The following is a 144179-nucleotide window of genomic DNA, read 5'->3' on the forward strand; positions in this document are numbered from 1 at the left end:
TGGACTAGTCAACATCGGTGAACATCTTCATGTTGATCGTATCTTCTATACGACTCATGCTCGACCTTTCGGTCTTCTGTGTTCCGAGGCCATGTCTGTACATGCTAGGATCGTCAAGTTAACCCTAAGTGTTTCGTGTGTGTAAATCTGTCTTACACCCGTTGTATGTGAACGTTAGAATCTAACACCCGATCATCACGTGGTGCTTCGAAACACGAACTGTCGCAACGGTGCACAGTTAGGGGAGAACACTTCTTGAAATTGTTGTAAGGGATCATCTTATTTACTACCGTCGTTCTAAGCAAATAAGATGTATAAACATGATAAACATCACATGCAATCAAATAGTAGTGACATGATATGGCCAATATCATATAGCTCCTTTGATCTCCATCTTGGGGGTCCATGATCATCTCGTCACCGGCATGACACCATGATCTCCATCATCATGATCTCCATCATCGTGTCTTCATGAAGTTGTCTCGCCAACTTTTACTTCTACTACTATAGCTAACGGTTAGCAATAAAGTAAAGTAATTACATGACGTTTATGTTGACACGCAGGTCATAAATAAATTAAGACAACTCCTATGGTCCTGCCGGTTGTCATACTCATTGACATGCAAGTCGTGATTCCTATTACAAGAACATGATCAATCTCATACATCACATATATCATTCATCACATCCTTTGGCCATATCACATCACATAGCATACCCTGCAAAAACAAGTTAGACGTCCTCTAATTGTTGTTTGCATGTTTTACGTGGCTGCTATGGGTTTCTAGCAAGAATGTTTCTTACCTACGCAAAGACCACAACGTGATATGCCAATTGCTATTTACCCTTCATAAGGACCCTTTTCATCGAATTCGATCCGACTAAAGTGGGAGAGACAGACACCCGCCAGCCACCTTATGCAACTAGTGCATGTTTGTCGGTGGAACCGGTCTCACGTAAGAGTACGTGTAAGGTTGGTCCGGGCCGCTTCATCCCACGATGCCGCCGAATCAAGATAAGACTAGTAACGGCAAGCATATTGAACAAAATCAACACCCACAACTACTTTGTGTTCTACTCGTGCATAGAAACTACGCATAGACCTAGCTCATGATGCCACTGTTGGGGAACGTAGCAGAAATTCAAAATTTTCCTACGTGTCACCAAGATCTATCTATGGAGAGACTAGCAACGAGGGGAAGGAGAGTGCATCTACATACCCTTGTGGATCGCTAAGCGGAAGCGTTCAAGAGAACGGGGTTGATGGAGTCGTACTCGTCGTGATTCAAATCACCGATGACCAAGTGCCGAACGCATGGCACCTCCGCGTTCAACACACGTACAGCCCGGTGACGTCTCCCACGCCTTGATCCAGCAAGGAGAGAGGGAGAGGTTGAGGAAGACTCCATCCAGCAGCAGCACAACGGCGTGGTGGTGATGGAGGAGCGTGGCAATCCTGCAGGGCTTCGCCAAGCACCACAGAAGAGGAGGGAGAGAGAGATGCAGGGCTGCACCAACGAGAGATCGAATCGCATGTCTTCTGGGCAGCCCAATGCCTCAATATATATAGGGAAGGGGAGGGGCTGCGCCCCCTCTAGGGTTCCCACCCCTAGGGGGGGCGGCAGCCCTAGATGGGGAGGCAAGGGGGCGGCCAAGAGGGGATGGGAGAGGGAGGCGCACCAATATGGGCCCTAAGGCCCATATCCCATTAGGGTTTGCCCCCTCTCTCTCTCTCTCTTAGGCGCATGGGCCTTAGTGGGGCTGGTGCCCTTGGCCCATGTAGGCCAAGGAACACTCCCTACAGCCCATGTGGCCCCCCGGGGCTGGTGGCCCCACTTGGTGGACCCCCGGGACCCTCCAGGTGGTCCCGGTACCTTACCGATAAACCCCGAAACTCTTCCGGTGACCAAAACAGGACTTCCCATATATAAATATTTACCTCCGGACCATTCCGGAACTCCTCGTGACGTCCGGGATCTCATCCGGGACTCCGAACAACATTCGGTAACCACATACAAACTTCCTTTATAACCCTAGCGTCATCGAACCTTAAGTGTGTAGACCCTACGGGTTCGGGAGACATGCAGACATGACCGAGACGTTCTCCGGTCAATAACCAACATCGGGATCTGGATACCCATGTTGGCTCCCACATGTTCCACGATGATCTCATCGGATGAACCACGATGTCAAGGACTTAATCAATCCCGTATTCAATTCCCTTTGTCTAGCGGTACGATACTTGGCCGAGATTCGATCGTCGGTATCCCGATACCTTGTTCAATCTCGTTACTGGCAAGTCTCTTTACTCATTCCGTAACACATCATCCCGTGATCAACTCCTTGATCACATTGTGCACATTATGATGATGTCCTACCGAGTGCGCCCAGAGATACCTCTCCGTTTACACGGAGTGAAAAATCCCAGTCTCGATTCGTGCCAACCCAACAGACACTTTCGGAGATACCTGTAGTGCACCTTTATAGTCACCCAGTTACGTTGTGACGTTTGATACACCCAAAGCACTCCTACGGTATCCGGGAGTTGCACAATCTCATGGTCTAAGGAAATGATACTTGACATTAGAAAAGCTTTAGCATACGAACTACACGATCTAGTGCTATGCTTAGGATTGGGACTTGTTCATCACATCATTCTCCTAATGATGTGGTCCCGTTATCAACGACATCCAATGTCCATGGTTAGGAAACCATAACCATCTATTGATCAACGAGCTAGTCAACTAGAGGCTCACTAGGGACATGGTGTTGTCTATGTATCCACACATGTATCTGAGTTTCCTATCAATACAATTATAACATGGATAATAAACGATTATCATGAACAAGGAAATATAATAACAATCAATTTATTATTGCCTCTATGGCATATTTCCAACACTTCTCCCTCTATGTCATCTTCGGCACCATAGATTTTTCTCGATCGAACAATCGCTTCTTCCCAACTATATCTTCCTACATTTCAAATGCCCGTAGTCATTGGACACGCCATTTTTAAGTGTGTGTGAGTCCCATTGGACACCACCGAGGTCTTGGTTTAGTCTCTGTTACAACTGAGTTAATTTTGTTGCCCCCTAGTCTCTCGGCCTGAACTAGCGTCCTTCTGCTTTTATGGCAAATATTTTATCCTTGGACAAAACACCTCTCTGTTGATCATGTGCGTTAGTAACTTCAAATTTTTGACTGCGTACATCCCTTGAATCCCGGCCAGTGCTAGACTTGAAACTTTTGGATGCTCCTAGGAAACATCCTCCCATGAATAAATCAACATATGATCTTGTCGATTTAGATTGTTGGCTTGTACGTGACGATACAACGAATTCCTTGTCTAACCGTGCATGCATGCTTTGTCCAGAATTAGTTACCTTTTCAAATTGATTAAATCGGCCAGTTTGTTGCTGCTTCATGATGACCCACATGTTTAGGGGATCTATCGTAGTCCGTTCGATAAATAGGAGTGTCGAACCCAACGAGGAGCAGAAGGAAATGATAAGCGGTTTCCAGCAAGGTATTCTCTGCAAGTACTGAAATAAGTGGTAATAGGTAGTTTTTGTGATAGGATAATTTGTAATGAGCAACAAGTAACAAAAGTAAATAAAGTGCGGCAAGGTGGCCCAATCCTTTTTGTAGCAAAGGAAAAGCCTGGACAAAATCTTATATAGAGAAAAGCGCTCCCGAGGACACATGGGAATATAGACAAGCTAGTTTTCATCACGTTCATATGATTCGCGTTCGGTACTTTGATAATTTGGTATGTGGGTGGACCGGTGCTTGGGTACTGTCCTTACTTGGACAAGCATCCCACTTATGATTAGCCTCTATTGCAAGCACCCGCAACTACAAGAAAAGTATTAAGGTAAACTTAACCATAGCATGAAACATACGGATCCAAATCAGCCCCTTACGAAGCAATGCATAAACTAGGGTTTAAGCTTCTATCACTCTAGCAACCCATCATCTACTTATTACTTCCCAATGCCTTCCTCTAGGCCCAAATAATGGTGAAGTGTTATGTAGTCGACGTTCACATAACACCACTAGAGGAGAGACAACATACATCTCATCAAAATATCGAACGAATACCAAATTCACATGACTACTAATAGCAAGACTTCTCCCATGTCCCGAGGAACAAACGTAACTACTCACAAAGCATATTCATGTTCATAATCAGAGGGGTATTAATATGCATATAGGATCTGAACATATGATCTTCCACCAAATAAACCAACTAGCATCAACTACAAGGAGTAATTAACACTACTAGCAACCTACTAGTACCAATCCCGGACATGGAGACAAGAGTTGGATACAAGAGATGAACTAGGGTTTTGAGAGGAGATGGTGCTAGTGAATATGTTGATGGAGATTTCCCTCTCTTGATGAGAGGAGCGTTGGTGATGACGATGGCGATGATTTCCCCCTCTCGGAGGGAAGTTTCCCCGGCAGAACAGGTCCACCAGAGCCCTACATTTGTTCCACCAAGGTTCCTCCTTGTGGCGGCGGAGTTTCGTCCGAGGAGATGGCTTATGATTTTTTTCCTCATAGAAAGACTCCATATAGCAGAAGATGGCCATCGGAGGGCCACCTGGGTGCCCATGAGGTAGGGGGCGTGCCCCCCACCCTCGTGGGCAGGGTGTGGCCCCCTGGTGAACTTCTTGCGCTCAGTATTTTTTATATATTCTGAAAAAGTCTTCCATGAAGTTTCAGGACCTTTGGAGCTGTGCAGAATAGGTCTCTTATATTTGCTCCTTTTCCAGCCTAGAATCCCAGCTGCCGGCATTCTCCCTCTTTATGTAAACCTTCTAAAATAAGAGAAAATAGGCATAAGTATTGTGACAGAATGTGTAATAATAGTCCATAATGCAATAAATATCGATATAAAAGCATGATGCAAAATGGACGTATCAACTCCCCCAAGCTTAGACCTCGCTTGTCCTCTAGCGAAAGCCGAAATCGAAAAATATGTCCACATGTTTGGAGGTAGAGTTGTCGATAAAATTAAAATTCGGACATGAGGGCATCATGATCATTCTTAGAACAACAACTTACATAATTCTTGTCATATGATTTCTTATGCTAGAGTAATAATTCAATCACAATTTCAAGTATAAATCGTAAACTTCATAGAAAACTATCAAACTATAATCTCAATCATTGGAGCAATTGCAATTTATCATAATATCAGAAAGAGTCAATATATAAGAGCTTTACAGCAAGTCCACATACAAAACTATCATATAGTCTTTCACAATTGCTGACACTCATGCAATACTTATGGGTATGGATTTTTAACCGGACACAGAGAAAGATAGGGGCTTATAGTTTTGCCTCCCAACGTTTTACCTCAAGGGTAATGTCAACAATAATAGTTCATGAAATCTAACATCCAATTAGCCATATATAACAGGATCTTTCGAACATACTGTGCTTGCCAAAGGATAAAATGTAAAAAGGAAGGGTGAAGATCACCATGACACTTATGCAAGGTAGGAGGTAAAAGTAAAAGATAGGCCTTTCGCAGAGGGAAGCAGAGGTTGTCATGCGCTTTTATGGTTGGATGCACAAAATCTTAATGCGAAAGAATGTCACTTTATATTGCCACTTGTGATATGGACCTTTATTATGCAGTCTATTACTTTTATTTATTCCATATCACACGATCATATAAAGTTTATTTTCTCCCACACTAATAAGTCATACATATTTAGAGAGCAATTTTTATTGCTTGCACCAATGATAACTTACTTGAAGGATCTTACTCAATCCATAGGTAGGTATGGTGGACTCTCATGGCAAAACTGGTTTAAGGGTATTTGGAAGCACATCTAGTATCTCTACTTGGTGCGATGAATTTGGCTAGCATGAGGGGGAAAGGCAAGATCAACCATGTTGGATGCATCATGACAATATAATTTGTCTCAGATGTAAGAAAACATAACCCATTACATTGTCTTCCTTGTCCAACGTCAACTCTTTAGCATGTCATATTTTAATGAGTGCTCACAATCATAAAAGATGTCCAAGATAGTATATTTATATGTGAAGACCTCTCTTTCTTTATTACTTCCTATTAATTGCAACGATGACCAAAACTATGTTTGTCAACTCTCAACAACTTTTATTCATCATACTTTTTCTATGTGAACTCATTACTCTCCATAAGATCCATATGATCTCTTTGTTTCTTTTTTTATTCTTTCTCTTTTCTTTTATTCAATTAGGATCATGGCAAAATAATCAAGACCTCGACTCAAAACTAATCTTTATTATATATAGCTCACAGACTCGATTACATAGAGGGGTCATAGAGCAAAACTCAAAACTAGATCATGCCATAAAATTTATTCTACTAGATCAAGATATTACCAAAAGGATCGAACTAAGAAAAACGGTAAAGATAAAAGTGATGGTGATATGATACCGGGGCACTCCCCCAAGCTTGGCAGTTGCAAAGGGGAGTGCCCATACCCATGTGATTATGTCTCTCTTTTCGGGGATGGTGATGTGATACTCTTGGCGATGATGCCCCTCAGGATACGATTCTCCTCCTCGAGCTTATTGACTTGCTTCTTGAGGTCCATTATTTCCTTTCGGAGTTGTCCTATAACAACCAAAGCTCCCTGCACCCAAGGGTGCTGCATAGCTGCGGGAGAACCAGTGACACTCTTTTTCATATTCTCATAAGAAAGAAATCTAACATTGGAAGGGATAACCGAGTTTGGAATAGCCGAGCTCTGTAGTTCTCCCATTGTGAATCCAGCTTGGAAGCGGGAAGTGACTTCTTGATCCTCTTCCATGGCATCTATCCTCTTCAAATCAGCCTCCATCTCTTCCTTCATTGCTGGCCCAAAGAGGTCAACATTTTTGTTTGTCATTGATCTCGGTGCCGGGTGAGACACCCGGCTCTCCTCGACTGACTCTCGCGAAGACATCTTGCTCTAATGTGCAGCAGCAATAGCTCGAAACACAAAAAAAGGATAATTGTGTGATACAAGAGTCAAAACCCCCGGGAGATTATGTAATGAATTTTTACCAACCAAAATACGTATTGTGTACGAAAACGGAGACCGGAAAGCGCACGAGGTGCCCACGAGGTAGGGGGCGCGCCTAGGAGGGTAGGGCACGCCCTACACCCTTTTGGAGCCCTCGTGTCCTTCCTGGGCTGCTTCTTATTTTTTCTAATTTTCTAAATATTCCAAAGCGGAGAAATATTGCCTTAAAAACTGTTTTGGAGTTGGTTTACTTACCGTACCACATACCTATTCCTTTTCGGAGTCTGAAACGTTCCGGAAAGTGTCCCTTATGTATTCCTCCGGGGTTACGGTTTCAATAACATTGGTTTCAACATTTATGGGATTACTTGAGATCTAATGTTTGATTCTTTGACTGTTCACCACCTTCGGATTTGTGCCTTCGAAGTTGTTGATTTTTATGGCATCAGAATGATAGACCTCCTCGATAATGTAAGGACCTTCCCATTTAGAGACAAGTTTTCCTACAAAAACTATTAAACGAGAGTTGTATAGCAGTACATAATCACCTACATTAACCTCACACTTTTATATCCTTTTATCATGCCATCTTTTAACTTTTTCTTTAAACAACTTGGCATTTTCGTAGGCTTGGGTTCTCCATTCATGGAGTGAGCAAATATGAAATAACCTCTTCTCACCGGCAAGTTTAAAATCATAATTGAGCTCTTTAATAGCCCAATATGCCTTGTGTTCTAGTTCGAGAGGTAAGAGACATGCTTTTCCATAGACCATTTTATACAGAGACATACCCATAGGATTTTCATATGCAGTTCTATAGGCCCATAATGCATCATCAAGTTTCTTGGACCAATTCTTTCTAGACCTGTTGACAGTCTTTTGCAAGCTCTCTATTACTCAATTCTACTTGACCACTAGACTGAGGGTGATAAGGGGATGCAATTCTATGATTAACATCATACTTAGCAAGCATTTTACGGAAAGCACCATGAATAAAATGTGAACCACCATGAGTCATTAAATATCTAGGGAGCCAAAATCTTGGAAAAATAACTTCTTTAAGCATTCGAATAGAAGTGTTATGATTAGCACTACTAGTTGGAATAGCTTCTACCCACTTAGTAATGTAATCAACAGCAACTAAAATATGTGTATATCCATTAGAGGCAGGAAAAGGTCCCATATACTCAAATCCCAAAACATCAAATGGTTCAATAACGAGTGAATAGTTCATAGGCATTTCTTGATGTCTACTAATATTACCAATTCTTTGACATTCATCACAAGATAAGACAAACTTACGGGCATCCTTGAAGAGAGTAGGCCAATAAAAACCAAATTGCAATACCTTATGTGCAGTTCTATCTCCAGCATGGTGTCCTCCATAAGCTTCGGAGTGACACTTGCGTAGGATCTGTTCCTATTCATGCTAAGGTACACAACATCTAATAACACCATATACTCCTTATTTATAAAGATGTGGGTCATCCCAAAAGTAATGCCTCAAATCATAGAAGAACTTTTTCTTTTCTTGGTATGTGAGACTAGGTGGTATGAATTTGGCGACAATGTAATTAGCATAATGAGCATACCATGGAGCAATATAAGAAGCATTTATGACATTTAATTGCTCATCAGGAAAGCTATCATCAATAGGTAGTTGGTCATCAAGCATATTTTCTAACCTAGACAAGTTGTCTGCAACGGGGTTCTCAGCTCCTTTTCTATCAACAATATGTAAATTAAATTGTTGTAGCAAGAGAACCCATCTAATAAGTCTAGGTTTAGCATCTTTCTTTTCCATAAGATATTTAATAACAACATGATCAGTGTGAATAGTTACTTTAGAATCAACAATATATGGTCTGAACTTATCACAAGCAAATACAACTGCTAAGAATTCTTTTTCAGTAGTAGCATAATTTCTTTGAGCATTGTCTAGGGTTTTACTAGCATATTGAATAACATTTAATTTCTTATCATAATCACTAGCATCACACATAATTTCAAAGGGTAAATTCCAATTAGGTGGCTGAACAATAGGTGCAGAGATCAATGATTTCTTAAGTATTTCAAAAGCTTCTATACAATAATTATCAAAGACAAATGGTATATCTTTTTGTAATAAATTAGTCCGAGGCTGAGAAATTTTTGAGAAGTCCTTAATGAACCTCCTATAAAATTCGGCGTGACCAAGGAACCTTCTTATACCTTTGATGTCCTTGGGGCATGGCATCTTTTCAATAGCATCAACCTTGGCTTTATCAACTTCAATACCTCTTTTAGAAACTTTATGCCCCAAGACAATACCTTCATTAACCATAAAGTGGCACTTTTCCCAATTCAAGACAAGATTAGTTTCTTCACATCTCTGCAAAACTCGATTAAGGTTGCTCAAGCAATCATCAAAAGAAGATCCATAGACGGAGAAATCGTCCATGAAAACCTCACAAATCTTTTCACAAAAGTCAGAGAATATAGCCATCATGCATCTTTGAAAGGTAGCAGGTGCATTACATAAACCAAAAGGCATACATCTATAAGCAAAAGTTCCAAAAGGGCAAGTAAAAATAGTCTTTGATTGATCCTTGGCTGACACAGGTATTTGAGAGAAACCAGAATAACCATCTAGAAAGCAAAAATGTGTATGTCTGGATAATCTTTTTAGTGGCCTTATTTAATTTGTGGAAATCAATTACCATCCTATAACCTGTAATAATTCTTTGAGGAATCAATTCATCTTTATCATTAGGAACGACAGTAATACCTCCCTTCTTAGGGACACAATGTACATGACTTACCCACTGACTATCAGCAATGGGATAGATTATACCCTCCTCAAGGAGCTTTAGTATTTCCTTTCGTACCACTTTCTTCATTTTAGGATTAAGCTTTCGTTGATGATCATGAACTGGTTTAGCATCTTCTTCCAAATTTATTATATGTTGAGATAGAGTGGGACTAATGCCCTTAAGATCATCAAGAGTATACCCAATAGCAGCACGATGCTTCTTCAAAGTTTTCAATAATCTCTCTTCGTCATGCTCTCAAAGGTTATCACTAATAATAACAGGATATATCTTTTTCTCATCAAGATAAGCATATTTAAGAGTATCAAGCAACGGTTTAAGCTCAAACACGGGATCACCCTTGGGTGGAGGAGGATCCCCTAGGATTTCAATAGGCAAATTGTGTTTCAGAATAGGTTCCTGTTTAAAGAATACTTTATCTATTTCCCTTCTTTCATTCATAAACATATCATTTTCATGGTCTAGCAAATATTGCTCTAAAGGATCACTAGGAGGTACAGCAATAGAAGCAAGACCAATAATTTCATCCTTACTAGGTAATTCTTCTTCACGATGTTGTCTACTAAATTTAGAGAAATTAAATTCATGAGACATATCATCTAAACCGATAGTAACAACATCCTTTTTGCAATCTATCGTAGCATTAACAGTGTTCAAGAAGGATCTACCAAATATAATGGGACAAAAGCTATCTTGTGGGGAACCAAGAACAAGAAAATCAGCAGGATATTGAGATTTCCCACACAAGACTTCAACATTTCTAACAATTCCCATTGGTGAAATAGTATCACTATTGGTAAGTTTAATTATGACATCAATATCTTCTATCTCAGCAGGTGTAATATCATGCATAATTTCTTTGTATAAGTCGTAAGGTATTGCACTAGCACTAGAACCCATATCACATAAGCCATGATAACAATGATCTCCTATTTTAACAGAAATAACAGGCATGCCTACCAAAGATCTAGGTTTATCTTTAGAACAAGGTTCAGCAAGTCTAGCAGTCTCATCACGGAAATGAATAACATGCCCATCAATATTATCAGATAAGAGATCTTTAACAATAGCAATATTAGGTTAAACTTTAATTTGCTCAGGAGGTGTATAAGTTCTAATATTACTTTTACGAACCACAGTTGAAGCTTTAGCATGATCCTTTATCCTAACAGGGAAAGGTGGTTTCTCAACATTAGAAGTAGGAACAATAGGATCATTATAAGTGATATTCTTTTCTTCAACTTTAATAGGTGCAACTACTTTTACTTTTATGGGAGGATGATATTTAAACCACTTCTCCTTGGGGAGATCCACATAAGTAGCAAAAGATTCACAGAAAGAAGCTACTATCTCAGAGTCAAGTCCATATTTAGTGCTAAATTTACGGAAAACATCGGTATCCATAAAAGATTTAACACAATCAAACTTAGGTGTCATACATAACTCCTTACCTTCGTCGAGGTCCCAGTCTTCAGAGTTGCTTTTAATTCTTTCCAATAAATCCCATTTGAATTCAATAGTCTTTATCATAAAAGAGCCAGCACAAGAAGTATCGAGCATGGTGTGATTGTTATCAGAAAGCCGAGCATATAAATATTGAATAATCATCTCTCTTGAGAGCTCATGATTGGGGCATGAATATAACATTGATTTAAGCCTCCCCCAAGCTTGAGTGATGCTTTCTCCTTCGCGAGGCCAAAAATTATATATATAATTGTGATCACGATGAACAAGATGCATAGGATAAAACTTCTGATGAAATTCCAATTTCAATCGTTTGTAGTTCCATGAACCCGTATCATCACATAGCTTATACCATGTCAATGCATCTTCCTTCAAAGATAAAGGGAAGACCTTCTTTTTAATACCATCTCCGGGTACACCTGCAAGCTTAAATAATCCACAAACTTCATCCAGATATATTAGGTGCTCATCAGGATGCATTGTTCCATCTCCTGCAAAAGGATTAGCTAGCAGTTTTTCTATCATACCCGAAGGAATTTCAAAGCAGACATTTTCATTTTTAGTAGGTTCAGTAGGTTGAGGAGCAACTCTTTGCTCTACTGGTCGGGGTGAAGATACCCCGAACAAGACCCTCAGAGGATTACTTTCCATAGTAACAAGTGACAGTAAATTTCAGCACACTTTATAAAATTTTCCTTACCAAATTCCACCTACCAAAGGCGCTTCACTCCTCGGAAACGGCGCCAGAAAAGAGTCTTGATGACCCACAAGTATAGGGGATCTATCGTAGTCCTTTCGATAAGTAAGAGTGTCGAACCCAACGAGGAGCCGAAGGAAATGATAAGCGGTTTCCCGCAAGGTATTCTCTGCAAGTACTGAAATAAGTGGTAACAAATAGTTTTTGTGATAGGATAATTTGTAACAAGCAACAAGTAACAAAAGTATATAAAGTTTAGCAAGGTGGGCCAATCCTTTTTGTAGCAAAGGACAAGCCTGGTCAAACTATTATATAGAGAAAAGCACTCCGAGGACACATGGGAATATCGTCAAGCTAGGTTTCATCATGTTCATATGATTCACGTTCGGTACTTTGATAATTTGGTATGTGGGTGGACCGGTGCTTGGGTACTGTCCTTACTTGGACAAGCATCCCACTTATGATTAACCTCTCTTGCAAGCATCCGCAACTACAACAAAAGTATTAAGGTAAACCTAAGCATAGCATGAAACATATGAATCCAAATCAGCCCCTTACGAAGCAACGCATAAACTAGGGTTTAAGCTTATGTCACTCTAGCAACCCATCATCTACTTATTACTTCCCAATGCCTTCCTCTAGGCCCTAATAATGGTGAAGTGTTATGTAGTCGACGTTCACATAACACCACTAGAGGAGAGACAACATACATCTCATCAAAATATCGAACGAATACCAAATTCACATGACTACTAATAGCAAGACTTCTCCCATGTCCTCAGGAACAAACGTAACTACTCACAAAGCATATTCATGTTCATTATCAGAGGGGTATTAATATGCATATAGGATCTGAACATATGATCTTCCACCAAATAAACCAACTAGCATCAACTACAAGGAGTAATTAACACTACTAGCAACCTACCAGTACCAATCCTGGACTTGGAGACAAGAATTGGATACAAGACATGAACTAGGGTTTTGAGAAGTGATGGTGCTGGTGAAGATTTTGATGGAGATTGCACTCTCCCGATGAGAGGAGCGTTGGTGATGACGATGGCGATGATTTCCCCCTCCCAGAGGAAAGTTTCCCCGACAGAACAGCTCCGCCAGAGCACTAGATTGGTTCCGCCAAGGTTCCGCCTCGTGGCGGCGGAGTTTCGTCCGAGGAGATGGCTTCTGATTTTTTTTCCTCATCGACAGACTCCATATAGCAGAAGATGGCCATCGGAGGGCCACCAGGGGGCCCACGATGTAGGGGGCACGCCCCCACCCTCGTGGGCAGGGTGTGCCCCCCCTAGTGAACTTCTTGCACTCAGTATTTTTTATATATTCTGAAATCGTCTTCCGTGAAGTTTCGGGACTTTTGGAGCTGTGCAGAATAAGTCTCCAATATTTGCTCCTTTTCCAACCCAGAATCCCAGCTGCCGGCATTCTCCCTCTTTATGTAAACCTTGTAAAATAACAGAAAATAGGCATAAGTATTGTGACATAATGTGTAATAACAGCCCATAATGCAATAAATATCAATATAAAAGCATGATGCAAAATGGACGTATCACTTCACACTATCACTGTTCTCATCTATGCCAATGGCTAAAATTTTCCCACTATGTCTAGTAAACTTATCAGCGGATGCATGGGCCAACTCACTAGCCTCCAAATCATCTTGTAAACTAATATCTTCTATTGCACTATTCTTGGTGCAGCCATGCTCAGTTTCATCATGTGCTTTTGCATCACTTTTGCGATTGATTGGCACCCACTTATACTTTTGACCACCTATATGAACTTTGCCATCTGCACCGTGTCCCAATGACCATTTCCTTTAGACAACAATTGTATCATGTGATCTAGCCGCCTCACCAAACCAAGCCTTTTTCTCATGCATGCTTGGTCGAAACATAGGCCTCGACGGAACCCATCCTTGGTGAAAATAACCTGGCCCTGTAGGATATGGCGCCCAAGGATTAAAACCCCATGTAGGAAATTGTGGGTACATAGGAGGTGCACAACCCCAATAAGTCGGCTCCATTGCAATATAGGGTTGTCGGGCATATAAATCTCTTTGCCATTGCTCATGACCGCCAGGTCCAGAAGGAGATCTAAGATGTTTATTACCTCCAAGACGGCTAAACACATTGCTGGTCTTGCGTGACGTGTACTTTTCCGACAACGTGCTAACTAACAGCTTTGGTATTGGAGCTTGTTTCCTTCTTCCATCGACTTTCCACAATCCTACTTCTAGATTTTCTTTGTTTGATCATCCTTGGAGATGCATTATCATCAACAACATTTTTCTTTCTTGGAGATTCGTTCTGATCTGGCCGAATAAGCATTTTCTTACTCTCAAGCTTGACCACATTCATAGGAAAAGCGTCACTATCGAGCTTCATCTTAGAACTTTTTGTAAACGTCAGTCGTCCTTCATTAATGGCCGATTGCACCTCTTGAGGAAACATGTTACAATAATTGGTAGCATGACAGAAAGAATTGTGCCACTTACAATAAGCTCTCCTACCCAACTCTTCTGGAGGTGGAATTACATGACCCTCTCTCACTCTAATAAATTTATTTTGCAGTAACATGTCAAAAATTCTATCACACTTATTAACATCAAAAGTGTAATTAATTTCATCTCTTCTAGTAGGTGTGGGTTTCAAAGGAGAACATGCAAAGGGTTTTGACTTTGGCGCTAGAACCATTCGGCCACACATATAGTTTTTGATACACACACACTTCACACTTAGGTTCTAAACCTAATTCTTTGTATACTAGCAAACTTATGCTTAAAGCTATCATTTGGCTATAAAGAACTAGTTTGTGTAGCATATGGAATGCTAGCACGTGATGGAAACTCCGGTAATGAAATTTGAGCTTGTGATGCTTGCAACAGAGACCCATTAGAATATGAATTGGGTACCGGCCTGCACAGAATCCCAGTACCGACAGTCAACAGCGGTGGTGTACTATATTCTACAGTTTGATAAAATGTTGCTACAAATTAGAATTAGAACTAGCACTTTGGTTACTATTGTTGTGATTTCATGGAACCGAAGTTGAGACAATAGGAGCAGCTGCGCTGGGCATAAAATTATTAGTCAAACTACTCACATAGTTCAGGCCACCTTGATCACTATTTGAAGGAACATGGGGCTACACAATGTTATTAGCCGATGCTCCAGGTGTATCAATATTACAAGGAAAGTTAATGAAGCCACTATTCTCCATAGGCCTTTTCTCAGAATAATCATCGTTGATTTGCAGCATTAATGGATGAACATGACTAGGTAAATTATTTCCAAGATCTTCATGAAGCTGCTCCTTAAATTCTTCAATTCTATTAGCTACTGATTGAGTAATTGTGTTCGTCATAGTTTTCACATAAGAATCATACTTATTAGATACGCACACATCAATTAGATGAAAAATTTCTTGGGTTGACTTTTTACCTTGGTGTTGATCGAATCAGAAGGGTTCGACACATGTACCTTCTTGATGATGTCGATCCTTGTTTTGTGGTATCCAACCAACTTCAGTTTTAGTCGCCTGACCATATCTTTCTCAACCTCTTATTCAAGCTCGCGTCGATCATCCTCCAACAGATTGTCGAGTGTGACAGCAATGATGTTCTTCGGGTAGATGTCGCTCCTGTTCTTGGTCTCAGTACTCATTCTATGCCTCTTCTTCTACTCATCCCCAGTGGAGTCGCCAATTGTGTTGGCACAAAAAATCATCGTGCAACACCAAGATAACCGCCGTGCTTTCATGATGACGAACGATTGCTTTTCGAGCAAAGCAACAAAGATCCCATCACTTTCATAGAGGAGGGACGACCGCTTTTCAGCGTAAAACGGCAAAGATGAACCAAACCCTAGGAATGCTAGGGTTCAGCAGTAAAAGAACGATAGATAAAACATGCATGAAAAAGTAGATTGGTTTCATTGAATAGATCGATTGTTATTTTCCTCAATTGGCCTTGGCATATTTAAGGCACGCTGGACTTAGTGTACATGGCATGACTTGGCGTATAGGAATAGAATTCTAGCAAGCTAAATCGAACATGATTTGTCCTTTTCCCTTCTTTTATTCGATTGTTAAATTGTCTATACTACCAGCCCCAGGTTCCAAACATGTCACGTACAAATACTCTTTGGCCTACAAAGAAAATAATAAAATATTCCTACCATAATGCTAATCATATTAGCTAATGGAGATCTCACACGCCTTAGGCAACACCATGCAGATGTATTACTGGTTGCATGTATCCTTGTAGGATTTGCAAACCTGCAACTTTAGCTTGGCGTCTGAGACCAGCTAGGACTAGTCCTTGGTAGCATAGTAGCTCGACGTAAACCAGGATCTGGTCATGAGTTGTCCCATGCGACTGCCAATCCATGCAAAATACCTATTGCAACACTTGGGCAATATATCAGTTGATTAGCTTGATCAATAAATTAATTAATTTGGCTGATCCACAAACTATTAGCCAAATTACACCATGAACAAAAATATTATGTGATGAACATGTTAGGCGGCATTCCACATCAAAAATTTGATTTTTATCATATTCCTACTCGAGGACGAGTAGGAATTAAGCTTGGGGATGCTAATACATCTCCAACGTATCTATAATTTGTTTTATTGTTCCATGTTGTTATAATATCATTCTTAGTTGTTTTACGATCATTTCATAGCAACTTTATATCATTTTTTGGGACTAACCTATTGACAGAGTGCCCATTGCCAGTTGTTTTTTGCATGTTTTTTACTTCACAGAATATCAGTACCAAACAAATTCCAAATGCCACGAAACTTTTTATAGATTTTTTTTGGACCATAAGACAACTTGGGATCCAAGGAACCACCTTGGGGGAGGCCCGTGGGGCCCACGATAAACCAGGGCGCGCCAGAGGCCCCCGGCGTGCCCCGATGTATCGTCGGGCCCACCAAGGTCCTCTCCACCGCCTCCCAGCTCTATAAATCCTCGGAAATTCCAGAAACCCTAGGGGAGTAGATGAAACACAATTCTAGCCACCACAAGTTCCAGAACCACGAGAACCAATATAACACCATCACGGAGGGGTTCATCATTGTTGGGGCTTAAGTCGGCGACTAGAATTGATGAGTCCTGGAGATGAGTCGCCTTGAAGATAAGCCGCCATCGTAACCATCCATCTTAACTCGCCTTGATGAGTCCTGGAGATGAGTCCCGGAAGATGAGACACGTGAATATAAGCCCTGAAGATAAGTCCTGAAGGTAAGCTGCCCGGGTGTAACCCACTCGGCGTAAGCTGGCCGGCTGTAAGCTGCCCGTCTGGAGATAAGAAGCCCAGGACATAGAAGCCCATGGTGAGAAGCCCGTGATAAGAAGGTTGCGATGGGAAGTCAGAAATAGGCTAAGTCCTAATCCTACTAGGACTCTACATGTAACCCACCCCTTCAACTTAGATAAGGAGGAGCAGGGCACCCCAAGAGGGTCAGGTTAAGATATTCAGGGCTTAGACAGACAAGTCTTAGACAACATCAAAGTAGATGCTCTCAAGATAGAGATAGTGGGACACCACCCTTGTAACTGAGATCGTCATCATCATCAATATGAATCAAGCAGGATGTAGGATTTTACCTCCACCGTAAGGGGCCGAACCTCGGTAAAATCTCACGTCTCTCGTCCCGTTCAAACCCGTTCAACCTACCACTCAGATGTGTTGGCCTCATGACTAAGTCCTCACACTAGGACATACGCCATGACAAAACCACGACAATCATCCTCATTGGTGCCTCTTCGATGATGCATGAGTAGTTCACCATAGATCTACAGGTTCGTAGGCAGTAGATAGATGGCTTTCTCTCTCTTTTTGATTCTCAATACAATGGTCTCTTGGACATCTATTTGATTTAATGACTTTTTGCGGTGTGTTTACTGGGATCCGATGAAGTTTGTGTTTATGATTAGATCTCTATCCATGAATATTATTTGATTCTTCTTTGATCTCTTATACGCATGATTATTTATAGCCTCGTAATTCTTCTTCGAATCTTTGGTTTAGTTAGGCCAACTAGATCTATTTTTCTTGCCATGGGAAGAGGTGATTTGTGATGGGTTGGATCTTATGGTGTCCTCACCTAGTGAAAGAAGGGGTAGCGAGGCACGTATGTATCATTGCTACTAAGGATAATAAGACGGGGTCTATTCCTACATGAATAGATCTTGTCTACATCATGTCATCGTTCTTATTGCATTACTCTGTTTCTCCATGAAATTAATACACTAGATGCATGCTGGATAGCGGTCAATGTGTGGAGTAATAGTAGTAGATGCAGAATCATTTTGGTCTACTAATCTTGGACATGATGCCTATATAATGATCATTGCTTTGGATATCATCATAAATATTTGATCTTCTATCAATTGCCCAACAGTAATTTGTTTATCCACCATATGCTATTTTTTTCAAGAGAAGACACTAGTCAAAGCTACGGCCCCCGGGTCCATCTTTTAACATATTGCTTTCCGATCTATCTTTTGTCGCTCTTGTTTTCAAATCTATAATTCCAAAAACCCAAAAATACCTTGCTGCACTTTTTATTTGCATATTTTATATCAGGTTTTATTCAGATCAACCTCCGATCAGATACAGTGCCAACTGCAAGAAAATGCCTAGCAGAAAACTTTGTTGCTGTGGGAGTGGACAGACCGACTAATAATGCACTTTCTATGGTACCGGTTTCAAAATTTCATTGATTGTTAATCAATACAAGCATCGAATTGAGGGGGTGAGCCTCGGGTAGCACGCCCTAAAAGTTTGCTAACAAGATAATGCTCAAGGGTGTTGATTTTCTTGGCAAAGGATAATAACCCAGCTGAGATACAAGCATCCTCCCAGGGGGAGGACCATCGGGGCAATGAAAACCCTAGCCTGAAAGTACCGTGATATACTCTCAAACACGACAGTTCGTGAGCTCTTTGGTTTCCAAGGGAAGTTTAGTGCGGCTATTAACTTTTTTTCGGAGCCTCATTTAGATAAGGATAAGTCGGATGTTTTGCGCCGGAAGAGTTTTGATTTTATGCATGTGGTAGAGAGTGATGGTCTGGTCCGTGGCCTAGTTATGTTTAACAATAAAGAAAATGAAGTGGCGTTGAATTATATGGGGCCTAATTACTTTGATGGAATTGTAATGGAAGGCAAGAATGTGGGCTGGTGTATAACCGATTCTTATTGAGAAGCTTCATGGGATCAGCAACACATGTCCTTGCTATATCTTCATGGTCTTCATAATGCAGCTATTGATCCCTGGTTGGTCATTGGTGATTTCAATAAATTTTCTGCTAGGTGATGAGAATGATGGGGCAACACTCAGCTGAGCATTATGATGCATTACTTTAGAGGATGTTTGGATGTTGTGGTATTGTTGACCTCGGCTATATCGGTGATAAATTCACTCGGTGAAGGGGGATATTAGATAATAGCTCAATCCAATTGTTTGTAATGATTCCTAGAGAAATAAATTCCTAAACGCAATGGTAGCAAACAAATAGCATGTATAGTCTGATCACCGTCCACTTTTGCTTGACACTGAGTATTATGATGGTGAGTGATGACCCACAAGTATAGGGGATCAATCATAGTCCTTTCGATGAGTAAGAGTGTCGAACCCAGCAAGGAGCAGAAGGAAATGGCAAGCGGTTTTCAGCAAGGTATTTTCTGCAAGCACTGAAAGTAATAGTAACAGATAGTTTCATAGCAAGATAATTAATGACAAGTGACAAGTAGCAGGAGTAACAATAGGTGCAACAAGGTATCCCAATCCTTTTTATAGCAAAGGACAGGTCGAAACTTTCTCTTATAGCAAGCAAAGTGTTCTTGAGGACACATGGCAATTCATCTAGTCACTTTCATCATGTTTGTTTGATTCGCGTTTGTTACTTTGATAATTTAATATGTGGGTGGACTGGTGCTTGGGTAATGTTCTTACTTGAATAAGCCAAGCCTCCCAATTATGATTACCCCTCTCGCAAGCATCCACGACTACAAAAGAAGAATTAAGAGAAATCTAACCATAGCATGAAACATATGGGTCCAAATCACCCCCTTATGAAATAGCGCATAAACTAGGGTTTAAGCTTCTATCGCTCTAGAAACCCATAATCTAATTACAACTCCAGAATAACTTCCCTTAGGCCCAAGTATGGTGAAGTATCATGTAGTTGACATTCACATGACACCACTAAAGGAAGCAACAACATACATATCACCGAAATATCGAACGAATAGCAAATCCACATGATTACTTATAACCGAACTTCTCCCATGTCCTCAAGAACAAAAGTACCTACCCACAAATCATACTAACGCTCGAGATTAGAGGGGTATTGAATATCATTAAGGATCTGAAAATATAATCTTACGCCAAATAAACTAACTAGCATCAACTACAAGATGTAATCAACACTACTAGTAAGCCACAAGTACCAATCTAAGGTTTTGAGACAAAGATTGAATACAAGAGATGAACTAGGATTTGAGATGAGATGGTACTGGTGAAGATGTTGATGAAGATTGGTCCTCCTAGGATGAGATGATTTTTCCCCTGCAGAATCTCTTTGCTGGAGAGCAAAAGAGCTCCTGCCCAAGTTCTGTCTCGAGGTGGCGGTGCTTCATCCCGAAATCTCCCTTCTAATTTTTTAGGTCAAAAGACATCACATAGCAGAAGAGGGCCCTGGAGGCTTGCAAAGGGCGCCACAAGCTCGGGTGGGGTGGGGTGCCCCCGGGCTTGTCGCTTCCTGGTGGATCCCCTTCTGGTGTTTCTTCAGCCATTATTTTTTATATATTCCAAAATAATTCTTCGTCAATTTTTAGTTCATTTGGAGTTCTGCAGAATAGGTATCTCTGATATAGCCCTTTCCGATCCAAAATTCCAGCTACCGGCAATCTCCTTCTTCATGTGAAACTTGCAAAATAAGAGAGAAACGACATAAGAATTGTATTATAAAGTGTAATAACAACCCAAAACACAATAAATAACAGTCGGAAAACATGATGCAAAATGGACGTATCAGTTAGTGTCTTAAGAGATCAGTAGGAGGTATGAATTTCGAAGCACGATTACTACATGAAGATATTATAAATCCAACAGCAATTCTGAGTAGACTGAATCAAAAAGTTTAAGAAAGAATTAGAAAAACTGAAATGCGGTCTGGTCATAGTTGAGACAAGAGCACGACCAAATGAGGTCTAGATCTTAGTGGAAATTTTGTTGGATCGGGAAGAATTATACTCATTACAAAGAGCGAGGGCCAATTGGCTCGTGCATGGAGATATAGAAACACATTTTTTTATAAAGCAGGTACAACAAGGAAGAAACGTCAAATTAAGAAACTTCAAGATGATTATTGAAATTGGCAACAAGGTACAGAGGATCTTAATTTTGTAATTACTGGGTGTTTCTCTAAACTCTTCATGTCAGAAATTCTAGTACCTGACTAGGGTGTGTCATCTTTTCGTCGGTGAGTCACGAGGGACATGAATGTGTCACTCTCGGGCCCTTATACGATCGAAGAAGTTCGTAAAGCCCTCTTTGAAATTGGGGATCTCAAGGCACCATGACCCGACAATCCTTCATGCCATATTTTATTAGAGGTTTTGGATTAAGCTTGGTGATAATATTATAGAAGTTCTTAGAGTAGTAAATTCTTGCAACATGCCAAATGGGTGGAATGATAATACGATTGCAATGATCTTGAAATGCATTCACATGGGAAGATAACCCTTTTTAGGTCGATCAGTTTGTGTAATATGTGCTATATAAAATTATTTCTAAGATGTTGGCAACCCATATTAAAGTAATTTTTTGAGGGGAGATTAGCCCTACACTGAGTGCTTTTCTCCTGGGTTGTTTGATTGTTGATAACATTGTTGTTGCATATGAGAGCCTTCATGCCATACAAAATTTTAAAAAAGGAAGGAAGGGTGGTGTGTTGTGAAGCTGCATATGGTAAAGCATATGCTTGTGTGGAATGGGTCTTTTTGGAAGGAATGTTTTTCTAAATGGGTTTTCAAGCAAGTTGGGTCAATCTTATTATGATGTGTGCCACTTCAGTCCAGTAGAGAGTTTGATTTAACTCGGACAAAGATGAGATCTTGAAGATAACTAGAGGATTCCGTCGGGGGGATCCGCTATCTCCTTATTTGTTTCTCCTTTGCACAGAAGGTTTATTAGAGTTGTTGGCACATTTAGAGAAAGCGGGAGATCTTACTGGAGTCAATGTATGCCACGATGCACCTGTTGTTACGAATCTTTTATTTGCGGACAACTCTCGAATTTTAATGAAAGACAACTCCCAAGAATTTGAGCGCTTGAAGTGTTGTGGATGCATATTGTATAGATTTGTGACAATTGGTTAGTGGAGATAAATCCACTATTTTCTTAAGTCCATGTATTGATGCTAATAATAGGGTACAACCATACAAGTGTGTTCGACATTGTGTATCATGACTGTGGCTCTGAAGGATAAATAATTAGGCCTCCCAGCGATGGTTTGTCCAGGAAAAACAAATTGCTTTCAATATTTTGCAGACCGTTTAATTATGAAAATCAATGGATGGAAGGAGAAGTATCTTCCATCATTCGTATGCAATGTTCATCTTTAAAATTCCTTAAAAATGCAAAGGAATTATTGACATGATTACACAATTTTGGTGAAGTGATGATGCTAATAATAAGAACATGTATTGGTTTGCCTGGTGGAAAATATGTGTTCCGAAAAAGAAAGAAGGAATGAGATCTGTGATTTGTATTGCTTTAATCTTGCACTTTTAGCTAAACAGGCTTGGAGATTAATTGATCATCCTAGTTTTGTTTGTGCTACAATCTTGAGAACTAAGTACTCCCCGGATGAAGACCTACTTAATGCTACTCTCAGCAAAAAATAATGTTACACATGGAAAACCATTATGGCAAGGGTGAATATTATCAAACGTGCGTATGTGTGGAGAGTTGGTGATGGTAAGAACATTAACATTTGGAGTGAGTCCTGGATCCCGCAAGCTCCCGACAGGAGGGTAATTACTATAAGAGGAGGTCACTTATTATCAAAAGTTGTTGATCTTATTACCTTTGTTATAGGATAATGAGAGGAACCACTCATAAATCAAACATGTTGATTCAAGAAGCATACTTTCCACCCATCAAAACAAAAAGAAACGTACTCTCCATACCATCGTCGGCCCATGAGATATTTGATTTTATTGCATGGACCTGATGAAGACATGTGTATCCTATTTACGAACAACCTATCATTTAGAGTGGGATCTTCATTTTGGTAACCGAATAATTGAAACAAATGGTGTGGGTGCATTTGGAAATTGCGCTGCCTCCAAAGGTTAAAGTTAATATATGGAGAACTCTACATGGGTCATTACCGTGTTGGGTTGTGCTTGTAGATATACATTTTGAAATCCCTCCGCAATGCCCATCATGTTATCAAAGTGTTGAGACCATCAAACATATACGGTTTGAATGCAGGAAAGCCAAGGAAGTGTGGAATCAACTTGCAGTTGATGACGTTATCCGCAAAGCCTATGCTTGTGAGGGTGCTAGTGAATCGATTATTGAATAGTTGATTTGCACCCCTAATAAAGAAGCTTTGGTTCTTGGTCAAGGAAGTTTTTGTGGAACTGTTGTGAACACCACCTGGTATTTGTGGTGCCGTGAGCCTAGTTCATGGTGCTATCAATTTTTTTTGATAAAGCGCTAGCCGTGAGGCTTGTGGATGATCTACCGAGGCTAGACGGGCACCACCAGAGTGCGTTTGAATGGGGAAGATCATTGGATGACAACTTTATGTTTGTGCACTACACGGCGCCGCGACTTCAGGCACTCTGGTACCCAATAATCATGCTCAAGCTCGATATTACCAAGGCGTTTGATATGGTAAAGTGGCCTTTACTTATTGAAGTTCTGGAGAGGCTTGGTTTTGGAAACCAGTGGAGAGCATGGGTCTGTGGCCTCATGGCAACTTCGTCGACGAGAATATTGATAAGCGGTGCACCTGGTAGGCCGATCCTGCCCTGCCAAGGACTTCGGCAAGGAGCTCCACTTTCATCTATGCTATTTATCCTTTGCATGGAGCCCGTTCGTTGCCTGTTCCAGTACAGTATGGAAAAAGGACTGCTCAATCCTCTGACTAGATCAGGATTGCAACAACGTGTCTCCCTGTTTGCTGACGACGTCATGGTTTTCTTCAAGCGAACCGAACTGGAGACCCGCACTTGTAGAGCCATTTTGGATCTTTTTGGTCATGCTGCTGGGCTAGCTGTCAACATGAACAAGAGCGGCACTCTTCCTATTCGCTGCTCTCAAGACGAGAGGGCACTAGTTTGTTCACTACTTTGATGCATGAGTGCCTCCTTCATGTGCACCTATCTGGGGTTGCCGCTCACTTTACGAAAACAATCTGCGGTGCAACTACAAGTTCTAGTGGATAAACTCACGGACTCTCTACCGCATTGCAAGGCAGCCATGCTACCTAAGAGTGGACGCGTCACGCTAATCTTGTTAGTTCTCTGCGCAATGCCAATACACTCCATGCTCGCTATGAACCTTCTGGCAAAAACCATCACGTGGCTCATTAAGATTTGCCATGGGTACCTTTGGTGTGGCAAGAAAGAAGCAACATGAGGAAATTGTGTTGTAGCTTGGAAAAGGGTATGCAGACCCAAGTGGGCTGGTGGTCTAGGAATCCCAAATCTTAGTTTGTTGAACAAAGCATTACAAGCAAGGTGGCCATGTTACAGAAGACTGACAAAGATCGGCCATGGGCGGAATTTCACATTGATTTTACAGCTGAGTCTCGAGCCCTATACCACGCTGCGGAAATGACATGTAACACCCTCGATGCGACTATATCTCACACATGTCGAGGCATGACTTAGAGGCGTAATCGCATTGAAGGCATATGTCACAAGTTAGGCAATCTTCACAACATCCCATGTAATATAGATAATAAAAGGGGAGATAACATAGTTGGCTTACACTCGCCACGTCAATCAAGTACATAAATAACATTACATCATCCAAACACTCATGGCCCGACTACGGCGCCAAAATAAAAGATAACCCAACATGCGACACGGTCCCAATCACCCCCAACTGGGCACCACTACTGATCATCAGGAAAAGAAACATAGTATCGTTGAGAGTCTTCGTCGAACTCCCACTTGAGCTCGAACGCGTCACCTGGAGCAGAATCATCAGGCCCTGCATCTGGTGTAGTAGTAATCTGTGAGCCACAGGGACTCAGCAATCTCGCACCCTCGCGATCAAGACTATTTAAGCTTATAGGTAAGGCAAGGTAAATATATGTGGAGCTGTAGCAAGCGACTAGCAAATATGGTGGCTATCCTGTTCGCAAAAGAGAGTGAGAAGACGAGGCAAAGCACGAGCGAGAAACTAGAGAACAACCTGCGCAAACATTACTCCAACACCATGTCCACTTCCCGGACTCCGCTGAAAAGAGGCAATCACGGTAACACACTCAGTTGATTCATTTTAATTAAGTTAAGGTTCAAGTTATCTACAACCGGACATTAACAAATTCCCATCTACCCATAACCGCGGGCACGGCTTTCGAAAGTTCAAATCCCTGCATGGGAGTCCCAACATAGCCCATGACAAGCTCTCACGGTCAACGAAGGAATAGACCTCCTCCCGTGACGTTCCGATCAGACTCGGTACCTCAGTTCTTCAAGACACTTCGACAGGTTAAAACAAGACCAGCAACACCGCCCGAATGTGCCAAAAAATACTGATAAGAGCTGCACATATCTCGTTCTCAGGGCACAATCAGATGAGCCAGACGTCGGGTAGGCCAGCCCAGAGTTGCCCATGGTAGCCCCGGACATCGCTCGGTTGGACCAAGACTCAGAGGAGCACTGGCCCGGGAGGGCTAAAATAAGATGACCCTCGGGCTCCGGAAACCCAAGGGAAAAAGAGGCTAGGTGGCAAATGGTAAAACCAAGGTTGGGCATTGCTGGAAAAGCTTTAATCAAGGCGAACTATCAAGGGGTTCCCATTATAACCCAACCGCGTAAGGAATGCAAAAACCGGGAACATAACACCGATATGACGGAAACTAGGGCGGCAAGAGTGGAACAAAACACTAGGCGAGAGGCCGAGCCTTCCACCCTTTACCAAGTATATAGATGCATTAGGATAACATGGCAATATAATGATATCCCAACAAGTAAATAAAAGTTCCAACAAGGAACGACCTCCAATATTCACCTGCAACTAGCAACGCTATAAGAGGGGCTGAGCAAAGCGGTAACATAGCCAATCAACGGTTTGCTAGGACATGGTGGGTTAGAGTTTTGACATGGCAATTTGGGAGGCTTGAAAGCAAGTGGTAGGCATCGTAGCATTGGCATAGCAAAAGAGCGAGCAATCTAGCAAAGGAAAGATAGTAGTGATTTCGAGGGTATGATCATCTTGCTTGCAAAGTTGTCAGAGTTGACTGGATCCTCGGAAGCAAACTCAATGGGCTCCTCGTTAGCGAACTCGTCTCCCGGCTCTACCCAAAAAAGACAAACAAGCAACAAGGACACAATCAACCACGTGCAAAGCTCAAACAATATGATGCAAAGATGGTGTGCTATGCAGGATGCGATGCGGGATGCATATGCAAGATTTGACAAGGGATGCATGAACCTGGCCTCAACATGGGAATACAAGTGTGCCACTGGAAAGATGAGATGAAATCACTTGAAAATGATATAAAGAACGCCGGAATCGGAGTTACGGTTTGGAAATGGCAAGCAATTCAAATGACACCGGTCTGCGATTTACAGCAAGTAGCCATCTAAATGCAATGACATGAACATGCTACAGCACCCAAAGATGACAACACAATACATGGCAGGGATTCATTCATGATGCTTAACAAAAGTCTAGCACTGAGCTACGGCCAAATCATCCATTAACAGGTTCAAACAAGCATGGCAAAAATGCATATGGCAAACAGATTTCAGACTTAGTGAAATTATAACTTGTCTGGAATTTCAGATCAGGTAGCACTCTTTGGAGCAACAAAACTACATGCTAAAGGACCTGAAAATGGCAAAATAAAGCATGGAATGGAGCTACTCAAAGAGCTTAACAAAAGTCCCTTAGTGACCTTGAGCCAAAAGGGATCATAAAATACAATTGCAATCATGTGAACATGGCAAAAACATAATCAGTTCTCAGACTTGGTGAAAACTGGAGCATGCTGAAAACAGATATTAAGTAGGCATGTTTACGAGCTCGATGCACACACTACGGAGCAAGTCATGATAATCTAAGCATACACCCATCAAGAATACACAAAATGCAAGCTAGAAATGGCAAGAACAATAGCATAGCATGCACATATCAACTACAACATCATCGGCAAAATCGCTAACAAGTAGACAATCTGCCCAGATTCACGAAGTAGCAAAAGTAGAGCTTGATTGACTCAAGCTAGGGTGCTCCATAATTGCAAAAAAAGACATGGATGGATAGAGCACTACAAGATTAACAAAACATCCTTAGTGATCATCCTCAAAAGAGGCACGGATCACTAGGAAACAACATGAACATATGAGATAAACAACTCAAGGACTTCGTGGAAATGTTAAGTCCCTGAAATCAGAATTACCAAGTGCCTCACTTTGCAAGCTTGTGCTAGTCGCCACACACATCACAAAAATACATGGTTTGCACCTCTGGAAAGATGTCAAAACCCATAATAAAACATATGTAGAGCTCATGGGCATATCATGCACACATTAATCATGGCAAAAATGACAAATATCTAAATGGAGTAGCAGATCTGACAAATATCTCAAGTAGCCCTCTTCTAATAGAATTTCGGGCATCAAGATGAACTCAAATGAAAATGATGCAATAGAACGAAATGATGTACTCTCTGAGATGAACATTTTGATATGCTATATGCCCAAAACGGAGCTACGGATAAGGAGTTATAGCATGATGAAATATGCAAATTATTAGGGTTTCGGGGATAAAAGTCAACCCGAGAGGAAACTGGATCTGGATTGGCGCGGATTACGAGGTTGGTCGGCACCGGAGTTCGTGCTCGCCGGAGCTGCGGCGCGTCACCGGAGTCGAGGGAGAGGCGGAGAGGAACCGGATCCGGCGCAGGGGAGGCGGTTGACGGCGGGGCGGCGACCTTGGCGGCAGAGACGAGGGCGACCGGCCGTGGCGAGGCTCGAGGCGGGCCGGGTCGGCGGCCACCGGCGATGCGACGAAGCAGGGCGGCGCCGGCGAACTCAGGGGGCGCGGCGAGGGAGGAAGATGGCGGCGGGGCGCTTGAGTTGGCGGCGCGGCTTCGGGCCGGAGAGGGCCCCGCACGGGCTCGCGGGCCCGCGGGGTCGCCAGCGATGTGGGCGCTCGGGCGGGCGAATCAGGCGGTGCCACATGGCGACGCTGGGAGGAAAACGGACTCGTCCGTCGGCGGTAGTTTTGTCCGGCAGCGGCGGATGAAGTGGATCTAGGGTTTCGGGGAAGGGGAAACGGGAATTTCGGAGGGGGGCGTATTTATAGGCATAGAGGGAGCTAGGAGAGTCCAAATGAGGTGCGGTTTTCGGTCACGCGATCGTGATCGAACGCTCTAGAAGATGGAGAGGGTTTTGGTGGGTTTTGGGACAAATTGGAGGGGTGTTGGGCTGCAACACACACGAGGCCTTTTCGGTCCCTCGGTTAACCGTTGGAGTATCAAACGAAGTCCAAATGGTAGGGAACTTGACAGGCGGTCTACCGGTAGTAAACCAGGGCCGCTTGGCAAGTCTCGGTCCAATACGGAAATTTTTAATCCCCACACACGAAAGAAAGCTAGAAATGACCACCGGAGGAGAACGGAGCGCCCGAATGCAAAACGGACAATGGGGAAAATGCTCGAATGCAAGAGATGAACACGTATGCAAATGCAATGCACATGATGACATGATATGAGATGCATGGCAATGATAACAACACACGGAGACAAAGACCCGAACCCGAGAAAATAAAATAACTTAACGCCGGAAATGGCAAGAGTTGGAGTACAAATTGGGAAAGTCATCCGGGGTGTTACAACACTCCACCACTGCGAAAGGATCTCGTCCCGAGATCTAGGACTAAAAGAACGCCGGGTATTCAGAACGGAGGTGATCCTCGCGTTCCTAGGTAGCTTCACGGTCGGAATGGTGTGACCACTTGACTTTGAGGAATTTGATTGACTTGTTGCGAGTCTTGCGTTCAGTCTCTTCAAGAATAGCAACTAGGTGCTCACGATAAGAAAGATCTTCTTGGAGCTCAATGTCCTCAAAGTTGACGGTGCGATCAGGAGTCTTGAAGCACTTTCGGAGCTGAGAGACATGGAACACATCATGAACATTTCCAAAGTTTGAAGGAAGCTCAAGTTGATAGGCGAGGTCGCCTCTCTTGCTGACAATCTTGAAAGGTCCCATGTATCTGGGGGCAAGCTTCCCCTTTGATACCGAAGCGACGAGTACCTTTCATAGGAGAGACGCGGAGGTAAACATGATCTCCGATCTCGAAAGCCAAATCACGGTGCTTACTATCATAGTAGCTCTTCTGGCGGGATTGGGCTGCTTTGAGGTTATCTCGAATGACTTTGCACATTTCCTCTGCCTCTGTGATTAAGTCATTACCCAAAAGCTGACATTTACCGGTTTCAGACCAGTTGAGAGGGGTACGACACTTCCTGCCATACAGAATTTCAAATGGGGCCTTGCCCGAACTTGCTTGAAAACTGTTGTTGTAGGAGAATTCAGCATAAGGAAGACAATCCTCCCACTTCATGCCGAAGGAAATCACACAAGCCCTGAGCATATCTTCAAGAATCTGATTGACATGCTCGACTTGACCGCTAGTTTGAGGATGGAAAGCTGTGTTGAAGCGGATGTTGGTGCCCATGGCCTTCTGAAAATAATCCAAAAACTTGGAGGTAAAGATGCTTCCACGGTCTGAAGAGATCACCTGTGGAATACCGTGCAGAGAGACAATTCGAGAGGTATAGAGTTCCGCCAATTGAGCTGCAGTGATCGACTCTTTGATAGGCAGAAAGTGAGCCACTTTGGTGAGTTTGTCAATGACAACGAATATAGCATCATTGCCATGCTTGGACTTTGGAAACCCAGTCACGAAGTCCATTTCAATGTGGTCAAACTTCCATTCTGGAATGGCAAGAGGTTGGAGGAGACCCGCTAGCCTTTGGTGTTCTGCCTTCACTCTTCTGCAGACATCACATTCATTCACGAATTGAGCAATCTCGCGCTTCATTCGAGTCCACCAATAAGCCTGCTTGAGGTCCTGATACATCTTCGTACTCCCAGGGTGGATGGAGAGGAGAGAATTGTGAGCCTCATTCATGATCACTTTACGAAGATCACCTTTGGGTACAACAATACGATCCTTGAAGAAGAGAGTATCCTTGTCATCAAGGCGGTAGCACTTGTACTTGGGTTGACTCTTGGCAATGCCAATCTTCACCTTTTTCACCATAGCATCAAGAAGCTGGGCTTGGCGAATCTGGTCTTCCAAGGTAGGAGAGACTTGAAGGTTGGCGAGGAAACCTTGAGGAACAACTTGCAGGTTAAGTTTGTGGAAAGCTTCACAAAGCTTGGGTTGATAAGGCTTGAGAATAAGACTGTTGCAATAAGCCTTTCTGCTCAATGCGTCAGCAATCACATTGGCCTTGCCTAGAGAATACTCGATACTCGGATTATACTCTTGAATCATTTCGACCCATCGAGTTTGCCCGAGGTTGAGATTAGGCTGAGTGAAGATGTACTTGAGACTCTTGTGATCAGTGAAAATGTCCACTTTTCTTCCCAATAAGAGATGTCTCCAAGTCAAAACAGCATGCACAACTGTCGCCAACTCGAGATCATGAGTGGGGTAGTTCTTCTCATTGGGCTTCAACTGGCGAGAGGTATAAGCAACAACTTTCTTCTCTTGCATCAATACTGCGCCAAGACCTTGGAGAGAGGCATCACAAAAGACCTCGTACAGTTTGGATTCATCAGGCGGAGTCAGAACTGGAGCAGTTGTCAATTTCTCTTTCAAAGTGTTGAAAGCAATGTCACACTCTGGAGACCAAACGTACTTGACGTGCTTCTGGAGAAGATTTGAGAGAGGCTTCGTGATCTTTGAAAAGTTTTCAACGAATCTTCGGCAATAGCTTGCGAGACCGAGGAAGCTACGGAGTTGCTTCATGTTCTGAGGAGGTTCCCAATTCACAATTGCAGACACCTTCTCAGGATTCATGGCAATTCCCTTGGCAGAGGTGATATGACCAAGATAAAGAACCTCATCGAGCCAAAATTCGCACTTGGAGAACTTTGCGTAGAACTTGTGTTCCCTGAGCTTATCGAGTACCAAACGCAAGTGCTTGGCATGATCTTCCTTATTCTTTGAGAAAACCAGAATGTCGTCGAGATAGACCAAAACGAAGTCATTGGTGTAGGCGTTGAAGATGAAGTTCATCATGCGAGAGAATGTCGGAGCAGCGTTGACGAGGCCAAAAGACGTGACAGTGTATTCATATGAACCATAGCTTGTCCTGAAAGCCGTCTTGGGAATATCTTGCTCACGGATTCGAATCTGATGATAACCCATACGGAGATCAAGCTTGGAGAATACTTGGGCACCTTTGAGTTGTTCGAACAGCTCGTTGATGTTAGGAAGTGGGTATTTGTTCTGGATGCTCTTCTTGTTCAATGGACGGTAATCAACACAAAGTCGGTCCGTTCCATCCTTCTTCTTCACAAAAAGAACACCGCAACCCCACGGAGAAGAAATAGGCCGGATGAGACCCATTCTCTCTTGAATATCGAGTTGCTTCTTCAGCTCCTTCAACTCTTCAGGTCCGAGCTTGTAAGGACGCTTGCACACTGGTTCCGTGCCAGGATCAAGATCAATAACGAATTCAACTGGCCGGTGCGGAGGCATTCCTGGAAGCTCTTCTGGAAAGACGTCTTGATATTCGCAAACGACTGGAATTTGCGAGATGGCATCGAGTTCACCCTTTTCATTGAGAGAAAACAGACGGATGGTATCATCACGAGCGGCAAAGACAATTACATCCTCAGACGAATGAGTCAATTGAATATGTCTGGCTGCACAATCAAGCTGAGCCTTGTGGTTAGAAAGCCAATCCATTCCGAGAATAAGATCAATATCCGAGTTACCAAGAACCACCGGAGAAGAGAGAAACTTGTAGTCGCCCAACGTGATAGAGATATCTGGAGCAACCAAACTAGAAGTCAAAAGCTTGCCAGGAGAAACAACTTGCATTACTTTGGGCATGATCTCAGTATCAACATTGTGCTTTGATGCAAATGGGCATGACAAGAAAGAATGCGATGCACCAGTATCAAAAAGTACTTTTGCGGGAACATCGTTAATAGGAAGGTTACCCATGATGACATCTGACAAATCCTCTGCCTGAGCTGCATTCATCAAGTTGACCTTGGCGTGCTTGGGGTTATGCTTGACCACAGCTGTACTTGTCGATCTCACAGGAGGAGGAAGAGGAAGACGCCTCTGATTGAGACACTTGTTGGCATAGTGACCCTTCTGTTGGCACTTGTTGCATGTGACCTCTGAAAGCGGACGGTGGTACGGAGCACTCGATCTTGGAGGTTGGGACGAAGTCTTGTTCTGAAAGCCAGGGTTGGGTGGGTGGGAAGATCCACTGCCACCTTTGCTCTTCTGCTGATACGGCTGACGGAACGGAGGAGGAGGAAGCCAATACTTCTGCTGCTTGGCCACATGAGTAGAGGAAGAAGGAGTAACATCTCTGACTCGCTTCTTGGAAGCATCACACCTCAGTTGAGCGGCCTCTTGCTTCAATGCCATGTTGTAGAACTCATCGTACCTCACGGGTTCAAAGAGAGCAAGAGCGAGCTGAATTTCTTCTCTGAGACCACCCCTGAACTGGTATATCATGCTCTTCTCATCAGGGACGTCCTGCTTGGCAAAGCGGGCGAGCTTGTGAAACAACTTGTTGTAGTCATAGACAGACAAAGAGCCTTGCTTCAGGTTGCGGAATTCCTCACGCTTGCTTTCAACCACGCTCTGAGGAATATGGTGAGCTCTGAAATCTTGACGGAATTCATCCCAAGTGATCACACGTCCACCTCTGGAGTCCTTGTACCGCTGGAACCATTCTGCAGCTTGATCTTTGAGTTGGAAGGAAGCGAACTTGACATAGTCCTCAGGCCTGACGTTACTGCACTCGAAATGCTTGCACAGATCCACGAGCCAATCGTCAGCATCGGTTGCCTCAACACAATTGTTGAAAGTCTTTGGCCCATTAGCAAGGAACTGGTTGAGTGCAGCAAAGTGATTCTGATTGTTGCCTTGGTTCCCTTGGTTGCCATGATTGCGCTCTTGGAGAATCTACATGATCAACTGTGTGTTTGCATTGGTTGCGGCCATCACAGCTTGCCATGCCTCTGGAGGAGGTGGAGGTGGTGGCGGATCAGGATTCGGAGTCGTGCGCATTGGAGGAGCCATCCTGAAGAGGTTGACATCCCTTACCACATTGATAGACAAATATTGAAGCTGAATCCAACGGAATGAAAATTGCAACATATAGTCTTCACATCCGAACAAAATGAACGAATGCATTCCTCTTGAAATGGTCACATATCCATAAATTGAGAAGCCACTTAGAATTTAGGTAGAGAAATAAATCAACAAGGTACGGATCAAGAATGAATAATCGGTAAGAAATCCCAATTTCATACCAATATCCGTGGAAGAAGAACTAGAGCTACAAGAATTCCCACCTATGAAACTCCCGAACATTTCTGGTTATGCAATCAGGTGTTGGGGATACAGGGGAAGCATAATATCTCACCCAAATCTAGCAATTCCTACATCCAGCTGTATCCATCCTTCAACACATAATCGAGAAAACTTCCGAAACCATCTACCTCAAATTTCGAAAAGCATCCGTTATACAAGTTACGGCGATACTCCCAAACTCCCGCCCCAGTACTAGGTGGCGTCAAGGTTATCTCACCAACGAACTGCATAAAAGAGATTTTCGATGTCGGCGTACTAAACTCAGGTATTCCAGAACTGCAACGATAAAATTATGACGACAACACCTAAGAGCTCAACTCCCCGGGACACTTCCACAAAACCCCTAACAGGAGGCACCAAGACAATGTTCTCGTCATAAAACCATCGAAACGATTCCAAGATACCCGCGTGATCCTAAATTTTTTTTAGTGAAATTTGAGAAGGGAAGAGTCGAAACTCTACATCGGGATGATTTACCAGAGAGATGAGGAGACTGGGAAGAAAAAAGAATTCCTAAACTCTCCGATATATAATTCCTAAATGACTCGAAACATTTTCCTAGACACAACTCGGCCGCTAATAACGATCAAGAAATGGGGCTCCTAAGGTCGGGAAAGGCTCTGATTACCAACTTGTAACACCCTCGATGCGACTATATCTCCCACGTGTCGAGGCACGACTTAGAGGCATAATCACATTGAAGGTATATGTCGCAAGTTAGGCAATCTCACAACATCCCATGTAATATACATAATAAAAGGGGACATAACATAGTTGGCTTACACTCGCCATGTCAATCAAGTACATAAATAACATTACATCATCCAAACACTCATGGCCCGACTACGGCGCCAAAATAAAAGATAACCCAACATGAGACACGGTCCCGAGCACCCCCAACTGGGCACCACTACTGATCATCAGGAAAAGAAACATAGTATCGTTGAGAGTCTTCGCCGAACTCCCACTTGAGCTCGAACGCGTCACCTAGAGCGGAATCATCAGGCCCTGCATCTGGTGTAGTAGTAATCTGTGAGCCACAGGGACTCAACAATCTCGCACCCTCGTGATCAAGACTATTTAAGCTTATAGGTAAGGCAAGGTAAATATATGTGGAGCTGCAGCAAATGACTAGCAAATATGGTGGCTATCCTGTTCACAAAAGAGAGCGAGAAGAGGAGGCAAAGCGCGAGCGAGAAACTAGAGAACAACCTGCGCAAATATTACTCCAATACCGTGTCCACTTCCCGGACTCCGCCGAGAAGAGGCCATCAGGGTAACACACTCAGTTGATTCATTTTAATTAAGTTAAGGTTCAAGTTATCTACAACCGGACATTAACAAATTCCCATCTGCCCATAACCGCGGGCATGGCTTTCGAAAGCTCAAATCCCTGCAGGGGAGTCCCAACTTAGCCCATGACAAGCTCTCACGGTCAACGAAGGAATAGACCTCCTCCCGAGATGTTCCGATCAGACTCGGTACCTCGGTTCTTCAAGACACTTCGACAGGTTAAAACAAGACCAGCAACACCCCCCGAATGTGCCGACAAATCCCGATAGGAGCTGCAAATATCTCGTTCTCAGGGCACACTCAGATGAGCCAGACGTCGGGTAGGCCAGCCCAGAGTTGCCCCTAGTAGCCGCGGACATCGCTCGGTTGGACCAACACTTAGAGGAGCACTGTCCCGGGGGGGCTAAAATAAGATGACCCTCGGGCTCCGGAAACCCAAGGGAAAAAGAGGCTAGGTGGGAAATGGTAAAACCAACGTTGGGCATTGCTGGAAAAGCTTTAATCAAGGCAAACTATCAAGGGGTTCCCATTATAACCCAACCGTGTAAGGAACGCAAAAACCGGGAACATAACACCGATATGACGGAAACTAGGGCGGCAAGAGTCGAACAAAACACTAGGCGAGAGGCCGAGCCTTCCACCCTTTACCAAGTATATAGATGCATTAAGATAACATGGCAATATAATGATATCCCAACAAGTAAATAAAAGTTCCAACAAGGAACGGCCTCCAATCTTCACCTGCAACTAGCAACGCTATAAGAGGGGCTGAGCAAAGCGGTAACATAGCCAATCAACGGTTTGCTAGGACATGGTGGGTTAGAGGTTTGACATGGAAATTTGGGAGGCTTGAAAGCAAGTGGTAGGCATCGTAGCATTGGCATAGCAAAAGAGCGAGCAATCTAGCAAAGCAAAGATAGTAGTGATTCCGAGGGTATGATCATCTTGCCTGCAAAGTTGTCAGAGTTGACTGGATCCTCGGAAGCAAACTCAACGGGCTCCTCGTTAGAGAACTCGTCTCCCGGCTCTACCCTAACAAGAGAAACAAGCAACAAGGACACAATCAACCACGTGCAAAGCTCAAACAATATGATGCAAAGATGGTGTGCTATGCGGGATGCGATGCGGGATGCAAATGCAAGATTTGACAAGGGATGCATGAACCTGGCCTCAACTTGGGAATCCAAGTGTGCCACTGGAAATATGAGATGAAATCGCTTGAAAATGATATAAAGAACGCCGGAATCGGAGTTACGGTTTGGAAATGGCAAGCAATTCAAACATGACACCGGTCTGCGATTTACAGGAAGTAGCCATCTAAATACAATGAGATGAACATGCTACAGTACCCAAACATGAATACAAAATACATGGCAGGGATGCATTCATGATGCTTAAAAAAAGTCTAGCACTGAGCTACGGCCAAATCATCCATTAACAGGTTCAAACAAGCATGGCAAAAATGCATATGGCAAACAGATTTCAGACTTAGTGAAATTAACACTTGTCTGGAATTTCAGATCAGGTAGCACTCTTCGGAGCAACAAAACTACATGCTACAGAACCTGAACATGGAAAAGTAAAGCATGGCATGGAGCTACTCAAAGAGATTAACGAAAGTTCCTTAGTGACCTTGAGCCAAAAGGGATCAGAAAATACAATTGCAAGCATGTGAACATGGCAAAAACATAATCAGTTCTCAGACAGTGAAAACTGGAGCATGCTGAAAACAGATATCAAGTAGGCATGTTTACGAGCTCGATGCACACACTACGGAGCAAGTCATGATAATATAAGCATACACCCATCAAGAATACACAAAATGCAAGCTAGAAATGGCAAGAACAATAGCATAGCATGCACGGATCAACTACAACATCATCGGCAAAATCGCTAACAAGTAGACAATCTGCCCAGATTCACGAAGTAGCAAAAGTAGAGCTCGATTGACTCAAGCTAGGCTGCTCCATAATTGCAAACAAAGACATGGGTGGATAGAGCACTAAAAGATTAACAAAACATCCTTACTGATCATCCTTAAAAGAGGCACGGATCACTAGGAAACAACATGAACATATGACCATATGAGATAAACAGCTCAAGGACTTAGTGGAAATGCTAAGTCCCTGAAATCAGAATTACCAAGTGCCTCACTTTGCAAGCTTGTGCTAGTCACCACACACATCACAAAAATACACGGGTTGCACCTCTGGAAAGATGGCAAAACCCTTAACAAAACATATGTAGAGCTCATGGGCATATCATGCACACATTAATCATGGCAAAAATGACAAATATCTAAATGGAGTAGTAGATCTGACAAATATCTCCAGTAGCCCTCTTCTAACAGCATTTCGGGAATGAAGATTAACTCAAATGAAAATGATGCAATGGAATGAAATGATGTACTCTCTGAGGTGAACATTTTGATATGCTATATGCCCAAAATGGAGCTACGGATGAGGAGTTATAGCATGATGAAATATGCAAATTATTAGGGTTTCGGGGATAAAAGTCAACCCGAGAGGAAACTGGATCTGGATCGGCTCTGATTACGAGGTTGGCCGGCGCCGGAGTTCGTGCTCGCCGGAGCTGCGGGGCATCACCGGAGTCGAGGGAGAGGCGGAGAGGAACCAGATCCGGCACGGGGGAGGCGGTTGACGTCGGGGCGGCGACCTTGGCGGCGGAGACGAGGGCGATCGGCCGTGGCGAGGCTCGAGGAGGGCCGGGTCGGCGGCCACCAGCGACGCGATGAAGCAGGGCGGCGCCGGCGAACTCAGGCAGCGCGGCGAGGGAGAAAGAAGGCGGCGGGGCGCTGGAGTGGGCGGCGCGGCTTCGGGCCGGAGAGGGCCCCGCACGGGCTCGCGGGCCCGCGGGGTCGGGGGCGATGTGGGTGCCCGTGCGGGCGAATCAGGTGGTGCCACGTGGAGGCGGTGGGAGGAAAATGGACATGTCCGTCGGCGGTAGTTTTGTCCGGCGGCGGCGGATGAAGTGGATCTAGGGTTTCGGGGAAGGGGAAACGGGAATTTTGGAGGGGTGTATTTATAGGCATAGAGGGAGCTAGGAGATTACAAATGAGGTGCGGTTTTCGGCCACGCGATCATGATCGAACGCTCTAGAAGATGGAGATGGTTTTGGTCGGTTTTGGGCCAAATTGGAGGGGTGTTGGGCTGCAACACACACGAGGCCTTTTCGGTCCCTCGGTTAACCGTTGGAGTATCAAACGAAGTCCAAATGGTACGGAACTTGACAGGCGGTCTACCGGTAGTAAACCAAGGCCGCTTGGCAAGTCTCGGTCCAATCCGGAAATGTTTCATCCCCGCACACGAAAGAAAGCTAGAAATGACCACCGGAGGAGAACGGAGCGCCGGAATGCAAAATGGACAACGGGGAAAATGCTCGAATGCAGGAGATGAACACGTATGCAAATGCAATGCACATGATGACATGATATGAGATGCATGGCAACGATAACAACACACGGAGACAAAGACCCGAACCCGAGAAAATAAAATAACTTAACGCCGGAAACGGCAAGAGTTGGAGTACAAATTGGGAAAGTTACATCCGGGGTGTTACATGACATTAGTGGGCAATGGCCAGAGCGCGCTATTCTGGGAGGATAGGTGGATTGACGGCTAGAGGATATGCGAGCTCGGTCTAGACATCTACGTTCACATACACTCGCAGATGTTACATGGGCAGGCGACATTGGGCCCAACCTATCGGCCAGGGCATTGGGGCAGTTCCTACGATTGTGGCAGAGTATCGAGGCCACACAGCTATTTGAAGGAGTGGATGACAAGGCTACCTGGTCCTGGGAACACGGCGTGCGCTTCCCGGCCCGGTCTGCCTACTCGTCCAAATTCATGGGCCTCAAGGTGTCGCCAACAGCCACATTCACCTGAAATTCGAAAGCACCCTTGCAATGCCGCTTTTTCTTGTGGCTCATGATCTAGGACAGATGCTGGACTTTGGGTCATTTGGCCAGGCAAGGACTACCACACCAGGACGCGTGTCCCTTCTGTGAACAGTATGAGGAATCAATACAACACCTACTGATTGACTACGTGTTCGCAAGGAAAGTATAGCATGAGATGGGTGGGCTGACTAGACGATGAGAGCTTGAGCCGCTATAGAATGAAACGCTTGGGGCATGGTGCATGAGACAGGACCAAGATCCAAGACACTGGAGGTCAGCGCGGGCCAAATGCCTCCTGGCCATGTAGACGATTTGGAAGAACCGCAATGACATCGTCTTTAATGGAGCTACACCCTCATTCTCGAGGGTCAGGGAACGACTACGAGAAGAAGGAAAGCTCTGGGCCAAAGCCGGAATGTTTAAAGATGACAATAGGGTTCGAGGAGTTAGGTTGCATGTGGGTTGACCATGAGTCATCTGGCCTAGTGTAGGGTGGAGTCGGGAGTTTATCCCTTCATGTAATTATTGTAAAAAAGTGGATCCTTTGGGAGTCTTTCTCGAGAAAAAATTGTGGTGGGAACAACACAAGGTAGTGCACGGTGAGAAAACTCAAGATGCTTCACAAATCCGAAATTATTATAGCCGTGAAAGTGCTTACTAGCAATTACTTTGTGGCTACTGAATTTTCATGAGCAGCTAGTGCAGACCTCGTGATTTTCGATATAGTGTAAAGCAGGCGCACCTCGTCCGCATGATACAAGATAAGATTGCATGCATACAACAAGGCTATAAGCTAGGTGACCACGACGGGGACGACCCTAAGGCGCACGACGAGCGTGTTGACGATGGTGAACTTCTCAGTGACGTCCAGCTTGTCGGCCGCCATGCCAACCGGGAGCCGCCACTCGAATTCATATAGCAGCGACGCCAGCACAAACGACATGACCCGCTCTGCCATCGGCAGGCCGGGGCACAACTGCCCGCTGGACCCGAACAAGATGAACTCATAGTCCTTGCCCCGAAACTTCACCGTCGCAGCCTTATCTAGGAACCTCTCTGGGACAAACGCGTCGGGCCTCTCCCATGCCGCTGGGTCCCGCATGATCGCCCACATGTTGAAGATCACTGTGGAGCCAATCCGGGCAAGAATAAGAATAAGAAGAAGAAGAAGAAGAAGAAGCAGAAGAAGAAGAAGAAGAAGAAGCAGAAGAAGAAGATGAAGAAGAAGGGCAAGACGGCGAAGGCAAGAGGTCTGACATTCTTAAATTGTGAGGATATCTTCTTGCTCAGAACATGATTGGACACAACAATGAATCCAATATGCGACACCGAGTAAAAGAGGAATGGGTATTGGGAGAAGATTTGGAAGGAGTATGACAAACAAAAGGAGTATGTGGAGCCGCATCCTATCATGACCAAATGCAATGTGGCATCTCTCCAACATCGATGGCACGCAAAGGCATCACATAACCTCTAGTAAATTAGAATACGACATGGAAGGCTACCATCCATCAATGAACTAAAATAGTGTATGGATAAAGGATAGTTCTAATGATTACTTTTCTCGTGGTGGAAACAACTCACGAGAGTTCAACTATTAGAGTTGGCACATGTGCCCGCATGTTTCTAGATTTATTGTAGCTTTCTCGATTATACTGATTTAGTAGGAGATAACGTTCCTGTCAACTACAAGGCATCTATAATGACTTCGTCAATCTCAAGATTTGTTAGCTCGGTCTTTGAGAGGTGCTCATTGTGGTAGGGTGTGCATGCTGGCACACATTTATTGGGCTGAGTGTTTTTAAGCATACGTGAACATGTGCGTTTGTACTATGTTTCTAAAATAAAAGTAAAAGCAGTGACCTGCATATAAGGTTGCGGCTGTTACCTTATTTGTTGGTACATGGGCACCTTACATGAGCAGCATCAGGCCACTTCCAATGCATTGGTGCTTAGATAAGGTGCTAAGAATATTAAAAATTTAGCAACTAATGTCTACAATGCATAGGTGCTCCACTTGTTGGTGCTAATCTCTCGTCATTTAATGCTTTAGTTGTTAAACTATTTCATGCATTGGTGGTTTCTTTCATTTAATTGCTTATGCCTAGGTTCACGTGCTTGGCATTGGTACTTCCTGGGGTCACCAAACTCACGTCTCTCCTCTTTATAACCTTGCCACATCAGATTTTTTACCTACTTGCACCTATACAAGGTGGAGCATTGAGAGGGCCTCAGTGCTACTCCTTGATCATTCCCCAAATAACATGCAACTAGTTGGAAAACACGTAACTAGACCCTATCATTAGGCACGTTGTCCTCTTTCTTCCCCATGATCGAGGTCACCTAATTAGATTTGACATAGCTTGAACACCGAATGAAGCCACTACCAGTGGTGTATTGGGGAAAGATGGTGTTGATCTTCTTGGGCCTTGGCACCATGGCCTGGTAATCCCCATGTTGAAGATTGTTTTTCAGTGTACATTCGCAGTAACTAGGATAACACATATATGCAAGGCCGACATTGCAAGATACGGTGTTGGTATCAACAATGGCTTGGCAACCCCAAGTTGAAGATTGTTTTTCAGTTCACACTGGCAATAACCTGGAAACCACATGTATTCATAGCCTCCATCACAAGACAAGTCGGCGTCAATGATGGCTTGAAGAGAAAGCACTAGAACCATGATAGTGGTAATGGATCTCTTTGTGGAGGACATGTCTGGCTACTCTCTCTCCCTCCCTCCCTCTCCCTCGGTTAACTTTTGGATCTCTTTGTGTGTAATCTGTTGTGGCGTGGGCTCACCTCAGGCGATATCAATTTATAGTCTCATTCATCCATTCGACACCTACGTGCACCGCCAGATGGACACTTACATAAGTGAAAGAGCTGTGCATTTTGGTTGGCACTAGCGTGCAAGCTACCGCCTATGGAGCACTCTAGATCCGTGGACATGTACGTAGAGCTAGCACACAAGTGAAAAAGCAATGTAGTTGGCATTTATATGATCAAAATCAATGGACAAACGAACCCTCCATGGAACACTATAGATTGATCTGCGTAGATGTGCTAGTGGGAAAGTTAACAAGCAATGACATACAAACCACCAACGGTGGAATAGCTCTATAGATGTATTTAGTGGTAGTGTACAAGTTACTCCCTCGGTTGTTATTTACTAGCTAGCGTAGGAAAATGCCAAATTAATTAGGTTGTGTGCTTCCAAATCTACAGTGCACTTCTCTCATTCTTGTCATCTTCTATCATTCATGGGCTCATGCATTTATATCTATTACCTCTGTACCGAAATACTTATAGTTGGGGGAACTTGTACTAGTTTTCCCAACTACAAGTATTTCGGTACGGAAGGAGTAGTCGGGAAATGGAAAAGGAAGAAGCATCAACAAGTTCGATCTGCCGAAGCGAGGCTCGGACATGTATGCTCCATCTACTCCAACATGCAACTTAGTCGGAAGAGAAAGATGAAGTGATAAGCCAATAGCACGATATACGGGTGTTAGCCCCAGGTAGAATTGGTCGGGTCGAATTGGGGGAAATTGTTCGCTCATTGCTGCGTGGTTTAGACGAGATTCCAGTGTATTGCTCTCCAGTACGTACATCGTTCTCGGGCCTTACAAGCGTGGCAGCATAGGACGTGCCTAATTTGCCACCAAGTTCTTCTCACGCCACACAATGGTCTCCAGCTGTAAGAGCATCTCTAGTAGATCCCGTATAATGCCGACCCGCAAAATGCATATACAGTTCACGGAAAAACGACTTTGCTGGCCGGCGCGGGTGCCGGCAGTGTCAGACCCCGCAAAACGGACCCATAAAAAAGGATATTCGTCTGACTCTACCGCCGGCCGCGCCGGCCCGTAAATTAGTAATTTGAATTTTAATTTCTGGCATGCAAACACATTTCTTTGCTTCTTTATTTTCTTCAAGGGAATTGCATACATAATAACTCACCAAATCTTTGCTAGAGCAGTAAGACCAAAGAACAAGAACCATAATTAGCCATTTTAGAAGATATCCAACTTTCATAACCTCTCCCACTAGTTGGACAAACATATTCTCCATGCATTTATTGTTGATCTGTGGATTCTTGATCTTGCATTCTTCATTTTTCTTCTTTGGTTCTAAATAAGTAAACATTGCCTCCCCTCTAGTTTCTTTTCTAATTGCACATGCAACCGCATCATGAGCCTCAATTCTACTAAGGAGTGCATGGACATCTATTAAGTTTCTTTCTATCAATAAATCAATGTATTCTCCTTCTCAAAACAAAAATGAGCATCCATCTTCCTACACAAATGAAGATATCCATACGCTATCGAAATTGAACCGAATAGGTTGACAAAGACAAATGGAAAACAACAACATACCCCGTCATTTTCGCATTTGAAGAATGCCAATCTGGGGTGGTTCGGTGTGCTAGAACTTAGCCGTAGCACTGTACGCGTGAAGCCGTCGCACTGTATGAGCGGCATTAGCGAGCCAGTGAGCCGCTGCGCGGGTGCTGAGCCCGGGCGACTGTTGGCTGAATCCTTGTCGGTAAACCGACGACGGCGGCTAGAGGGCAAACCAGTACCTGCATCTGGCGCTGGGGCTTTGTCGAGGCTACGGGGGGTGCTACGCGTTCAATCCATGGCTTGGCACAGGCATCGGTAGCCAGATGCGCCAAATCTGGCCGGCACGACAAATAGCCGCCGATCTACAACTTTCTAGCCCGCTGACATAGGTGGAAGTGGTGGAGGGGGAGCTCAGGTGTGTGGTGGCGCTCCGGCGTGATCCCGCCGGCTAGTTTGGCCGGAATCGTAGGCGGCGGCCCGGCGGCAGGGGTGGCCGTAGGTGTGGAAAAGTGCGGCTGGATTGCCCCCCTACCCCCGCCAACCACTACCACTATATACAGGGCGCCGTCAGGGCGAGGGGGGAACCCGCGTTTTCGTGGGTTGGGATGGGGATTATGTCGTGCCATGCAAACAAATTTACAGGTCGGACATGTTTGCGGGGTCTAATGGGGCAGCATTTTACGCATGGACCCGTATTTTGATGGTTATTTTACGGGTTGGGCCATTATACGGGATTTGCTAGAGATGCTCTAAGTAGATTGCTCTTGCCAGACTTGCCGGCTCTTCCTCGGCGTGTTTTTGAGTATCTGTTCCTAGCAAGCAGAAGCATGCCAAGTCGATCTGATTTTTTTGGAGGATGACCCCGGCCTCTACATCATCGAAGCGATGCAGGCATCTATAGATAGGTCTCCGTCGTATCTATAATTTTTGATTGCGTCATTCCAATATTATACAACTTCCACATATTTTTGGCAACATTTTATATGATTATTGGACTAACCTATTGATCCAGTGTCCAGTGCCAGTTCATGTTTGTTGCATGTTTTTTGTTTCACAGAATATCCATATCAAACAAAGTCCAAACACGATAAAAATTTACGGAGAATTGTTTTGGAATATTTATGATTTTTGGGAGGTGGAATCAATGCTAATGGAGGCCCACGGCCTCCACAACCCACCAGGGCACGCCGGGCACCCCTTGGCGCGCCCATGTGTCTTATGCCCGCCCTGTAAAATGGCCCAACCCGTATATTTTTTAGCGCAATCAATGCTAATGCTCTAAGTAGATTGCTCTTGCCAGACTTGCCCTTCTTCTGGTGCAAGAAAGCTAATTTATGGAAATAAATCATGTAAATTTTTTAGCGCAATCGGAGTTATGGATCTCTAGGAATTTAAGAAACGGTGAAGGGCCAGATCTGGGGAAGTCAAAAAAGAAGAGAACAGAGAGGGAGATCCAATCTCGGAGGGGCTCCTATCCCTCCGCCGCCATGGAGGCCATGTACCAGAGGGGTAACCCTCCTCCCATCTAGGGGGGGCAAGAAAGATGAAGAAGGAGGGGGCTCTCTCCCCCTCTCTCCCGGTGGCACCTGAATGCCGTCGGGGCAAGGATCTTGACGACGATCTACATCAACAATCTTGCTACCGTCAACACCAACTATCTCCCTCTCTATTGTAACACCCTTCTCCCCGCTGTAATCTCTACTTACACATGGTGCTCAACACCATATATAGTTTCCCAATGATATGATATTTGGCTGTCCTATGATGTTTGAGTAGATCTATTTTATCCTGTGGGCTAATCATGATCTTGGTTGGTATGATTGTATATTTTATTTTTGGCGCTGTCCTACGGTGCCCTCTGTGTTGCGCAAATGGAGGGGCCCCCACTATAGGGTGTTGCAATATGTTCATGGTTTGCTTATCGTCGGTGTTGCGGGGTGACAGCAGCCTAAATGCGGATAAGTGGGTTATGGCGTATGGGAGTAAAGAGAACTTGATACTTAATGTTATGGTTGGGTTTCACGACCTTAATGATCTTTTGTAGTTGCAAATGCTTCCTAGGGGTCCAATCATAAGTGCATACGATCCAAGTAGAGAAAGTATGTTAGCTCATGCCTCTCCCTCATATAAAATTGCAAGAATGATTACTGGTACTTGTTATCGGTTGCCTAGGGACAAATGATATTATTGTTGACAAAAGTTATCGGTTGCCTTGCAATTTATTCATAGTATTATTCTCGCAAAGTACTCGTAGTTTTATTCTTGCAAAATAGTTTGATACTTGTTTTTGGTAAAGCAAACATCAAGTGTGCTTAGAGTTGTATTGATGGTTGATAGAACTTGAGGGAATATTTGTTCTGCCTTTAGCTCCTCATTGGGTTCGACACTCTTATTTATCGAAAGAGGCTACAAACGATCCCCTATACTTGTGGGTTATCATGACCCTTTTTCCGGCGCCGTTGCTGGGGAGCAATATCGTGGAGTGAATATTCTCATGTGTGCTTGTATGCTTTATCAGTAAGTAGTTTTTATTTTCTGTTCTAAGTGGTTCCTTATCTTTAGTTATGGATATGGAACAAGAAACATCAAAAAATAAGTTGTACTTCCTACTCATGGAGATGGGAACCTCCTAAAACCCTCAATGCTCGTTATGTGAAAGATATTATGCACTACTTTGATAATCCTAAGAAAACCCCATTAAACTATATAATAGGAGTAACATTGGATCAACGTGAATACATTAGGGGTTATCACTTGACTCATAAAGGGAAATTGTTATGGGATCAAATTCATATGCAACATTGAGATATGATTATACTTGTTACTCTAGGATGAAGGTTCCACACCTTCCCTTTTCATGCAGATTTAACGATAATGAAACCTTAGCTTCTTATGCTAATGGTATATATGATTACTATGATGTGGAACGAATAGAAGAATATGTTTCTTTTAAGGGTGCTTATGAAATTGAATCTTTGTTTGAAAAGTATGAAGATTTTGATGATTTAGTTTATAGACCTGAAAATTTTGCTATACTTAAATTTGTTATGATAATTATAAATACAATTCTGATATTGATGCATTTATTGAGAAATTCTCTGCTGTCCAACAAGAGACTAATATTTTGCAGGAGTCTATGGTAGAAGGAATTGATGAAACTGTGAGCTCATTGGATGAAAAATAAGATGAGGAGAGCGAAGAACAAAAGGAGGAAGAGCGGATTAGCTACCTGTGCCTACCTTCTAATGAGAGTAACTCTTGAACTCATACATTGTTTAACGTCCCTGCGTGCTTACCAAAGGATGAATGCTATGATAATTGCTATGATCCCGTTGATTCATTTGAAATGTCCCTTTTTGATGAAATTGATGCTTGTTATGCTTGTGGCCAAGATGCCAATATTAATTATGCTTATGGAGATAAACTTGCTATTGTTCCTTATGTTAAGAATGAAATTGTTGCTACTGCATGCAGACATGATAGTCCTATTATCTTTTTGAATTCTCCAAACTACACTATATTGGAGAAGTTTGCTCTTATTAAGGATTATATTGATGGGTTGCCTTTTGCTAATACACATCATGATTTTGATGACTATAATATGCATGTGCTTGCTGCTCCTAGTTGCAATTATTATAAGAGAGGAACTACATCTCCATCTCTTTATGTTTCTAACACGATAAAATTGCAAAGAAACTGCTTATACTATGTACTGGCCTTTACTTGATGTGCATGAATTATTCTTGTATGACATGCCGATGCATAGGAAGAGAGTTAGACTTCATCATTGAATGCCATATGTTGTTTTGTTCTCACTACTAAATGCCAAATCATTGTTAACTAAAATTGCCTTTGATATACCCTGGGATCCGGGTGGGTTCATTATTGGAGCACTTTCTGCCTAGCTTAAGGCGTGTTTTGGATTTACAGGAATTAAAAAACCAACTTTCTCAATCTTTCTGGCCCAGCCACGATGCCCAGATGTTTGAATTTCACTCCCATCTCTTGCATGGGACCTAGAAATTCACCCAAAGACACACATGTGATTTTTCAAACAACTTTGGTGCACTGGAGCATGTGCTTGTAGTTCAAATTTGAATTATGCACATCGAATGCCCAAAAACTAAATTAATGTATAGAAAGGCCAAATGAACACGGAATAATTCAAAAATTTAGCATGATACTTCTATTTGGTCTAATCTGCCAATGTACAAAAATTAAGACGGGAGAAGGCAGTGTACGTATGTCGTTTCGCACACGGAGGTGACACGTTCCCTCTCGGAACCAAGAGCCTTCTTGAGGGAAGCTCCGGTTTGCAAGAAGCTTACACCAAAGCTTGTCCCAATTCGGCCAAAAATTTACTGCAGCATGTTGGTGCCATGTCATGACACCATGCCAAGTTTCATGATTTTCAGCCATGTTTTGGATCTACAGGAATTAAAAAACCAAGTTTCTCAATCATTCCGGCCGAGCCACGACACCTAGATGTTTGAATTGTATTCCCATTTCTTGCATGGGACCTATAAATTCACCCAAAGACACACATGTAATTTTTCAGCAAACTTTGGTGCATTGGAGCATGTGCTTGTAGTTCAAATTTGAATTATGCACATTAAATGGCCAGAAACTCAATTAATGCATAAAAATGCCAAACGAACCATGAATAATTCCAAATTTAAACACGACACTCATGTACTAGTTGCATGCTCACTGTATGTAAATGTCCTAGCAATTCAAACACCATCCTTTCCCTCCCTAACACAATATTGTCTTTCAAAACATAATGAAAAAATCAGGTATACCACAAACAGTTTACTAGAAAGTATCGTGTGGGATGCGATACAAAATATCTTGCCGCACCGTCTTGACTAGCTTACGCAGGAAGCTTGGTCGTCTACAGTGCACCGCCCCCGCTTGAACCACACTTGTGCGCCAGTTTCGCGCGGCACCGAGCGAAAAATTTTGGCCACCGCAGAAATATCTATCTCCCCGCCCCCTTCCTCCTACCAAAAGCCACATTTCCACTGTTCCTCCTTCCTTTCCAAGTTCAAACCTTCGCTGCTACTTACTGGCAGCTCGGCCTCCTCGCCGACGACCCTTTTTCTTGCAGCATCACCTCCGCGCCGGCTACCCTTCTCCTTGCAGCGCCGCCTCCTCGCCGGCGACCCTTCTTCTTGCAACGCCGCATCCTCGCTGGAGAACCTTCTTCTTGCTGCACGGCCTCCTCACCGCCGACCCTTCTTCTTGCTGCGCGACCTTGTCGATATGGTTAGGTAATCCACACCCCACCCACACCATCCTCCTCCTTTCCCGTCCCACATGCCCCGACCGATGGAGCGACACATTCCACCAAAATCATTGCCCCCTCCTCCAATTAAGCGCAGCCCACAACCATTTTACATGCAGTATAACATGGAGCTAAGTAGCATGCGGTCGCATGCGCGAACAAAGTCGCTATGGCTGCCATGCGTGTCGACCTCCAGATCTTGGCGGAGCACCTCGTCTTCGAGGCCACCGTCGACATCGCCACGTGGTTGTCTACTTTAAAATACAGTTCATGATGTTTCCTCGAGGCCACCGCTAGTGCCTTCTAGTGATTTGTCCTCTGTAATGTTAATATGCAATCTGATGTTCAGTGAACAATTTGGTCCTCTGAAATGCAATCTTCAGTTAACACATTGGTCCAACAATTGCTACATTTCGTAGTACCGTTCTCAAGCATTCTTTGTTTTGTTATCTGTCTTATCTTCTAGTACATGTTTCTATTTTGCAATGTCATGCTCAGTTAACTATTTTCGTTCATTTTGTCTGCTGTCCATTTCACCGTTTCATTCAGTTCTGCAATTTGATTTTCATTTGCTGTGGGTACAATTTTGTATTGTTATGCATGTGACACCAATCGAATTTGGCTGTACTCAATACATATTCTACTGATAGTATGGCAACTCTCAGTTAACCTGATCAAGATCTTCCTTATGTGTGTTGGAGGGAAACAATGGGAGACACTGCGGTTTAACATCGAGGTTTGTTCAAGCAAGGTCGTTTGGCTAATAGCACATTATTGTGCAGTTGCAGGAATCATTCTAATATTTAGGTTTCTTACAATTTGGTCTTGCACATGTAGGTCCTACTGTCAGAGGCTTAGACCCACTGTTCGACCCATTTTTTATATGGGGAAATGAGATGTCCATGAATATCAATCAAGTCAAGAAACTCAGAAAGATTGTTAGGATGAAGAAACTTGCGACGAATGATAGCAAGATCTTTGTTTGCACAATGAATAAGACATCAGTCAACTATATGATGGTACCAACTCTTTTACCTTGTTTTTGCCCCTTGCGCCATTTCAAAATTTACAACAGCGATTTATGCATAGCTTTATTTTTAGTAATGTTCAAAGCAGTTCACCGGTGATTACCTCTCAAACCACCTGCATGGTCTAGAGGCAAGGAAGGTATTCATTCAACACCCACAGTACAATATTGAAGTCTTGCTGAAGAGGACGAAGATTGGGTGGGCAATTATCCATATCCACTGGCCTAAAGTTGCTAGGACATTCAATATCACTAAAGGCTCAATATTTGCCTTCCGCTTCTGCAGTTTCACAAATGAGATTCATATGTCTATTTACCATGTATGATGCTACTTTCCAAAGGTTTTCAATGCTGCATGTGAAACTTGGCGCTGTCCTGTAATGGTGTAACTGAGTGCCGAAGCTATTTGATGTAATTCGATTATGAAATCTTGGTTGCTTTTATACGGATATGAAATATCTGGCGTGTTTTATAAGAAATATCAGTTTGATTAGTACATGGATTATCAATAATAGGCTAATTACCCTGCGTATTGGGGTTTTCTATTGCAGACGGTTACTCAGACAGCGCCATGGGTGATGAACTCAAACAACCCACACGGTTTCTAGAAAGTAGGCGTGCTTGATCAACTAACAATCACACACGACTTCCGGCAGCGAACTGTTTGCGTTAGGCCACCTTGCACAAACGTTTCCACACAAAGAACTGTGTGTGATATACATTCGAACGGAAATGTTTTCCCTATATTGACTTTGTGGGATGTACATAAGAACAAAAACGAATTCCTTGGATTGACTGTGTGTGATATACATACCAATGGAAGTGTTTTTCTGGGATTCACCGTGTGGGATGTACATACCTATGGAAATGATTTTCTCGGATTACCGTGTGGGATGTACATACCTACGGAAATGATTGGGTTTCGATGCCTCGCCCGATAGCACACGGCCCCAGCCTGGATCCCAGGAGGGCCTAACCCCGATGATTTTTTGGGTCGTGTGGGAAGGCCACCCTATCGCACACACTCACTTGGCAACGGTTCCAAATGCCATCGTGGAAAGGGGTTAAAAACTGTTTGTTTAGCAGGTCGCTGTACAAGTGACCCCAAGAAAATATTCAAGGAGACTCAAGCGTCTAAGCTTGGGGATGCACCGGAAGGCATCCCATATTTCTTCAACAATTATCAGTATGTTTTTGTCTTTCTTTCGTTCATGTCATATGAGTAAATCTTGGAGCGCCTTTTGTGTTTAGTTTTCACTTTTATTTTATGCACCATGCTAGTATGAGATAGTCCATGGTTGATTTATAGAATGCTCTTTGCACTTCACTTATATCTTTTGAGTATGGCTTTATAGAATGCTTCATGTGCTTCACTTATATCATTTGAAGTTTGTATTGCCTGTTTCTCTTCACATGGAAAACCATTATTTGTAGAATGCTCTTTTTCTTCACTTATATTTATTAGAGCATGGTCTTTTGTAGAAAGAAGTAAACTCTCATGCTTAACTATATCTATTTAGAGAGTTAATAGGAATTAGTCAATTGCATGGTTAGTCATAAAATCCTACATATAACTTATGGATCACTGAATATGATATGTTTGATTCCTTGCAATGGTTTTGTGATATAGAGATGGTAATATGTGGGAGGTACTAGTAAACGGTTGTGGTTACTAGGAATATTGGTGTTAAGGTTTATGATTCCCGAAGCATGCACGTATAGTCTCTCGTTATTCTATGAAGATGGAGCATGATTTTATTATTGATTGTCTTCCTTATGAGTGGCAGGCGAGGATGAGCGATGGTCTTTTCCAACCAATCTATCCCCCTAGGGGCATGCGTAGTAGTACTTTGCTTCGAGGCCTAATAAAATTTTTCAATGAGTATATGAGTTCTTTATGACTAATGTGAGTCCATGGATTATACGCACTCTTACCTTTCCCAATTTGCTAGCCTCTACGGTACCGTGCATTTCCCTTTCTCATCTCGAGATGTGGTGTAAACTTCATCGGTGCATCCAAACCCCAGGGTATGATACGCTTTATCACACATAAGTGTCATTATATCTTCCTCAAAACAGCCACCATACCTACCTATTATGGCATTTCCATAGCCATTCTAAGATATATTGCCATGCAACTTCCACCGCCTCTGTTTTGATGACTTGAGCATTCATTCGCACACATCCTGGTAAACTGCCAGAGGCATTCATATAGAGTCATATTTTGTTCTAGGTATCGAGTTGTAAGTAAATAGAAGTGTGATGATCATCATTATTCACTATTAGAGCATGTCCCAGTGAGGAAAGGATGATGGGAGTATGGTTCCCTCACAAGTCGGGATGAGACTCTGGACAATGAGAGAGAAAAAAGGAAAAAAATAAAAAAAGGAAAAACTAGAAAAAAAGAGAAGGGGCATTGTCACTATCCTTTACCACACTTGTGCTTCAAAGTAGTAGCATGTTTTTCATATAGAGAGTCTCCTATGTAGTCACTTTCATATACTAGTGGGAATTTTTCATTATAGAACTTGGCTTGTATATTCTGATGATGGGCTTCCTCAAATGCCTGAGGTCTTCATGAGCAAGCAAGTTGGATGCACACCCACTTAGTTTTCATATTGAGCTTGCATACACTTATAGATCTTAGTGCATCCATTGCATCGAAATCCCTACTCCTCACATTGATATCCATTGATGGCCATCTCAATATCTCGTTGATTAGCCGCATTAGTGTGAGACTTTCTTACCCTTTGTCTTCTCAATTTTTACCCCTATCATCATACTCTATTCCACCCATAGTGCTATATCCATGTCTTGCGCTCATGTATTGTGTGGGAGTTGACAAAGCTGTAGCACGTTAAAAAGTGTGAACCAATTGCTTGGCTTGTCATCAGGGTTGTGCATGATAAATACTTTGTGTTAAGAAGACAGAGCATGCCAAAATTATATGATTTTGTAGGAATAGCTTCTTTAGCATTGATATTTTGAAAGACATGATTCTTTGTTGAGATGCCTGAGTATTGATGTCTTTATGTCAAATTATAGACTATTGCTTTGAATCACTTATGTCTTAATATTCATGCCATGATTAGATATATGATCAAGTTTATGCTAGGTAGCATTCCACATCAAAAATTATCTTTTTTATCATTTACCTACTCGAGGACGAGCATGAATTAAGCTTGGGGATGTAGATACATCTTTGTCGTATCTAAAATTTTTCATTGTTTCATGCCAATATTATACAACTTTCACATATTTTTGGCAACATTTTATATGATTTATTGGACTAACCTATTGACCCAGTGCCCAATGCCAGTTCCTGTTTGTTGCATGTTTTTTTGTTTTGCAAAATATCCATATCAAATGAAGTCCAAACGCGATAAAAATTTACGGAGAATTATTTTGTAATATTTATGATTTTTGGGAGGTGGAATCAACGCTAATGGAAGCCCACGGCCTCCACAGCCCACCAGGGCACGACGGGCACCCCCTGGAGCACCCAAGTGTCTTCTGCCCTCCACATAAGGCGGTTGGGGTCCTTCCGCTGGTGCAAGAAAGATAATTGTGTAAAAATTTCAGCGCAATCGAAGTTACAGATCTTCGGGAATTTAAGAAACGGTGAAGGGCCAGACCTGAGGAAAGCGAAATAGAAGAGAACACAGAGGGAGATCCAATCACGGAGGGGCTCCTGCCCCTCCGCTGCCATGGAGGCCATGGACCAGAGGGGGAACCCTCCTCCCATCTAGGGGGTAGGCCAAGGAAGAATAAGGAGGGGGGCTCTCTCCCCCTCTCTCCTGGTGGCGCCGGAGTGCCGTCAGGGCAAGGATCGTGACGGCGACCTACATCAACAATCTTGCTAATATCAACACCAACTCTCTCCACCTCTATGCAAGAGTGTAACTCCCCTTCTCCCCGCTGTAATCTCTACTTAAACATGGTGCTCAACTCCATATATTATTTCCCAATAATATTTGTCTATCCTATGATGTTTGAGTAGATCTGTTTTGTCCTATGGGCTAATCGTGATCATGGTTGGTATGATTGTATGATTTATTTATGGCGTTGTCCTACGGTGCCGTCCGTGTCATGCAAATGAAGGGGCCCCTGCCGTAGGGTGTTGCAATATGTTCATGGTTTGCTTATTGTCGGTGTTGTGTGGGTGACAGCAGCCTAAACGCAGATAAGTGGGTTATGGCGTATGGGAGGAAAGAGGACTTGATACGTAATGCTATGGTTGGGTTTCACGACCTTAATGATCTTTACTAGTTGTGAACGCTTCCTAGGGGTCCAATGATAAGTGCATATGATCCAAGTAGAAAAAGTATGTTGGCTCATGCCCCTCACTCATATAAAATTGCAAGAATGATTACCGGTACATGTTATCGATTGCCTAGGGACAAATGACTTTCTTGTTGCCAAAAGCTATCCACTTTTATTACCATACAATTTATTTGTAGTTTTATTCTTGCAAAGTACTCGTAGTTTTATTCTTGAAAAATAGTTTCATACTTGTTTTGGGTAAAGCAAACGTCTAGTGCGCGTAGAGTTGTATCGGTGGTCGGTAGAACTTGAGGAAATATTTATTCTGCCTTTAGCTCCTCATTGGGTTCGACATTCTTATTTATCAAAAGAGGCTACAAATGATCCCCTATACTTGTGGATTATCAGCTATATATTAGTAATAATGCAATATCCATCAGCCAAACAACTTCAACCAGGAAATGGAAAATAAACCCGAAGGCCATATACCTGGCAACAGTAAATCCTCAAGATATACACTAACCTTATGTTACAAGACACATCATAAACGAAAAATGCACAACTCTTAGGCTACGCCTTAAAGAAGAAATCGTTGCACGTGTGCCAATGATAGCGAGTCCACCACAAGGTTGAACTTTTGGATTCTCATTCCTAAAGCCAAGCTTCAATCCACCACCTTCAACAAGGCCATGACGCAGACGCACGTCGATGTAGCCCGATCAGAGATCTTTCGTTTCCACCGGGGTGCATAAACTCGTCGTTGAAGTCGTCTATACCATCCGTCCTTATCCGTTTATAGATGCCTTGATAGCCAGATACCTCTGAAGAACACAAAGGAAGACAAAGACGTCCCAAATCGCCTGCCTCGCCTAGCCGTTGCACCACCTTCAATCCAACAACAATAAACATGACACCTCCGCCTGAGCCACCGTGCATCACCGACCGATAGCAAGCATGACTTGACGTCTCGGAATAACACGTCGTGCATAGCATCTGCCGGTAGCGCATCCACCAATCCTTCACCTGCCGATGACAGGCACTACCAGACAACTCCGAAAGAGGCACATGTGCCACTTGCCGAGCCACATCGAACCCGGCATGTTGTTGGAGGGGACGTCCAATACCTCCACTAGCCTCAGAAAGGCTGTCACCACATCGAGATCCAGACTCTGAGTCACCCACATGACCCCGGAGTCCGCCCCGTCGATGAAGGGGGGCCGCCTCCCTGATTTCGGGCACTACAGATAGCACCCACCATCGCACCTGCCGTTGTAATCGCCCATACAACGGCAAATGCCGTCGCGATCCCACTTCAAGCGTCGTCAATGCCGCAGGAAGCTTTGGTCGCCACATGCGTCCTGCTGCGTCCCTGGGTGTGGGATTCCAAGATCCACCGCCATCGGCGCTGCCACAAGGAACCACCACCTGGCCCGTCATCGCCAGCGGAGAGGACACCGCCACCACCATGTTCGGATCTGGGCCGAAGTCGCCGCCTCCTCCGCCAAGACCGGATCCAGTCCAGATGCCGCCACTGGTCACACCCAACCCCACCTCCATCCTATGGACATCTCAACCCGCACGACCACAAAGACCTCCACCAGGAGACACCACACTACCATGGACGGAGGACGAGGCCGCACCTCCGCGGATCTAGCGCTCCTGACGCCTTATAGCCCGGGAAGGAGGAGCAACCATCCGCCCCGCCGTCGTCAAACGCATGGGCTCTACCAGGCAGCGTCGCCCCACTCCCCCCACCCAGCCAATTTCCCTGGAGAGATGAGCAAGGTGAGGGGGTACGAGGGAGTTGGGAGTTCCAGGCAATCCCCAAGTAATAGTATGGACTTACTTTGTTGTTTAGAGACAATAGTGACATTTAGTGATAATATTTATAGAGCCTCCCTGTTGAACCCCCAGTTAAGGTTCATGGTGCTACTCAATTAATAATGAAGGTGCTAGCATAGTCTGTATTGGATGTTATGTTCTACCAGCATGCTGTCATGGAAATTAATGTCTTAAATCAAAAAGAACTTTTTCTTTTGTTGGTATGTGAAACTATGGGGTATATATTTAGCAACAATATAATTAGCATAGTCTGCATACCAAGGACACTACTGTAGGATTCTGCTAGTGCGACACTACGATCAGAGACCCTTCGAGGAAACTGTGTGCGATGCAATAATTGCAAAGGATGGTGTAAAAAACCATAAAAAAGGTGCAAAACATTTGCGATGACGGATGCATCAAACACGGTTCAGATTTCAGTTGAGTGTGCGATGCAGGGCATACGTTTCAGTTCAATTAACTATTTGCGATGAGGAGGAACAAAAGAAACGAGCAGCCAGATGAAGTTCTATGCGATATACAACATACTGTTCAATTGTTTTTGATTAGCCATAAAGCAATAACAAAATATGAATTGGTTTACTACACCACTTATTGTAGTGATTTTTTTTCTTATACTAACGGATCTCAGGAAGGCTTTTGTCGAGTTTTGTGTGATTGAAGTTTTCAAGTTTTGGGTTATCTTACGATGGATGAAGGAATAAGGAGAAAGAAGAGCCTAAGCTTGGCGATGCCCCGGCATCCCAAGCTACTATCAAAAAGAGAGCAAGCAACTAAGCTTGGGGATGCCCCCGAGTGGCATCCCCTCTTTCTACTTACGACCATCGGTATTTTACTCAAAGCTATATTTTTATTCGTCAATTATATGAGTTTTGCTTCGAGCTTCTTGTATGATATGAGTCTTTGCTTGTTTTATTTTTTATTTTAATTATTTATTCCTTGCTGGACACACCTATTTGAGAGAGCCAAAATTATTCGATGACTTGCCAGAATTTCTCTTTTTGCTTCACTTAAATTTTTATGAGCTATGGACTTGCTCTAGTGCTTCACTTATATCTTTTTGAGCAAGGTGTGCTTTAGTATTTTTGAAGAAATGCTCTCTTCCTTCACTTAGATTTATTTTAGAGTTAGTAAAATTTCCAGGAAGTTCTCTCTTGCTTCACTTAAATCATTTTGAGAGAAAGAAATATTATGCTCATGAACTTCACTTTTATTTGTTTGAGCTTATCAAAAGCAACAAACCCAAATTAGTCCCAAAGTGATATATATCCAAGAAGGATATAATAAACACTTTCATGAAGATCATTGGACAAAATAAACTTGATTCTTAGTAATAGTTTTGAGATATGATGATGTGATATGTGAGTCATGTTGATGAGTAATTATGCTTTAGTAAGAATATTGGTGTGAAGGTTTGTGATTCCCTATGCTAGCACGAAAGTCCATAATTATGCAATGAAATTATATCCTACTTGTGGTGCATTATTCGGTGTTAACTATGCTTAATGCTCGCTTATGAGATTATTCATTTCTTGGTTGGTCGCTTCTCAATCTTTTGCTAGCCTTCATTTTGCACTAAGTATGATCACTACTTGTCCACTATATCTACCTATATGCGGTATTCTTTTGCCGTTCTAAGAAAATCTGTATGTGCCATGTCTAATTTTTAGAATAATTCTCTTTTGTGTGTTCGTACCGCTCGCGGAGCAGTGAGGGGTGTGTCGGACTACGGGTTTCGGAAAACCCTTGTGAGGTTCGAACTCTAGGGTGCGCACGAAGAACACTCCCTCCCCAACTCGCATGCTCGACGATTCCACGGCCAAGCTCGATGAACCCAAAGAACAAGAAACATTAGGGTTTATACTGGTTCGGGGAACCTTGCGGTGTAATACCCTACTCTAGTGTGTGGTGGATTGCCTCGAGGGGCTGAGGATGAACAAGTACAGTGGATGAACTACCTCAGGAGGTGAGGTGTTCTTGGGATCGATGAGCTGGTGAGTGGTCATGGTGGCATGAATCCAACCCCCTCTATGGTGGTGGCTAGGTTCTATTTATAGTGACCTTGTGTCACAGCCCTAGCTCAGCCCATGTTGCCTTTGCTTGTTTCTCATGTCATCATGTTTACAATTTAAATGAATTTGAAATGGGGATGAGAGAACCCCCAGCACCCCCCTTAAACCAATTAGGGTTTACTAATATCTTTTTCAATGAACCTGAAATGCCGTTCCAAAATGTTCATCATCCTTGCCTTGGTCTAGAACCTCTGACAAAAATGGTGCACATTTTTCTAGGATAGCATTGGGTCACTGAATTAAATCATAAGTTATTTGCATTTGGGCATTTAAATGCTATAAATTATTTTAAATATCCAAATAATCATCAACTAAAATGTTTGCTGTTGGAAATATTCCATACAGTGGGCATGAGAAGTTTCATGATTTTTGAGTTAGTTTTAGTATTTTAATTAAAGCCACAAAGTTACAGAAGAAATAGAAAACAGAAAATAAAAGGAAAGTGGACTTACCTAGCAAAGCCACTAGCCGGCCCAGCACTATGCTGGCTTGTGCCAGCTAGCTGCTTCGTCCCCGCCAGGCAGACAGGGAGGTGACACTGACGTGCACGAGCTCGCCACGGCGCCACCTACTTGCCGCCCACGCCCCTGGACGCCTGGACGACCTCCACGTCGTCTCCCCGACCCCCTGGACACTTCGTTCGCCCCCAACGCCTCTCTCTCTCCCTCCCCCACCATGGCCGATGCCACCGTGCCCGCACCGCCATGAATCCCGTAGCCACTGTCGCCTCCTCGTTGCGCTGTCGTGTCCACGAGCTCCGTCGTCCTCGTGCCACCGCAACAGCCTCAACTGACCTCGCCGTTGCCGGAGATCCCTTTCGCCATCACGCCTGCACCAGCTCGTCCCCGACCTCACCGTCTAGCTCGCTGAGATCACTGTGAGCTCCTGCCTCTCCCCATCCTCCCCGTTCTCGCAGTCGTCCCCTGCATCGACTGCAACGAGCTTCACCGCACGGGCCTCCGCCTGAGCTCGTCGCCGATGTAGCTACGGCCACCCAACGGCCACACCACCATGTCCACTGACTTCACGGTGCCAGGTAGGCCACATAGGAGCTAGCCTCGAGCCTCCAAGACCACTGCACCGATGATTTCATCCTCGCCCGAACTCTGGCAGCCGCAAAGCTCGTCGCCGGCGTTGTTCCCGGTGACCCCGAGCCCAACCACTAGCACCACCCGACGCGGCTCGCTCCCAGCAACACGTAGATGCCCTCCGCCATCCATCTGGTCGCCAGAGGAGGAATCACGCGCTGCTCTGCCGCGTCTGGCCTCGCCAGCGTCATGTCGCCGGTAGGTTTGACCCTTTGACCAGGGATTTGACCCCCCTGGGTCGCTGACATGTGGGCCCCTGGTCAAACCTAGCTTAGTAGCTAAACTAATACTAATTAAGTTAGTTAATTAACAGAGACACTGACCAGTGGGTCCCACTAGTCAGGTTTGACCTGGACCGCCCTGCTGACCTGCTGACGCTAGCATGATGCAATGCTGACGCAGATAATCATTTTCTGGTTTAAAAATAATTCAGAAATTCCAGAAAATGCCCAAAACTTCTAAAATTCATAGAAATTCAACCATAACTCCAAATGAAATAACTTATATATGAAAAATGATCAGAAAGATCCAATATTTCCATCTGTGCTGGTTTCGTGCATTTTTAAGCAACTTAACCTTGCTGTTTAGTGCAAAACATGATAAGGCACTATTTAAATTCATAAGTTGAGTTTGGGATAGAACCTTTGGTTCAAAATGGCTCAAACCCAGCTGGTTGTTGTTGCATTAGCCCAACACACTCATTTTTCCATGTCCTGGACATGCATCATATTGAGCATTGCATTGATTGTGTTCTCCCTTGTTTGCCGGTATTTGTCCCCTCTCAGTAGGCGTGTTCCGACGATGAGTTAAATGACACCGATGAAGAGCTATATCATCTTCAGAAGTGCCAGGCAAGCAAAAACCCCTTGTTCTTTCCGATACAATCCCACTCTCTCGCTTCTGCTCTCTTTTACTGCATTAGGACAACAATGTTAAAACTGTTACATGCTGCAGTAGCTGAACCCCTTTTCCTCTGCATGACCTATCATTGCCACAGTTAATAGATGAAACCCACTAGCATGAGTAGGAGTTGTTTGAGCCTTGTTGTGCCTACTAATTCATGTTTGTTTGTCAAGCCTGCTACTGCTTAGAGTTGAGTCAGGTCTGATTCATCAGGGATGAATTGGAATGGTGGTGAATATGTCCTACTGTTTGTGAGAAAAGTGTTTGAACACGATTTGGTAAAGGTAGCGGTGAGAGGCCATGTAGGAGAACATGGTGGGTTGTCTCATTGAAGCTGTCCTCAGGAACCGAGTTTTGTGTTTGTGATCCATGAAACAGCTACTACCATGCATTGGGCCCTAAAATATGACCCCACCCGGCTTCTTAACCACCCTAGTCCTCTGTCCAGGAGTTGCAAGTAGTTTCTGGTGTTTGTAGTATGCTGTAGGCCGTGCGCAGCGCTAACCCGAGGGGTGGGCTGTGATGCGGTAGGCACGTGGCCGGGTATGCCGGGCGCCCGTTTGGTGTCGCGGAACCCTGTACACTTCGTTCAGGGCCGTATTTGGAAACCTCGGCCGGACTCCTTGTGGATGGAACCTGAATCGGCTATAAACCTAGATTAGAGACTTGAGTGTTTAGGTAGGTCATGGTCTACACCCACGTCGGCTTTCGCTTGAAGTCTTCCGAGCACATGTCGTGTGCAGACACTAATTGGTGGAAACATGTGTGAAGAAGTACACCCCTGCACGGTTATAAATGAGCTATTCGAATAGCCTCGTCCGCGGTAAAGAACCTCAAGGATGCCTGTACAGTTCATAGACAAGTGAAAGTGGATACTCTAAAACTCGCGAGATAAACATGATTGCTATGGATGGCCTTCTCGTTGGGAGACGGGAGCGGATCAATAGTGGTGTATTGATATGGTCAATATGTGGACTCATGTGCACCATCTCAAAAGAGTTTCTTGCAGTCGTAGTTCAGGATAGCCACTAAGTCAAAGCTGGCTTGCTGTAGTTAAAACCCACCATCCCTTTGTTGATACTGATGCATGTGTAGATAGTTCTCTTAATTTATGTTTTTGCAGAGATACTTCAATCTCACTAGTAATTCCGCATGGACTTCAATGTTTATCTTGATACCTTAGCTACGATCTTGTGCCCTCGGCAGGATCTGGTAGATAGTCAGGCTTCTCAGCCTTTTCCATTTGTAGATGTTTGTACTCAAACAAGTTAAGCTCCTGCTTGTGCTTTGACTTGTATGCTCTGAATGTTGGGTCATGAGACCCATGTTGGTAATATCTCGCTCCTCTGAGCCTATTGAATAAAATACTTGAGTTGTAGAGTCATGTTGTGATGCCACATTGTATTTGCACATATCGACCATATTGTGTGTATGTGATTGAAATGCTTGGTATGTGTGGGATCTGACTATCTAGTTTTTTATCCTTGGTAGCCTCTCTTACCGGGAAATTTCTCCTAGTGCTTCCACTGAGCCATGGTAGCTTGCTACTGCTCCGGAACATTTAGGCTGGCCCGCATGTGTCCTTCTTCCTTCCTGTGTCTGTCCCTTTGGGGAAATGTCACGCGATGATCCTTTAAGTCCTTGTAGCTTGCCAAGACTTGGGATTCATTCCTTGTTAATCGACACGTTCGTTGCTGGGTCATGTATGCATGTCCTTGTAAGTTAGCACCACTTTGGGTTCACGACTAGCCATGTCAGCCCGGGTTCTTTGTCATATGGATGCCAGCGACACTATCATATACATGAGCTAAAATGAGCAAACGGTCCCTGGCCTGGTAAGGAGACACCCGTGGGAATACCATGCATGAGGCCGCAAAGGTATATGAGGTGTTACATGCTAGATCCGTGTGGCATAGGATTGGGTCCTGACAGCTTGGTTCTCTTCCCAAATGTTAGGAGGGAAGGGATCGCACAATGGCCAAGTTTGAAGGGGGATAACGATTACAAGCTATCCTGGCAAAAGGTGATCTTCTCCTGCCAAAGGCTCTGGTGGTGATGCTGTTGGGAGCTTCACGATGACCTCCATCATGTCGTCCTGCTGGTTTTGGTCTTGTTGCACCGATATGGAAACATTTGCCTGATGCCTCAGGACCCCGCGCCTGCGCTTGCCTCCTTAGCACCAAAGAGGAAACTGGTACACTGCTCCCACTAGCGCCCACCTGGCTTCAGTCGTCATGGCTCATGTCACGAAGACCTTGCAAGGTGCCCCTTGCATAGATATCTCCGCTGCTTGGGAGCCAGCCTAGTGAGGCTGCCCCTACGGAGGTCTTGGTGTCGTCCCCCTCGCGAGGTTCGACCCCTCGCGAGTGTCTTGGGTGGTCGCTGCTGAAGAAGGGTCATACCAGGCCATTGGTGGAGCCATGCTTGTGGGCCGCAGGCAGGCAAGTCTGGGTACCCCTGGTCCCAGTACACTGACAGTAGCCCCCGGGCCCAAGGCGCGCTCAGACTTGGCTTCGAGGCGAATCCAAAGGATAAGTGCAGAGCACCACGAGCCCCAACCGCCTACGGCCTTGATTGACGTGTGGCGATTGATGGGTCGTGGGCGTCTCCGCTTCCCCACGCCTCCTCAGCAACCGTTTGACTTGATGAGACCCTGCTGCATGTGGAAGAAAACCATCATTACCTGCAATCGTGGAGGCTTGCGGTTGGCCTCCTTCTGGTATAAATGAGGGGAGGGGTAGAGCCCCTCGCTCATCTCTGCTTCCTCGCCAACTTCTCCTTCTTCTTCCAACTCGCTGGCCATCTCTCTCCAGTCCCATGGCGCCCACGAAAAGGTTCTTGGTGGCGGAGAAGGGGAAGGCTCGCCAGGAGGGGCCCGACTCGCCACCGCCCAAGAGGGGGCGGGGCCGTCCCCATAAGCACGTCATCACCCCAGCCGTGGCTCCTCGGGCACGCGGTCGCACTCCTTCATGGACTGGCGTTGTCCTCGGCGCCCACAGCAGGGTCTCCTCCCACGGTGAGGGCCGCTCTAGGCGGAGCAGCCCCTGCGCCAGGAAAGGCGTGCCATGGTTGCTCGGCCTCATCGACCGCACTTCCATTCGGCAGAGGTGCTCCCGTAGTATGTCGTGTGGTCGGAGAGTCCGGTTGGCACCTCGCTCCAGCTTCCGTGCTCCTTTCCCGGCAAGCTGCCGGCCTTGTGGGTCATGGTGGAGGTCTCCGCGGCAGGCAACATGGCTCTGGCCCGCAGCTGGTAGATGTTTGCCCATGCACGCGGCCTGAGCGGGTGGTGTACCCTCCACTTCAAGTATGATGGTGTCGTGACCCTCTTCATGAGGGTGCTTGGGGAAGATGGTCGCCGCGTAGGGTGCTGCCCCGAAGACATCGGTGACAACGGTGAGCTTGGTCCGGGCGACGGCCATGACGAGGCAAAGGGTGAACTTGCCCTTGGTGAAGGCCATGGCTCACCCAACGGCGGCAGCTTCTCCGCAAGCGAGAGCACCAGCGGCGCGACAGGAACTCAGATTGTGCTGAGTCCGAGAGGCCCTCGGAGCCGTGCCTCGTCAGCTGCTGTGGTCATGCGGGTTGCTTTTGTTTGACCTTTCCTTTCTTCCTGCATTTTGAAAAAGGTAGATGGCCCTGCTGGGGCGTGTAATGAACTATGATCTCTATGCTGCTATGTTAGGCTTATTGCTCTGATGTTGTTCGTGGTTCACGTAGATGCAAAAGAAGGGGGTGACTTGGCTTGATACGCTCGGGATAGTTTCCTGTCTCGGGAGGGCGCGCCTCCTGGCATCTAGTGAGGCCTCCTTGTTTCCGACTCAGGAGTGATACGCCCATTTTGCATCATGCTTTTAAATCGATATTTATTGCTTTATGGACTATTATTACACATTATGTCACAATACTTATGCCTATTCTCTCTTATTTTAGAAGGTTTACATGAAGAGGGGGAATGCTGGCAGCTGGAATTCTGGGCTGGAAAAGGAGCAAATATTAGAGACATGTACTGCACATCTCGAAAAGTCCTAAAACTCCACGGGAATTATTTTCAGAATATATAAAAAATATTGGGCGAAGAATGTTCCAGAGGGGGCCACCCACCGTCCACGAGGGTGGGGGGCGCGCCCTACCCCCCTGGGCGCGCCCCTGCCCCGTGGGCTCCCTGGTGGCCCTTTGATGCCCATCTTTGTCTATATGGAGTCATTCGTCAAGGAAAAAATCATAAGCAAGCTCACGCGACGAAACACTACCGCCATGAGGCGGAACCTTGGCCGAACCAATCTAGGGCTCCGGCGGAGTAGTTCTGTCGGGGAAACTTCCCTCCGGGAGGGGGTAATCATCACCAACGATCCTCTCATCGGGAGGGGTCAATCTCGATCAGCATCTTCACCAACACCATCTCATCTCAAACCCTAGTTCATTTCTTGTATCCAATCTTTGTATCCAAACCTCAGATTGGTACCTGTGGGTTGCTAGTAGTGTTGATTACTCCTTGTAGTTGATGCTAGTTGGTTTACTTGATGGAAGATCATATGTTCAAATCCGTTATGCATATTAACATCCCTCTGATTATGAACATTAATATGCTTTGTGAGTAGTTACGTTTGTTCCTGAGGACATGGGAGAAGTCTTGCTATAAGGTGTCACGTGAATTTGGTATTCGTTCGATATTTTGATGAGATGTATGTTGTCATCCCTCTAGTGGTGTCATGTGAACATCGACTACATGAAACTTCACCATTTTTTGGGCCTAGAGGGAGGCATTGGGAAGTAATAAGTAGATGATGGGTTGCTAGACAGACAGAAGCTTAAACCCGAGTTTATGCGTTGCTTCATAAGGGGCTGATTTGGATCCATATGTTTCATGCTATGGTTAGGTTTACCTTAATACTTCTGTTGTAGTTGCGGGTGCTTGCAATAAGGGTTAATCATAAGTGGAATGCTTGTCCAAGTAAGGGCAATACCCAAGAACCGGTCCACCCACATATCAAATTATCAAAGTACCGAACGAGAATCATATGAGCGTGATGAAAACTAGCTTGACGATAATTCCCATGTATCCTCGGGAGCGCTTTACTTTATATAAGAGTTTATCCAGGCTTGTCCTTTGCTACAAAAAGGATTGGTCCATCTTGATGCACCTTATTTACTTGCATTACTTGTTACTCGTTACAAATTACCTTATCACAAAACTATCTCTTATCGATAATTTCAATGCTTGCAGAGAATACCTTGCTGAAAACCGCTTATCATTTCCTTCTGCTCCTCGTTGGGTTCGACACCCTTACTTATCGAAAAGGCTACGATAGATCCTCTACACTTGTGGGTCATGAGGGAGCCACTGACCTCGGGAGGCATCACAAAGCTGCAGGGTTTGTTATGTCATCAGTCGGGTGCCATGCTCCTCCTTATGCGAGCCCTCAGGCATGGGCTAATCATAGCTTAGCGAACCGCGTCGCGGTACCCATGCAACACGAACTTAGGAGGGTGCTCTAATCATGGGCTCAATCGAGGGCACCTCGCAGAGATCAAGGGAGCCGAAGCTCTGGGGCGATAGGGCTTTGGCAAGGTGTGTCAATGATTTAGCCTAGCCCAGTGCATGCACACACGTGACCAGCCCCCGCGCGGGGTGCACGAGGGAGAGCGTCGGGCAGCTGCCATCCTCCCTGACGCAAAAAAAAGAGGCAAGCGAAGAAGTAGAGGAAAAAGGGGGTTCAACCAAGCAATCGAGAAATGCCAGAACTCCAAATTTCACGAAAAGGTTGCAACGAGATACAGAAAGCAAATGACCAGCCGCGTCCGGTACCTAGTCTAGTCTTCTCACCAGCGCAGAGCCCCCGAGGCCCGAGGGCGGCACTCCGGAGACTCCGGGGCATGTACATCCCCACTCATTTTTATGTGAGAGTGTCACGGGCGGAGACCTTCATAGGCACTGGGCCTTGCTTCCTGGGTAGAACTTCGGGAGGTGCTGGATGTTCCAGGCATTCTGGACAGGGATCCCGTCCGGTGTATCCAGGAGCACAGCGCCGGGGCTAGAGACACGAGAAATCCTAAATGGGCCCTCCCACATGGGTGAGAGCTTATGCTGCCCATCCCTGGAGAGCACCCTCCTCAGGACGAGATCGCCCACCTTGAGCGTCCTGGAGCGGACGCCGCGGTAGTGGTACCGTCGCAGCGCCTGCTGGTACCTTGCCGCTCGGATCAAGGCTTGGCGGCGGACATTCTCCCCCAGCACGAGGTCCATCCCCGCATGGCATCCTGACACGCCTCGTCGAACGCCAAAACCCGCATAGAGGGATGCTCGACCTCGTGAGGTAGAACCGCTTCGACTCTGTAGACGAGGAAGATTGGGGTCTAGCCTGTTGGCTTGGTGGCGGTGGTGCGGATGGACCACAACACGGACTGGAGCTCGTCATGCCAGCCCCTGCCATAGGCCTCGAGCTTATTCTTGAAGGTCCTCGTCTGTTGCTCATGGGGTGTGCCACTCAGGCATAGCATATCTGTGTTCCAATATTAGCACAATATGTTTTGAAGAGATTGCTAGTGAACTGCAAGAAGATGTCGGTGACGATGCGATTAGGGACTCCAAACCGGCTCACGAGGCCCTTGATGATCTTAACTATGGAGCCGACTGGGATGGTGCGGACGGCTTCCACCTCCGCCCACTTGGTGAACTTGTCGATGGCGACGTAGAGGTAGCGGTAGCCCCCGGGTGCTCGAGGGAATGGACCTAGGATATCCAGCCCCCAGACCGCAAATGGCCATGAGAGAAGGATGGTCTAGAGGCCCTTGGAAGGCTGGTGCATTTGCTTGGCATGGAAATGCCAGGCCTCGTAAGATTTTACTAGCTCGGTTGCGTCGCTGAGTGCCATGGGTCATTAGAATCCGCTGCGGAACACATTTCCCACCAAGGTGCGCGACGACGAATGATGCCTGCAGTATCCACCATGTATGTTAGCTAACAATTCATTCCCCTGCTCCCTGGAGATACGTCGCAAGAAAACATCATTCGGTCGATTCGGTTACTGCCATGTTGCAGATGGTGGGTGCGCAAAGCATCGGGAGCGCGCCCGAGCTAGCGGTGATCGCTGGATGGTCCCCTGAGTCGAAGGTGAGGTCGGCCTTGGGCGCCGTCCATCCTGGGGGAGGTCCCTGCTGCACAGAGATGGCGCCCAGTTGGTCTGAGGGCGGTGCCTATGAGCCGCCAAGGATGGCTGCAACGGCAAGGGGCACTGGTGCTGCGAAGCACACAATGAAGAGACCGCACAGCTCTTCCCAGGAGGCCACCGAGGATCCTGGCAGGCTAAGCAGCCAGGCGCGTGATACACCAGCCAGGGCCATGGGAAATTAGTTGGCCATGACCCTGTCATCTCCTTCGGCTTCCCGAACGGCATCCTCGTACACCAGCAGGAAAGCTGCTAGATCCGCCGCGCCATCGTAGCAAGGGAGCATATACGGCTTGAACTTGTGCGGTCACTGCACCTGTCTTAAGGCGGGGGTTTAGGCCCGGAGGCCAATGGCGCCTCCTTGCTCGCCCGTCGATCCAGCTGGTGGGGTGGCGCCTATCATGAGGGCCGAATGGAGAGACGAAGCGGGCGGAGGGGTGGAACGGGTGGAGACACGGAGCTCAGGTGCACCCCTACCTGGCGCGCCAAATGTTGGATTACGGGTTCCGGCAAACCCTTGTGAGGTTCGAACTCTGGGGTGCGCACGAAGAACACTCTCTCCCCGACTCGCACGCTCGATGATTCCACGGCCATGCTCGACGAACCCAAAGAACAAGAGACACGAGGGTTTATACTGGTTCGGGCTAACTTCGGTGTAATACCCTACTCCAGTGTGCGGTGGATTGCCTCGAGGTGAGGATGAACTAGTACAATGGATGAACAACCTAAGGAGGTGAGGTGTTCTTGGGCTCGATGAGCAGGTGAGCTGGTCAGGGTTGAATGAATCCGATCCCCCTCTATGGTGGTGGCTAGGTCCTATTTATAGTGGACTTGGTCCTCTTCCCAAATGTTAGGCGGGAAGGGATCCCACAATGTCCAAGTTTGGAGAGAGACAACTAGTACAAGCAATCCTGACAAAATGTGGTCTTCGCCTGCAAAGGCTTTGGTGGTGATGCTACTGTGGGCTCCGTGATGACCTCCGTCCTGCTGTCCTGCTGGTCTTGGTCTTGTTGCACCGATATGGAAACCTTTGCCTGATGCCTCGAGACCCCGCACCTGAGCTTGCCTCCTTAGCACCAAAGAGGAAACCGGTACACTGCGCCCGCTGGCGCCCACCTGGCTTCGGTCGTCATGGCTCACATCACGCGGACCTCGTGAGGTGCCCCTTGCATAGATATCTCTGCTCCTCGGGACCAGCCTAGTGAGGCTGCCCCAAAGGAGGTCTTGGTGTCGTCCCCCTCGCGAGGATCTTGGGTGGTTGCTACTTAAGATGGTTCGTACCAGGTCGTTGGTGGAGTCACGCTTGCGGGCCGCAGGCAGGCAAGTCTGGGTACCCCTGGTCCCAGTATGCTGATAGGGTGGCTAATATTATCCATGCTAGATGTGTTATTCTCATGATGGATATTTATTCACTTTCCATTGCACGAGAGTATGGCAAAGGTATTAGGGATGCCCAGTCCTGAAATGAAAAATATTTACTTTATGTTGTCAAATAATAAATTACTTGGAAAGTGTTGGTATGGGAGGCACCCGTGGATACAGTTAGCCATGGAAAGTGAAAGTATGGTGGTAAAAGGAATATAATTTATTTTTTGTTTGGGAACTGCCTATGATATATCTAGCATGGAAAGTGTTGGGAACTCTAAGTTGTTTTCGTTGGTGGGAAGGGCACATCTCCCAAAATGTTTTTAGCTCTAAATTTTTCGCTTTGAGCTCTGGCACCTCTACAAATCCCTACTTCCCTCTCCGAGGGGCCTTTCTTTTACTTCATGCAATTTTTATTTTTGAATTGGAGTCTCCATCTTCTCTTATAAAAGTACCAACTAGGAGGCACTATGATCGTACTGGAGGATCGGGTGTAGTTAAATATGCGAGTGTGTTTCATGAATGGATTAATGATTGAGCATGATTGGCTAGGGATAGCTTATTTTAGCATTGATATTTTGAAAGACATGGTTGCTTGTTGATATGCTTGAGTATTTAAGTTATCATGTCAAAACTAGACTATTGCTTTGAACAATATAAAAGTCTAGATGTCCATGCTATAAACAAAAGAATATGATATGACATGTTAGGCAGCATTCCACATAAAAAATTCTGTTTTTATCACTTACCTACTCGAGAACGAGCAGGAGTTAAGCTTGGGGATGTTGGTATGTCTCCAACGTATCTATAATTTTTGATTGTTCCATGCTATTATTTTATCAATATTGGATCTTTTATAATCATTTTCTAGTCATTTTATATCATTTTTGGTACTAACCTATTGACATAGTGCCAAGTGCCAGTTGTTGTTTTTTTGCATAATTTTTACATCGCTGGATATCAATACCAAACGGAGTCCAGAGGCAATGAAACTTTACGGATATTTTTTATGGACCAGACCTGGCGCGCCCTGGTGGCTTGTGCTGACCTCGGGTGCCCCCTGAACCGCCTCTTTGCTCTATCAATACTCCAATATTCCAGAAACCCTACGGGAGTCGCCAAAAATCAATTCCAGCCGCCGCAGAGTCCTGAACCACCAGATCCAACCTAGACACTATCACGGAGGGGTTCACCGCCTCCATTGGTGCCTCTCCGATGATGCGTAAGTAGTTCTTTGTAGACCTTTGGGTCCGTTGTTAGTACCTAGATGGCTTCCTCTCTCTCGTTTGACACTCAATACAATGGTTGTCGGCGTTCTCGGACCAGGGGTGCCCAGACTTGCCTGCCTGCGGCCCAATGCGTGGCTCCACCAATGGTGTGGTACGGCCCATCTTCGGTAGCAACCACCCAAGACCCTCGTGAAGGGCCGAGCCTCGTGAGGCAGACGACACCAAGACCTCCCTTGGGAGGTTGCCTCCCGAGGAGTGGAGATATCTATGCAAGGGGCACCTCGCGAGGTCCGCGTGACGTGAGCCATGACGACCGAAGCCAGGAGGGCGCCAACGGGGGCAGTGTACCTATCTTCTCTTTAGTGCTAAGGAGACAAGCGCAAGTGCAGGGTCCCGAGGCATCAGGCAGAGGTTTCCATGTCGGTGCAACAAGACCAAGACCAGCAGGACGGAGGTCATCGCGGAGCCCACAGTAGCATCACGCCAGAGCCTTCGGCAGGCGAAGACCACCTTTTGTCAGGATAGCTTGTACTAGTTTCCCCCCTTCAAACTTGGCCATTGTGGAATCCCTTCCCGCCTAACATTTGGGAAGAGGACCAAGGCCACTATAAATAGGACCTAGCCACCACCATTGTAACGCCCTCGATGCGGCTATATCTCCTACGTGTCGAGGCACGACTTAGAGGCATAACCGCATTGAAAGCAATGTCGCAAGTTAAGCAATCTTCACAACATCCCATGTAATATAGATAATAAAAGGGGAAGGAACATAGTTGGCTTACACTCGCCACGTCAATCAAAGTACATCAATAGCATTACATCATCCAATCACTCATGGCCCGACTACGGTGCCAAAATAAAAGACAAACCCAACATGCGACACGGTCCCGATCACCCCAACTGGGCACCACTACTAATCATCAGGGAAAGATACATAGTAGCGGCGTGAGTCCTCATCGAACTCCCACTTGAGCTCTAATGCGTCATCTGGAACGGAGTCGTCTGGCCCTGCATCTGGTTTGGAAGTAAACTGTGAGCCACAGGGACTCAGCAATCTCGCACCCTCGCGATCAAGACTATTTAAGCTTATAGGTAAGGCAAGGTAAATATGTGGAGCTACAGCAAGCGACTAGCATCTATGGTGGCTAACCTGTTCGCAAAAGAGAGCGAGAAGAGAAGGCAAAGCATGAACGAATAACTAGAGAACAACCTGCAGCAAGCATTACTCCAACACCGTGTTCGCTTCCCGGACTCCACCGAGAAGAGACCATCACGGTAACTCACATAGTTGATTCATTTTAATTAAATTAAGGTTCAAGTTATCTACAACCGCACATTAAGAAATTCCCATCTGCCCATAACCGCGGGCACGGCTTCCGAAAGATCAAATCCCTGCAGGGGAGTCCCAACTTAGCCCATGACAAGCTCTCACAGTCAACGAAGGAATAGACCTTCTCCCGAGACATTCCGATCAGACTCGGTATCCCGGTTCTACAAGACTCTTAGACAAGTTAAAACAAATCCAGCAACACCACCCGAATGTGCCGACAAATCCTGATAGGAGCTGCACATATCTCGTTCTCAGGGCACACTCAGATGAGACTAGCTACGAGTAAAACCAAACCTCAAGTTGCCCCGAGGTGGCCCCGCAGGCAGCTCAGTCGGACAAACACTCAGAGGAGCACTGGCACAGGGGGGTTTAAATACGATGACCCTCGTGCTCCGGAAACCCAAGGGAAAAAGAGGCTACGTGGCAAATGGTAAAACCAAGGTTGGGCATTGCTGGAAAAGATTTATTCAAGGCGAACTATCAAGGGGTTCCCATTATCACCCAACCGCATAAGGAACGCAAAAATCCGGGAACATAACACCGATATGACGGGAACTAGGGCGGCAAGAGTGGAACAAAGCACTAGGCGAGAGGCCGAGCCTTCCACCCTTTACCAAGTATATAGATGCATTAAGATAACAAGATAATATAATGGTATCCCAACAAGTAAATAATGTTCCAACAAGGAACGGTCTCCAATCTTCACCTGCAACTAGCAACACTATAAGAGGGGCTAAGCAAAGCGGTAACATAGCCAATCAACGGTTTTCTAGGACATGGTGGGTTAGAGGTTTGACATGGCAATTGGGAGGCATGATAAGCAAGTGGTAGGCATCGTAGCATAGGCATAGCAAAAGAGAGAGCATCTAGCAAAGCAAAGATAGAAGTGATTTCGAGGGTATGATCATCTTGCCTGCAAAATTGTCAGAGTTGACTGGATCCTCGAAAGCAAACTCAACGGGCTCCTTGTTAGCGAACTCGTCTCCCGGATCTACCCAAACAAGACAGACCAGCAAAAGGAACGCGATCAACCACGTGCACAACTCAAACAACATGATGCAAACATGGTATGCTATGCGGGATGCGATATGGGATGCATATGCAAGATTTGGCAAGGTATGAATGAACCTGGGCTCAACTTGGAAATACAAGTGTGCCACTGGAAAGGTGAGATGATTCCGCTTGAAAACGATATAAAGAACGCCGGTTTCGGAGACACGGTTTGGAAATGGCAAGCAAAACAAATATGGCACCGGTCTGCGATATACAGCAAGTAGCCATCTAAATGCAACAAGACAAACATGGCTGCAAAATACATGGCAGGGACCCATTCATGATGCTTAACAAAAGAGGAACACTGAGCTACGGCCAATTCATCCGTTAACAGGTCCAAACAAGCATGGAAAAAATGCAATTGGTAAACAGATTTCAGACTTTAGTGAAATTAGCACTTGTCTGGAATTTCAGATCAGGTAGCACACTTTGGAGCAAGAAAACTATATGATACAGGGCCTGAACATGGCAAAGTAAAGCATGGCATGGAGCTACTCAAAGAGCTTAGCAAAAGTCCCTTAGTGACCTTGAGCCAAAAGGGATCAGAAAATACAATTGCAAGCATGTGAACATGGCAAAAACATAATCAGATCACAGACTTAGTGAAAAACTGGAACATGCAAAACAGATATCAAGTAGGCATGTTTACGAGCTCGATGCACTCACTACAGAGCAAGGCATGACAATCTAAGCATGCACCCATCAAGAATACACATAATACAAGCTGGACATGGCAAGAACAATAACATAGCATGCACAGATCAACTACAACATCCTCAGCAAAATCGCTAAATAGCAAAAGTAGAGCTCGATTGACTCAAGCTAGGGTGCTCTATAATTGCAAAAAAAGATTAACAAATCATCCTTATTGATCATCCTCAAAAGAGGCACAGATCACTAGGAAACAACATGAACATATGGCATATTGATAAGAACAACTCAAGGACTTAATGGAAATGCTAAGTCCTTGAAATCAGCATTGACAAATGCACCACTTTGCAAGCTTGTGCTAGTCACCACACACATCACAAAAATACATGGATTGCACCTCTGGAAAGATGACAAAGCATATAACAAAACATATGTAGAGATCATGGGCATATCATGCACACAATAATCATGGAAAAAATGACAAATATCTAATTGGAGAAGCAGATCAGACAATTATCTCAAATAGCATTCTTCCAACAGCATTTCGGGCATCAAGATGAACTCAAATGAAAATGATGCAATGAGATGAAATGATTTGCTCTCTGAGTCGAACATTTTGATATGCTATATGACCAAAACGGATCTACGGATGCAAAATAGTTAGGGTTTGAGGCAAAAAGTCAACTGAGATATTTTCAGATACAGATCCACTGCAGCTTGCACGGACTTCGAGGTTCGTCGGGAATTTCGTTTTTTCGCCGGAGAGGAATGAGGTTGCCGGACTTGGGGAAGGAAGGAGCCGGCGAGGAGAGGGACTTGGTGCGGCGAGGCGACGGCGGTTGGCGGCGGCGGAGGCGCGGGAACCGGTGCAGCGGGCGGCGGCTCAAGCTCGCCGGACTTGGTGGCGCACCGACCGGAGGTGGCCGGAGCCCGGCAAGACGGCGGCGGGAGGACCCAGGCGGCTGGGCGAAGGCCAGGCGGCGGGGCACGGCGCGCGGGCCTCGGGGGCCGGCGCTGGGCTTGCCCGGGCCGGCGGCGCGGGGGTGGTGAGGCGCCACATGGCGCTACCCCACTCGTGCGGGGTGGCGTCGCGATTTCGTCCGCTCGGGACGGACGTGTCCGGCGGCGGCACGATGAGATTTTTTTAGGGTTTGGAAAGAGGGGATCCGGAATTTTCGAGGAGGGGTCTATATATAGAGGTAGAGGGAGCTAGGAAGCTCCAAATGAGGTGCGGTTTTCGGCCACGCGATCGTGATCGAACGCTCTAGATAATGGAGAGGGATTTGGTAGGTTTTTGGCCAAAATGGAGGGGTGTTGGGCTGCAACACACACAAGGCCTTTTCGGTCCCTCGGTTAACCGTTGGAGCATCAAACGAAGTCCAAATGGTACGAAACTTGACAGGCGGTCTACCAGTAGTAAACCAAGGCTGCTTGGCAAGTCTCGGTCCAATCCGGAAATGTTTAACCCCCACACACGAAAGAAAGGTAGAAATGACCACCGGAGGAGAACGGAGCGCCGGAATGCAAAACAGACAACGGGGAAAATGCTCGGATGCATGAGATGAACACATATGAAAATGCAATGCACATGATGACATGATATGAGATGCATGACAAAAACAACAACACACGGAGACAAAAACCCGAACCCGAGGAAATAAAATAACTTAACGCCGGAAATGGCAAGAGTTGGATTACATATTGGGTAAACCATATCCGGGGTGTTACAACACTCCACCACTACAAAAGGAACTCGTCCCGAGATCTAGGACTGAAAGAACGCCGGGTATTCAGAACGGAGGTGATCCTCGCGTTCCCAGGTGGCTTCATGGTCGGAATGGTGTGACCACTTGACTTTGAGGAATTTGATTGACTTATTGCGAGTCTTGCGTTCAGTCTCTTCAAGAATAGCAACGTGGTGCTCACGATAAGAGAGATCTTCTTGGAGCTCAATGTCTTCGAAGTTGACGGTGCGGTCAGGAGTCTTGAAGCACTTGCGGAGCTGAGAGACATGGAACACGTCATGCTCATTGGCAAAGTTTGAAGGAAGCTCGAGTTGATAGGCGAGATCGCCTCTCTTGCTGACGATCTTGAAAGGTCCCACGTATCTAGGGGCAAGCTTCCCTTTGATAACGAAGTGACGAGTACCTTTCATTGAAGAGACGCGGAGGTAAACATGATCTCCGATCTCAAAAGCCAAATCACAGTGCTTACTATCATAGTAGCTCTTCTGGCGGGATTGGGCTGCTTTGAGGTTATCTCGAATGACTTTACACATTTCCTCTGCCTCTGTGATTAAGTCATTTCCCAGAAGTTGACGTTCACCAATTTCGGACCAGTTGAGAGGGGTACGACACTTCCTGCCATACAGAATTTCGAATGGGGCCTTGCCCGAACTTGCTTGAAAACTGTTGTTGTAGGAGAATTCAGCATATGGAAGACAATCCTCCCACTTCATGCCGAAGGAGATCACACAAACCCTGAGCATATCTTCAAGAATCTGGTTGACACGCTCGACTTGACCGCTAGTCTGAGGGTGGAAAGCTGTGCTGAAGCGGATGTTGGTGCCCATGGCCTTCTGAAAAGAATCCCAAAACTTTGAGGTAAAGATGCTGCCACGGTCTGAAGAGATCACCTGTGGAATACCGTGTAGCGAGACAAATCGAGAGGTATAGAGCTCCGCCAATTGAGCTGCAGTGATAGACTCTTTGATAGGCAGAAAGTGAGCCACTTTAGTGAGTTTGTCGATAACAACGAATATAGCATCATTGCCACGCTTGGACTTTGGAAACCCAGTAATGAAGTCCATCTCAATGTGGTCAAACTTCCATTCTGGATGGCAAGAAGTTGGAGGAGACCAGCTGGCCTTCACTCTTCTGCAGACATCACATTCATTCATGAACTGAGCAATCTCGTGCTTCATTCGAGTCCACCAATAAGTCTGTTTGAGGTCCTAATACATCTTTGTGCTCCTAGGGTGGATGGAGAGGAGAGAATTGTGAGCCTCGTTCATGATCACTTTACGAAGGACACCTTTGGGCACGACAATATGATCCTCGAAGAAGAGAGTATCCTTGTCATCAAGGCGGTAGCACTTGTACTTGGGTTGACTCTTGGCAATCCCAATCTTCACCTTCTTCACCGTAGCATCAAGAAGTTGAGCCTCGCGAATCTGATCTTCCAAGGTAGGAGAGACTTGAAGGTTTGCGAGGAAACCTTGAGGAACAACTTGCAGATTAAGTTTGCGGAAAGCTTCACAAAGCTCGGGTTGATAAGGCTTGAGAATCAGACTGTTGCAGTAAGCCTTCCTATTCAATGCGTCAGCAATCACATCGGCCTTGCCTGGAGTATACTCGATACTCCGATTATACTCTTGAATCATTTTGACCCACCGAGTCTGCGTGAGGTTGAGATTAGACTGAGTGAAGATGTACTTGAGACTCTTGTGGTCAGTGAAGATGTCCACTTTTCTTCCCAATAAGAGATGTCTCCAAGTCAAAAGAGCATGCACAACTGCCGCCAACTCGAGGTCATGAGTGGGGTAGTTCATCTCATTGGGCTTCAACTCGTGAGAGGTATAAGCCACAACTTTCTTCTCTTGCATCAAAACTGCACCAAGACCTTGAAGAGAGGCATCGCAGAAGACCTCGAACGGTTTGGATTCATCAGGGGGAGTCAGAACTGGAGCAGTGACCAATTTCTCTTTCAAAGTGTTGAAAGCGATGTCACATTCCGGAGACCAAACGTACTTGACGTGCTTCTGGAGAAGATTTGAGAGAGGCTTCGCGATCTTTGAAAAGTTCTCCACAAACCTTCGACAATAGCTTGCGAGACCGAGGAAGCTACGGAGTTGCTTCACGTTCTGAGGTGGTTCCCAATTCACAATTGCAGACACCTTCTCAGGATTCATCGCAATGCCCTTGGCAAAAATTATATGCCCAAGATAAAGAACCTCATCAAGACAAAATTCGCACTTTGAGAACTTGGCGTAGAACTGATGTTCCCGGAGCACCATACGCAAGTGCTTGGCATGATCTTCCTTGTTCTTCGAAAAGACTAGAATGTCGTCGAGATAGACCAAAACGAAGTCATTGGTGTAGGCGTTGAAGATGAAGTTCATCATGCGAGAGAAAGTCGGAGGAGTGTTGACGAGGCCAAAAGACATGACACTGTATTCATATGAACCATAGCTTGTCCTGAAAGCCGTCTTGGGAATATCATGCACACAATAATCATGGCAAAAATGACAAATATCTAATTGGAGCAGCAGATCTGACAATTATCTCAAATAGCATTCTTCCAACAGCAATTCGGGCATCAAGATAAACTCAAATGAAAATGATGCAATGAGATGAAATGATGTGCTCTCTGAGTCGAACATTGTGATATGCTATATGCTCGAAACGGATCTACAGATGCAAAGTTACGGCACGACGAACATAGCAAAATAGTTAGGGTTTGAGGCAAAAAGTCAACCGAGATATTTTCACATCCAGATCCACTGCAGCTTGCACGGACTTCGAGGTTCGTCGGGAATGTCGTTTTTTCGCCGGAGAGGAACGAGGTCGCCGGACTTGGGGGAGGAAGGAGCCGACGAGGAGAGGGACTTGGCGCGGCGAGGCGACGGCGGTTGGCGGCGGCGGAGGCGCAGGAACCGGTGCGTCGGGCGGTGGCTCGAGCTCGCCGGACTTGGTGGCGCGCCGACCGGTGGTGGCCGGAGCCCGGCAAGACGGCAGCGGAAGGACCTGGGCGGCGCGGCGCGGCGCGCGGGCCTCGGGGGCCGGCGATGGGCTTGCCCGGGCCGGCGCGGGGGCGGTGAGGCGCCACGTGGCGCTACGCCACTGGTGCGGGGCGGCGGCGCGATTTCGTCCGCCCGGGACGGACGTGTCCGGCGGCGGCGCGATGAGATTTTTTTAGGGTTTGGAAAGAGGGGATCCGGAATTTTCGAGGGGTCTATATATAGAGGTAGAGGGAGCTAGGAAGCTGCAAATGAGGTGCGGTTTTCGGCCACGCGATCGTGATCGAACGCTCTAGATGATGGAGAGGGATTTGGTGGGTTTTGGGCCAAAATGGAGGGGTGTTGGGCTGCAACACACACGAGGCCTTTTTGGTCCCTCGGTTAACCGTTGGAGCATCAAACGAAGTCCAAATGGTACGAAACTTGACAGGCGGTCTACCGGTAGTAAACCAAGGCCGCTTGGCAAGTCTCGGTCCAATCCGGAAATGTTTAACCCGCACACACGAAAGAAAGGTAGAAATGACCACCGGAGGAGAATGGAGCGCCAGAATGCAAAACGGACAATGGGGAAAATGCACGGATGCATGAGATGAACATGTATGAAAATGCAATGCACATGATGACTTGATATGAGATGCATGACAACAACAACAACAACAACAACAACACACGGAGACAAAAACCCGAACCCGAGGAAATAAAATAACTTAACGCCGGAAACGGCAAGAGTTGGATTACATATTGGGTAAATCATATCCGGGGTGTTACAACCATAGACGGGGTGGGATCAATTCTGCCCTGACCAAATAACCAGCTCATCGATCCCAAAAACACCTCACCTCCTGAGGCTGTTCATCCATTGTACTAGTTCATCCTCAGCCCCATGAGACAATCCACCACACACTAGAGTAGGGTATTACACCGCAAGGTGGTCCGAACCAATATAATCCCTTTTGTCTCTTGTTCTTTGGGTCCGTCGAGCAAGTTCGTTGAATCGCTGAGCGTGCTAGTCGGGGAGAGAGTGTTCTTCATGCGCACCCTAGAGTTCGAACCTCACAAGGGTTTCCCGGAACTCGTCATCCGACATTTGGCGCATCAGGTAGGGGGCGCTGATGCCTTTCTTCCATCGATCGACGCACTACTGCTCCACCGCATCCATGGCTAACGCTCACCGGGCCCGCGCTGAGCGCCGGGACGCCCTTGCCGCTCGCGTCACCCAGACGACGCCCCTCGGTGGACCTCCCCATCACTCCCCATCACCCGCTGCCAACGCCGCCACTGGCCCGATGGGCAATGAGAAGCAAGCTTCATCGCTGCACCCCTTTGTGCGGCTGGACGGATGCACTGCCACCTCGTCACTAACTTCGGCCGGCTTGTCGTCCCACGCTCGTCATGCACCCATGGACGCGCAAGCCTTGCTGCTCATGGCGCGCGAGCTCCTGCATTACCGCCCCATCGACGACCTCCACGAGAACTGGCTAGACCGCATCGCCGAGCTTGTCAGCACCGCTGGGGGCTTTCCTGCACCGTCCCTTTCACTACCTCGTCCGGCTCCAGCAGCGGGCAACGTAGCCCATGGAGCACCTAGACATCAAGACATTGCCCTCGCACCAAGACGCGTGTCCCCGCGGCGCGCCCCACCACGCAGGGCGCCCACGCTTGAAGAAGGAAGCTGCCGGGAAATCCCTCGGCCGCAAGAAGATGCTCCTGCACTCTCCGCACCAGCATGTCAAGACCGTGCGCAGCCTGCGGCAACGGCGCGTGGGTACCAAGACCAGGCTCCACCTCCACGACGGGCTCCAGTGACCAGGGCGGGTTGCCGAGCCTTCACCCCCGAGCTGCGCAGCGTTGTCTGGCCCGGCATGTTCAAGCCCGACCTGCCTCCATGCTACGACGGCAGCCCTGACCCTGCTGAATTCTTGCAGCTCTACGAGCTGAGCATCGAGGAGGCCAATCGCGACGACAAAGTTATGGCGAACTAGTTTCCCATGGCTCTAAAAGACGGCGCGCGCTCGTGACTCTTGAACTTGATCGCGGGATCGATCTCCTCCTAGGGAGAGATGCGCGAGTGCTTCGTCGCCAACTTCCAAGGCACTCGTGACCGCTCGCCTGCCGCCGGTGACCTGCGGCGCATCAAGCAACAGCCAGGGGAGACCCTGCAGAAGTACATCCAGTGTTTCAACAGCGTTCGCCTCAAGATCCCCAAGGTGACAGACGAGGCCATCATCTCAGCATTTTCTGACGGCATCCGTGATGTCGAGATGAAGGAGGAGCTCGCCATACACGAGGACCTGTGCACAGCTCTGGAGATGTTCAACATGGCGACCAAGTGCGCGAGAGCTGAGGAGGGACGCCTCTCCCTTCTTGAAATTCCAGCCGCCGAACCGGAAGACAAGAAGGCCAGGCCAAGGACGTGAAGCGCAAGGGGGCTGCAGTGCTCACGGTGGAGCTAAAGATCAAGCGCGGCTGTGACCACCCCGAGTCATTCAAGGCCAACCACCCGTTCTGGGCCATCCACAACGCGCACAGCCACAACACCAACAACTGTGAGGAGCTTAGGGCCATCCGCGACGGGCGCTTCGGTCGATGCCCCGAGCGCAACGAGCGAGGCTATGGCCGTGGAGGAGACTGAACTAGAGGACGTAGGGACGACCGCGGCCCCCGCCAAGAGTGGCGCGGGCGGCCTCGCGAGGATCGCTGGCAAGACCAGCCTAGCGAGGGCGCCTGGAGAGACCCGCCTTGTGAGGACCGTCCGCAGGGCCACACTGGCCTCCCTCCGCTGCCGCCACCACCAAGGACGAACGATGACCATCACCAGGATGAAGGGGATGGAGGCTTCCATGAGCCTCGTGCCATCGCTTGCATCATGGGAGGCGCTCAGGCCCCAGCCTCTCAGCGCATCTTCAAGCTGTTTGCTCGCTAGGTGAACGCGGCCCTTCCCAGGCTCGAGGCCATGCGCCCGCTCAGGTGGTCCAAGTACACCATAACCTTCAGCTCATCCGACCATCTCAAGTGCGCGGCAACTGCCGGCACCCTCCCGATGCTCTGCTTGCCCATCATCAGCAACGTCCTCGTCACCAAGACCCTCATTGATGGGGGCACAAGGATCAATGTCCTTTCCATCGAAATGTTTGACCGCCTCCAAGTGCCGTATGATCGGCTGCAGCCAACCAAGCCCTTCTCAGGAGTGACCAACGGCTCCACCACCCCGATAGGGCAGGTCCACCTCCCTGTCACCTTCGGCAAGCGTTACAACTACTGCACCGAGCTCATCGACCTGACATCGCCATAGTTTATGGTAGTGACTCATCACGGCTACAATGTCCTCAAGATGCTAGGAAGTTGCGGCATCATCATAGTCTCCTACGAGGAAAAGGACATGGTGTGATCTCTCGAGTGCGCTTACTAGGCTGCAGCAGTCAAAGACCCATATAACCAAGGCGCCCTCTACCCTCCTGAGGCCGTCCCCAAGAAGAAGAAGTAGTTGTGCAGCCAGGAGCTTCAGGAGAGCGGTGTGTCCAGCGGCACCATCTCAGGACCTGCGCCCACGGACAGGGCGCCTCCCTCTCTCGCATAGGAAGGCGCGCTTGGCGCCCTCCTCGGGTTGCTCTTTTCTGGAGGGCCTCTGACCTAGCCATTGTCACGAGGGAGGCACACGGGCACCATGTGAAGGCATGCTTCACCGCACGCTTCCCTCATGAGGGCACAAGGCATGGAGTGCCTGGTGCTCAGGAGTTCATCACAAAGGTAACCGAGGAGCTTCAAGAGCCGAGAACCATGCGCGGTGATCACTGCCCGCCACCTGGCGAAGCTCCTTATCCTGGCAAGAACGACGAGCTTCGCATCTGCATCAATATCCCAAGGCTCAACAAGGCCGCATCCCAGGAGCGCTTCTGGCCCTCGTGCGTTGGTCGATGCGAGGGTCCACCCCACAGCTATATTCACATGTCATTTTGCCTGCCGAACGTGGCTGTCACCTTCCAGCACCGCCTGCGGAGCGTTCTAGTGGCTCGAGAGGCCCGGCATCACGCAGTCCTGGAAGAAATGGCGATGGCTCTTCTTGAGCCTCCTGAGGCTCTGGACCCGTGCGGCTCGTGAGGAGCAAGTTCTTCAACATGCGTCTTCAACTGCTTCAACATCCCTCCAGCAACGGTGTCAGGTCACTCTTTCCGATTCATTCAGTTGGGGGCGCACCTCGGGCAGCATTATCCCCAAGTCGCACAGGCCTGTCCATGCGACGTGTATCCCTTTTGCATCTCTAGCTGACTCAGTTGGGGGTGCCCCTTGGGCTATGATACGTCTCCAACGTATCTATAATTTTTGATTGCTCCATGCTATATTATCTCCTGTTTTGGATGTTTATGGCCTTTATTCTACACTTTTATATTATTTTTGGGACTAACCTATTAACCCAGAGCCCAATGCCAGTTTCTGTTTTTACCTATTTTAGGGTTTCGAAGAAAAGGAAAATCAAACGGAGTCCAATTGACCTGAAACTTCACGGAACTCATTTTTGGAAGGAAAGCAACTCGGGAGACTTGGAGTCTATGTCAAGGAAGCTTCGAGGAGGCCACGAGGTAGGGGGGTGTGCCCACCCCCTGGGCACGCCCTCCACCCTCGTGGCCCCCCTGACGTACTTCTTCCGCCTATATATCTCCATATACCCGAAAAACATCCGAGAGCACAATAGATCGGGAGTTCCACTGCTAGAAGCCTCCGTAGCCACCGAAAGCCAATCTAGACCCATTCCGTCACCCTGCCGGAGGGGGCAATCCCTCTTTGGTGGGCATCTTCATCATCCTGATGCTCTCCATGATGAGGAGGGAGTAGTTCTCCCTCGAGGCTGAGGGTATGTACCAGTAGCTATGTGTTTGATCTCGCTCTCTCTCGTGTTCCTGAGGTGATACGATCTTGATATATCGTGAGCTTTGCTATTATATTTGGATCCTATGATGTTTCTTCCCCCCCTCTACTCTCTTGTAATGGATTGAGTTTCCCCTTTGAAGTTATCTTATCGAATTGAGTCTTCAAAGATTTGAGAACACTTGATGTATGTCTTGCCGTGCGTATCTGTGGTGACAATGGGATATCACGTGATTCACTTGATGTATGTTTTGGTGATCAACCTGCGGGTTCCGCCCATGAACCTATGCATAGGGGTTGGCACACGTTTTCGTCTTGATTCTCCGGTAGAAACTTTGGGGCACTCTTTGAGGTTCTATGTGTTGGTTGAATAGATGAATCTGAGATTGTGTGATGCATATCGTATAATCATACCAACGAATACTTGAGGTGACATTGGAGTATCTAGGTGACATTAGGGTTTTGGTTGATTTGTGTCTTAAGGTGTTATTCTAGTACGAACTCTAGGGCTGTTTGTGACACTTATAGGAATAGCCCAACGGATTGATTGGAAAGAATAACTTTGAGGTGGTTTCATACCCTACCATAATCTCTTCTTTTGTTCTCCACTATTAGTGACTTTGGAGTGACTCTTTGTTGCATGTTGAGGGATAGTTATGTGATCCAATTATGTTATTATTGTTGAGGGAACTTGCACTAGCGAAAGTATGAACATTAGGCCTTGTTTCAACACATTGCAATAGCATTTACGCTCCTTTTATCACTTGCTACCTTGCTTTTTTTATATTTTCAGATTACAAAAACCTTTATCTACCATACATATACCACCTGTATCACCATCTCTTCGCCGAACTAGTGCACCTATACAATTTACCATTGTATTGGGTGTGTTGGGGACACAAGAGACTCTTTGTTATTTGGTTGCAGGGTTGCTTGAGAGAGACCATCTTCATCCTATGCCTCCTACGGATTGATAAACCTTAGGTCATCCACTTGAGGGAAATTTGCTACTATCCTACAAACCTCTGCACTTGGAGGCCCAACAACGTCTACAAGAAGAAGGTTGTGTAGTAGACATCAAGCTCTTTTCTGGCGCTGTTGCCGGGGAGGTGAGTGCTTGAAGGTATATCTTTAGATCTTGCAATCGAGGCTTTTAGTTTCTTGTTTTATCACTAATTTAATTTATAAAAGAAAACTATAAAAAATGGAATTGAGTTTGTCTCGTACACTTCACCTTTTTAATATCTTTCGTGAGTATGATGGAAAGGATAATTGTGCTCAAGTGCTAGAAGAAGAAATCTATAAAATGTTTGGCACTAAATATTTGAATGATGAGCATGATTGCAATGTTGTTAGTATGAATTCCTTGAATATCCATGATGCCGATGATATGCAAAGCCACAAGCTTGCGGAAGCTATGTTTGATGAAGATGATATTTTTTGTCCCCCAAGTTTTGATGAGAAAATTTATTATGCTGAAAGCATGCCTCCTATCTATGATGATTATTGTGATGACACGTATGCTTTAAATAATAATCATCACCATGAAACTTGTCATCTTGATCTTAATTTTCAATCACATGATAGTTATTTTGTTGAGTTTGCTCCCACTATTATTCATGAGAAGAATTTTGCTTGTGTGGAGAGTAGTAAATTTTCTATGCTTGTACATCATGAAAAGAATTCTTTAGGTGCTGGTTATATTGTTGAATTCGTTCATGATTCTACTGAAAAATTATTATGAGGGAGGAATATATGCTTGTAGGAATTGCAATAATATCAAGTTTCCTCTCTATGTGCTTAAAATCTTGAAGTTATTCTTGTTTTGCCTTTCTATGCTAGTTGATTATTGTTCCCATAAATTGTTTGCTCACAAAATCCCTATGCATAGGAAGTGGGTTAGGCTTAAATGTGCTAGTTATATTCTTCATGATGCTTTCTTTATGTTTCAATTCTTATCCTTTATGTGAGCATCTTTGAAATCATCATGCCTAGCTAAGGGCGTTAAACGATAGCGCTTGTTGGGAGGCAACCCACCTTTATTTTTGTTCCTTGCTTTTTGTTGCTGTTTAGTAATAAATAATTAATCTAGCCTATGTTTATATGTGGTTTTATGTTTTTAATTAGTGTTTGTGCCAAGAAGAACCTTTGGGAAGACTCGAGGAAAGTCTTTGCGATCATGCTGTAAAAAACAGAAACTTTAGCACTCATGAGCATTGCTGCCATTTTTATTTGGAGAGTGCTATTTAGTTAATTCTTTTTTCAGATGATTAATAGATAAATTCCTCAGGTCCAGAAATTTATTTGAGAATTTTATGAGTTCCAGAAGTGTATGTTTGATCCAGATTACTACAGACTGTTCTGTTTTTGACAAATTCTGTTTTTCATGTGTTGTTTTCTTATTTTGATGAATCTATGGCTAGTAAAATTGTTTATAAACCATAGAGAACTTGGAATTAAGTAGTTTTAACACCAATATAAATAAATAATGAGTTCATTACAGTACCTTGAAGTGGTGATTTATTTTCTTATACTAAAGGAACATACGAGTTTTCTATTAGGTTTTGTGTTTTGAAGTTTTCAAGTTTTGGGCAAAGATTCGATGGACTATGGAATAAGGAGTGGCAAGAGCCTAAGCTTGGGGATGCCCAAGGCACCCCAAGGTAATATTCAAGGACAACCAAGAGCCTAAGCTTGGGGATGCCCCGGAAGGCATCCCCTCTTTCGTCTTCGTTCATCGGTAACTTTACTTGGAGCTATATTTTTATTCGCCACATGATATGTGTTTTGCTTGGAGTGTCATTTTATTTTATTTTGTTTTTATTGATTTTTGAATAAAATACCAAGATCTGAAATTATTAAATGTTAGAGAGTCTTCACATAGTTGCATAATTATTCAAACTACTCATTGATCTTCACTTATATCTTTCGGAGTAGTTTGTTGTTGCTCTAGTGCTTCACTTATATCTTTTTAGAGCACGGTGGTGGTTTTATTTTGTAGAAATAGATGAAATATCATGCTTCACTTATATTATTTTGAGAGTCTTAAATAGCATGGTAATTTTCTTAAATAATCCTAATATGCTAGGTATTCAAGATTAGTAAAAACTTTCTTATGAGTGTTTTGAATACTAAGAAAAGTTTGATGCTTGATGATTGTTTTGAGATATGGAGGTAATAATATCAAAGTCGTGCTAGTTGAGTAGTTGTGAAATTGAGAAATGCTTGTGTTGAAGTTTGCAAGTCCCGTAACATGCACAATGGTAAACGTTGTGTAACAAATTTGAAACATGAGGTGTTATTTGATTGTCTTCCTTATGAGTGGCGGTCGGGGATGAGCGATGGTCTTTTCCTACCAATCTATCCCCCTAGGAGCATCGCGTAGTACCGAGGTTTTTGATGACTTGTATATTATTGCAATAAGTATGTGAGTTCTTTATGACTAATGTTGAGTCCATGGATTATACGCGCTGTCACCCTTCAATCCTTGCTAGCCTCTTCGGTACCGTGCATTGCCCTTTCTCACATTGAGAGTTGGCGCAAACTTCGCCGGTGCATCCAAACCCCGTGATATGATACGCTCTTTCACACATAAACCTCCTTATATATTCCTCAAAACAGCCACCATACCTACCTATTATGGCATTTCCATAGCCATTCCGAGATATATTGCCATGCAACTTTCCACCATTCTATTTATTATGACACGCATCATCATTGTCATATTGCTTTGCATGATCATGTAGTTGACATCGTATTTGTGGCAAAGCCACCGTTCATAATTCTTTCATACATGTCACTCTTGATTCATTGCATATCCCGGTACACTGTCGGAGGCATTCATATAGATTCATCTTTGTTCTAGTATCGAGTTGTAATCATTGAGTTGTAAAAAAATAGAAGTGTGATGATCATCATTTTCTAGAGCATTGTCCCAAGTGAGGAATAAAAAAAATAGAAAGGCCATAAAAAAAGTGAAGGCCCAAAAAAAAGAAAAAGGCCATAAAAAAGAGAAGGCCCAAAAAATGAGATAAAAAGAGAGAAGGGACAATGCTACTATCCTTTGCCACACTTGTGCTTCAAAGCAGCACCATAATCCTCATGATAGAGAGTCTCTTGTTTTGTCACTTTCATATACTAGTGGGAATTTTTGATTATAGAACTTGGCTTGTATATTACAACAATGGGCCTCCTCAAGTGCCCTAGGTCTTCGTGAGCAAGCAAGTTGGATGCACACCCACTTAATTTCTTTTGTTGAGCTTTCATACATTTATAGCTCTAGTGCATCAGTTGCATGGCAATCCCTACTCCTTGCATTAACATCAATCGATGGGCATCTCCATAGCCCATTGATTAGCCTCGTTTATGTGAGACTTTCTCCTTTTTGTCTTCTCCACATAACCCCCATCATCATATTCTATTCCACCCATGGTGCTATGTTCATGGCTCGCGCTCATGTATTGTGTGAAGGTTTATGAGTTTGAGATTACTAAAGTATGAAACAATTGCTTGGCTTGTCATCGGGGTTGTGCATGATGAGAGCATTCTTCTGTGATGAAAATGGAGCATGACTAAACTATATGATTTTGTAGGGATGAACTTTCTTTGGCCATGTTATTTCGAGAGGACATAATTGCTTAGTTAGTATGCTTGAAGTATTTTTTTATGTCAATATGAACTTTTGTCTTGAATCTTATGGATCTGAATATTCATACCACAATAAAGAAGAATTACATTGAAATTATGCCAAGTAGCACTCCGCATCAAAAATTCTATTTTTATCATTTACCTACTCGAGGGCGAGCAGGAATTAAGCTTGGGGATGCTGATACGTCTCCAACGTATCTATAATTTTGGTTGCTCCATGATATATTATCTCCTGTTTTGGATGTTTATGGGCTTTATTATACACTTTTATATTATTTTTGGGACTAACCAATTAACCCAGAGCCCAGTGCTAGTTTCTGTTTTTTTTTCCTATTTTAGGGTTTGGAAGAAAAGGAAAATCAGACGGAGTCCAATTGACCTCAAACTTCACGGAACTCGTTGTTGGAAGGAAAGCAACCCGGGAGACTTGGAGTCTACATAAAGGAAGCTTCGAGGAGGCCATGAGGTAGGGGGCGCCCACCCCCCTGGGAGCGCCCTCCACCCTCGTGGGCCCCTCATGGCCCCCCTGGCGTACTTCTTCCGCCTATATATCTCCATATACCCTAAAAACATCCGAGAACACAATAGATCGGCAGTTCCGCCGCCAGAAGCCTCCGTAGCCACCAAAAGCCAATCTAGACCCGTTCCGGCACCCTGCCGGAGGGGGCAATCCCTCTCCGGTGGCCATCTTCATCATCCCGGTGCTCTCCATGACGAGGAGGGAGTAGTTCTCCCTCGAGGCTGAGGGTATGTACCAGTAGCTATGTGTTTGATCTCTCTCTCTCGTGTTCTTGAGGTGATACGATCTTGATGTATCGTGAGCTTTGCTATTATATTTGGATCCTATGATGTTTCTTCCCCCCTCTACTCTCTTGTAATGGATTGAGTTTCCCCTTGGAAGTTATCTTATCGGATTGAGTCTTCAAAGATTTGAGAACACTTGACGTATGTCTTGCCGTGCGTATCTGTGGTGACAATGGGATATCACGTGATTCACTTGATCTATGTTTTGGTGATCAACCTGCGGGTTCCGCCCATGAACCTATGCATAGGGGTTGGCACACGTTTTCTTCTTGATTCTCCGGTAGAAACTTTGGGGCACTCTTTGAGGTTCTATGTGTTGGTTGAATAGATGAATCTGAGATTGTGTGATGCATATCGTATAATCATACCCACGAATACTTGAGGTGACATTGGAGTATCTAGGTGACATTAGGGTTTTGGTTGATTTGTGTCTTAAGGTGTTATTCTAGTACGAACTCTAGGGCTGTTTGTGACACTTATAGGAATAGCCCAACGGATTGATTGGAAAGAATAACTTTGAGGTGGTTTCGTACCCTACGATAATCTATTCGTTTGTTCTCCACTATTAGTGACTTTGGAGTGACTCTTTGTTGCATGTTGAGGGATAGTTATGTGATCCAATTATGTTATTATTGTTGAGGGAACTTGCACTAGCGAAAGTATGAACCCTAGGCCTTGTTTCAACACATTGCAATAGCATTTACGCTCCTTTTATCACTTGCTACCTTGCTTTTTTTATATTTTCAGATTACAAAAACCTTTATCTACCATACATATACCACCTGTATCACCATCTCTTCGCCGAACTAGTGCACCTGTACAATTTACCATTGTATTGGGTGTGTTGGGGACACAAGAGACTCTTTGTTATTTGGTTGCAGGGTTGCTTGAGAGAGACCATCTTCATCCTACGCCTCCTATGGATTGATAAACCTTAGGTCATCCACTTGAGGGAAATTTGCCACTTTCCTACAAACCAATGCACGTGGAGGCCCAACAACGTCTACAAGAAGAAGGTTGTGTAGTAGACACAAGGCTGCATCTTCCCCAGGCCGCATGGGTCTGCCCCTACGGCATGTATCGTCCTTGCACTTATATGAACTAGCTTGATTCCTTGCAAGCCATCTTACGATTATCATCTGCTTGCTTGTTGTCCTTCGCGGCCACCCGCATTGCTCACCGGCCTCCGGCTCATACCACAACGGGGGCTACACATGTTGGCACGGCGCTTGTGCTCGGGTCCGTCCTTGCAACGCTGATAAACCTATGCGATCAAGCTCTGGCTCACGGCCCGCTCCGCGTACGTCATCTCACGAGAACCTCAGTGCCTTCATCCTCTTGCGGAAAGAATAGCGGCAGGGCAACGGTGCGATTATGACTCATGCTCTTCTCTCGAACTAACCCACAGGAATCTCCGGAGGTCAACTATAGGCGGCATCGCCTGCCCCCCTTATTTCTATGTGATCCGCTTGCGCGTTAAAGGGGGGACTCCTGAGCATCGCGCCTCGGGAGTTCTTACTGACTTTCCAGCCCTCACCTCATGGCCTTGACCATGGCATCGCGACCTGGCATACCAGCGGCGGCTGAGCCTCGCTCGAGGGTCGGGAACCGAGGACACAAAGCATACAGATGAGCGGGGAAACGTGGTGACCGGCGCGACCCTGCCTAGTAGTTTCACCGTAGAAGCACAAATCGAATGATGTGCAAGGGATCGCCATCGAGTTGCCACAAGATAAGTCTTCCATGCGAAACAAAGCGAATCTCTCTGCCCGAAGCCCACCACTCTCGTAAACTCGCTTTGACAGAGCTGCCTTCCTTTTCGGTCTCCAGGGAGCTACTTGCACGCCAAGGGGGACCTCCTGAGCATCACGTCTCGGGAGGTCTTACCGGATCTTGGGCCGCTCACCTCGTGGCCTTGACCACGGCATCACGACCTGGCATACCAACGATGGCTGAAGCCTGCCTGGGGACTGGGACCTGACGTTGTAGAGCGCTAAAGATACCACAAGAACGAAAAGGGGGAGTAATGCCTAAGCAAGACACGCAGCCACAATCTGATGTTAAGAGTAATAAGAGATGGAACAAAAGCATTACAGGTTCTTTACATACCCCCTCCGGGTTCGTAGGTTCCTCGCAGGGAACAAAGGAAGAAAAATTTCTATTGGTCCGAGCTACAAGTGTCGCCGTCGAAACCATCATCAACAGTGGGCCACATGCGGCCGACACCAACATCATCCAGATCATCGACGATGGCGAGCTGACGCCACTACTGTGCTACGGGCACGACGAGTGCTGGTGGCACGTAGCTGTTGTCGCTCGTATCCGGAGACTCGTCAAGCTCGGGAGTTTCGCTGGATTCCCAGGAGCTGTTGCTGCTGCTGGAGGAACTGCCGGCAGGGCCGGGTGTTGGTGTCAAAACCAGCGGATCTTGGGTAGGGGGTCTCAAACTGTGCGTCTGAGTTTGATGGTAATAGGAGACAAGGGGCACGAAGTTTTACCCAGGTTCGGGCCCTTTTGATGGAGGTAATACTGAGGGAGTCCTAGACTAGGGGGTCCTTGGGCGTCTGACCTATTAGACATGGGCCGGACTAATGGGCTGTGAAGATACAAAGGCCGAAGACTCTACCCGTGTCCGGATGGGACTCTCCTTGGCGTGGAAGGCAAGCTTGGCGACCAAATATGAAGATTCCTTTCTCTGTAACTAACCTTATGTTCGACCAAATATGAAGATTCCTTTCTCCGGAGGGCTAGATCCGTATGTATCCTCATAATCATAGTCAGACAGGCTAGACTTTTAGGGTTTAGCCACTACGATCTCGTGGTAGATCAACTCTCGTAATACTCGTATTCATCAAGATCAATCAAGCAGGAAGTAGGGTATTACCTGCATAGAGAGGGCCCAAACCTGGGTAAACATTGTGACCCCTGGCTCCTGTTACCATCGACCTTAGACGCACAGTTCGTGACCCCCTACCCGAGATCCGCCGGTTTTGACACCGACAAATACCCTACATCCTGTTTGATTAATATTGATGAGTTATGGGGGTTACAAGAGTTGATCTACCATGAGATCATAATGGCTAAAACCCTAGAAGTCTGGCATATATGATTATGATTATGATTATGATTGTGATTGCCTCTACGGACTAAACTCTCTGGTATATATAGACACCGAAGGGGACTAGGGTTGTACAAAGTCGGTTACAGAGAAAGGAATCTTCATATCCGAACGCTAAGCTTGCCATCCATGCCAAGGAGAGTCCGATCCAGACACGGGTGAGAGAATATTTAGTCTTGTATCTCCATAGCCCAACAGTCCGGCCCATGTCCAACAGGCCGGACGCCCGAGGAGCCCTTAGTCCAGGACTCCCTCAGTAGCCCATGAACTAGGCTTCAATGACGAGGTGTCTAGCGCGCAGATTGTCTTCGGCATTGCAAGGCGGGTTCCTCCTCTGAATACTTCAAAACAGCTTTCGAACACAAAAAACGTGTTCGGCTGTGCAAAACAAGCACCACACATAACCATAGAGAGTATAATATTTCACAAGTCCAATCCGCTGACAACTTTTTGTAGCATGACACCACATCACCAGCCAGTCATCATCGAACCGTTTTTTGGCCTGCCGCTTCATATTTCGATATGCGGTTTTATTGGCACGTTTTGTCAAAGCAGAGATCGTGTCCCCTTATTACGGGATTCTCATCAATACGGGCATGGGTAATCTAACCGTGCCGCCTGCACGGCCCTTGGGAAACAGGCAAGTTTTAAGGCTAGTGGGAGGCGCTTGATATTCACTGCCTTAAAGGGATAAGGACTCACCCCCTTTCACCCATGCTTTCTCTCTTTCCCTGCCCATCCATTCTCCAGCTCCACCGCCCAAGTCCTCATGTTTTCCGCTTCCAAACAGCACTCCAGTCATGTTTGGATTCGGAGCGCAGGGCAAGTGGATGATCTCCTCCATCAAGGAGAAGGACATCATGAGACTCCGGGAGGCTGGGTATCTAGCCAAAGAAGCCGGAGGTGGTGGATGGCCAACATGCAGAGTGCAGAGGCGCCATGGTGAGAAAGCTGCCCAATGTCACATGGCCCAAAGGTACCTTTGTGGAGACCGTCAAGGGGTGGCAACAACAGTGGTTCTATGTCACAGAGCTCCGCGATACCACCTAGGTCGCAGCTCTCGAATCCCAGTCCAACGCCCCGATGCCGCTCACCTCCTGGCTAGAGAAGGGCCTAGACTGGTCTTCGTCAGACGAGATGATAGCACTCCAAACGTGCATCAAGCACATGGTGGACAAGGACGTCAAGCTTGTCAACGTGATTCAGGTGATGCTCGCTCGCCGGATCCTGCCGTGCTAAAGCAGGACTTGCCACTTGTTGGAGTTCAACCTGGCCAAGCACCAGACCTTGCAACAGTTCTTCGGCACTATGCACAAAGACATCTGGAAGGTGCTCTTCAAGGCCAACGAGACGTGGCCGGGGACGACCGAGGACCGCGACCATGACCTGGCCCATCCCGCTAGTGCGGTAAGTGTTACGTATTTCAAGGTGTACCCTTTACTTGTATACTCAAGGAAGATGTCTAAACTTCCCCTTTTGGTTTTTTCAGGGCTGGACAAAGAAGGCGGAGCAGATTCAGTGTCTAGCTCCGCTGCCCGAAGAAGGCCAAGGGGACCAGGGCTGGTCTCCGCTGTAAGGGTACTTCGGACATGACGTCCAAAGACGCCGACACCCACTCCCCTCCCGCCACCGATGACGAGGAAGAGGAGGAAAGCGATTGTCCCTCCGAAGGGGGAGGGAAGAAAAGGGTGGACTCCATGCATCTGGAGGCAGAGGCGTCCAAGAAGGGGAAGGCCTCCGCCACGGACAACCCCGCATGGGATATCGACAGCAGCTCCGAGTGGCGCCCCAGGGATAAGCCCCTGGCCAAATCGTAAGTACACAAAGATGCACTCAAATATCAGCTCCTTTACTTTATAGCTTTAACAAGTTGAATCATGTACTTGCAGTCTGGCTCGTTCCGAACTCGAGCGATCCTCATCTTTGGGGAGTTCGCTGGACCCGAAGGTGATGGACAACGGTCCCTTCTGGCGGCCTCCTCTCACAAGGGCATTGGTGACAATGAGGTACTGTCCGGAAGGACCCCTGGCTAGGGAGAGTCGCAAGAGGCTGTCAGGGCAGCACCAGAGGGTGAAATCTCGGCCGCCGGACACATGGGAGAGCGAATCCCCATGGAGACCGATGATGGGGGCATATCCAATTCGGCCCCCAGCCGAATACGGCCCCAGAGACCTATACGGCTCCGGAATCTGGCAAGCAGCCTCGTTCAAAAGAAGGAGGTATTCCTATTCCACCGGTGACCTCTATGCAACTAGAGGCACCGGATACTCTATTGGAAGTGCGAAGTGCTTCCATTGTCGAGGAACACCATACCCTTATGGGTGCGGTGATTGAGAAGATTCGGTCCGCGAAGAGCAGACTGACCGAAGCATGCGCAAGCCTTCTAACAGGATTTGAGGTATGCACTGCATTTATGTGAAAAAGAAAGTTACAGTATAGACTATAGCCAGTGAGACTCTGTACTCTGTTCGAAAAGAAGAGCCGAACAGAGGTTCAAATAGTTTTTCGCGGGAGACTAACCGTATATGTCTTTGTGAATAAGCAGGCGTTGTTGCTAGCCATGACTTCTCATGCTGCCGAAGTCTTTGGACTGAAGCAGAGGCTGGAGGAGAACGGGGAAGAGCTCAGTCGTGCGAAAAAGCAACTGGAGGACACCCAAGGAATGCAATGACCTTGTGTGTGTCCGAAAAATGGTCAATATTTTTGTGCTTACCACAGTGCTATGATATTTATTAGGGGAGGCAACCGAGGTGGAGGCCCCCAATAAGGCGCTGGTCGAGGTAGAGGAGAGAGCGGCAGAGGAACAAGCCGCCCGTGAAAGGCATGAGGCTAGGGTTGGTCAGGTCCAACAGGAGCTCCAGGATGCCATGAAGAAATACGAGTCCTTGGAGCGCCAGAATGCGGACCAAGATTCTGAACTTGCTAAGGCCTGCCAAAGTGCACAAGAGGCCCGGACCAAAGCCCAAGGCGCCCTCCAGGAAATCCAAAAGGCCATGAAAATCGCGGCGGGTAAGGCTTTCATTATGCAAAGCAAGTATGTGAAGAAGAGGTATCTCTTACTGACCCGGATTTGGAGTTCTCCAGGGGCGTTTGCGGATCCGCCGCCCAGCGTTTCTGACGCTGTGAAATTCTTCCGAGCCGAAGAGGGGAGCTCTACGGAGAAGCTGTTCTGGTCGCAATACCTTGCGCCAGAACATCCGGTGCCCTTTAGCGATCATCTTAAACAGCTGGTCGAGCTGCATAGGGTGGCCGAACTGGCCATGAAGGATTTGATAATCCGGCTATGGCCTACCGAAGCCATACCCGACAGTTACTTCGGCCTCGTGAAGCGGCTAGTCGATGCCTGCCCTCGGCTTGATGCCATCAATAGATCAATCTGCATAGAAGGTGCGCGGATGGCCTTCGCCCGTGTCAAGATACAATGGGCGAAGATGGATGATTTCAAGCTTGCGACCTAAGGACCGCCCGCCGGCAAGGAGCACTGCATGCCCAAGCGGTATTTTGAAGATGTCTTGAAGGGATCCCACAATGTAGAAGGGTAGTGTTCAAAAGACATTATCTTTGGATGAAATCATTCATATTTTCCCTTCCTATATGATGAAAACAAGGCTGATATGTAATATAACGCTTTGTTGTTTATTATTGAAAATTTTATCTCTTGTGCGGCTGTTTTATTAAGTCTGAGAGTTGGCCAATCGTTGGCTTCAGCCCCCACGTAGGTAGTACGGGGGTGTTCGGGATGAATCTAAAACACTCTTTATCCAAAAGTTTGGTCCTTGAAGGAGGTGCTTAGCGCAACGAACCTGGCAACCAGACTATGTGGCTTTATCACCCTCACTTAGCCATAGGAGTTTGACAATAGAATTTTAGGCGCAGCCCCTAGTATTCGTGAGTCCGAAATAGGGTGTTGTAAACACCTGATCGGGTAAAGACCGATTCGTCACATAATGCGGAAAAAGACACAAAAGATTTCTAACCTCCGAATAGCTGACCGGCTCACGCCGCATCATGACAGTCAGTCTTCGGCTTTCGCTACTAAGGTGCTCATCTAGATAAACTTGGACACAATTGCAGTAGTTCTCCCTTTACTACCCTAGCCGATAGAGCAAACCGTAAGGTAGTAAGCACAGGAGCTGGGCAACCCAACTATTGACCAAAGATATGATTCAGAGCCAATGCATATAATGCTGAATTTTGGGGTGCCGAACTATACTGTAGAAGTCTTCGGACTTTGTTGCCATAGAATGGAGCACGGTAAAGCTCTTGGCGATTTAATGCGTACCAAAGTGTACGAGTGCAATTGATAATATTATCATGAAAAAATGAAGTAGCAAGCTAGTGCTGCAAAAGTTTGGCCGCAAACTGTTTCCATTATAGTTTGATTAATATGTCAACGTGTATTTTGTACAAATAGTGCGATAAGCAACAGTGTCTATTTAACATGCCAAGACCAAGGAGGAGCTGCGTTCGGGTCCTGAAAGCAGGTAGAATGATTGTTGAGAAGAACATCTAGAGATTCCGCCAAACATTTGTGCTACTTGCCACCTTTGTATATCTGTCCTTCGAAAGGACCAATTATGAGGCCGTCGAGAGGGCCCTGCGGAAAAGAAACCTGAAAAGGATAAAAAGAAAAGTAAAAGTATGTGTGTCCAAGGAAGGTCGAGCCATATTGTTGACCATAGTCTGGTTATGCCTCCGTCTCTGCCCATGGTATTTTTAGTGCATAGTTATGTACGCACGGTACGTATGCCACCACTTGGTCGGGACTGAGATGGAGGTCAAATTGCTAATCAAGCTCCTGACGAGGTGGATTGTCCTGCCGCATAGTAGTTCGGACTCATTTGACAGTGTCCAGGAGTATGACCGACGAATCAAGGTTCTGCTTGTGAAGGCTGCTATGTACCTCTACTGCCAGGGTAGCGGTGTGCTCCTCGGTATGGAGCGAGAGCTCTGTGTTCCCATTAACTGTTATGACACCGCGTGGTCCGAGCATCTTGAGCTTGAGATAAGCATAGTGCGGTACCGCATTGAATCAGGCAAACACAGTTCATCCTAGCAGTGCGTGATAGCCACTACGGAAGGGGACGATATCGAAGATTAACTCTTCACTTCGGAAGTTGTCCGGTGATCCGAAGACGACCTCCAATGTGATTCAGCCCGAGCAGCGGGCCTCTACACCTGGTATAACTCCTTTAAAGGTAGTTTTGTGGGCTTGATCCTTGATGGATCGATGCCCATTTTGCGCACTATATCCTAATAGAGCAGATTGAGGCTGCCGCCACTGTCCATGAGGACTCGTGTGAGGTTGAATCCATCAATTATTGGGTCGAGGACCGGTGCGGCTGAACCGCCATGACGAATACTGGTCGTCTGGTCCTTGCAATCAAAGGTGATCGGGCATGATGACCATGGGTTGAATTTTGGGGCGACTCTCTCTATCGGATAGACGTCCCTGAGCGCATGCTTGCGCTCCCTCTTGGGGATATGGGTAGCATATATCATGTTCACCATTTTGATTTGAGGGGGAAACTTCTTCTGTCCCCTGTGTTCGGTGGACAGGGCTCCTCGTCGTCATTGGCATTTGACTTGCCGGCCTATTTGAAAACCCAACAACTCCGGTGAGTATGATTGGCTGGTTTATCAGGGGTGCCATTGATCTGACATGGACGATCGAGTATGCGGTTTAGGCTGGAAGGGCCCTGATTATTACTTTTATATGGCTTCTTTCACTAACCGGACTTGGAGCCGTTGAATACGGCGTTGACCGCCATGTCATCGGTATTGTCATTGTTGCTTCGACACTTGTGTCTGTTTGTCGTGGTGGGTGCACGGCAGATGCCGTGGGATGGCTAAAGAGAGGAGGAGGCTCGATGGCACTGGTGGGCTCCAGAGGCGAGGTCGTCATGAGCGAGCGCGGGACGCAAGACATACCCAGGTTCGGGGCTCTCTAGAGAGATAACACCCCTAGTCCTACCGAGTTTGGTTTATGTGTTACAGTATAGAGTTGCTCCTTGAGCTGTATCGGGGAGGAAGAAAGGCAAGCCGAGGCTTGGGATGATCTCTCCCTGTATGTGGGTGTTCTACTACTGCGTTCTTCACCCCCGTGCATTGAGTCCTCCTGGGGTTTTTATAGGTCAACCACACAGGGGTACAATGGTAATGTTATAGGGCCACGGGGCCGGGTTGTCAGCGTCTTGGGACCTGGTGCTGGGACCTGCCGGGTACCAGGTCTCGCCGGGTTCCCCGGGCGTGGGGCCTTCCGCGTATCAGTTGGTGGCGACTCGTCCCATCGTACGGCTGGGATGGGACGGCCGCTGACCCTTGGTCGGGTTGGAGTACATGCCAATGGGTGTAAGCTTGTTGGGTAAGTCTTAGTGCGCTGGGCTCGGCCGCCTTGGTCTAGCTTGTTGGAGATGTCTCGGGGTTAGGCCGGGTTGAGGTGGCTTGGCCGGGTCGAGCGACTCGGCCGAGCGCGAGCCGTCATGAGGGGCGATGCCGGCCCCGTTGTTTATTTAAAGGATCCGGGTTCCGTTGCCTGCCCGGGTTCCACACCCCCCCCCCCCCCGACAGTAGTCCCTGTAGTTGTGAAGGTCCGCCGTCTCCGGGTGAAAGATCCTTCGCAGTTTCCCCCTTGATGAAGGCGAATCTTGAGCCCGCCGGGTCGGCAACACCCACTGTGTGCCGGCTTCCGGAAGACGGATCGTGTCATCGTGATAGTGGCGGGAAACCAAGGAGTCTGCCGAATCTTGGAGGCAATCTTTCGGGCCTCGCGCGGTCGCCACGTGGCGTCCGGGAGCCGGAGGGGACTGATAGGCCACGTGCGTGATAGGATAGGGCGACACACAGTGGCCCGGGGCTAGGCGCCCACAACCCATGCATGCGTATTTATTGCGGCATCCACGAGTTGGTTGACATTCTCAAGGCAGTTACTACGCATGTACGTGCGTATTATTGCGGAGAAGTGGTGGGAGGCGAGCGCAAACGATCCCACTTCCCCATGTTTTGAACCGTGGCTTATAAATTGGGGCGAGGAGGGGCGGTGGGAACCATTCGCACCCGCACCCTCCTGCCTTTGTCTTCCTTCTTCTACTGCTTGCGAACGTCGCGTGCAGCGACACCCGCTGCCTCGAGCAGAGCCTTGCGGTCGCCTTCTTCTTCTTCTTCTCTTTCTTCTTCGTCGATGGCGCTGCCGTCGGGCTCATGGATGGGCTCAACCATCACCCTTATGGACATCGCCCAGCTCCGCGCCACTATGCGCCTGCCGTCGGAGATGGAGGTCGCTGCGCGCCTCCTGCGGGGTGAGCGGGAGCCGCGGCCCGAGGGCATGGAGCGGGTCATCTTCCTCCCGCACTTCGAGCATGGGTTCGAGCTTCCTGTGAGGGGCTTCTTCCGCGACTTCCTGGAGTTCTTCGGACTCCAGCCTCATCATCTGGGCGCCAATGCCATTGTGCAACTGTCCTGCTTCGTAACCGTCTGCGAGGGGTACTTGGGGGTCGAACATTCGATCGACCTCTGGGTACGCTTCTTCTCCTTGAAGTAGCTGGGGCCGAGGCCGGGGAGATGTCGGAGTGCGGGTCGGCCGTCATCTCGAAAAGCAGTCGGGCGCTGACTGCCCGAAGATGCCGCTGGAGGATTCTGTCAAGAAATGGCAGAACTCTTTCTTCTACGTTCGCAACCTTGGCGCGGACCGCATCAACCTGCCTCCCTTTGTCAACTTGTCGCTGAAGGAGAACTAGAACTGGGGGTACTACCCCAAACGCCCGTCGCAGGAGGTGCTGTGGACTCTTGAGCCCAAAAGGCATAGAAACATAGCAGAAAGCCCCAAAAGGTGTGATGAAAGCCGTCTTCTCTTGGTCTTTAACTGCCATTTTAATATGATGATAACCCGAATAAGCATACAGGAAGCACAAACGCTAATTACCCGCTGTGGCATCTATAATCTGATCAATACAGGGAAGAGCAAAAGGATCAGCTGGACAAGCCTTATTGAGATCTTTATAATCCACACACATACACCAGGTGCCTTTTTTCTTAATCACCAGCACAGGGTTAGCCAAGTACTGAGGGTGAAAAACTTCAATGATGAATCCGGCCGCCAAGAGTCGGGCCACCTCTTCTCCAATAGCCTTACATCGCTCTTCGTTGAACCAATGAAGGAACAATTTCACCGGCTTAAATTTGGGATTAATATTAAGAGTGTGCTTAGCCAGTTCTCTCGGTACACCTAGCATGTCTAAAGGTTTCCATGCAAATATGTCCCGATTCTTATGGATGAACTCGATGAGCGCACTGTCCTATTTGGGATCCATATTAGCATTGATGATGAACTGCTGAGATGAGTCGCCAGGTACAAAGTCAACATGCTTAGTATCATCAGCCGACTTAAACTTCAATAAAACGTCTTGCTCAATGTTTGACTTCTTCAAAGGGGACAGATCAGCTGGGTCAACATTATCTTTATAACATTTGAACTCCTCCATGGCACAAGCTGACTAAGCATATGCATCATCTCCTTCCTCACATTCCAATGCAATTCTCCAATGGCCACGAACTGTAATTGTTCCCTTATGCCCTGGCATTTTAAGCTGCAAATAAACATAATAGGCCCACGCCATAAATTTGGCATAAGCCGACCGCCCAAAGAAGGCACAATAAGGGCTCCGGATCTTAACCACCTCAAACCTTAACGTCTCTACTCTGTAGTCGTAGTCATCGCCGAAAGCCACATCCAAGGAAATCTTACCTACTGGGTATGCCGACTTACCAAGGACCACACCATGAAAAACTGTAGAGGATGGCTTAAGCTCTTTATCAGGTAAATTCATCCCGCGGAAAGTATCATATTAAAGGATATTGATACTACTGCCACCGTCCATGAGAACTTTAGTGAATTTATCCTGAGGGGCTACCACCAATGCTAGTTGACCCGGATTCTCAACCCGGGGCAGCCGATCCTCTCTACTCCATGTGATTGGATGCTCTGGCCACCGCAAATATTGAGGTACCACCAGCTCAATCGCACTGACCGCACGTTTATGAACCATCTGATCTTGCTTGCAGAGACTCATGGTGAAGACATGATACTAACCACCGTTAAGCTGCTTTGGATTGCTCTGGTGATACGTCTCCAACGTATCTATAATTTTTGATTGTTCCATGCTATTATATTATCTGTTTGGATGTTTATGGGCTTTATTATACACTTTTATATTATTTTTGGGACTACCCTATTAATCGGAGGCCCAGCCCAAATTCCTGTTTTCTTGCCTATTTTAGTGTTTCGAAGAAAAGGAATATCAAACGGAGTCCAAACGGAGTGAAACCTTCGGGAGAGTTATTTTTGGAAGGAAGCAATCCAGGAGACTTGGAGTAGACGCCAGGGAAGCTTCGAGGTGGCCACGAGGCAGGGAGGCGCACCTGCCCCCCTGGGCGCGCCCCCACCCTCGTGGCTCCCCAAGCCGACTTCTTTCGCCTATATATATCAATATACCCAAAAAACATCGGGGAGTAGAATAGATCGGGAGTTCCGCTGCCAGAAGCCTCCGTAGCCATCGAAAACCAATCTAGACCCATTCTGGCACCCTGCCGAAGCGGGGAATCCCTCTCCCGTGGCCATCTTCAACATCCAAATGCTCTCCATGACGAGGAGGGAGTAGTTCTACCTCGGGGCTGAGGGTATGTACCAGTAGCTATGTGTTTGATCTCTCTCTCTCTCTCTCGTGTTCTTGAGGTAGCACGATCTTGATGTATCGCGAGCTTTGCTATTATATTTGGATCTTATGTTTCTCCCCCTCTACTCTCTTGTCATCAATTGAGTTTCCCTTTGAAGTTATCTTATTGGATTGAGTCTTTAAGGATTTAAGAACACTTGATGTATGTCTTGCATGTGCTTATCTGTGGTGACAATGGGATATCACGTAATCCACTTGATGTATGTTTTGGTGATCAACTTGCAAGTTCCGTGACCTCGTGAACTTATGCATTGGGGTTGGCACATGTTTTCGTCTTGACTCTCCGGTAGAATCTTTGGGGCACTCTTTGAAGTTCTTTGTGTTGGTTGAATAGATGAATCGTAGATTGTGTGATGCATATCATATAATCATACCCACGGATACTTGAGGTGACATTGGAGTATCTAGGTGACATTAGGGTTTTGGTTGATTTGTCTATTAAGGTGTTATTCTCGCACGAACTCTATGATAGATTGAACGGAAAGAATAGCTTCGTGCTATTTTACTACGGACTCTTGAATAGGTCGATTAGAAAGCATAACTTTGAGGTGGTTTCGTACCCTACAATAATATATTCGTTTGTTCTCTGCTATTAGTGACTTTGGAGTGACCCTTTGTTGAGAGAACTTGCACTAGTGAAAGTATGAACCCTAGGCCTTGTTTCTATCATTATTTGGTTTCAGGGTTGCTTGAGAGAGACCATGTTCATCCCACGCCTCCCACGGATTGATAAACCTTAGGTCATCCACTTGAGGGAAATTTGCTACTGTCCTACAAACCTCTGCACTTGGAGGCCCAACAACGTCTACAAGAAGAAGGTTGTGTAGTAGACATCAAGCTCTTGTCAGGCGCCGATGCTGGGGAGGTGAGTTCTTGAAGGTATATCTTTAGATCTTGCAATCGAATTATTTTGTTTCTTGTTTTAGCACTAGTTTAGTTTAGAAAAGATAACTACAAAAAATGGAATTGGGTTTGCCTCATACGCTTCATCTTTTTAATAATTTTTTTAGAATGATGGAAAGGAAAATTGTGCTCAAATGCTAGAAGAAGAAGTCTATAAAATGTTTTGCACTAAGTCTTTGAATGATGAGCATGATTGCAATGTTGTTAGTATGAAGTCTTTGAATATCCATAATACTAATGGGGCCTCGACAAGGGTCTTGCCGGGGCGCCTGCTGTCATCCCCGGCAAGGCGCTTGCCGGGGGCCTTGTGGTCTTCCTCGGCTGGGATCCCGCCAAGGGTTGTCGTTTCCTTAGTGTGTACCTGATCTTGAATGTCTTCACAAAGATCTGCATGTCGCCACGGGGATGTCTCCCGAATCCTTGCCCTTTGGGGGCAGTGGACTCAAGGGTGATTTGCTCCATAGGCGCGGGACGAGTTGCCGCGGCAAGGGTCTTGCCGGGGCTGCTAGAACTGTCTCCCGGCAAGGATCTTGCCGGGGGAGTCCGCTTCGTCCCCTTTGCTCTTCGTGGTCTTGGCCTTGGCGTCATAGTTCTCTTGAGCTTCGGTCTTACCCTGGCTCACCTCCCTTGCCTTGCTTGGTGTGGCGGTGCCCGTGGCTCAGACTTCCTGTGCATAGTTATAGGGGTACAAAAAGTGTACCCCTCTTTTTGTACACTGACAGAAGCCCCCGGGCCTGGGCCACACATAAGCGCAACGCGTTGTTGGGCTAGGCCCAAAAACGGTGCGCAGGCAGGTGGGGCAGTTTTTACCGCGGTAAGGTTCTTCACGCGCTACGCTTCCCACGACTCCCGCGCGTGGCACGGTGTGGGGAGGCACGTATGACGTGGGCAGCATGCGTGCGGTTGGTTCCCACGGGCATGCGTCACACCACAGTTAATGTGAAAGGAGGCGGCCCGTGTTTTCCCCCATAAGAAAGGAATAACCGCGGGCGCACTGCTCACTTTCTCCTCTTTCCTCATGCCTTTTCCAATCTCCGAGCCGCCGTTTCCTCTCTTCCTTCCTTCCTAAGCTTCCGCCGTCGCCCGCCATTGTTGCTTCGCCATCCCCCTTCCTCAGCCCTCTAAACTTCTTGGTCGCCATGGCGGCCAAATCCATCAAGGGCAAGGGGGTGGCTAAGGGCGCTGGGACTGTGGAGCCGCCGGAGAGCGCACTGTCGGGGGACCAGACGAAGTCCGCCTTTTTCTCCCCCTCTACGGTTGATGTTCAAGAGCTCGGGGCCTCCTTCAGGCCCCTATGGGGAGCGAAGACGGGGGGAGAGAATTCAGTACACCCGGCGACGCGCGTCATTCCTGCTGCTTGCGCCGATCCTGCTCCAAATCGGTATCCCTTTTTCGTCGATTATCTTTCTTGCGGGTTATGCCCCCTTTCTCCGATTTCTTCTGCGACATTATGCACACCTTCGGCTTGCGCCTCTTGGATTTTACTCCGAATGCGGTGCGTGCATGGCTTTCTTCGCGCATCTTTGCGAAGGCTTTGCCGGGGTGCAGCCCAACACGGCGCTCTTCCGCTATTATTTCTTCCCTCGAATCCAGCTGGGAGGTACCGTTTCTGGTTGCGTCACCTGGATCCCAAGATCCAAGGGGGCATACCCGGACGGTGCCGTGAAGGAGAGGTGGGAGGAATGGCGTGGCCGGTGGTGTTGGATTGAGGATGAAATCCCGCCGGAATTCTGCAAGGTCCGCCGAGTGTCGCCGGTCCGTGGCAGCAATTGGAGCGATGTCGACGCCGCCGACGGCAGGCTCACTGTTGCCACTACTAGGATTCTACGGCTCACCCGAGCCGGACTCACCCTTGAGATGATCGGGGCGGACTTCATTCACCGCCGGATCACCCCGTTACACAACAAGGGGAGGCCAGCTTGGCTCTTTACGAATCCGGCTGACTTTATGCAACTCCGCCCCGACCTCGATCACAACTTCACAGTGCTGGCGCATGCCCACTTCTGCCAGCGGCTTTTCCAGCTTGATGTGGGTCGTGATGGCGAGGTCGAACGGACCGGCAAGGCCGCGAGGGCTGCCGCAAAGGTTGGCAAGGCCCTCAAGGGGCCCTTTTTCAAGCTACCAGCCGGGATGGTCCCGTTCTGCAACAATTCACGTTGGTCCGAGATCATTGCTATGATGCCGGACTGTAACACGCATGGCCTTGTCCCGAGCTGGAGGGAGCCGAAGGATGCTGATGTGCAGCAATTCTTTGACACCCTGATTGAGGTATATGTCAATGCTGACGCCGAGTGGTGGCTTGTCATGGACACCACCCAGGCAGAGCTGGACTACATCACCACTAGGGCGAGGGAGTATAGCTTGCCATGGAGGCCGGCATCACCGGGGGTGTGGAGGACAAGGCCACAACGGCTGCGGAGGAAGAGGAGCTCACCCGATGGGCGGCGGCCTCCGGGGAGGTCAGCACCGCCCACACTAGAGCTCCGCTCGTCGAAGACGCGGCCGACAAGTCGTCGTCGGAGGAGGACGTGGCGGAGGGCTCGATGCCAACCAGGGGAAGAGGGCGAATCCTACGGCGGGTTGGCTCCGGCAAGCCGGTCCGGCTCGGCAGGGCTGCGCAACCTCAATTGACCCTGGAGGGGTCTAGGCGTCACATGAGGGCCACGGCAGCCAAGAGGTTGACGAAGGCCGCTGAGAAGAAGAAGACAACAACCCCTTCCTCATCTGGGCGCGCATAAACCCCGCCGTCTTCGCCTCCTCCGGCAGATGTCGACTCGGATGTTGACGCGGAGGTCACTTTTGATCTCGGGCCTCTCAGCCCAAAGAGGAAAAGGAAAGTGGTCGAAGAGGAGGAGGTGGATGACGAGTAAGTACTCCGTCCCTTACTGCCATTTCCATTCCTCTGAATTAAGTCACTCATCTTGATACGGTTTTTCTTTTGCAGGGATGCAGAGACGTTGGCCCAGAGGGTGAAGAGGGCGAAGGCCTCGGCGAGCAGTCAGCCCCCAGCTGGGGCTTCAAAGACGCCACTGGTGGTGTTGAGCAGCCCAGACAGCAGCCCCCGACACAGCCCCAGCGTAAGTTCGCCACCCTCCTCTTATTCGACATGTGGTAGGCGTTCGATGCTATGGTGTTGACCTTGTCGGGTTTGCAGGAGGGGAGCGGCAGCAGGAGGAGCCGCAGAGGGCTACCCCAACACACCACCCCCATCGACTATGCCGCCGCGAGGGGCGTCCCCGATGGAGGAAGAGGGGAACTTGGGCGCTGGTGACTCTGCCACGGTGCCGGATGCTGGCGGGGAGGGGACTTCTGCTTCACAGCCTGGCACTGGTGAGTCGCCTGTCCTCCGTCTCTGTTTTTCCCTTATTCTTTTTCTTGGCTTCAATGCTCCCATTACTACCCAGGCCCTCCTTCAATAGGTATGGAGGACGTGGATACTGTTGTTGGGAACATTGCTGAGGAGGCCGCCAGGGATGCTGACGAGGTCGCCGCTGATGAGGCCGCCAAGGATGATGCCGAGGACACCGCTGCGGGGCCGCTAAGGCGACTGGCGAGGCTTCTGCCGAGGGCGCCAACGGTGGGCCTGCTGGGGAAGCCGGCAATGCCACTGCCGAGGAAGAGGTGGTTGATGATCAGCCCCCCTCCTCCTCAACCTCGGGCCCTGGCAGATATCTGAAGGTGGGCGACGATCTTTTCGTCCATCTCCTAGGGGCATCAAGTTCCCGGGCGCCCGCCCAAGGGGAAGTCTTTGACGGCGAGGTGCTTGCCGCCACCGGGCTCGAGGTTGTCAATGAGTCGGGCGTTGGCGGTGATGGTTCTCCAGAAGAGCAGCTTTTCCGTGCTATGGGGGCCAACTTCCGAAAACTCCAGGCGCTCTACCGTGTCCGTCTGGACAAGGTTAAGTGCAGGACGACAACGATGGACCAGTCGGAGGTGGATTTCAAGGCGCGCGTTGCTGAGACGCAGACCTAGTTCCACCAGACTCGCGAGGAGTAGAGGGCCTTTCAGGAGGAATTGGGCAAGCGCAATGTCGAGCTCACCATGAAGGTGGCTGACATCGAGAAGGCCTAGGAAAAGGTGGCGAACTTGGCGGCCGCGGCCGAGGCCGTCCGGAACCAGCATCAAGCCGCACTGGATTCCCAGGAAGAGGACCTCACCGTGCGTGAGGTGAAGCTTGCCGCAGCGCTCCGTGGCAAGGATGAGGAGCTCGAGGCCCTTGTCGCGCGGCGGACTCGCGAGCTGGAGCAGAGGCACAAGGAGGCACTCGATGCCCAGGCTCTGGCCCATGACGGCAAAGTAAGGGAGTTGGAGGTGGCGCAGGACGATCTGAAGTAGCAGGCCCTCAAGCTGTCCAACGAGAAGAGCATGCTCAACAGCGCCTTGGTGGAGGCGCAAGGAGCGGTCATCAGCAGGGCTAGGGAGCTCTCCGAAGCGCAGAACTCCATCAGAGATCTCAAGCTGAAGCTGGAGGATCTCGAGAAGATGTTGTCGGAGAGCAGGGCTCGGGAGGAGACCTTGACCAGGAGTCTGGAGGAGGAGAAGCAGCTGCGGGCGAACGAGGCCGCCTCCCACCAGGATTATGTGGCGGGCGAGAACAGATGGATCAGCCGTCTGGAGGACGTCGCCGGCAAGGTCACCTCGCAGTTGGCCACCATGGGGATGCCAAACGTGAGGTACGCCCCTGAGCGCAGGGGGACCGTCAACACCAAGCTGACCCTGTTCTTCAAGGGCGTCCTTGGAGCCTTGGCTTATCTTCACTCCAACCGAGCGGCCACGTTGGCCGGGGAAGCCCAGTGACTTTGCCGGGGGGTCATGACCAAGGTCCTCACCAAGATGGCGTACTGGAATCCCGACCTCGACTTCGATGCCGCGATGGATAGCTTGCCGGATTGTATTGACCTCATGGTGCTCAAGGAGCGCATCAAGCCCGTCATCAGCAGCATCGACGAAATCAAGAGGGTGGAAGGCCAGCGCCGGGATTAGGCATCCCATTCTTCACCGCCGCTGCAGGTTCACGACCAAGACAAATTTCATCTTTAGTTAGAACCGCAGCAATGATGTGATGTAATATAACTTTGCAGTACTCTTAATTTCATGCATGTTATTTCCCCGTTCAATTCCTCTTTGTATGCGCGGCCTACGTCGATTGGGTAGGCTCGCCGGTGCGGAAGCCCCTAGCGGCGTTTTGGGGATGGATCCCCATGGGCCTGCCAGGTACGCGTGCCGCCGGACGAGCCACCTTTCCGTTCTGAACGCGGCCGCTCGAACTGTCGAGCTTGACTCGAGTCAGAATCGAGAGCGTTGTTGATCGCAGAAGGCTACTCTGCCATTTTCGACGCAGCCGCTTGAGCTGTTGAGCAGACTCGAAACAGGGCAAGGGCGTTGCCGATCGTGGGAGAGCCCCCTGGCGTGCAGGTTTCTCATACAAAGGCGTGACATCTCCGGGGGGGAATAACCTCATATAAGAAGGATAGAACAAATAAGAGTTTAGTGCAACTTAGCTTCTGTTTGTAGTCGCTCGAGCGCTGATCTTCCGGCCTCCTTCCCTCTCCAAGAGCCACGAAGATGAAGGAGTACTGGGCTGATTGCTAGAGCCGATTCTCACAACTGTGCCCCCTACCTGGCGCCAGAGATGTCGGTGGGAACGACACCTATGCGATCACAAGAATCCCTACTATGGTTAGCGGGGCGCGGGGTCATGAGAAGAGCGGATCTAACAGGTAGCACATGGTTCGTTTATCCAAGTTCGGTCACGAGGATGCGTGAAACCCTAGTCCTGCTTTGGTGGATTGTATATCTGTGTTCTTGAGCTAGCTATGGGGCGCGAGGAGCTCCAAAAAGACGAATCCTTCTCCTGGTCGCCTCGGGCCTCCTTTTATAGAAAAAAGGGGTTGCCACGGTGGCACACAGGAGGTGTAAAGGGTACAGTGATGCGAGGTTATCCCTCGCATTACATGACAAGGCGCATTTAATATGTCTTGCTTAGGTGTGCTAGCTTTATCGGGGATGGGGGACAAACCTGTCTCGTCCGTCGCCGCTCCTTCTTGTGTTGACACGCGCCCTGGCCAGCGACGCCTGCAATGCCACATAGGTAGGCAGGCAGCTGAGGTGGTGCAGTGGTGGGTTTTCACGGAGATCTGCATGCCACCACGCAGGTGCCTGCCCAGCTGGTTGGGTCGGCAGCTGCATGCGAACAGCGGTGGAGGTTTAGTCGGCGTGGGCCTGATGGTGGCCCTGCGGGTGTCCTCGGTAAGGGCCTTGCCGGGGCCCTGACAAGGGTCTTGCCGGGGCGCCTGCTCTCATCCCCGGCAAGGCGCTTGCCGGGGGCCTTGTGGTCTTCCTCGACTGGGATCCCGCCAAGGTTGTCATTTCCTTAGTGCGTACCTGATCTTGAATGTCTTAACAAAGATCTGCATGTCGCCATGGGGATGTCTCCCGAATCCTTGGCCTTTGGGGGCAGTGGACTCAAGGGTGATTTGCTCCATAGGCGCGGGATGAGTCGCCGCGGCAAGGGTCTTGCCGGGGCTACTAGAACTTTCTCCCGGCAAGGATCTTGCCAGGGGAGTCCGCTTCGTCCCCTTTGCTCTTCGTGGTCTTGGCCTTGGCGTCGTAGTTCTCTTGAGCTTCGGTCTTACCCTGGCTCACCTCCCTTGCCTTGCTTGGTGTGGCGGTGCCCGTGGCTCAGACTTCTTGTGCATAGTTAGAGGGGTACAAAAAGTATACCCCTCTTTTTGTACACCGACAACAAGTTTTAATATAATCATCACTACTTTTTATAGCATACGTGTCATCGCAATAATCATCATAAGTAGCAACTTTGTTCTCATCATAATCAATTGAAATCTCTTCCAAGATAGTGGAATCATTACTAAATAAAGTCATGACCTCTCCAAATTCACTTTCATAATTGTCAAAATAAGAGTCAACATCCTCCAAAATAGTGGGATCATTACTTCCTAAAGTTGACACTCTTCCAAACCCACTTTCATCAATATAACAATCATACATAGGAGGCATGCTATCATCATAATAAATTTGCTCATCAAAACTTGGGAGACTAAAAATACCATCTTCATCAAACATAGCTTCCCCAAGATTTGGATTTTTCATATCATAAGCATAATCACTCTCATCATTAATAGTATGGATAGCACCAATAGTATAATAATTATCATCATCACAAGGAGTAATAGGAGCAATATCATTTGGGAGGGATACATTTTTACCTTTGCTTCTCCGTCTTTTCTTTTTCTTCTTCACATCATGTGTGGGTTTAATCCCCTTTTCGGAGCTCCTTATTAATGAGATTGGTTCAATAGGAGGCTCCTCCTCATTACCTGATTCATCATAAGAAATAATAGGAGGATATTGGGAAGCCTCTTCCTTTTCATTAGTATTCTCTTCATCCTCTATTTGTTTTCTTTTCTTTACGTAATTTGCAATATAAGGATTTTCAATGCAATTGACCGCACAATACATAAAAATTTCTTCTAGATCAATATCGAGGAATTTCTCAAGGTTATATTCTGGAATATGCTTAGTTATACGTTTCATTTCTTCATAACCCAAAAGCAAAGTAAGTTCATTATGATGCGCAAGGGAAATATAAATCATCACATTTTTTGGACACGCTACGATCATGAAACAATTTTCATTTGAGATTTAAATGACCATGTTAATTGCAAAGTTCAAAAGTATGGTGAAGAAATTTTAAATTTTTGGCACAAACATCTAGCTCACTTAGTTTCCAAATACTTATGCCTCTTGCAAAATCTATCTTCCCTATTTGGTGTGTACTTGCAAACTCCATGCACTCCACAAAAATTGACATGCTTATAAGAGACATTTTCATTATGACTAATGCAATCATCATTAGTAATATGAATATTCAAGGATTTCATACTAACAACATTGCAATCATGCTCATCATTCAAAGATTTAGTGCCAAACATTTTATAGACTTCTTCTTCTAGCACTTGAGCACAATTTTCCTTTCCATCATTCTCACGGAAAATATTAAAAAGATGAAGGGTATGAGGCAAACTCAATTCCATTTTTTGTAATTTTCTTTTATAAACTAAACTAGTGATAAAACAAGAAACAAAAAGATTTGATTGCAAGATCTAAAGATATACCTTCAAGCACTCACCTCCCCGGCAACAGCGCCAGAAAAGAGCTTGATGTCTACTACACAACCTTCTTCTTGTAGACGTTGTTGTGCCTCCAAGTGGAGAGGTTTGTAGGACAGTAGCAAATTTCCCTCAAGTGGATGACCTAAGTTTTATCAATCCATGGGAGGCGTAGGATGAAGATGGTCTCTCTCAAGCAACCCTACAACCAAATAACAAAGAGTCTTTTGTGTCCCCAACACACCCAATACAATGGTAAATTGTATAGGTGCACTAGTTCGGCGAAGATATGGTGATACAAGTGCAATATGGATAGTAGATAATGGTTTTTGAAATCTGATAATATAAAGACAGCAAGGTAGCAAGTGGTAAAAGTGAGCATAAACGGTATTGCAATGCTAGGAAACTAGGCCTAGGGTTCATACTTTCACTAGTGCAAGTCCTCTCAACAATAATAACATAATTGGATCATATAACTATCCCTCAACATGCAACAAAGAGTCACTCCAAAGTCACTAATAGCGGAGAACAAACAAAGAGATTATTGTATGGTATGAAACCACCTCAAAGTTATTCTTTCCGATCAATCCATTGGGCTATTCCTATAAATGTCACAAACAACCCTAGAGTTCGTAGTAAAATAACACCTTAAGACGCAACCAAAACCCTAATGTCACCTAGATAATCCAATGTCACCTCAAGCACCCATGGGTATGATTATACGATATGCATCACACAATCTCAGATTCATCTATTCAACCAACACAAAGAATTTCAAAGAGTGCCCCAAAGTTTCTACAGGAGAGTCAAGATGAAAACGTGTGCCAACCCCTATGCATAAGTTCACGAGGTCACGGAACTCGCAAGTTGATCACAAAAACATACATCAAGTGTATCACGTGATATCCCATTGTCACCACAGATAAGCACATGCAAGACATACATCAAGTGTTCTCAAATCTTTAAAGACGCAATCCGATAAGATAACTTCAAAGGGAAAACTCAATCCATCACAAGAGAGTATAGGGGGAGAAACATCATAAGATCCAAATATAATAGCAAAGCTCGCGATACATCAAGATCGTGCCGACTCAAGAACACGAGAGAAAGAGAGAGAGAGATCAAACACATCGCTACTGGTACATACCCTCAGCCCCGAGGTTGAACTACTCCCTCCTCGTCATGGAGAGCGCCGGGATGATGAAGATGGCCACCGGAGAGGGATTCCCCCCTCCGGCAGGGTGCCGGAACTGGTCTAGATTGGTTTTCGGTGGCTACAGAGGCTTCTAGCGGTGGAACTCCCGATCTATTCTGCTCCCTGATGTTTTTAGGGTATATTGGTATATATATATATATATATATATAGGCGAAAGAAGTCAGTCAGGGGAGCCACGAGGGGCCCAAGAGGGTGGCCACCTCGAAGCTTCCCTGACGTCTACTCCAAGTCTCCTGGATTGCTTCCTTTCCAAAAAGAACTCCCCTGAAGGTTTCACTCCGTTTGGACTCCATTTGATATTCCTTTTCTTCGAAACACTGAAATAGGCAAGAAAACAGCAATTCGGGCTGGGCCTCCGGTTAATAGGTTAGTCCCAAAAACAATGTAAAAGTGTATAATAAAGCACATAAACATCCAAAACGAGTAATATAATAGCATGGAACAATCAAAAATTATAGATACGTTGGAGACGTATCAACAGGATAGAAGGTTTTTGCTCGTGTCCGGATGGGACTCTCTGTTGCGTGGATAGCAAGCTTGGCGGCCAGACGTGTAGTTTCCTTTCTCTGTAAACCGACTCTGTATAGCCCTAGCCCCCTCCAGTGTCTATATAAACCTGAGGGTCTAGTCCGTAGAGGAAATCATAATCATATAAGCTAGACATCTAGGGTTTAGCCATTACGATCTCGAGGTAGATCAACTCTTGTAACCCCTATACTCATCAAAGTCAATCAAGCGGGAAGTAGGGTATTACCTCCATTTAAGAGGGCCCGAACCTGGGTAAAACATCATGTCCCTTGTCTCCTGTTACCTTCGATCCCTAGACGCACAGTTCGGGACCCCCTACCGAGATCGGCCGGTTTTGACACCGACATTGGTGCTTTCATTAAGAGTTCCCCCGTGTTGTCAATAGAAGGATCGATGGCTCATCTTTTCGTCAACGACAAAATCACCTCTGGAAGGGCCCTAGCTCTAGGGAAGATCCTCCAGCTCGGTAGTTTTACCATGGGTGCCCGCTCGGCCGATAAGCCAAAGCTGGTCCCCCAAACCACCAAAAGTCATCTCCGTTTTGGCCTCGAACACTATGATAAGATGGATCCGGAAGATGTTTTGTCTTTGAACGAACTACTAGATCATGCCGCCGCCCTGGTGGTTACGACAGAGTATGATTGGATCAGGCTTAAACCCGATCAGAGGGAAATCAAGTCCTCGCCGATCACCCATCTGGTTGCGGTTGTGGAGGCGCAAGCCAAGGATAACTCTCCCTCTATGCTGAGAACAAGCTATGTTCGTATTTCTGAGCCTGTGAGCTAGATACCCATATTTGGGAAGAGACTCCATGTCCTCCGAACATAGAACCAGGCGTCGAGCCTGAAAACCCCTAGGATACTCCGGATCCTGGGCTAGTGACCTCAGAAATTCTTAAAACTCTGGATCTCACAGTGAGTTAGGGTTCGGATTTAATCCTGCCCACCCACCACAAGCAATATTCCCCACGCAATTCCGATCCTCTAGACATATGCAACCTAATGTATGTACGTCAACAACCTCATGAAATAGTCCATCACTTTTGGGCCACATTCCACCTTGTTAAAAACAAGATCAAAGATTGTTGCGACGACGACGCGGTTTTAGTATTTTGCGGCAACTGTACGAACAAGGGTACCCTCAATTCCCTCAACCACGCCCCATATTGCACTTCACAGATTTGGCACAAATGGTACAGAAATATTGCGCCATGGAAAGCGCCTGGAAAGCCCAGATAGCTCGGTGGGAACCACCGACCTTTAAGCAACCCACCAAACGGCCAAAAAGGATGCACCCTCACGGGGCACCTGATCATCACCCTACGGACAAGAAAATTAAGCCCTTGACGGGACACATAACTGTCCTTGATGAATGGCTCGACAAGCCCTGTTGGACACACATGACGCCGAATTCCGAACCAACACACAGCCTTCGGACATGTTGGGTGCTCCAGTAGGTAGCCAAGAGCGGTGAGGCTATTCTCACCAATACAACCTCCGAGAAGTACCCTCCGGAGGATGATGACCTCAATGTCTTTACGGTGTTCGAGAACTTTTCTTCAAATAATCAGCGTAAAAGAGCACTCTGTGACCTCGTCAAAGTCAACCAAGTAGCCACAGAAAACCCTTGGAATGATACGGTGGTAACTTTCACCACCAATGATGAACGAAGGGCCCGATCAGTCCGCGCACCAACCGCTTTGGTCTTAAATCCAATCATCAATGGCTTTCGGCTCTCTAAAGTATACTCATGGACGGCGGCAGTGGGCTGAACCTCATCTACAAGGACACACTTGATAAAATGCAAATAGACAAGGGTCGCATTGAGCAGAGCAGCACAACCTTTCGAGGCATTGTCCCTAGTCGAGAAGCACGATGCTCGGGGAAAATTAAACTTGATGTGGTATTCGGCACACAGAGAACTACAGGTCCAAAGAATTAATCTTCCATGTGCAACCTTTCAATAGTGAATATCACGCCCTCCTGGGGTGAGACACATTCACACGCTTTCAAGCCATACCCCATTATGGGTACATGAAGCTCAAAATGCCCAAGCCCAATGGAGTTATCACAATCACCAGTGATCTGGACATAGCGCTCCGTGTCGGAAACAAAACCGCATTCCTAGGCCTCGAGGCATTATCCAAGGCCCTCGCGGCCGAGGAGCTCACCGCTCTGCGTTCCATAGTGGATAGAGACAACGTAATCCTCGATAAAAGGCCTAAGTCCACTTCTTTCAAGCCAGCAGACGAAATAGTCAAATTCCAAGTTGACCCATTGGATCCTAATAAAACAGCAGCCATTGGAGAACGGCTGGACTCGACGGTCGACGCTGCTCTAAGAGCATTCCTGCGCGAGAATTGGGACCTCTTTGCCTGGCATACATCGGATATGCCAGGAATCCCATGCAGACTGGCCGAACACAGCCTCAACATAATAAAGGGGTTCAAGCAAGTTAAGCAAACATTGCGGCGATGTTCCAAACCCAAGAGACAAGCCATGGGGGAGAAGCTAGCCAAACTACTCGAAGCCGGATTCATTAGAGAGATCAAACACCTGGATTGGCTAGCTAACCTGGTCATGGTGCCAAAGAAGGACAAATCCTGGCGCCTTTGTGTCGATTTCAAAGACCTCAACAAGGCCTGCCCTAAAGACCCCTTCCCACTACCCCGCATTAACAAAATCATTGATACAACTGTAGGACACGATTCACTGTGTTTCCTCGACGCATACTCCGGATACCGTCAAATTAAGATGAAGCAATCTGATCAGGCCTCAATGGCATTTATTACTCCGTACGGGCCTTTTTGCCTCAACACTGTGCCTTTCAGACTCAAAAACGCCGGCGCCACTTACCAGCGCATGATTCAAACATGCCTGGAAAAAACAAATTGGCAAGACGGTGGAGGCATATGTAGATGATGTAGTCATCAAAACTAAACACGTTGAATCATTGGTGGATGACTTACGCCTTACATTTGACAACCTCCGAACATATGACATACGACACAATCTGGAAAAATGCATTTTTGGCGTTCCGGCCAGAAAGCTGCTCGGATTCATTGTTTCCAATAGAGGAATCGATGCAAATCCGGCCAAATTCCAAGCCCTGTCACAGTTGGCAACACCAACAGACCTAAAACAGGTCCAAAAACTAGGTGGGTGTGTGGCAGCATTGAGCCACTTTATTTCTAGATTGGGAGAGAAGGAGCTGCCGCTATATCGCCTACTCCGACATACAGACCACTTTGAGTGGACGGACGCGGTTACAGCCGAGTTTGAAGAAATAAAAACTTTGTTAGCAAACAACCCAATCCTTGCCGCACCAAACGTCGGCGAACCTCTATTGCTGTACATATCTACAACTCACCAAGTGGTGAGCGATGTGCTCGTCGTTGAACGAGAGGAAGAGGGACACAAGTTCCCACTCCAAAAACCAGTATATTATGTATCGGATGTTCTCACACCATGAAAATCCCAATACCCGGACTATCAAAAGATAGCGTATGCGGTTTTCATGGCATCTCGGAAGCTGCAGCACTACTTTCAAGAGTTCTCGATCACGGTGACCTCCGAGGTACCACTCAATGACATCATGAACAATCGAGACGCCACCGTCCGCATTGCAAAATGGGCTATCGAGCTCTTACCATTTGAAATAACATACAAGCCACGCCGAGCTATTAAATCTCAGGTGTTGGCTGACTTTGTCACCGAATGGATAGAAGTCGAAGTCCTTAAAGAGTACGACACATACTCCAAGTGGGTGATGTACTCCGTTATGTACTATAAATCATGTATACAGACTCCAATAACGCAGCCGAATATGAGGCACTGCTGCATGGTCTCCGGATGGATGTTTCTATGGGCATACAATGCCTTGAGGTGCACGAGGACTCGTACCTCGCAATATCCCAAATAAATGAAAAATTCGATGCAACAGATCCAAAGATGGTGGCCTATCGCAACGCTGTACTCAAAATATCAGCTCGGTTTGAGGGGCTCAAGTTTCATCATGTGGCCCGAGACAGTAATCAAGCAGCAGGCATCCTTGCTCGAATGTGCGCTAAATGTGACCCCGTCCCGCTTAACACCTGCGTGGAAAGGCTTTTCAAGCCATCCATGGTTTGGTAGGAAGAGAGGGGAAATAGCAGTCTGGCGCCGACCACACCCTCAGATGCCGAACACAATTAAGATATCATCGGGGGCTTGGGAACCGAACCAACACCTTCCGCCCACGTAATCATGGCGGTGATCGCCCCATGGACCGAACCCTTCTTAGCATACCTCAATAGGCAGGAGCTCCCCAATGACCAGAACGAGGCCCGTTGCATAGCTCGACGCTCCAAAGCTTATAAAGTCCATGAAAGAGAATTCTACAAGAAAAGTACTACCAGAGTCCTTCAAAAATGTATCTCCGAAGAGGAGGGACGGCAGCTCTTCACCGAAATACATGCTGGTCTTAGCGGCCATCATGCCGCAGCTCGGGCCATTGTAAGTAAGGCGTTCTGTACAGGTTTCTTTGGGCCCACAGCCCGATCAGACGCACAGGACCTCATACAACACTGTGTCGGATGCCAGCTTTTTGCCAATCAAAGCCATATGCCTCCCACTGCCCTATGAATAATCCCCGTTAGTTAGCCTTTCGCGGTCTGGGGGCTGGACATGGTCGGACCCCTTAAAGGGGGAAGACATAAGAAAAATACTTGCTGGTTATGGTAGATAATATTCACAAAATGGATAGAGGCCAAACCAGTTAAAATGGCTAAAGCCGGATAGGTGATAGACTTTATATCCGGTGTCGTACACCGTTATGGTGTCCCACACAGCATTATTACTGACAACGGCTCTAACTTTATAGCCGACGAGGTGAAAACTTCGTGTGCTAATCTGGGCATTAAGATCGACTATGCCTCCGTATATCACCCCCAAAAAATCAGTCATGTTAAACGGGCCAACAGCCTGATAATGAGCGGCATCAAACCCAGACTAGTGCGATCCCTAAAGGAGTCAAACAAACACTGTGTCGAGGAGCTAGACTCCGTACTCTAGGGGGCTGGGGACCACGCCCAATCACACGACGGGATACACACCATTCTTCATGGTGTACGGCGCAGAGGCTGTCTTGCCCTGCGATATTATTCATGACTCACCTCAAGTGCGCATGTATGAGGAGAGAGAGGCTGAGCTCGATCGGTAGCACAACTTAGATGGCCTGGAGAAGGAGCGCGACGTCGCAAAAGCCCGTTCCGCATTCTACCAACAACAAGCTCGAAGATACAAAAGCTGAGAAGTGTAGGCAAAGACTTATAACGATGGTGAACTCATTCTATGCCTACCAGAGAAGAAAAAGGAGAAGCTGAAGCCCAAATGGGAGGGTCCCTTCATTATGGATGAAGTTCTCACTGGAGGAGCCTATCGCCTTTGCAATGCATTGGATAATCGCTTAGAGCCAAACCCATGGAACGTTGGTCGACTCCGAAGATTCTACGCCTGAGTCCAGACACATACCTTTGTTTGTTCCCTTTTTCTCCTGTTTCATTTTTCCTCTTTTTTCATTTTTTCTTTATGATTTCTAGCATGTGTTCGGCTAAGCCGCACACTTGAGGGGTATGCATCCTTAAATGTACACACCACATCATAATTGGGAGCTTCTCTCAATAGAAGCTTATTATTTTGAGCATAAAGCTCACCATATATGTTGTTTTCTCACATACGTCATGTCTTCGCCATTATATGCACCTCTATGACTTAAGGTTTTTCCAACTAGGTTGTCTGGCTCCTGTGATTATGCCCTATGTTCCCACTTGTTCGGCTAGGGCATAAAGGGAGCACCTCTGTGATTGTTAAAACTGGGTCATCCGGACATGTACCTCAGACGGGTGAAGCCGAAAGCTAGCATTATTAAGGGAATAATTGGTCGGCGGACAAACGACGAACTGCCTTCGTGGCAATATAAACTATCAAAATACAAAGACTCTGGCGATTCCTTCGCACCACGGCTTAGGCATGTATACATAAGGCATGCTGACCCAGGGAGAGGAACCCTTAACGGAACTATTCTCTCTGGAAGATGTTTCTTATGTTAAAAAGTAATATAACATAGCTCCCCGAATACAGTTTGTCTGTTCACGCACTATGGCCGGATCGCCTGGTTTCCGAACATACTTGGTGGTCCCCACAGGTATAGTGTTCGGAAACACTCCAACCCTTGGGTTTCAGAGGTCGAAGTGGAAGGTCTGCCATGACAATCTTTTACAATTCGGCGAGAGATAAGTTTGATGATAAAGTGTATTGCTACACGAAATCACACGCCTAATCTTTATCTATTCCATCTATCAGGCTGTCTAGTTTACAGTCCTGCTGTGAGAATTTGGCGGCTATCTTTACATCATCATACACATGGCTAACCGGAATTTCCTATCCGCCTGGTCCCCAAGGTCCGACCCGGGCCATATGATTCGAATCAAGTCTAGTATACCGCGTTTTCACCATGGCCCAGGCCTCTCGTGCACCTTCTCGACATGCTGATGCCTTCCACATCTCAAAACGAAGACGAGCTCCCTTGAATAACTCCGTGAGCTCCCCCATCATTCTTGGAGGAGAATCGGATGGACATAAAGCTCTAGCCATGTTCCACATTGCTTTCCAAACTCGCTCGTGCACTTTGGATAACTCTTGCAGCAAGTCGCCTTGAAATTCGGACACTTATCCTTTGGGCCGCCCAGTTAACAAACCTATAGAACAAATCTCGTAAATTTTTCCATCAGGGGATCTTATGAAAGTTAGGTTCAGGGACATACTACATATGCCGCCTTTCAGCTTTCGGTTCTCCTTCAAGGCATCCGACAGTTGGGCTCTTACGTCCTTTAGCTCATCGGCTTGCTTGATGTTGGCATCCTGTAGTTTGTTCTTCTCATTAATGGTCCATGTTAATACATATTGACCAACGGCTTGTTGCCCTGCGACATGTTGCTTGTCTGCCTGAGCAGCCTTTAGCCTCTCATCCAACTGACCTGCCGAGCCTACTGTCGTAAACAAAACAATGGATATTCAAAAATCATTTTTAGCACATAATCGTATTTTCTAGACACTGTTGTGCTTACCATCCGGAGCCTTCTTGGATTTATTCAAATTTTCCAATTCGACGGTGGCAACAGTTAGCTTGGTCCAACATTCTTCAAGCTCCTTGGATAGCGTGTTACTTTTAGCCGAGAGTACCTGATAATATCAAATGACCCTTAAATTAGTTCGGCCAACTGCTTCAAATGTCGGGGGCTACTGGCACAGGATTATTGAATCTACACAAAAAGTTCTTACCCGCATATCCTTTGAAAGCTGGTGAGTGGCTCTAGCAAGTCCATCCTGATCAGCTCAGATATATGCATCAGCGGAGCTAAGGACGTTGAAATCCTCTTCAGTAAACCTGTTGGTGTACAAAAGTAGGGGCCCTCCTTTTGACCCCTTTACTTGTGCACGGACAGTCAGAGCCATGCGTCACGGCCACACTTAGCAGGGCAGAGGAGGGAAGCCGGAGAGAAGCCGAGGCACAAGACAACCAAGGACCAGAAGCGCAGGAGAGCAAGAGGGAAAGGTGGACTCGCTCGGCAAGATCCTTGCCGAGGCAGCCTCCGCAGCCCCGGCAAGGGCCTTGCCGGGGCAACTTGCCCAACACCGGCAGAGCGAGCCACCCTTGAGCCCACAGGCTCCAATCCAATCAACTACATTGGAGCAAAGGATCAGGAGGCGCCTCTGTGGTGGCATGCAAATATTCGCCAAGACCATAAACATATGAGTTCAGATGAGGACCAGAAGATGGCGACCCTCGGCAGGATCCTAGCCGAGGAAATCCACAAGACCCCTGGCAAGACTCTTGCCGGGGATGACAGCAATGCCACGACAAGACCCTTGTCGGGCCCCCGGCAAGACCCTTGCAGAGGGCATCAGTAGGGCCACTGCCAGGCCTGTGCCAGCCAAGACTCCACCACCGTCCCCATGCAGCTGCCAGCTCAACCAGTTACGCAGGCACCTGCGTGGCTATGTGCGGCCTCTACACCAACCCAGCAAGCTCCTGCGTGGTGGCATGCAAGTCTTCCTGAAGGCTTCACCACCGCGCCAGCCCAGCAGCCAGCCAACATGGCGCCATGACGCACCGTCAGCTCGGACGCATGTCAAGGCCAGGCAAGGCGGCAACAGCTGGGACGTGCTTCCCTGGCGCCCCCGACAAAGCAAGGGGCACGTCGGCAACACATTAAATGCATTTGTCCGACGGTCCTAGAGGATAGGCTCATCGACTGTAGACCTTTCCACCTCATTTGTGCCACTGTGGCGACCCCTTTTTGCCTATAATAGGAGGCCCAAGGCGACCAGGAGAGGGATTCGTCTCTTTTGGGCAAGTTGCACCCTGTAGCTAGCTCAAGAAAACAAGAACACACTCAAATACATCCACCAAAAGCAGGACTAGGATATTACGCATCTTCACGGCCCGAACCTGGCGATCTGTGTGCTCCCTGTCAGACCCGCTCTTCTCACAACCCCGCGGCTCCCTACCGTAGAAGAGAACCCAGTGACCCCATAGGTGTCGTTTCCACCGACACTTGGGTAGCGCATGGCCTCTTTCCGCCGCCTATGATTCATCACACTCTCCACTTTGGAATTGGTGATGGACACATTATACAAATCCTCTTGGAGATGACAATCTGACATTTTGCCCGTATCAACCCTAGTCCTTATGGTAGGGTTCAGGGCCGGATTGGTCGATGCATGGCCGGCGAGGTCCCCGGATATAGTTCGGCATATGCTCTTACTACAAAATGGCCCAGTGGAAAATGTCACAATTTGTTCTGTCCACCGAGTGCGTGTTAAAAACTATACCTTTTTGGTGAAGGCAGGGGCTCGATAGTGTCACCGTTTGCCCTTCTTTTCAGAGACACGCCCTGTGGGCATCGCCTCCTTAGAGGATGCCTTTGATACAGCTCGGCGAGACGAGCGCCTCCCCTTAAGAGCATGAGACAGTGCGATGGGTGAGGTGAATGAGGAAACTCTTTTGGAGGAGACATCTCCTGGGTACTTACATGGGAGGAGGGGAAAAGGTCGGGGTAGTCGGATATAATAACCACTTTCGTTCCATCGTAGTTTGGCTGATAAAAGACTCCCTCCTTAAGTTCTATGAATATATCAGGAACTTCCTCATATCCGAGATCTAGGTCTCAAACATGGTCCTCTGGCTGCAGAGCGGGGTTGTAGATCCCCTCGACGACCTTTCTCCATTCCTATTAAAAGTAGCCGGATTAAGTTTGACTAGCATAACCCTGGAAAAAGGTTGAGTAAGGCCAACAATCGAAAAGCTCACCCAGTCGATGGGGTTATACACAGAAAAACCTTCTCGACATTTCAAGCGAGTGAAGTCTTCCTTCTCCCCTTTGAAAAGGTCAGCTAAGCTGGTGGCCAGGGCGGCAAAATTATTCGGACCCTTGTGTAGACGACGGATGCATCGTCCTCCCCATTGTAATGCCACATGGGAAAACCCCTAGATTGGAGCGGCTGAACGCATCGCGTTATTGAAATTGCCATTACCTCTGTTATAGACAGCCAGGAGTTGGCAAGTACTCTGATCTTGCTTGCTAGCCTCTCACCATCCGCACTATCTTGTTCCACGATGCTTCGGGGACACCAACTGACGCGCTTCTTTAATGAGCGTTGGAGAATTCGGGAAGACCACACCGGATTGGGTCTAGCAGAATGACGTCTTCAATATAGAACCATTCTGAGGGCCACTCTTCGGATGCCTTCTTCGGAGTGCCGGACAGGTATCCTGTCCCGGCTACGCGCCATACCTCAGCGCCGCCCACCTCGAATATAGATCCCTTTTGGGAGCGGGGGACGAGGCAGAATTTTTTTTTGCCATAGCTTGAAATGAGCCTCACGGCCTAGGAACATCTCGCAAAGAGCAACGAAGCCCGCGATATGCGGGATGGAGCCTGGCGTTAGATTGTGCAGTTGGAGGCCATAATACTCCAGGAGGCCTCTAAGGAAGGGGTGGATAGGAAACCCTACGCCCCTAAAAAGGAAGGAAACGAAGCACACCCTCTCCTCTTTAGAAGGATTGGGGAAATTTTCCACCAGGGCATTGCCATTGTGGGAGGTTAATCTAGCCCGAACGGAGACTAGATCCGCCGGAGGAAGATATCCCTGCGTCTAAAGTTTATCCAGATGGTCGCGGGATATTGAGCAGCTTTCCCAGTAGCCTTTTTGGAGGCCGTGGTTGCCTGAATAAGAACCAAGAGCGCCGACCATGTTTAGATAGTTTCCTATGGCGAGTTCTAAGGATTTCCGCGTGGTTTGGAATGGCATCTGAGATCCAATCTCCATAAATGGACGCCTTCCCTGCGTGGTCGAGGGGTTATTCGTAAAAACACACCTAGGTCGTTCGCATTCATCTGACATGTGGATGCCGAGGTGACAGCTACAAAGAATCAATTGAATATGATATTTATTATGGAGCCGGATCATCATCAAACCGAAGTGTAATGGAGAACCCGCCTTGCAAAGCTGAAGACATAAAGCCGGATACTGCGTCATCATTGAAGGCGAGTTCGGGGGCTACTGAGGGAGTCCTTGATAAGGGAGTCCTCGGGCATCCGGGTTATGTGACATGGGCCGGACTGATGGGCCATGAAGATACAGGATAGAAGGTTTACCCTCATGTCCATTTGGGGCTCTCCATTGCGTGGATAGCAAGCTTGGCAGCCAGACGTGTAGTTTCCTTTTTTTTGTAAACCGACTCTGGATAGCCCTAGCCCCCTCCGATGTCTATATAAACTGGAGGGTTTAGTCCGTAGAGGCGATCATAATCATATAAACTAGATATCTAGGGTTTAGACATTACGATCTCGAGGTACACCAACTCTTGTAACCCCTATACTCATCAAAGTCAATCAAGCAAGAAGTAGGGTATTACGTCCATTAAAGAGGGTCCGAACCTGGGTAAAACATCATGTCCCTTGTTACCTTTGATCCCCAGACACACAGTTCAGGCCCCCTACCCAAGATCGTCCGGTTTTGAAACCGACAGTAAGTGGTTGTACTGCCTCCTTCGAATAACAGTGTTGGACGCGTTCTAATCCAAACTCAGACAAAAAGCTTCTTGAATTTGCTGTAACTCAGCCTCCAGCGAAGCCCGCTCTCTTGCCATCCTGGCTTTCTCTGTATTCAGATCCTCTTAGGCCTTGGCCACCTCATCTCATACCTTTGCAACCTCTGCATTATTTTGCGCTTGATTCACCGGAGTTACCTTTGCAGCTAACAGAGTTGCCATAGCATCTAAGAGCTCAGATAAGACTTGAGCCGGCGGCCGTGGAGAGCCGCTTGCTCCAGCTATTGCAGCAGCAGTTGAGCCGGATGTCATAGCTGCAGCTGCTGACGAATTTAGCATCGGCTGCATACGAGCCATAAAAATAGCAGCCCTGATTGGCGGCTCGTAGGGATCCGAAATACTTTCACCATCGGAATAGCACCCAAGCCCGTCGGCTTGAAGCTAATAGATGGTCATCTCTCCACCACACACAGATCCTTCCTCAAGATCCGCCCAATGAACAAATCCTACAAAGGCATGCTTCCAGCCAGATTAACCCCTGGCGGGTTCTGCGAGCTGAGTCGTCTCGATGATGTCGGTGTAGGCGTCCAGCTCAGGCTCCAGCTCGCCGATTTTCCTGATGACGTGAATTCCGCCAAAGGGGACCCGATACTCGTACTCGATTGAATTGACCTCGGGGCCCCAGCCAGTGTCGTCGATGTAGATCTCGCTACGGCGACTCTTAGTCATCCGGCCGATGGCGTATCATTCGATCCCTCAGAAATTTCCCTTCAAGAACTCGAAACGACCATGCTCTGGCACACTATGGGCGCCAACTGTAGTGGTTTTGTCACGATGGATGCTCTTGTGAAAGGACTTAGGTGTGGAGTCATCGCTATCTAGGTTAGTTCAAAGGGGTTGAACGAGACAAAGGACACAAAGAGTTTACCCAGGTTCGGCCCCTCTCAACGAGGTAAAATCTTACTCCTGCTTTTGTTCACTATTGCTTGGGTGTTAAACGGGACAAGGGAGCGATCATAGTTGACCTAGCTATCGATCAACTGTTTCTTGAGTTAATACACAGGTCAAAGCCCGGCGGCTTACAAGAGTCTGAGCCAGGCAAGTCACCGTCGGGCGGCTCATACTACCGGGTCATGGGCCATCACCAAGGCCCGCCTCCTAAGTAGCCGCTTGTCTTCTTGGACCTTCTTGGGCCTTCTTAATATGAGCCACCAATGGTGTAACCCAGCCTCTCCTGGGCGGGTGACACCTCAGGCTTATATCCCCAACAAAAAGCGTTAGGAAAAGTAGATACGATGGAGTTGTATCAATAGACCATTGAAATAAAATGCTTATATGATTGAATGCTTGAGTGACTTTGTGTTTAGAACTATTAATGATGTCAAGGGTGTGAGTGAACATGCATCCATGATAAAAACCCATGTAGAACAAGTATTCAAAGCACAAAATGATTTGCTAAATGAGATGAACAATAAGATGAATGATCATGATGTTGGAGTTATCGCTAGGGGTGGTAAAATGACCCAGGAACCCTTGTATCCTGAAGGCCATCCTAAGAGAATTGAGCAAGGCTCTCAAAGAACTAATACTGATGCACCTAGTCCTTCTAGTAATAAAAAGAAAAAGAATGATGATAGGACTTTGCATGCTTCTAGTGAACCTACTGTAGACACACCTGAGAATCCAAATGATATTTCTATTTGTGATGTTGAAACACAATCTGGTGATGAACATGAACCTAGTAACAATTGTAATGATGATGTTCATGTTGATGCTCAACCTAGTAATGATAGCGATGTGGAGATAAAACCCACTGTTGATCTTGATAACACACAACCTAAGAATAAAAGATATGATAAAAGAGACTTCATTGCTAGGAAACATGGTAAGGAAAGAGAACCATGGATTCAGAAACCGATTCCTCCTAAAGCTTCAAAGAATAAAGATGATGAAGAATTTGAGCGCTTTGTTGAAATGCTTAGACCTGTCTTTTTGCGTTTGTGTTTGACTGATATTCTGAAAATGCCTCCCTATTCTAAGTATATGGAAGATATTGTTATGAATAAAATGAAGATACCAGAAGCTGAAATTTCCGCCATGCATGCTAATTATACATTTAAAGGTGGAATACCAAAGAAATTAGGAGACCCAAGAATACCAACTATACCATGCTCCATTAAAAGAAACTATGTTAAAAGTGCTTCATGTGATCTAGGAGACGGTGTTAGTGTTATGCCTTTATCTTGATATGAAGACTTGATTTCAATAAGTTGACACCAACTAAAATCTCTTTGCAAATGGCTGATAAATCAACTACTATACCCATCAGTATTTGTGAGGATGTGCCTGTCGTAGTTGCAAATGTTACTATCTTAATGGACTTTATTATTCTTGATATACCAAAGGACGAAAGTATGTCGATTTTCCTTGGTAGACCCTTTTTGAACGATGTAGGGACTCTTATTAACTCCAACAAAGATAATGCACTTCTCATTTAAATGGTAATGAGCATACGGTGCACTTTCTGAAGAAACAACCTCAAGTGAATAGTATCAACTCTACTGGAAAATTTTCGACAATTACTATTGGAGGTTTGGAATTCCCTATTCCTACTGCCAAAAATAAATATGAAATTCTTATTGTTGGGGATGTGGATATCCTCATTGAAGTAACCTAGTGCTATACGAAGATTCTCCGTTTTCATTCCATTCGGAAGAAGTTTGTTAATAAGACATGATCAACCTTATTAATGGATTCCTTTTGACGGTCATGTGATGGATGAATTTAGTAAACACATCCCTCTGTACCCACTTTTTACTTTCTGTTATTTAAATTAATAAAAGTAGAAATGCCATGATTATGTTGTTTTCTGAGTTATCCGTGCAATAAAAAATGACCAGAAAATAAAAGTTCTCCAAATGTCCTAAAAATTAATATGTTTTCCTATAATATTTGAAAAATATTGGAACTGAACACACCCTAGGGGGTGCACCTGTGAGCCACAAGCTCACAGGGCGTGCCCAACCCCTTGGTGCGCCTAGCAAGCTTGTGGGGCCCATGTAGGCCCCCTCACTTATTGCTGCCACCCATGCACTTCTTCTTCCTCCAGAAAAATCACCAACCTATTCAAACCCGTGTTCCTGCTCATCTTGCTACCATTTTTGATCTCCTTGCTCAGAACTCCATTTCTAAAGCTATTTTGGGGGATTATTCATCGGTATGTGGCTCCCCTGTTGGTCCAGTTCATTTTTGTTCTAGTGGTTTATTATGTGTACATTTAGTTATTATTGGTGACCATGTTCTCGAGCTTGCATTTCCAATTTATATGGTTCAAACTATTTTTGGTGCGTGATATGGCCTCTATACACTTGTAGGAGTAGTTGCTATCAATTTTGTTGAATTTTTTCCACTTTTATTTTGGGTCACTAAAAATTTCAGAAATTTTCACAAGGAGAGAATGTTTAGGAAGATGTTCCAAGGTAGTTCCTCGAGCAAGAAACCCCCAAGGATCACCATACGCGAGCCAGACCTCGAACCACCAAGGGAAGCTATAGTGCAACCTTGGGAATGGCCACCAAATTATTCCAAAAATCATGCAGGTTTCAAGGAAGAATTCGATATGTACATGCACAACGCCAGCCTGACGGACTTCTTGTCAGATAAGTGCTTCCAATACTACAATCTTACTGATTCATTTGTGCGGAAATTTGAGTATTCAATGCATCGCAATACACATTCTATTCTTTTAATCTTGATGACAAATCTTTTTGCATGGACCTTGAAGAATCCAATGAAGCATGCAAAATTCCGCAATGGGAAATTTATATTGAATCACATAAATCTGATTGCATTGAGTTCCTTGCTAGCATCATTGTGGGTGAAACTAGAGCCATTGCACAAGCCACTATAGGGAGCATTCACTTTCCAACTTTACCTTATTTTGCTCTCTTTATAGGTCCATGCATTAGTGGTAAACATGATCATAGCCACCTTTGTTCTTCTGATTTAACTGTTCTTAAGAGCATGATAATGAATGATAAACAGTATAACTTGGGGGTTATCAGTGCATGTCGGTTACATAATTATGCCTTAGATGGAGATATCTTTGGTGGAATTTATGCAACTCGTTTAGCTGATTATCTTGAGGTGCTAATAAGAGAAATGATACTCAGTTACCACATGCTTTCCTTGATTATGCCGCTATGGAATGTTTCCTATTTCTTGAGCGCGGCGATCTGCCATTCCAGTACACACTAATCTTTGACAGGCACCATGTCGTCCATATTACATTTCCTGCTCTTGCTTTCTTTGAAATTCAGTTAAAATGAAGATATTTCATACTCAGAGAGGAGGCAGAGAAGTATGGGAGGGCGAGGGAGACCGCTCGTCTCAACGAGGCAGCTCGCCAAGCTGTGGCGGTTGCAATCCAGTTCAACCCACACTACGATTTTGGGTATTATCAAGGGCAGCTGTGTCCATAGAACAACGTAGGCCAAAAGTCGAAGCTTGGGGGAGTACGTATTTCTCACCAACATTACATTCATGCATCACAGATTCATTCCAGTTGTCGGTGTACATCCTTTTTCAGTGTATAATCCATGTTAGTTTATTTTTCTTGATTTCTTCTTGTGTGTTTGAAAAACTTTGATAAGATCAAAAAAAATTCTCGCTTCTTTTTAGTGTTCTTTCTAGTTTAACTAGTTGTAGCATTAAAAGAAAACCCAAAAAGATTTCTCGCTCTTCTTTAGCTTGTTGGGAGCTTTCCTGTGAAAATATTTTTCTCGTTTTCATTTTTCCTTCATTTTACTTTCTTTAGGAAAACAAAAAAACTCAAAAATATTTGAGTGTGTTTCTTTGAAATTCTTTTCTTTGGGTCGTAAGGTGAAGACCACGATGAAAATGTTGAGTGGCTCTGATATACATTATTGTTGATCTAACAAACAGACCATATTACCTTGTCTTCTCCCTTTGAATAAATGTTTTCAGACTCCATCTTAGTCCAGTGCACATCTACTCTTCTTATTATTCACATCATTCGGTCATGCATGTGAAGGCAATGATGATGAAATTTGATGAAATGATTGGGGTGAAGAAAAGTTGGTATGAACTCGAACTATTTTGTTTTTGTTAATATGTTTATCTCATCATTCCCGATTCATCTTATTATGAATGAAACATGTTTGCAATGACAATTAGAGATCGCGAGGGAAGGTGCTCTCCCTTGCGGGCGATGAGAGATGTTGTAGAAGCTGTTGTCCGCAGCGTGAAGTCGGACACGTGTGCGAGAAGAATTACAATCTATCGGATGACCTCATGTCAAGGAGATAACCTGGAGAATGAAAAACACCTGATGTGTACGTGATGTATATATTCATATATATATATACACACACATATACATATACATATACATATATATACATCCATGCATGTGTTTGTATTGCCAATGACACCACGTTTGGGTGTCCTTTTCTTTTTGGACAATTAAAATACGATATGTGGCCATTGTTGGGAATAAAAATGGAAGGCCAACATTTTTATTCTATAGGTTTTTTCCCAGGATGAATGTGGGAGACACGACATGAACATGTGTGAAGGGGGGATGCCTTGTGTATAACGAATTGCATATTTCCTTTTTCCCCGATTTAAGGGAAACGAGAAAGAGTCCAAGTGGAGGAAGAGTCCAAGTGAAGGAAGAATCATGTACGTGGGATAGGAGAGCATGCCTCACCTCCTTTAGTTTCATCCAACGGCTATACACACATTACATATTAAACGGATGGTCAATCTTCTTTAATTTCATAGTTAAACATGGTGTCTCGTATGGTGCCTCCAATTAGTAAATATAAGATAGTTACTCATACCATGCTTAAATAGCTAGGAGTGGATAATGGTTTGTCTTGTGTGCAAACATGTATTTTAAATGGCTATGATGTAGTATGATAGGACGGTATCCTCTGCTGAATGATTTGAGTGGCTTGACTTGGCACATGTTCATGCATGTAGTCGAATCAAAACCAACATTGCCTTCACGATATTTCCGTTCATGGTGCTTTATATCCTACTCATGCTTTTATTCAATGTTGATTAATCTCAAAGCATTTTTATGACCGTTGTCGCTCTCTAGTTGGTCGCTCAGCAATATGTTTGCTATCCTTCACTTGTACAAAGCGGGAATACTGCTTGTGCATCCACTTCCTTAAACACAAACTTGTTCAATATGAGTCCGCCATACCTACCTATATCTGGTATTTACTAGCCGTTCCAAGTAAATTTGCATGTGCCAAACTCTAAATCTTCAAATTATAGTTTGTGTTGTATGCCATTGGCTGTTAGTATGTTCCATGCTAGGTGGGTTATTCTCACTATGAGTGTTATTCACTTTTTCATTCACGAGAAAGTGGCTGGTAATCGGGATGCCTAGTCCTATGATCAAAATCAAAATATAATAATGAAACAAAACTCCCTAGGATTGTTGTTGGTATGGAGGATTCCTGGGGATTTGTCTAGCGTGGCTTGTGTTTGTTGGTGGAGGGGGAGTGAAAACTTTATCATTTTGTTTGGGAACCGCCTATAATGTGTCCATTATGGATGATAGTGAGATCTCTCAGTTACTATGTTGACAATGAAAGCATATCTCTCGATATTATATTCATATCTATTTTAGAAGCTTTGAGCTCTGGCACCTCTGCAGATCCCTGCTTCCCTCTGTGAAGGGCGTATCCATTTACTTTTATTGTTGAGTCATCATATTCTCATTAAAGCACCAGCTGGAGAGCACCATTGTCATTTTCATGCTTTGCGTATGAGTGTGACAGGATTTTCTTTGCCATGAACTGTAATGTCTAGTCAGTGCTTGAACTTTAGAGGTTCTCTCCATTTATGTTTTGCGGTCTCAAAAAGTGTTGTCATCTGAGACATCTTATTATTGCTCGCTAGTTGGTTATGTCATTGATGCGAGTATATGTGAGACCAAAATATTATTGTGAATATGGTTAGTTTATAATCTTTGCTGAAAACCTGAACATGGTTAGTCGTATTTACATCCACAAGATCAAACAGAGTTTGTAAAAGTTTTCCTTTGTCACTTTTAGTTTGTCAACTGATTTGCTTGAGGACAAGCAATGGGTTAAGCTTGGGGGAGTAGATATGTCTCCATCGTATCTACTTTTCCAAACTCTTTTGCCCTTGTTTTGGACTCTAATTTGCACGATTTGAATGGAACTAACCCGGACTGACGCTATTTTTAGTAGAATTGGCATGGTGTTGTTTTTGTGCAGAAATCAAAATTCTCGGGTTGACCTAAAAATTTACGGAAATATTTTTGGAATATATAAAAATACTGGCGGAAAAATATACCAGAGGGGGCCACCCAGGAGCCACAAGATCAGGGGCGTGCCTACCCCCCTAGGACGCGTGTGCCCCCCTGGACCTCCGGCAACCCTAACTCCAGCTCCATATATACCTATTCATGGATAGAAAAATCATAGAGAAGGATTCATCGTGTCTTACGATACGAAGCCACCGCCACCTCCTGTTCTTCATAGGGAGGGATGATCTGGAGTCTGGGCTCCGAAGGATGGAATCCATACCGTCGTTGTCGGTGTCAAAACCGGCGGATCCCGGGTAGGGGGTCCCGAACTGTGCGTCTAAGGCGGATGGTAACAGGAGGCAGAGAACAGGATGTTTTACCAAGGTTCGGGCCCTCTTGATGGAGGTAAAACCCTACGTCCTGCTTGATTTATTCTTGATGATATGGGTATTGCAAGAGTTGATCTACCACGAGATCGGAGAGGCTAAACCCTAGAAGCTAGCCTATGGTGTGATTGTATGTTGTCCTACGGACTAAAACCCTCCGGTTTATATAGACACCGGAGGGGGTTAGGGTTACACAAGGTCGGTTACAAAGGAGGAGATATCCATATCCGTACTGCCTAGCTTGCCTTCCACGCCATGTAGAGTCCCATCCGGACACGAGACGAACTCTTCAATCTTGTATCTTCATAGTCGAACAGTCCGGCCAAAGGATATAGTCCGGCTGTCCGGAGACCGCCTAATCCAGGACTCCCTCAATAGCCCCTGAACCAGGCTTCAATGACGATGAGTCCGGCGCGCAGTGTTGTCTTCAGCATTGCAAGGTGAGTTCCTCCTCCGGATACACCACAAAAGAGTTCAAATAGAAGGATAGTGTCCGACCCTGCAAAATAAGTTCCACATACCACCATAGAGAGAATAATATTTCCACAAATCTAATCCGCTGACACGTTTTGGCAACATGACATCATGCCATGGCGCGGTGATTATTCGAACTGTTTCCTTTAACTAGCCCCACACATAATGCGAGGCAGTTTCTTGACACGTCTTGTCAAAGCAGAGATCGCGTCCCCCTAATTACGGGATTCTCATCAATACGGGCATGGGTAACCCAACCGCGCCGTCAATTATGGCGCTTGGAGGATAAGCGAGTTTTACCAGGCTAGTGGGGCCGCATAGTTTCGGCCGCCCTTATAAGGGGATAAGGTTTAACCTTTCTCTACCCACGCCTTCTTCCTCCTTGCTCATCCATTCTTGCGCACTCGAGCTCCAACGCCCAAGTCCACATCCTTCTCCTCAACCTTCTCCAAACATGTCCGGAGCGGGAGGCAAGTGGATGGCTTCCGCCGTCAGGGAGGGCCACATCAAAAAGCTGCACGGAGCCGGATACTTAGCCGCGAATATCGCGCATCGGCTGCCCGCTGCGGGGCAGATTGTTCCTACCCCGGAACCTCACGAGAGGGTTGTTTTCCTCCACCACTTCCTCCGCGGACAGGGGTTTCCCCTCCATCCATTCGTCCACAGTCTCATGTTCTACTACGGGCTGGACTTCCATGATCTGGCCCCGAACTTCATCCTCAACATTTCGGCGTTCATCGTTGTGTGTGAGGCTTTCTTCCGCATCCGGCCCCACTTCGACCTGTGATTAAAGACTTTCAATATCAAGACGAAGGTGGTGGGAGGCTAATAAGCGGAATGTAGCGGAGCCATGGTGGGCAAGATGCCCAATGTTATATGGCTTGAAGGCTCCTTCATGGAGACCATAAAGGGGTGGCAATCGGCGTGGTTCTACATCACCGAGACACGCGACACCAACTGGGTGGCGGCCCCCGAGTTTCGATCTGGAATCCCCACGCGGCTCACCTCCTGGAAAGAGAAGGGCCTATCACGGGGTTCATCGGTGGAGCTGGACGGACTCCAGAAATGTATCCGAAATATGGCAAGCAAGAAGCTCAAGCTTGTCAACATAGTCCAGGTCATGCTCATCCGCCGGATCCTCCCATGTCAACAACGGGATTTCAACTTCTGGGAGTTCGACCCGGCCCAGCACCAGACTCTGAGCGAGCTCTTCGACACGACGTACAAGGACGTCTGGAGGGTGTTGTTCAAGGGTGTTGAGGTCCCTCCCTCTCACCGAGGACCGCGGGCTAAGCATGAAGCGCCTAGCGCATTCGGTGAGTTCTATACATCCCGTAGGATATTTATTTCCCCTAGATTAATCATGTGCGGGGTCTGAGCTCCATGCCTTTGACAGGACCCTCTGCCCGAAGACCCTTCGGACGCTCTCCTGATGGAGATGCTAACTGTGGCTCCTTACAAGGTGCCAGAGAAGACCAAGAAGGCCAAGGGAACCCGAAAGAGTTCTCTACGCCATGTGTTATCGGACTCATCGTCCAAAAACTCTGCTATCCACTCCTCCCCCGAAGACGAGGAGGAAGATGAAGATGCTCCCCCTTCAGTCGGGGGAGACAAGAAAAGGAAGGCCGCCCCGACTGGGGGGGCGAAGGGTCCAAGAAGGGGAGAACCCTCCTTCCGGACTACTCCACCACCGCCGCCGAAGGCGAAGACGAGTGGCTGCTCTGGGCCAAGCCCATGGCGAAGTCGTAAGTATTCGGATACCGGAGTAAGTCATAGCATACCTTTGTCGCATTGCTTCTCCTACCGCCGAATATGATTATGCAGACCGCCCCAAGCCTGTATCGACGTATCTTTGTCGGGCGGCTTCTTGGACTCGTCGGATATGGATAGTGATCCACTTCCGACCGCCACCTCCCCTTTCCCTACAAACAATGCCGAGGTATTGTCTCAAGAGGCACCGGGTTGAGGGGAGACAATCCCGGAGGTGCCTCAAGGCGACCTTGCGGACTCCAGGAGCAGAGGGAGTAAGGCTCCCGAGGGCTCCGAGTTCGGTCCTCAGCCGAACACCGCACCGGAACCTCCAGTGGTTCCGGACTCGGGAAGGCGGCCTCCTTCCAAAAGGGGCAAGACACCTATGCCCGTTACCTCTGTCCATCCAGAGGCATGGGACAATATGCTAGGAGCACTTCGCAACGCATCCATCGACGAAGAGCACCACACTATTATGAGTGCGGTAATCCAGAAGGTTCAGTACGCCAAGAGCGGACTGACTGAAGCCTGTGCCAGCCTTCTAACAGGCTTTGAGGTAAGTATTTGAAATATAGGAAAAATATTACCGCATAGATAGTGGCCCCTGATGCTATGTTCGGTGTTCACAAAGAAAAGCCAAATAGAGGATCAAACAAGATCGCAGGAGTCTAATATAACTATGTCTATATGCTTATGCAGGCTTCGCTGCTGGCCTCTGCCGCACTGACTGTGGAGGTTGCCGCACTGAAGCAGGACCTCGAAGGTTCCAAGGAAGAGCTCGGCCTTGCCAAGAGGCAGCTCGAGGAGAACAAAGGTAAGTAGTACCTAGTCTATGGATATATATAAAAAGAATGCGATTGCAAAATGACAGGGTCATCATAAATTTGCCAGGGGCCACGACCGAGGTGGCGACCCTGAAGCAAGCGCTATCCGAGGCTGAAAACAAAGCGGCCAAGGAGCGCACCGAGCGGGAAAGGCAGGAGGCACGGGTGGGCGAGGTGCAGCAAGAGCTCCACGCTCTCGTGACGAAGCACGAGGGTTGGAGCTTGACTTGAAGACATGAGAGTCCGAGCTTGCCGCGGCCCTTGAGAGTGCAAAGAGTGCCAAGGCCGAAGCCCAAAAGGCCCTCCAGGAGATTGATGTGATGAAGAAGATAGCGGCGGGTAAGGCATTCTATATGCAAAGCAAGCATGTGAAAGTAAATTACTTGTTACTTACCCGAATCCGGAGCTCTCCAGGAGCATTCGCAGATTTGCCCCGCAACGTGTCAGATGCCACACAGTTTTACCAGGCCGAGGAGGGAAGATCAACAGAGAAGCTGTTCTGGTCTCAGTATACTGGGACCGAACACCCGATGCCTCTGAGTGACCAGCTGAAGCAACTAGTCGAGCTGCACAAGGCGGCCGAACAGGCCATGAAGGGCTTTATAGTCCGGATGTGGCCTGGCGACGCCCTTCCCAACAGCTACTTCGGCCTGGTGAGGCGGCTTGTGGATGCATGCCCACGGCTAGAAGTCATTAAGCGGTCCGTCTGCATCGAAGGCGCACGCCGGGCTCTCGCCCGTGTCAAGGTGCAATGGGCCAAGATGGACGCCGTGAAGCTGGTGAAGGAAGGGCCGCCTGCGGGCAAGGAGCATCGCCACCCCGAGATGTACTATGAGGGTGTCCTGAAGGGTGCCCGTCTCGTAGCAGACGAGTGTACGAAAGATGTAATATTAGAATAAACTTGCTCGTGTAATCATGTATTATGAAAACTTGTTCATATGCGCTATGCAATGCTTGTCTGAATTTAAATTATTACCTTATGTTTGGTTGTTTATCAAATCTGAGAGATGGCTAGTCGTCAGCTTCTGCCCCCACGCCACGAGTGCTGGGGTGTTTGGGATAAACCTGAGCACTCTTGTTCCCATTTTTGGGTCCTTCGAGCGAGGTGCTCAGCACAACGAACAAGGCAATCAGACTATAATGCGTTATCACTCTCACTTAGCCATAGAATTCTATAATTTTAAATTTCGGCGACGCCCCTAGCATTCGGAAGGCCGAATTCGGGGCGCAATACACGCCTTAAGCCGGACAGGGCCGACTCCTCGCACTAAGCGGCATAAGTTTTAGGGACTTGAAACCTCTCGAACAGCGACCAGTCTCTCGGCTTATCATGACAGTCAGTTTTAGCTTTCTCTACTGAGGTGCTTAGCCCAGCAGAACCGGGGCACAATCGCAGTAGTTCTCCCAGTGCTACCTTAGCCGATATAGCGGAACGTAAGGTGCCAAAACATGGGAGCCAGGCAAACCCAACTATTGACCCAAGACATGATTCGGAGCTGATGCATATAATGCTATAAGTTCGGGGTGCCGCACTGTCGAAAGTGTTCGGACTTCTCACGCCGTATTATGGGGTATGATTAAGCCCCTAGCATATTGGCCGTACCAGAGTGTACGGGTGCTAGATGTCATGAATGAACATATATATATAGAAAGGAAGAATGCAATCATAGTCTTAATGCTATGAATTGTTTATTCAAATAGGTGCGTTAAAGCAGAATGATACAAGTAGTGTGATAAGCAAAAAGTAGGACTGTTTGACATGTCCCTTCCAAGGGCAAGCTGAGGAATAGTATTAAAGCAAATATTTCAATCGTTATCGTAATCCACCTAGGAGTTCCTTGGTGTGACGTAGCTTTCTGCCTCCTTGGTTGCTGCATCATGTGTTCGGCAATCATGCTACCGGACAGGGTTTCTAGAGAATAAAGTCCTGAAAGAGAAAAATAACCAAGCGGGAAGCCCCTAGTATGGTTGAACCCGCGTCTTGGGGCGTGTCGTAGTCGTGCCCCCCTCCCCACCTGTGCCCATGGTATTTTTAATGCGTAATTATGTGTGCGTGGCACGGATTTCGCCGTTTGGCTGGGACCGGGGTGGGGGCCGCATTGCTATGCGAGCTTGGAATGTGCCAGGCAGTCCAATTACCGATTACTCCGGGTGCGCTTGAAGGTGTCCGGGTCCTTAATCGCCGAACTAGTGGACTGCCTTAAGAGGCTGCTTTGCGCTTCTGCTGCGAGGGCCGCAGTGTGCTCCTCCGTGCGGACAGAGCGCTCTGTGTTTCCATTGACTGTGATGACCCCCTGAGGTCCTGGCATCTTGATCTTGAGATATGCAAAATGCGGTACCGCATTGAATCTCGCAAATGCGGTTCGCCCGAGCAGTGCATGGTAGCCACTGCGGAACGGGACTATGTCCAAGATTAACTCTTTGCTTCGGAAGTTATCCGGGGATCCAAAGACCACTTCCAGTGTGACTGAGCCTGTGCAATGGGCCTCTACACCTGGTATGACACCTTTAAAGTTCGTTTTTGTGGGTTTGATACTTGAGGGGTCTATACCCATTTTGCGCACTCTGTCCTGATAAAGCAGGTTCAGGCTGCTGCCGCCGTCCATTAGGACTCGAGTGAGGTGAAATCCGTCAATGATTGGGTCTAGGACCAGTGCGGCGAATCCGCCATGACGGATACTAGTGGGGTAGTCCCTGCGATTTAAGGTGATCGGATAGGAGGACCATGGGTTGAACTTTGGGACAACTGGCTCCAACGCATATACGTCCCTGAGCGCATGCTTCCGCTCCCTCTTGGGGATGTGGGTTGCGTATATCATGTTCACCATCTGCACTTGTGGGGGGAACCTCTTCTGTCCTCCGGTGTTCGGCTACCGGGGCTCCTCCTCGTCATCGCTATGTGACCCCTTATGTTTATTTTCAGCATTTAACTCGCCGGCCTGCTTGAACACCCAACAATCCCTGTTGGTGTGGTTGGATAGCTTGTCGGGGGTGCCGTGTATTTGGCACGAGCGATCGAGTATACGGTCCAAACTGGACAGGCCTGGTGTGCTTCTTTTGAATGGCTTTTTCCGCTGACTGGGTTTAGAGCCTTTGAATTCGGCATTGACTCCTGCATCCTCGTTATTGTTGCTGTTAATGCGGCGCTTATGTTTGTTGCGACGTGACCTGCCATTGCCATCCTTGGTTTCCGAAGTACCATGGTTCTTTGATATGTTATTGCTGCGAGCTAGCCAGCTGTCTTCTCCCACACAAAAGCGGGTCATGAGTGTCGTGAGGGCTGCCATAGATTTTGACTTTTCCTGGCCAAGGTGCTGGGCGAGCCACTCATCATGGATGTTGTGCTTAAAAGCTGCTAGGGCCTCTACATCCGGACAGTCGACGATTTGATTTTTCTTTGTTAGGAATCGTGTCCAGAATTGCCTGGCCGATTCGTCTGGCTGCTGAATTATGTGGCTCAAGTCATCGGCATCTGGTGGTCGCACATAAGTGTCCTGAAAGTTGTCAAGGAATGCGGCTTCCAGATCTTCCCAACAACCAATGGACTCTGCTGGCAAGCTGTTGAGCCAATGCCGAGCTGGTCCTTTGAGTTTGAGTGGGAGGTATGTGATGGCATGTAGGTCATCACCGCGGGCCATGTGGATGTGCAGGAGGAAATCCTCGATCCATACCGCAGGATCTGCTGTGCCGTCATATGATTCTATATTTACGGGTTTGAAACCCTGTGGGATTTGATGATCCATTACTTCTTCTATGAATCATAAGGGGTGTGAGGCGCCTCTGTACTGGGCTATATCGCGACGCAGCTCAAATGAGTCCTGCCCGCTGTATTCGGCCCGGCCGGACTTACTTTTACTGTATCCGGCGTGACGATTATCATCTCGCATAGTGGCGCGCCCTTGTGATCCGTAGATCGATCTTGCATGTTTTGCTTTGTCCTCCAATACGTCTCGCAGGTCTGGCGTATTTCCCCATGCCTTTTCATTCGAATGGCATCGGGGTGCGGGCTGAGCTTTTCGCTGGAATGCCTCTCTGTCGCGGACACAATGTGGCCGATCAGCCGCGTCATACACCGGGGATGTAGGTTTCGGTGCTTCCTCCTCTAGTGGGGGTAGCAACCTGCACTTTGGGTAACTCTTGGAGGGGCGTTCAAGTTTATATTCCTCAGCCGCTAAGACTTCAGTCCATCTGTCAGCTAGCAAATCTTGATCATCTTGAAGCTGCTGCTGCTTTTTCTTAAGGCTATTTGCCGTGGCTATAAGCCGGTGCTTGAAGCGCTCTCGTTCGATGGGATCCTCTGGCACGACGAATTCGTCATCGTCGAGGCTTGGCTCGTCTTCGAAGGGAGGCATGTAATTATCATCCTCCTCCTCTCCATCTGCCGCTCTCTCAGGAGGGCTGGCTCCACCATCCTCCTGCTCTAAATCTTGCTGGAGGGGATTGTTGTTGTCTTCGGCACTGTCCGGAGTGCTATTATCTCCGGTGCCGGTATCACCACTTTTGCCTTGGCGGGACTTAGAGCGGCACCGCTGACGCCGGTGCTTGGTGCTGTTTGGAGGGGTCATCCTCCGTTGTCTCGTCGCCATTGCCTTCTTTGGGTGTGTCCACCATGTATATATCGTATGATGAGGTGGCTGTCCAGTGCCCTGTGGGCAGTGGTTCCTCTTCGTCTCCCGCATCGTCATCCATACTGTCGATTTTTCGGAGTCGAAGTCGAGCATGTCGGTTAAGTCGTCGACAGTGGCTACTAAGTGGGTGCTTGGTGGGCGGCGAATTTCTTCGTCATCTGCATCCCAATCCTGTCGGACATAGTTCGGCCAGGATCCTCTTGACAAGGAGAGAGACCTTAATGAGTTCAGTATGTCGCCGAAGGGCGAGTGCTGAAAAATATCCGTGGAGGTAAACTCCATGATCGGCGCCCAATTGGATTCGATAGGAACGGGCGCAGGCGGTTCGGAGTCCATGGACGGAGAAGGGTCCGACAATTTGGCAACACGGCCCTCATGAAGGGTAAGGTCGATATTCGGCTCGATTGCCGCTGAGGATACGGCCTCCATGGCGGGGTCTATCCACCTGCCCATGGATGGCGCAACTGGCTCCGAATTGAGGGTCGGAGTGGCTGCCCGTGCGATTTCTCAAACACTGTCTGATGGTAGAGCTAAATCGTACTAATCGTGACCGCGTGGCGCACAAGGCAGGGGCTCGAATCCGTCGAAGATCAAGTCTCCGTGGATATCGGCCGTGTAGTTTAAGCTTCCAAACTTGACCTGGTGGCCAGGGGCGTAACTTTTGATCTGCTCCAGATAGCCAAGCGAGTTGGCCCGCAGTGCGAAGCCGCCGAACACAAAGATCTGTCCGGGTAGAAAAGTCTCACCTTGGACTGCCTCTCTATCGATGATCGTAGGAGCCATCAAGCCTGACGGCGACGACACAGAGGAACTCTCAATGAAAGCACCAATGTCGGTGTCAAAACCGGCGGATCTCAGGTAGGGGGTCACGAACTGTGCGTCTAAGGCGGATGGTAACAGGAGGCAGGGAACACGATATTTTACCCTGGTTCGGGCCCTCTTGATGGAGGTAAAACCCTACGTCCTGCTTGATTTAGTCTTCATGATATGGGTATTACAAGAGGTGATCTACCACGATATCAGAGAGGCTAAACCCTAGAAGCTAGACTATGGTGAGATTCTATGTTGTCCTACGGACTAAAACCCTCCAGTTTATATAGACACCGGAGGGGGTTAGGGTTACACAAGGTCGGTTACAAAGGAGGAGATATCCATATCCGTACTGCCTAGCTTGCCTTCCATGCCAAGTAGAGTCCCATCCGGACACGAGACGAAGTCTTCAATCATGTATCTTCATAGTCCAATAGTCCGGCCAAAGGATATAGTCCGGCTGTCCGGAGACCCCCTAATCCAGGACTCCCTTAGTCGTCATCATCAACCTTCCTTTGCTGCCAATTCCACGACGCTCACCACCGGTAGTGAGTAATTTCTTCGTAGGCTTGCTGGACGGTGATGGGTTGGATGAGATTTATCATGTAATCGAGTTAGTTTTGTTAGGGCTGGATCCCTAGTATCTAGTATGTTCTAGATTGATGTTGCTATGACTTTGCTATGATTAATGCTTGTCACTAGGGCCCGAGTGCCATGATTTTAGATATGAACCTATTATGTTTTTATGAATACATTTGTGTTCTTGATCCTATCTTGCAAGTTATACGCACCTATTACGAGTTATGATGCACATATCCCAAGGTGACAATAATTGGGATTCCTTCTGGTGATTACTGTAGTTTGAGGAGTTCATGTATTCACTAAGTGCTAATACTTTGTTCCGATTCTCTATTAAAAGGAGGCCTTAATATCCGTTAGTTTCCTTATGGACTCCGCTGCCACCGAAGGGTAGGACAAAAGATGCCATGCATGTTCTTTTCCATAAGCATGTATGACTATATGCGGAATACATGCCTACATTACATTGATGGATTGGAGCTAGTTCTATGTCGCTCTAGGTTATAACTACTACATGATGAATATTATCGAACAAAATTATCCATCGATGATCCAATGCCTACACGCTTTTCATATATTGATCTTTTCTCTACCCGATTATTGCATCCTCTACGACCACAACCTCTACTACTTAAGCATAGCTATAAGTAGCATAATCAATTATCAACCCAAAAGTCATGATCATATGCCAACATAAGTATGTCAACATTAAAGAAAAACATTAACTTAAGCATAATGCAATGCATGGCCCAACCCATCCTATTGTGCACCAGTGTGTCAGTTTTATTGTTGTTCATCCTATAGTAAAAAAATTAATCAATCCTAAATTCGTAAGTAAGTTATGTTGGTATGCTATATAGATACACTAGGACCTAAAGCCCACTTTGATACCAACAGTAACACCCCAAGCCGACAAGGCGCTTGGAATATTACCGCATAAGACCTTGGAAAAGAAAACATGCCCTCAAAGGAAATTTCGACCAAGCTTTCTGTGTTTCTAAGGACATCCATGACATGCAGATCATATGATTATGTATGACAAGAAACCAAACACAAGTGCTACAATACTAACATTAACCCAGTGCCACTTCGAAACTCTAGGCGATCATGTAAGTCTTAGTGGAAATTAGTTAAGCCATACAGACCAAAAGCTTAACTCTCAAATTCCAAGACAATCCACCACGTGAAGTAAGGTATAAGCCATACAAGCTCTCAAAACACGATGCTAGAAGGTAACATATGAGATATTCGTGTAGTGAACATGGTGATACAGCTACCCCACTAATACGTCTCCGTCGTATCTACTTTTCCAAACACTTTTGCCCTTGTTTTGGACTCTAACTTGCATGATTTGAATGGAACTAACCCGGACTGACGCTGTTTTCAGCAGAATTACCATGGTGTTATTTATGTGCAGGAGCAGATGTTCTCGGAATGACCTAAAACTTCACGGAGCCACTTTTCAGAAAATAAGAAAAATACATGCCACAGATGAAGGCCAGGGGGCCACCATCTTGCCACGAGGGTGGGGGCGCGCCTGCCCCCCTAGGGCGCGCCCGCTACCTTGTGGGCCCCCTGTTGCCTCTCCGAATCCAACTCCACCACCGCTTTCCTCCATGACCAATGCGATCAGTATCTCTTGCTCACAAATACCTTTGTGCAAAACTTTCATTTTCATTCTAGGAACTCACCACCTACGGTGGAATTTCATTTATATGATGAGCATAAGGAGATGTCACTTTATGATTTCTGTCAGATTTGTTTAGTCCCTTTTGAGGGCAATATAGAAGAACCGCATCGTGATGATGTGGAGGGATTTATTGACACTATCACTGTAGGGGAAACAAGGAAGGTTTCCGATGCACGAACCACTAGCATACAGTTTCCCGTTTTACGTTATTTCACATTATTTGCTAGTCGTTGCTTAAATGGTCGCGAAAACTATGGAAACCTGAGTATACCTGATATTATTATTTTGCACCACCGTTTATATGGTGATAACTCTTTTAGTATGGGTGGCATTATTGCCAAACGGTTAAGTCTGAACCGCACCAAGGGCCCCATCTTTGGAGGTATCTACGCTACACGCCTAACTACACATTTTAACATACCTATTAGGCATTATGAGAAGGAAGAAAAAGTGCTGCCTCGTGTTTATCTAGATTATAAAAGTATGGTGGCACATGATTTTATTATTAAGAATAGGGCAGGAGAGCTTAAATATCAATTCTTCATTAATAAACATCATCCTGAGACTATTACCTTGCCTGCTCCTTCTTTGTTTGATTTGACTGTAGGCACGTACCTTGTTCCGTTGATGTGGCGACCCGACCCGAATGGATCAAGTCTACTGTGCTCCCGTGTCATCCCTGGATCAGTAATGCTGACACCACACAGTACATCGAAGGATTTATAGCAGAGTGGCAATCACACACTTATTACATCGTTGTCTCAAAGAGAACTTGTTACAATAAATATGGCTTAAGGCCATCTAATAATGATAACAGCGGAAGACTCAGAAGATAAATGGGTCCATCAACTCCAACGGTATCACTGAGTATAGGACCACGACCTAAAAGCACCTTACTCGTCGTCTGAAAAGTCTGCAACATGAGAAGTTGCAGCCCGAAAACGGGTCAGCACATGGAATATGCTGGCAAGGTAACACATAGAGAGTAATGCAATGAAACAACTATATTATATGCATATATGGCTGGTGGAAAGCTCTATGGTTACAGTTTTGCGTAAAGCCAGTTTTTCCCTACTGCAAAGGAATAAATTTATTTAACTATCGTGGTGGTTGTTAAACATCGAGAATGATTGACAGCATTCCGATCCCAATTAAGTGAACAATTAAAACCCAACAACATTAATTAGATGTAACATGATGAGATTCACATGATATTCAAGTACTAGATACTCAAGTTGTGCATAACCGGGACACGGCTAATCATGATTAGTTTGTACACTCTGTAGAGGTTTGCGCACTTTTCCCCACAAGACTCGATCGCCTCCGTTTGGTTTCTCGCACTACACGGTGTTTGAGAAACCGATGACCGAGACATAGTTTTTCAGAAGCGCTAGCACCTTACGTGTGGGTAGACCGGTACACCTACTTTCCCCTACATCTGCTAGTCTACCCGTAAGAGTTCGCACGACTTAGTCCACTATGCCAGAGCCCATAATGGCTTGTGGCTGCACACGGAAGTTTCTAGCATGAAAGATCTTATGATCCCTTTGAGCCTGGGTGGCGGTCCAAAAAAACAGGCAAGTCCTGATAGACATCAGGTGCCTCAATCCACCCAGATGTGTATTTAAGTTGCCACCTTAAGTAAACCATTAAATTATCAATCTCACATCTGTCATGGATAACACTCACCCAATCCACGTCTACTAGCATAGCATGGCATAATAAGCAAACGTAGAAGTAACTCCCAAAGGTTTCATAATAATACAGGTGATAGGTACTACCTCATCTATTTCCCATCCCACATTTTAATTAGATCCTAATCATGCAATGTGAGAGGATTGATCTAATGCAATAAAACATGGGTTGTAGAAAAGGTATGATCAAAGTGTTACTTGCCTTGCTGATGATCCGCGAGATCTAGGGTTTCGACGTAACAAGCGGCGCAATCCGGGTGATCTATCGCAGACAAACAACAAGCACACAATAAGTACTCATCTAATGCACAGGTAAAACTCGAACAAGAGAACGAACCAGAAAGTTCAACTTAAGAACTCCGGTTGCAAAGAAAGAACGAACCGAACAAAGAAACGGAAAAAAAACGGCGGAAAAAAACAACTCGGTTCTAGCAAGTTGAAACTAGGTCAAATTTTACTGTAGCAAAGGCTTGTTCAAGTTGATTAGACGGAACGGTGGTTTCGAGACAAAACTCCAGGCGCTTGAATCACCTGATTCCGATAAATGAGCGGGAAGAAAAACTAGAACGAAGATCGGATCTGAGATCGCGATCGCGGAATAAATCCGGCGAAAAGAAAGAGACGAACGGTTAAACGAACGGGCGTTCGTTAACCGAGAAAAATCGGTGATCACGTTCGTTGAGACGAACGGTCCGAAAGAAGAACGAAAACCGATCTAGGGTTTCAGAAAAGAAAACAGAAACAAAGAACGAAAGAAAACCGGAACGGTTAAGAAAGAACCGGAATGGTTTAGAAGAAAAACTGAACCGAGGGGAGAAAAAGAGACGCGGCGCGGGACAACCTCGGCGAGGCTCCGGCGAACGGCGGCTATAGGGCGGCGGCTATAGGGCGGCGGCGGCGGGTGAGGGGCGCGGGGTGGGGCGCGGCTAAGGAGGAGAGGGGCTTGGGATTGATGTGAGGAGAGGGGTGGCGGTTTGGGGTGTATTTATATAGGTGGGGGGGATTACTTGGGGTAGGGGGCAAGCAAAAGAGGGAAAACAAAACAAGGAAAGGGGGGGGGCTAACCGGCCTAGAGTCCCGCTGGGACTCGGCCTGGGGCGGCGGCTGCCTGCACCTGGCGCCTGGCGCGCGCGCGGCTGGGGCTGGGGCCTGGCCTGCCGGCCTGCTGGCTGGGCCTTGGCCCATGGCGCTGCGAAGATTTTTTTTTTCGGTTTCGTGCGCAGAAAAACAAAAAGAAAACTATCTAAATGAACTCCGAAAAATCTAAAGTAAATTTTCTCCGACTCCTAAAAATGAGTCGAACAAAATGAACTTTTCTCCGGCTTAGAATGCAATTTTTGAAAACACGCATTTTTCCCTATCCAAATAAAAGCAAACAAACACCGAAAACCAAAATTTGATTTATTCATTAGATCTTCATTTTTTCCTAAATTTGGGAAAGTCATATTATTCCCTCTCTTATATTTTTTATATTGGAAAAATAATTGAAGATGAAATAAATAAATCAAATGGTCCTCTTTTCAAAATTTGAGAAAACTCTCAAATATGAAAATAACGAAATCTCCAACTCTCT

At 46.6% G+C, this 144179-nt stretch overlaps 1 protein-coding gene across 1 annotated transcript; it reads right to left on the reverse strand.

The window, feature by feature from the left end:
• Positions 1–39859: 39859 nt before the first annotated feature.
• On the reverse strand, positions 39860–40168 carry LOC125536062 (cytochrome P450 76M5-like). The gene has a single exon (XM_048699174.2). It carries the CDS (start codon positions 40166–40168, stop codon positions 39860–39862), a length of 309 nt encoding a protein of 102 aa, XP_048555131.2.
• Positions 40169–144179: the final 104011 nt, after the last annotated feature.

The sequence above is a fragment of the Triticum urartu genome, chromosome 2A, assembly GCF_056163025.1.
Source record: "Triticum urartu cultivar PI428250 chromosome 2A, HENAU_Tu73, whole genome shotgun sequence".
In the NCBI taxonomy this organism is placed as follows: Eukaryota; Viridiplantae; Streptophyta; class Magnoliopsida; order Poales; family Poaceae; genus Triticum; species Triticum urartu.

What these genes read in the sequence shown, in the direction of transcription:
- LOC125536062 (XM_048699174.2), bottom strand. Translation starts at nt 40,168, where the DNA reads ATGCGGGACCCAGCGGCATGGGAGAGGCCCGACGCGTTTGTCCCAGAG.